Consider the following 135,369-nt stretch of genomic DNA (forward strand, 5'->3'; position numbering starts at 1 on the left):
CTCCCCTTCCCCAATCTCGACATCTTTCCCCTTCTGCAATCTTGCCATTTCTCCCCTTCCCCACTCTCGCCTCTCTCCCCTTCCCCAATCTCGCCATCTCTCCCCTTCCCCAATCTCGCCATCTCTCCCCTTCCCCAATCTCGCCATCCCTCCCCTTCCCCAATTTCACCATCTCGCCCCTTCCCCACTCTCGCCATCTCTCCCCATTCCCAATCTCGCCATCTCTCCCCTTCCCCAATCTCACCATCTCGCCCCTTCCCCACTCTCGCCATTTCTCCCCCTCCCCAATCTCGCCATCGCTCTCCTTCCCCAATCTCGCCATCACTCCCCTTCCCCACTCTCGTCATCTCTCCCCTTCCCCACTCTCGTCATCTCTCCCTTTCCCTAATCTCGTCATCTCTCCCCTTCCCCAATCTCGTCATCTCTCCCCTTCCCCAATCTCGCCATCTCTCCCCATCCCCAATCTCGCTATCTATCCCCTTCCCCAATCTCGCCATCTCTCCCCTTCCCCACTCTCACCATCTCTCCCCTTCCCCAATCTCGCTATCTATCCCCTTCCCCAATCTCACCATCTCTCCCCTTCCCCAATCTCGCTATTCCTCCCCTTCCCCAATCTCGCCATCTCTCCCCTTCCCCACTCTCGTCATGTCTCCCCTTCTGCAATCTCGCCATCTCTCCCTTTTCCCAATCTCGCTATCTCTCCCATTCACCAATCTCGCCATCTCTCTCCTTCCCCAATCTCGCTATCTCTCCCCTTCCCCAACCTCGCCATCTCTCCCCTTCCCCACTCTCGTCATCTCTCCCCGTCTGCACTCTCGCCATCTCTCCCCTTCCCCAATTTCGCTATCTCTCCCATTCCCCAATCTCGCCATCTCTTCCCTTCCCCAATCTCGCCATCTCTCCACTTCCCCAATCTCGCCATCTCTCCCCTTCCCCAATCTCGCTATCCCTCCCCTTCACCAATTTCACCATCTCGCCCCTTCCCCACTCTTGCCATCTCTCCCCATTCCCAATCTCGCCGTCTCTCCCCTTCCCCAATCTCGCCATCTCTCCCTTCCCCAATCTCACCATCTCTCCCCTTACCCAATCTCACCATCTCTCCCCTTCCCCAATCTCGCCATCTTTCCCCTTCTGCAATCTCGCCATCTCTCCCCTTCCCCAATCTCGCCATCTCTCCCCTTCCCCACTCTCGTCATCTCACCCCTTTCCCAATCTCGCCATCTCTCCCCTTCCCCAATCTCGCCATCTCTCATCTTCCCCACTCTCGCCATCTCTCCCCTTCCCCAATTTCGACATCTTTCCCCTTCTGCAATCTCGTCACTCTCCCCTTCCCCACTCTCGCCATTTCTCCCCTTCCCCAATCACGCCATCTCTCCCCTTCCCCAATCTCGCAATCTCTCCCCTTCCACAATCTGGCCATTTCTCGCCTTCCCCATTTTCGTCATCTCTCCCCTTCCCCACTCTCGTCATCTCTCCCCTTCCCCAATCTCGCTATCTCTCCCCTTCCCCAATCTGGCCATCTCTCCCCTTCCCACTCTCGTCATCTCTCCCCTTCCCCACTCTCGTCATCTCTCCCCTTCCCCAATCTCGCCATCTCTCCCCTTCCCCAATCTCACCATCTTTCCCCTTCCCCAATCTCACCATCTCTCCCCTTCTCCAATCTCACCATCTCTCCCCTTCCCCAATCTCGCCATCTTTCCCCTTCTGCAATCTCGCCATCTCTCCCCTTCCCCACTCTCGCCATCTCTCCCCTTCCCCAGTCTCGCCATCTCTCCCCTTCCCCAGTCTCGCCATCTTGCCCCTTTCTCAATCTCGCCATCTCTCCCCTTCCCCAATCTCGCCATCTCTCCACTTTCCCACTCTCGCCATCTCTCCCCTTCCCCAATCTCGACATCTTTCCCCTTTTGCAATCTCGCCATCTCTCCCCTTCCCCACTCTCGCCATCTCTCCCGTTCCCCATTCTCGCCATCGCTCTCCTTCCCCAATCTCGCCATTACTCCCCTTCCCCAATCTCGCCATCTCTCCCCTTCCCCAATCTCGCCATCTCTCCCCTTCCCCAATCTCGACATCTTTCCCCTTCTGCAATCTCGCCATCTCTCCCCTTCCCGACTCTCGCCATCTCTCCCCTTCCCCAATCTCGCCATCGCTCTCCTTCCCCAATCTCGCCATCTCTCCCCTTCCCCAATCTCGCCATCTCTCCCCTTCCCCAATCTCGCCATCTCTCCCCTTCCCCACTCTCATCATCTCTCCCTTTCCCTAATCTCGTCATCTCTCCCCTTCCCCAATCTCGTCATCACTCCCCTTCCCCAATCTCGCCATCTCTCCCCTTCCCCAATCTCGCTATCTATCCCCTTCCCCAATCTCGCCATCTCTCCCCTTCCCCACTCTCACCATCTCTCCCCTTCCCCAATCTCGCAATCTATCCCCTTCCCCAATCTCACCATCTCTCCCCTTCCCCAATCTCGCTATCTCTCCCCTTCCCGAATCTCGCCATCTCACCCCTTCCCCACTCTCGTCATCTCTCCCCTTCCCCAATCTCGCCATCTCTCCCCTTCCCCAATCTCACCATCTTTCCCCTTCCCCAATCTCACTATTTCTCCCCTTCCCCAATCTCGCCATCTCTCCCCTTCCCCAATATCGCCATCTCTCCCCTTCCCCAATCTCACCATCTTTCCCCTTCTACAATCTCTCCATCTCTCCCCTTCCCCAATCTCACCATCTCTCCCCTTCCCCAATCTCGCCATCTTTCCCCTTCTACAATCTCGCCATCTCTCCCCTTCCCCACTCTCGCCATCTCTCCCCTTCCCCAGTCTCGCCATCTCTCCCCTTCCCCAGTCTCGCCATCTCTCCCCTTTCCCAATCTCGCCATCTCTCCCCTTCCCCAATCTTGCCATCTTTCCCCTTCCCCAATCTCGCTATCTCTCCCCTTCCCCAATCTCGCCATCTCTCCCCTTCTGCAATCTCGCCATCTCTCCCCTTTCCCACTCTCGCCATCTCTCCCCTTCCCCAATCTCGACATCTTTCCCCTTCTGCAATCTCGCCATCTCTCCCCTTCCCCACTCTCGTCATCTCTCCCCTTCCCCAATCTCGCCATCTCTCCCCTTCCCCAATCTCACCATCTTTCCCCTTCCCCAATCTCACCATCTCTCCCCTTCCCCAATCTCGCCATCTTTCCCCTTCTGCAATCGCGCCATCTCTCCCCTTCCCCACTCTCGCCATCTCTCCCCTTCCCCACTCTCGCCATCTCTCCCCTTCCCCACTCTTGCCATCTCTCCCCTTTCCCGATCTCGCCATCTCTCCCCTTCCCAGTCTCGCCATCTCTCCCCTTCCCCACTCTCGCCATCTCTCCCCTTTCCCACTCTCGCCATCTCTCCCCTTCCCCACTCTCGCCATCTCTCCCCTTCCGCAGTCTCGCCATCTCTCCCCTTCCCCAGTCTCGCCATCTCTCCCCTTTCCCAATCTCGCCATCTCTCCCCTTCCCCAATCTCGCCATCTCTCCCCTTTCCCACTCTCGCCATCTCTCCCCTTCCCCAATCTCAACATCTTTCCTCTTCTGCAATCTCGCCATCTCTCCCCTTCCCCACTCTCGCCATCTCTCCCCTTCCCCAATCTCGCCATCGCTCCACTTCCCCAATCTCACCATCTTGCCCCTTCCCCACTCTCGCCATCTCTCCCCTTCCCCACTCTCGCCATCTCTCCCCTTCCCCACTCTCGCCATCTCTCCCCTTCCCCAATCTCGACAACTTTCCCCTTCTGCAATCTCGCCATCTCTCCCCTTCCCCACTCTCACCATCTCTCCCCTTCCCCAATCTCGCCCTCTCCCCTTCCCCAATCTCGCCATCTCTCCCCTTCCCCAATCTCGCTATCTCTCCCCTTCCCCAATCTCGCCATCTCTCCCCTTCCCCAATCTCGCCATCTCTCTCCTTCCCCAATCTCGCTCTCTCTCCCCTTCCCCAATCTCGCCATCTCTCCCCTTCCCCACTCTCGTCATCTCTCCCCTTCCCCACTCTCGTCATCTCTCCCCTTCCCCAGTCTCGCCATCTCTCCCCTTCCCCAATCTCACCATCTCTCCCCTTCCCCAATCTCACCATCTTTCCACTTCCCCAATCTCACTATCTCTCCCCTTCCCCAATCTCGCCATCTCTCCCCTTCCCCACTCCCGCCATCTTTCCCCTTCTGCTATCTCGCCATCTCTCACCTTCCCCAATCTCGCCATCTCCCCCCTTCCCCAATCTTGCCATCTCCCCCCTTCCCCAACCTCTCAGTCTCTCCTCTTCCCGAATCTGTTCATCTCTCCTGTTCCCGAATCTCACCATCTGTCCACATCCCCAATCTCACAACTTCCCCCCTTCTCCAGTCTTGCCATCTCTCGACATTTGAGCTCACGTCTTCACTCGCCTTCCCCAATCTCGCCATCTCTCCCTTTCCCCTTTCCTGCCAACTCTCGCCTTGTCCAATATCACCAAATCTCCCTTCCCAAATCTTGCATTGTCCCCCCTTCCCCAATCTTGCAATCACTCTACTTCATCAATCTCACCATCACGCGCCTTCACCAATCTCACCATGTCCCCCCTTGTCCATTCTCACCATCTCTCCCTTTCCCCAATCTTGCCATCTTTCGTCTTGTTGAATCTCGCCATCTCTTGCCTTGTCCAATATCGCCAACTCTGGCCTTCCCCAATCTCGCCATCTCTCCCCTTCCCCAATCTCGACATCTTTCCCCTTCTGCAATCTCGCCATCTCTCCCCTTCCCGACTCTCGCCATCTCTCCCCTTCCCCAATCTCGCCATCGCTCTCCTTCCCCAATCTCGCCATCACTCCCCTTCCCCAATCTCGCCATCTCTCCCCTTCCCCAATCTCGCCATCTCTCCCCTTCCCCACTCTCATCATCTCTCCCCTTCCCACCCTCGTCATCTCTCCCTTTCCCTAATCTCGTCATCTCTCCCCTTCCCCAATCTCGTCATCACTCCCCTTCCCCAATCTCGCCATCTCTCCCCTTCCCCAATCTCGCTATCTAGTCCCCTTCCCCAATCTCGCCATCTCTCCCCTTCCCCACTCTCACCATCTCTCCCCTTCCCCAATCTCGCAATCTATCCCCTTCCCCAATCTCACCATCTCTCCCCTTCCCCAATCTCGCTATCTCTCCCCTTCCCGAATCTCGCCATTTCACCCCTTCCCCACTCTCGTCATCTCTCCCCTTCCCCAATCTCGCCATCTCTCCCCTTCCCCAATCTCACCATCTTTCCCCTTCCCCAATCTCACTATTTCTCCCCTTCCCCAATCTCGCCATCTCTCCCCTTCCCCAATATCGCCATCTCTCCCCTTCCCCAATCTCACCATCTTTCCCCTTCTACAATCTCGCCATCTCTCCCCTTCCCCAATCTCACCATCTCTCCCCTTCCCCAATCTCGCCATCTTTCCCCTTCTACAATCTCGCCATCTCTCCCCTTCCCCACTCTCGCCATCTCTCCCCTTCCCCAGTCTCGCCATCTCTCCCCTTCCCCAGTCTCGCCATCTCTCCCCTTTCCCAATCTTGCCATCTCTCCCCTTCCCCAATTTTGCCATCTTTCCCCTTCCCCAATCTCGCTATCTCTCCCCTTCCCCAATCTCGCCATCTCTCCCCTTCTGCAATCTCGCCATCTCTCCCCTTTCCCACTCTCGCCATCTCTCCCCTTCCCCAATCTCGACATCTTTCACCTTCTGCAATCTCGCCATCTCTCCCCTTCCCCACTCTCGTCATCTCTCCCCTTCCCCAATCTCGCCATCTCTCCCCTTCCCCAATCTCACCATCTTTCCCCTTCCCCAATCTCACCATCTCTCCCCTTCCCCAATCTCGCCATCTTTCCCCTTCTGCAATCTCGCCATCTCTCCCCTTCCCCACTCTCGCCATCTCTCCCCTTCCCCACTCTCGCCATCTCTCCCCTTCCCCACTCTTGCCATCTCTCCCCTTTCCCGATCTCACCATCTCTCCCCTTCCCCAGTCTCGCCATCTCTCCCCTTCCCCACTCTCGCCATCTCTCCCCTTTCCCACTCTCGCCATCTCTCCCCTTCCCCACTCTCGCCATCTCTCCCCTTCCCCAGTCTCGCCATCTCTCCCCTTCCCCAGTCTCGCCATCTCTCCCCTTTCCCAATCTCGCCATCTCTCCCCTTCCCCAATCTCGCCATCTCTCCCCTTTCCCACTCTCGCCATCTCTCCCCTTCCCCAATCTCAACATCTTTCCTCTTCTGCAATCTCGCCATCTCTCCCCTTCCCCACTCTCGCCATCTCTCCCCTTCCCCAATCTCGCCATCGCTCCCCTTCCCCAATCTCACCATCTTGCCCCTTCCCCACTCTCGCCATCTCTCCCCTTCCCCACTCTCGCCATCTCTCCCCTTCCCCACTCTCGCCATCTCTCCCCTTCCCCAATCTCGACAACTTTCCCCTTCTGCAATCTCAGCCATCTCTCCCCTTCCCCACTCTCGCCATCTCTCCCCTTCCCCAATCTCGCCCTCTCCCCTTCCCCAATCTCGCCATCTCTCCCCTTCCCCAATCTCGCTATCTCTCCCCTTCCCCAATCTCGCCATCTCTCCCCTTCCCCAATCTCGCCATCTCTCTCCTTCCCCAATCTCGCTCTCTCTCCCCTTCCCCAATCTCGCCATCTCTCCCCTTCCCCACTCTCGTCATCTCTCCCCTTCCCCACTCTCGTCATCTCTCCCCTTCCCCAGTCTCGCCATCTCTCCCCTTCCCCAATCTCACCATCTCTCCCCTTCCCCAATCTCACCAACTTTCCACTTCCCCAATCTCACTATCTCTCCCCTTCCCCAATCTCGCCATCTCTCCCCTTCCCCACTCCCGCCATCTTTCCCCTTCTGCTATCTCGCCATCTCTCACCTTCCCCAATCTCGCCATCTCCCCCCTTCCCCAATCTTGCCATCTCCCCCCTTCCCCAACCTCTCAGTCTCTCCTCTTCCCGAATCTGTTCATCTCTCCTGTTCCCGAATCTCACCATCTGTCCACATCCCCAATCTCACAACTTCCCCCCTTCTCCAGTCTTGCCATCTCTCGACATTTGAGCTCACGTCTTCACTCGCCTTCCCCAATCTCGCCATCTCTCCCTTTCCCCTTTCCTGCCAACTCTCGCCTTGTCCAATATCACCAAATCTCCCTTCCCAAATCTTGCATTGTCCCCCCTTCCCCAATCTTGCAATCACTCTACTTCATCAATCTCACCATCACGCGCCTTCACCAATCTCACCATGTCCCCCCTTGTCCATTCTCACCATCTCTCCCTTTCCCCAATCTTGCCATCTTTCGTCTTGTTGAATCTCGCCATCTCTTGCCTTGTCCAATATCGCCAACTCTGGCCTTGTCCAATATTGCCATCTCTTACCTTGTCCAATATCGCCATCTCTGGCCTTGTCCAATATTGCCATCTCTTACCTTGTCCAATATCGCCATCTCTTGCCTTGTCCAATATTGCCATCTCTATCCTTGTCCAATATTACCAACAGTTCCTTTCCCCATCTCACCATCTCTCCCCTTCCCTAATCTTGTCACCTCTCCGCTTCCATCTCGGCGCCACTCCCCTTCACCAATCCCGCCATCTCTCCCCTTCACCAATTTCGTCATCTCTCACCTTCCCCAATCTCACCATCATCCCCTTTCCCTATTCTCACCACCTCTCACCTTCTCCAATCTCTCCATCTCTCCCTTTGTCCAATCTCACCGCCACTCCCCTTCGCCAATCTCACCAACTCTCTCGTTCCCCAAACTCGCTGTACCTCCTATTCCCCAATCTTGCAATATATCCCATTCTCCAACCACACACACAAACAAAGATACACACACAGACCCACAAACACAGAGTCACATATACAGACACACTTTGAAGCAGACAGACACTCACAAACACACAGACAGACACGCACCGACATCGAAACAGTTATGCACACACACTCACACACACCGACTCACACAGACACACAGATACACACCGACACACGCAGACACACACGGATTGGCACACACACACTGGCTCAGACAGACACATACACAAACTCACATGCACACACACAGACATACACGCACATACATACCTGCACCAACTCACCCGCACACAGTCTCAGATACTCACGCACACAGACTGACATACACAAATAGACACATATGCTCACACACATTAACACACACGCACTGACACAATCACACTGACTCACACAGACGCACATACATACATACATACATACACAGACACTCACAGACACATAGACATACACCCTGTGAAAATGAAGGTTTCTGGCTAATATTACGAATGCATGATGGGATGCTTGGCCATAATTAATTTTTTTGAAAATATTTTATTGAGGCATTTATACTGACAGCTTAATTCTTCTTGAAGAAGTCGACGAATGGCTGCCACCTCCAAACAAACCCCTCAAGGTGAATTTAATTTTCTTGAGTCTGAGAAACGCCGCCATGTTGCTAATGCCCACCCCTGACTTCGGGGGCTTAGAGTCGCTCCACCCTAGGAAGATCCGTCTCCGGGCCACCAGGGAGGCAAAGGCCAGGACGTCGGGCTCTCTCACCCCCTGGGCTCCCGGGTTTTCTGACACACCGAAGATCACCACCTTACACCCGGCGCCACTCTCATTTGTAAGACCTCTGACATGATGTCAGCAAATCCCTGCCAGAAACCCTTCAGCCTCGGACACGCCCAAAACATATGGACATGGTTAGCAAGACCCCACGCACAGCGCCCACACCTATCCTCCACCCCCTCAAAGAACGTATTCATCTGGGCCACAGTGAATGTATGCCCTGTGGACCACCTTAAACTGTATCAGGCTGAGCCTGGCGCACAGCGAGGATGCATTAACTCTCCTCAGGGCCTCCTCCCATAACCCAGCCTCCAACTCCACATGGCGAGCGAGACCCTGTGTTCCACCACCCCCCTCACACGACCCCCTGCCGACCCTCAACGCCCTCAATGCCAATGCCAACGGCTCTATAGCCAAGGCAAACAACAGTGGGGAAAGTGGGCATACCTGCCTCGTCCCCTGGTGCAACCTGAAGTAGTCCGATCTCACATGATGCGTCCGCACACTCGCCACCGGTGCCTGGTATAGCAACCGAACCCAATCCATATCCTGCCCAAACCCAAATCGCCCCAGAACCTCCCATAAATGTTCCCACTCCATCTGATCAAAGGCTTTCTCTCGGTCCAAGGACACCACCACCACAACCTTGCACCCCTCTGGAGGCATCATAATAACATCCTAATATTGGTCGCCAAGTGCCACCCCTTAACAAAACCCGCCTGGTCCTCCCCTATTACCCCTGGAACCTTGTGGCCAGGACCTTCGCCAAAATTTGGCATCCACATTTAACAGGGAGCTCGGCCTATAGGACGCACAATTTTCCGGATCCTTATCCCATTTTAAGATGAGGGAGATTGATGCCTATGGCAATGTCGGGAGGAGCACTCCCAACTCATTTGCTTCATTGAAGGCCCTTATCAGCAGCGATCCCAGAACCCCCGAGAACTTCTTATACAATTCCACTGTCTGGTCCTGGGGCCTTACCCGATTGCATTGCCTCCACCCTTTGGGAACTCCAGCCCTCCTAGAAACCTTCTCATCCCTGGCTGGGGGTTCCGACTTATATAATTTGTTATAAAACTCCCTAAGCACCCCATTCACCCCCGCCTGTATCCTTCACTTTTCCAATGTCTCTCACCGCCTCCTGCTTCCTCAACTGGTACGCTAACATCCTCCTCGCTTTCTCTCCATACTCGTATACCACCCCTCTCACCCTTCGCAACTGTGCAACCGCCTTAGCCGTGGTGAAGAGACCAAACTCCATTTACAGCCTCTGGCGTTCCTTTAACAGCCCTTCCTCCGGGGCCTCTGCATATCTCCTGTCCACCTGCAGAATTTCCTCCACTAGCCTTTCAATCTCCAACTGCTCCGCCTTCTCCCTGTGCACCCGAATCGAAGTAACCTCCCCGCTCACCACTGCTTTCAGTGCCTCCCAAACCGGACCTGTCGAAACCTCCCCGTGTAATTAATCTCAACATACCCCAGGATGGCCTTCCTCACCCGCTCACACACCTCTTCCTCCGCTAACAGTCTCACATCCAACCTCCATTGTGGGCACTGTCCGCCACACTCCGTTGCTCACTCCACCCAGTGCGGGGTATGGTCCGACACCACTGTTGCCAAATATTCAATATCCACCACCCCTGCCAACAATGTCTTATCCACCATTAAAAAATCTATTCAGGAGCACACCTTGTGCACATGGGAATAAAATGAAAATTCTTTCTTCCTCGGCCTCTCAAATTTCCGTGGATCCACACACACACACACACACCCCTCCCCCGCCACACCCCCCAGCACCCCCCACTCCGCCATGTGCTCCATGTACCCCCGAAGTTCCTTAGCTGTATTCGACACCCTCCCCGACCTCAAACTCGACTGGTCCGGTCTCGGATCAGGGACCGTATTAAAGTCCCCCCCCCCCCCATAATTAGCCAATGAGAGTCCAGATCCGGAATCTGACCCAGCACCCGCCTCATAAATTCCACATCATCCCAAATCAGGGCATAAATGTTGACCAACACCACCGGCATCCCCTCCAATTTCCTGCTTACCATAACGTACCTCACCCCAGAGTCAGCCACTATATTTCCCACTTCGAGCACCACCCGTTTATTGACCAAAATCGGCACCCCCTTCATTTTAAACTCCACTCTCATCCCTTCCTCAGCCCAATCTGGTCCCTCACATTCAGGTGCGTCTCTTGTAGCATGGCCACATCCACCTTCAGTCACTTCAAGTATGCAACACACGGGTCCTTTTGACTGGCCTTTTTAATCTTCTCACGTTTCACATGACCAGCCAAGTCGGGGGGCAGCCTGCAGCCCCCCGCACCTCCCCCCACCCCTGTGATCAACCATAGTGCCTCTTGGACCAGCCTCCAGCCCATGTCCCCCATCTCCCCAGGCCCACCCTTGGGCGCCCACTGTCATCGATCTCCTTCCCCTTACACTTTAAGTATACTTCCCCCGTCAGCAGTACTTCCCCTTCTCCCCCCCCCCCCGCAGATCCCCCAGCAACAGCCCCTGCCCCCATCCACCCCACTGACATTCCCCTCACACCCATTGCTCTTCCGTGAACTAGCCCGCCCAGCTTGCCTGGCGGCCCCTGCCTATGGTGCCTAGCATCCTACCCTCCGCTGATTCTCCTCCCGCTCAAACATTAGTGCAAACAAACCAAAAACAACTCTCCCCAAACCCAAACAAAGAGATTAAACCCCCATCTCTTAACAAAGGACACACAAAAAAAACCTGAAGCCGAAAAAGAAAGAAATGGCCCCAAACAGAAGTTAACCTTAACATCATCACACCATCTCCACCAAAGTTCAAAGTCCACATTCTCCTGCCAGTCCATTGTCTCTGACAAATTCTACCGCCTCCTCCTCCGATCCAAAGTACAATTCCCGGCCTTCGTAGATCACACACAGACGTGCCGGGTACAGGAGACAAACTTCACCCCTTTCTTGTAGAGGGCAGCCTTGACCTTGTTAAAGCTCGCTCTCACCTTGGCCAACTCTGCATCCAGTTCCTGGTACACTTGGATTTCACTGCCCTCCCAGGTACAGCACCTCGTCTGCCTGACCCATCTCATAATTTGTTCCTTGTCTGGGAACCTGTGCAGCCGCACCACCATCGCCCTCGGCAGCTTGTTCCCCTGGGGCTTCCTCGTTAGCGCCCTGTGCGCTCGATCCACCTCCAAAGGCCGTGCAAATTCACCATCTCCAAGCAGCTTCTCCAGCATCCTCCCCACATACGCGCCAGCATCAGCTCCTTCACTCCCCTCCGGCAGGCCCACAATCCTTATATTCTGCCTGGTTCTCTAGGTCCTCGACCTGATCACGCATCAGCCCCCTCTCCGCTGCCATCGAGGCAAATTGCTCCTCGTATTCACCTGCCACCTCCTCCATCTTCTGAATCGCCTGACTCTGGGCCACCGCCCTGATCGAATGCACCACCCAGGCCAAGTCCTCCAGACTCTCTTTCCATTGTTGGGTTTAAAAAGCTCACCAGTTGGTCCATCGAATATTGACCATTGACCAGGGCCGCTTCCTGCCCCTCCGCCATCTCCATATGCGTCGCAGGTGCCGCACCAGCTGCAACCAACTGATTCCTTCTTTTTTGGCCAGTTCTGGCCCTCAGCGTCATACACCAGAGAGTCAATCTCTTCCCCTCACTCTCCTGAGGCTTTATTCCACCTCATGCCCAAAAAAAGGACCGAAAAAAATGCCACGAGCTGGAGCCACCAAATGTGCGACCACTCACTCCATGGTGGCCATAATTATAATTGTGGTGAATCATAATAGCATAATTCACACTGTTATCACACATGTTGTACCATGCCTCTGTAAGCTCGGCACACGAGCTGTTGCGCGGCTCTGCCCCTAGGGGGAGGTGTATTGGGAATGTACGGAAGTTTGTACTGGGCTCCACCCTTGGCTCTGCCCATGACTCCTCCCCCCCCCCCCCCCCCCTCTGGTTGTATAAAGCTTGGCAGTCGGAGCCTGCTTGCCAGTTCATCTAAAGTTCATCTCGTCATCTGTTGTAAGATGATTAAAACCACTGTTCACTTCTAACCACGTGTCGCGTGACTTGATGGTCTCATCAATAATGTCCCCACAAAACTACTGACAGGGCAAGAATAAGAAACAACCTATTTGAAAAACATAAAAACATATTTGCATTATCAGTTAAACATAAATTGACATTTGACACCACAGACCTTGTACAAAGCGCTTTGACCTCATTAAAGTGAGTATGCAGCCAGAAATGAAGCAGACCCCTTAACCGTGTTAACCCCAGAAAAGATGCGATTGGGAGGATGCAGTCGGGGAAGGTGGCAGGGCCAGTTGGGTTTCCAGTGGAATATTATAAAAAATTCAAGGATAAGCTGTGATGCACGATCAATTGTACAAAGACTAAGGTTGGATACAACTGTGGCTTTATTGCAGTAAGATGTGTGGCCTCCCACAGCAGCTGGCGAAATGGCTGCTGAATAGAGGACGCACTCCTCCTACTGGGCAGAGCCAGCAGGCAGGGGCTATCGGCGAACCTGTAGTACAGGTCCTACCTTACATCACCTAATACAGGTGTAACTAACAGTGGTTTACCACAGGCTGGCACCCCTAATGGTGGGGATGTTTGAGGAGGCTATAGGAAAGGGGGTGTTACTACACATTTTGGAGCAGGCATCAATTTCTTTGTTGCTTAAAAAAGACTAGAATCCAACGGAGTGTGGGTCGTATAGGCCTATATCACTTTTAAACATGGACGCAAAAGTATTGTCGAAGGTACTGGCGGGTAGGCTGGAGGAGTGCCTCCCGAAGGTGATAGGTGAAGATCAAACAGGGTTCGTGAGAGGGAGGCAGCTCTTTTGAACCATTAGAAGGGTATTGAACGTGGTTATGGCACCAGCAGAGGGGAAGGAAATAGAGGTGGTTATGGCATTGGACGCTGAGAAGGCGTTTGAACGGGTAGAATGGGGGTACTTGATGGCAGTTCTGGAGCGGTTTGGGATTGGACCAAGATTTGTGGACAGGGTAAAGCTACTATATAAGGAGCCGAGGGCGAGTGTCCGCACAAATAACATCAGCTCGAGATACTTTTCTCTCCACCGTGGGACGAGGCAGGGATGTCCTATGTCCCTCCTGCTGTTTGCACTCGTGATTGAGCCGTTGGCCATCGCATTAAGAAGTTCGGGGGTATGGAAAGTAATAGTGCGGGGTGGGGGGGGGGGGGGGGGTGGGCGGGGAGGATAGAGCATAGGGTGTCCTTGTATGCCGATGACTTGTTGTTATACGTGTCAGAACCGAGTGTGTCGATAAGGGGGATATTGGAGCTGCTTCGGGTGTTTGGGTCTTTCTCGGGGTACAAATTAAATCTAGACAAGAGTGAGTATTTTGTGGTGTCTCAGCCAGGGGTGGGGGCAGAGATGGGCCGGCTGCCATTCCGTAAGGCAGGGACTCACATTAGATACCCGAGGGTGCAGGTTGCTTGGTTTTGGGGGGGGCTCCGTAGGTACAACATTTCTAGTTTAGGTGGGGAGAGTGAAAGCTGCTCTGGCAAGGTGGGATGGTCTCCCTCTGTCACTGGCGGGTCGGGTACAGGAGGTTAAAATGAATGTGTTGCCGCGATTTCTGTTTATTTTCCAATGCCTGCCAATTTTCCTGCCAAAGGCAATTTTCAGAAAGATTGAAGGAATGATTAGCTCATTCATATGGGGAGGGAAGGTGGACAGAGTTAGAAAGGTGCTGCTACAGAGGGGAAGGCAGGCAGGGGGTTTGGGTCTTCCGATCCTGATGTATTATTACTGGGCGGCGAATGGGGAGAATGTGTGGAGCTGGGTCAGAGAGGTTGATTCCCAGTGGGTCAGAATGGAGGAGAGTTTGCTTTGGGGATCGGGATTGAGGGCACTAGCAACAGCGCCGCTCCCGATAGCCCCGGGGAACTACTCAGGGAATAATAGCTTCATTGAGAATTTGGAGGCAGTTTTACCAACACTTCGGGTTGGGGGCAGGGTCACGGGAAATGCCGATTCGGGGGAACCACAGAATTGGGCCAGGGATGTGGGATGAAAATTTTCAGAAATGGGAGGGGATTAAGACACTAAAAGATTTGTTTCTTGGGGGTCGGTTTGCAGGATTGAAGGAGCTGGAAGCGAAGTATGGGCTGGAGCAGGGAGAAATGTTTAGATACATACAGGTTCGAGATTTTGCCAGGAAGGAGATACAGAGCTTCCCGGTGGAGCCGGCCTCCACATTGCTGGAGGAGGTGCTGACGACAGGGGGACTGGAGAAGGGGGTAGTGTCGGCGGTTTACGGGACTATTTTGGAAGAGGAGAAGGCACCACTGGGAGGGATCAAGCAAAGTGGGAGGAAGATTTGGGAGAGCATATGGAGGAGGGGATGTGGTGCGAGGTGCTCTGGAGAGTGAACGCCTCCACCTCGTGTGCGAGGTTGGGGCTGATACAGCACAAGGTGGTATATAGAGCGCACCTCACAAGGGCGAGGATGAGCCGGCTCTTTGAGGGGGTAGAAGATGTGTGTGAACATTACTGGAAGGAGGTTTTTCAGGTAATCTCTAAAGTGGTGCACGTGAAACTAAGCCCGGGTCCTCGGGAGGACCTTTTTGTTATTTGTTTATGTTAACATGCGGGTAGTTATTTGGGGGTTGGTGGGGGGATGGGATTGTTGTTGTTGACATGGGGATTGACATTATATTCGTTACTGCTTATTGTTTATTGTTGGTGGGTGCAAATTTGGGAGAAAATGTGAAAAAGAAGGAGAATAAAGATATTTTTTAAAAACTGTGTTAACCCCGTCTTTAATCATATCAACGAGACAAAAAAGACAGACATCTGCTGATCACAACCTGTCACATACGGATAGAAAACCTGTTGTGCTCCTTACAATGTAGTTTCACTTCTTAAATCAATGTTTCTGTACGTAATTACACACATAAGCTAATTAACTCAGAGCCACGAGTTACCTGCTTCCTCCAGTGTATAAATATAGGAGGATAACCATTGTACTGTGGAGCCTCATCCTAACCATTGATTAGGTGCAGTCTCACTTTGTGCAAGTAAAAATAACACTAACTGTGGGTGTTAAACTTCTATTTTATTGTCGGAGTCTCAATCGGAGTCGGGTTTTGGACAGTTTCTTGAGGTCCCACTGAGATCGCTTATCCCGAGCCCAGTGAGAGCAGACGAGAGAAAGTGCTTAACAAAAGGCTGAGGGGAAAAACCTAAGTGGCCCCAGGTGTAAGTTTATACTTTTGGTATTTTCCCTGGCGGCTGAATAAGTTCAAGTATATTCCGTTCCAGCTGGGTCGGATATTGCGATCTGTAAGATTCCACTTCAGGACGTGACTATCGTTTGCTAAACATTTTCTCTTTCAGATACTGAAGAAGAGAACAGGATTTTGAAAACACAGGTCCTGAACCTGACACCCACAGTTACATCACAGTTAAAAGGTAAAAGATTGTCAGGGACGTTGTAAAGGAAAAGGCTGTCAGGGACGCCTTCGAAAGACATGGAAGTTATAAAGGAAAAGGCTGTCTGGAAGGCCTTCGGACTGCCAATTGTGTTCGCAACACAGTTAATGGATCGGCAGTAGATGTGTTGGGGGCTGTCAGGGATGCCTCAAGAATTGATTGTATCTTTAGTTAAAGCATAAGTGTTTGTGAGTTGTGTTTAAATAAAATGTGTATGTCATAACCTCTTGTAAACCATTGCCATAAAACAACCTGGACTGAGGGGTAGTCAGAGAAATATCTGGTTGACTGACTTGCCATAGGTCCGTGCCTCAACAATATCTCACAGAGGACTTCAGGTGACGATGATGTGCTGAGCAGTCGCACGTCAGGTGGCTCTCCTTCCGTGGACCCGAAGAGCAGCCACTTCTCAACATCATTCGCCAAAAGACACACCAATCCATTCCCCAACTTTAATAGGACAGAGGAAGGAGGAAAGTGAGGTATTATAAACAAAAATGCCCGGAGGAAGCCAAATTAGAGGCCGAACAGACACCAGGAGTAGAAGGGACCGGGGATGACCACACTCAGATGAGCCAACCGGCGCACAAGGCGGCAGAGCGCAAGTTTCGCCAAAACTAAAAGAATAGGATGTGGTGATTGTATATCTGTGTAGATGCAATACAACTGAGCAAGCACGGGAGGGAGCACGGGAGGGATATAAATACACATGAACAGGAAGTCAGGACACACTTCACAGGAACAGGAGCTGGTAGCAAGACAGACTAGCAGCACAGATGTAACATTAAGTTAAGCACTGAAGAGAGAACGAACTCACAATAAAGCATCTACTTCAACTTTAAGACTACGAGCTTTATTAAGACACAAGGAACAACACATGGTACCAAGAATGGCTTCAGAATGCTTACTATAAGATTACACAAGCTGCAGACACAGAAAGACCAAAATGGCAAGAAAGACGTTGGAAGACTTCACTGATTTGCTGCAATTTGGGACCTTCACCGCAGCTGGAAACAACCGATAATTTAAGTAAAAACTGGAAAAGCTTTAAACAAATGTTCGAGATATGTATCGTAGCAAATGATATGAAAGCAGTCTCTGACGCAACAAAAATAGTGCTGCTACTCGCAACAGTGGGACAGAAAGCTAGAAAAATCTATAATTGCTTTAAATACTTGAAAGGTGAAGATAGCACCAAATTAGAAGTAATACTGAAAAATTTGAAGATTACTGTAACATCAGTAACAATGCTGCTTTAAAACATTCAATGCCCAGAGACCAAATTGCACAGGGAATGAGTGATGGAAAACTCAAACAATCAAAACCAGAACAGAAAGGGTTAGCTCTGAATATCAAGATTGAAAAGTCCAGATCGAAAGAAATAAGTAACCTTAATGTCTTGCAAAGCAAAAATGCTGAAAAACATTGTAAAATGGTGTCAGAGCACATTTCACAGTCTCCGTGGAACAAAAGACGAAAGTCTGCGCATGCGCAGGAAACCGAAGCCGCACGTGCGCAGTGTACAAAAAAACAGAGTAAAGAAGATCGATTTGCGCATGCGCAATCGATTCCTAACGCATGGCGTCACGAGCGGCATGACATCAGAGGGCACGGACCACGCCCACTTAAAAGGGAAATGCCCGAAAATTGAAAACAAGAAACTTAAAGCTCGAAAACCCAATTTTCTGATCTCAAAAGACAGAACAATGCCTGAACTTATACCAGCAGTGGAAGATAACTTTCACAACACCCTGGAACAAGGTGTCTGCACCCCTCAAAGTGAAGAGAACAAAAACAAATCAGAAACAAAAAAAAAAGATTTGTTTTTCGAACAATACTACTCAAACATGGCTGAGTTGGCTGAGTTATTCGGATATGCTGATCACAGCATCAGCAACACGGTTGCAAAGCTCAACACGATTCTACTCATGGTAGATGAATCCAATACCATGATGCCATGGCAGATCGTCGAGACATTGGATGACAGCAATACCCAAGAAGACAACGCCACACAAAGAGCACAGAACGACTCCATTGAGAGAGCACAGATTGACTGCACAGAGAGAACACTGCACGACTCCACAGAGAGAGTGATGAAAGACTCCACAGAGGGAGCGACACAAGCCTCCACGGACAGCTCGTTGACAGACTCCAAAATGGAAGCAAACAAACACTCCATTGCGAACGCCATGCATGAGCAAGACCATGAAGGTCAACCCACCGTATCTGAGCAACCACAAGCAGACTATGAAAGTCTACCAAGCTCACATAATCAAGAAGAAGACAATGTAAGTCTACCCACTGCATGCAAAAACAGTGACAATGTGATCACACTCGACATACAGAAGGTGCAGGATCACAGCGAGACTGACAGATCTTAGCTCGTCTGTACAGAAGCATAGAGTAGGGCTACTCATGAGTCCAGAGAGACCACGTCAGTTGGAATCTTGAAAATTTTGACTCCAGAAGAAGAGCACCAAGTGTCCAGAGAGACCACGTCAATTGAAATCGTGAGGATTTTGACTCCAGAAGAGAAGCACCACGACCCACAACAAAATGAAACCGTGAAGATTTTGATTTCAGAAGAGGAGCACCAAGACTCTCAAGTGAATGAAATCTTGAAGATTTTGACTCCAGAAGAGGAGCACCAAGACCAACAGAAAATGAAATCGTGAAGATTTTGTCTCCAGAAGAGGAACACCGAGAAAGCAGAGAAGAGGAATCAAATCTACCACAAATGAATGATGTCACCAACATCAATGCAACATCAGACCATTCACTAGATGAAACGCTCAATGTAACAGATACCACAGAGGACACTCACACCAATAACTGTGACAATTACGCAAATAATCCACACGGAACACTCATTGAGCGCAAGAAGAAAAACAAAAACAACAAGAAGCACAGCAGAAACAAGAACAACACCAGCAAGAACAAAAACTACAAGAACAACAACAAAAACAAGAAGCATAACAAAGACAACAACAAGCAGGACAAGAACAACGAGGAAAACAACAAAAACAGAAACAACAAGCACAACAAGAAAAATTACAAGAACAACGCCGAAAACAACAAAAACAGAAACAACAAGCACAACAAAAACAACAACAAGAATTGATAATGAAAACAACAAAGACAGAAACAACAGAAACAACAACAATGAAACAATGACCTGTACAAAATGGAACAACTCTGCACATGAAGGACAATGCCACAGCACACAGCAAAACAATCACATGCCATGGCATGACAACGAATCTCACAAATTCACATCTGCTCCAGAACAAGCAAGCACACCAGCTTTCAAGGCAGATGACACGCTAAATCAATACCACAAGCACAGAAAAAAGTCCATGTCAGTCAACATCAGTGGTTCGACCATTCAAACACCTTGGGATGACTCGTTGGTTACTTAAAAACAAGAACACCGACAACATTCACAATGGAGTTGCAATATCAATATCACCATGTCAACAACGAAAAAGAAAAAACTCAACAAACAAATTCATCAAGTTTGGACTCATAAATGTTTTTATTAAGATTGGACTCAAAAATATTAATTGGCTTTGTAAAATATCCAATATCATCATCACTTGTACAGATACACATATCATAAGTAATCTAACTGTTTTGTACAATTTTCTTCAACAATGTACACAAAATATGTAAAGAAAAATGGGGGGATGTGGTGATTGTATATCTGTGTAGATGCAATACAACTGAGCAAGGACTAGAGGGAGAACGGGAGAGATATAAATACACACAAACAGGAAGTCAGGACACACGTCACAGGAATGGGAGCTGGTAGCAAGACAGACTAGCAGCACAGATGTAACATTAAGTTAAGCACTAAAGAGAGAACAAACTCACAATAAAGCATCTACTTCAACTTTAAGACTACGAGCTTTATTAAGACACAAGGAACAACACACAGGACAGACAGGAACAAGACCCTCCTGCATCAGGAAGGATCTGGAAGGCATCCTTCACCGAGGGGCTGAGGGAGCATGAACGGGAGATAAAAGCGGAGGTAAAAGCAGACCGTGAGGCCGCGAAAGACAGCGATGGCCAAGACCGTGGCTCAGATAAAACTCGCCCTGAGCAGAGCAGAGATGAGACTGGAAGTCCAAGAGGCGACCATCAAAGAGTTGGAAAAAGCTGCAACTGACCAGAGCAATCGGATTGTGGCGCTAGAGAAAGAGGTGGCGCAGTTGGTCACAATGCAGGGTAGTCTGAAGAGCAAAGTAGAGGATCAGGAGAACCCCTCACCCCCTCCCTCCCCCAGCCCTCCCACTCAACACCTCCCTCCGCCCAACCCTCCCACTCACCACCTCGCTCCCCCAACCCTCCCACTGGCCATCTCCCTCCCCCCAACCCTCCCACTCACCACCTCGCTCCCCCAACCCTCCCACTGGCCATCTCCCTCCCCCAACCCTCCAACTCACCACCTCGCTCCCCCAATCTTCACACTCGCCACCTCCCTCCCCCAAACATCCCACTGTCCACCTCCCACCCCCAACCCTCCCACTATCCACCTCCCTCCCCCCAACCCTCCCACTCACCAACTTGCTCCCCCAATCTTCACACTCGCCAACTCCCTCCCCCAAACATCCCACTGTCCACCTCCCTCCCCCAACCCTCCCACTATCCACCTCCCTCCCCCAACACTCCCACTGGCCACCTCCCTCCCCCAACCCTCCCACTGGCCACCTCCCTCCCCCAACCCTCCCACTCACCACCTCGCTCCCCCAATCTTCACACTCGCCACCTCCCTCCCCCAAACATCCCACTGGCCACCTCCCTCCCCCAACCCACCCACTGGCCACATCCCTCCTCCAACCCTCCCACTGGCAACCTCCCTCCCACAGTCTTCCCATTTCCCACCTCCATCCCCCAACCCTCCCACTGGCCACCTCCTTCCCCAACCCTTCCACTCACCACCTCCCGCCCCAATCTTCCCACTCATCACCTCACACCCCCATCCCTCCGACTCACCACCTCCCTCCTCAAACCTCCCACTCAGCACCTCCCTCCCCCAACCCTCACACTCGTCACCTCACTCCCCCATCCCACCCACTCAGCACCTCCCTCCCCCAACCCTCCCACTGGCCACGTCCCTCCCCATCCCTCCCACTCACCACCTCCTTCCCCAACCCTCCCACTCACCACCTCCCTCCCCCAACCATCCCACTGGCCACGTCCCTCCCCATCCCTCCCACTCACCACCTCCTTCCACAACCCTCCCACTCACCACCTCCTTCCCCCAACCCTCCCACTCGCCACCTCCCTCCCCCATCCCTCCCACTCACCATCTCCTTCCCCAACCCTTCCACTCACCACCTCCCTCCCCCAACCCTCCCACTGGCCACGTCCCTCCCACTCACCACCTCCTTCCCCAACCCTCCCACTCACCACCTCCCTCCCCCAACCCTCCAGCACACCACCTCCTTCCCCACAACATCCCACACGACACCTCCCTCCCCCAAACCTCCCACTCACCACCTCCATCCCCAAGCCCTCCCACTCACCAACTCCGTCCCCCATGCTTCCCACTTACCACCTCCCTCTTCAACCCTCCCACTCACCACCTCCCTCCCCATCCCTCCCACTCACCACCTCCCTCCCGCAACCCTCCCACTGGCCACCTCCCTCCCGCAACCCTCCCACTGACCACCTCCCTCCCCCAACCCTCCCCACCCGACAACTCCCTCCCCCACACCACCCACTGGCCACCTCCCTCCCCAAATCTCCAACTCACCATATCCCTCCACCAACCATCCCACTCACCACCTCCGTCCCCATGCCTCCCACTCACCACCTCCCTCCCACAACCCTCCCACTGGCCACCTCCCTCCCCCAACCATCCCACTGTCCACCTCCCTCCCCCAACCCTCCCACTAGCCACCTCCCTCCCCCAACCCTCCCACTGGCCACCTCCCTCCCCCAACACTCCCACTCGCCACCTCCCTCCCCAGTCTTCCCATTTCCCACCTCCATCCCCCAACCCTCCCACTGGCCACCTCCTTCCCCAACCCTCCCACTCACCACCTCCCTCCTCAACCCTCCCACTCACCACCTCCCTCCCCCAACCCTCCCACTGGCCACGTCCCTCCCCATCCCTCCCACTCACCACCTCCTTCCCCAACCCTCCCACTCACCACCTCCCTCCCCCAACCCTCCAGCACACCACCTCCTTCCCCACAACATCCCACATGACACCTCCCTCCCCCAAACCTCCACTCACCACCTCCATCCCCAAGCCCTCCCACTCACCACCTCCGTCCCCATGCCTCCCACTCACCACCTCCCTCCCCAACCCTCCCACTCACCACCTCCCTCCCCATCCCTCCCACTCACCACCTCCCTTCCCCAACCCTCCAACACACCACCTCCCTCCCCCCAACCCATCCACCCAACACCTCCCTCCCCCACACCACCCACTGGCCACCACCCTCCCCAAAATCTCCCACTCACCATCTCCCTCCACCAACCCTCCCACTTGCGAACTCCCTCCCCAAACGTTCCACTCACCACCTCCCTCCCCAACCCTCCCACTCACCACCTCCCTCCCGCAACCCTCCACTCACCACCTCCCTCCCGCAACCCTCCCACTGGCCACCTCCCTCCCCCAACCCTCCCACCCGACAACTCCCTCCCCCACATCACCCACTGGCCACCTCCCTCCCCAAATCTCCAACTCACCATATCCCTCCACCAACCATCCCACTCACCACCTCCGTCCCCATGCCTCCCACTCACCACCTCCCTCCCACAACCCTCCCACTGGCCACCTCCCTCCCCCAAACATCCCACTGTCCACCTCCCTCCCCCAACCCTCCCACTAGCCACCTCCCTCCCCCAACCCTCCCACTGGCCACCTCCCCCCCCCCAACCCTCCACTCACCACCTCCCTCCCCCAACCATCCCACTGGCCACGTCCCTCCCCATCCCTCCCACTCACCACCCTCCTTCCCCAACCCTCCCACTCACCACCTCCTTCCCCCAACCCTCCCACTGGCCACGTCCCTCCCCCATCCCTCCCACTCACCATCTCCTTCCCCAACCCTTCCACTCACCACCTCCCTCCCCAAACCCTCCCACTGGCCACGTCCCTCCCCATCCCTCCCACTCACCACCTCCTTCCCCAACCCTCCCACTCACCACCTCCCTCCCCCAACCCTCCAACACACCACCTCCTTCCCCACAACCTCCCACATGACACCTCCCTCCCCCAAACCTCCCACTCACCACCTCCATCCCCAAGCCCTCCCACTCACCAACTCCGTCCCCCATGCTTCCCACTTACCACCTCCCTCCTCAACCCTCCCACTCACCACCTCCCTCCCCATCCCTCCCACTCACCACCTCCCTCCCGCAACCCTCCCACTGGCCACCTCCCTCCCGCAACCCTCCCACTGGCCACCTCCCTCCCCCAACCCTCCCACCCGACAACTCCCTCCCCCACACCACCCACTGGCCACCTCCCTCCCCAAATCTCCAACTCACCATATCCCTCCACCAACCATCCCACTCACCACCTCCGTCCCCATGCCTCTCACTCACCACCTCCCTCCCACAACCCTCCCACTGGCCACCTCCCTCCCCCAACCATCCCACTGTCCACCTCCCTCCCCCAACCCTCCCACTAGCCACCTCCCTCCCCCAACCCTCCCACTGGCCACCTCCCCCCCCCCCCCCCATCCCTCCCACTCGCCACCTCCCTCCCCCAGTCTTCCCATTTCCCACCTGCATCCCCCAACCCTACCACTGGCCACCTCCTTCCCCAACCCTTCCACTCACCACCTCCCCTCCCCAATCTTCCCACTCATCACCTCACTCCCCCATCCCTCCCACTCACCACCTCCCTCCTCAACCCTCCCACTCACCACCTCCCTCCTCAACCCTCCCACTCACCACCTCCCTCCCCCAACCCTCCCACTGGCCACGTCCCTCCCCATCCCTCCCACTCACCACCTCCTTCCCAACCCTCCCACTCACCACCTCCCTCCCCCCAACCCTCCAGCACACCCCCTCCTTCCCCACAACATCCCACACAACACCTCCCTCCCCCAAACCTCCCACTCACCACCTCCATCCCCAAGCCCTCCCACTCACCAACTCCGTCCCCCATGCCTCCCACTCACCACCTCCCTCCTCAACCCTCCCACTCACCACCTCCCTCCCCATCCCTCCCACTCACCACCTCCCTCCCGCAACCCTCCCACTGGCCACCTCCCTCCCCCAACCCTCCCACCCGACAACTCCCTCCCCCACACCACCCACTGGCCACCTCCCTCCCCAAATCTCCAACTCACCATATCCCTCCCCCTACCCTCCCAATCACCCCAACCCTCCCACTCACCACCTCCCTTCTCAACCCTCCCACTCACCCGTCCCTCCTCAACACTCCCACTCACCACCTCCCTCACTAACCTTCCCACTGGCCACCTCCCTCACCCAACCCTCCCACTGGCCACCTCCCTCCCCCAACCCTCCCACTGGCCACCTCCCTCTCCAATCTACCCACTCACCACCTCCCTCCCCCAACCCTCCCACTGGTCATCTCACTCGCCCATCCCTCCCCCTCACCACCTCCTCCTCAACCCTCACCACTCACCACCCTCCCTCCTCAACCCCTCCCACTCACCCCTACTCCCCCAAACCCTCCCACTCACCACCTACCCTCCTCAACCCCTCCCACTCACCACCTCCCTCCCCCAACTCACCACCATCCCCTCCCAACCCTCCCCATCTGGCCACCTCCCTCCACCAACCCTCCCACTCAACACCTGCCTCCCCAACCCTCCAACTCACCACATCCCTTCCCAACCTTCCAACTCACCACCTCCCTCCCCCAACCTTCCAAAACACCACCTCCCTCCCCCAACCCTCCCACTTGACACCTCCCTCCCCCAACCCTCCCACTGGCCACCTCTCTCCCCAAACCTCCTACTCACCAACACCACCCCCATCCCTCCCACTCACCACCTCCCTCCTCAAACCTCCCACTCACCACCTCGCTCCCTCAACTCACCACCTCCCTCCCCAATCGTCCCACTGGCCACCTCCCTCACCAACCCTCCCACTCAACAACTTCCTCCCCTAAACCCTCCCACTCACCACCTCTGTCCCCCATGCCTCCCACTCACCACCTCCCTCCCCAACCCTCCTACTCACCACCTCTCTCCCCATCCCTCCCACTCACCACCTCCCTCCCCCAACCAACCCACTGGCCACCTCCCTCCCCCAACCCTCCCACTCGACACATCCCTCCCACAACCCTCCAACTCACCACATCCCTTCCCCAGCCCTCTAACACACCACCTCCCTCCCCCCAACCCTCCCACCCGACACCTCCCTCCCCCACACCAACCACTGGCTACCTCCCTCCCCAAATCTCCAACTCACCATCTCCCTCCACCAACCCTCCCACTTGCGACCTCCCTCCCCAACCGTCCCACTCACCACCTTCCTTCCCCAACCCTCCCACTCACCACATCCGTCCCCATGCCTCCCACTCACCACCTCCCTCCCCCATCCCACCCACTCACCACCTCCCTCCCCAACCGTCCCAATCACCCCATCCCTCCCACTCACCCCCTCCCTCCCCCAACCCTCCCACTGGCCACCTCCCTCCCCCATCCATCCCACTGTCCACCTCCCTCCCCCCAACCCTCCCACTGGCCACCTCCCTCCTCAACCCTCCCACTCACCACCTCCCTCCTCAACCCTCCCACTGGCCACCTCCCTCCCCCAACCCTCCCACTGGCCACCTCCCTCCCCCAACCCTCCCACTGGCCACCTCCCTCCCCCAGTCTTCCCATTTCCCACCTCCATCCCCCAACCGTCCCACTGGCCACCTCCTTCCCCAACACTTCCACTCACCACCTCCCTCCCAATCTTCCCACTCGTCACCTCACTCCCCCATCCCTCCCACTCACCATCTCCCTCCTCAACCCTCTCATTCACCACCTCCCTCCTCAACCCTCCCACTCACCACGTCACTCCCCAACCCTCCCACTCACCACCTCCCTCCCCCAACCCTCCCACTTGCCACGTCCCTCCCCCATCCTTCCCACTCACCACCTCAGATTTTGAGGGAATATTGCCGATTTATGGGGTAAAAGGTGAACATGGGAAAAGTGTGAGGTTGTGGTAAACACCACTGGTGATATATTGCATGTATTAGGGCATGGCCCGTGTATTCCAGGTACTACAGTAAATCCCTGCCTGCTGGCTCCTCCCAGCAGGCGGTGTATAAAAGTGTGTGCTCCCTACGCTGCTCCCATTCTGGTTCCAGCTGCAGGAGGCACAACACCTTGTGCAATAAAGCCTCGATTGTTTCACCATTCTCGTCTCGTGGTAATTGAAGGTTTCTAGAGTGCCGGAGAGGAGGTTAGGGGAGTTGCTGTTTGGGTGGTGGGGGCGGGTTTTTGCTATCTATGAATCCAGGTGGCACAGAGCTGGGCCCAGCTACACAAATTGAACTTGGCACGATTGGTAGCGGGAATGAAGGTGGATTTTAAGAGGTGGGATGGGTTGTTGACATTTGCAGACATTTGTTCGCGTTGCAGGACCTCCCAAGTCCTTTTTCTGGAAGGTAAACAGGATAATGTCAGGGTTTATGTAGGGTGCAAAGACACCGCAGGTGAGGTTGGTGTTTCTGGAGAGGGAGCGAGGGGGGATGTGCTAGAGTTGCCCAATCTGATGAATTGTTATTGGGTGGTGAACATTGCAATGTTGAGAAAAAGGGTGGTGGACGAGATATCGGCTTGGGGGCGGATGGAGGGGGCGTCATGTAGGGGGACGAGTTTTAGGGCACTGTTATTGGCACCTTGTCTGCTCTCGCCGGTCAGGTATTCCCTCGCCTAGCGGTGCTTTTGGCGTTAGGGGTGTGGAGCCAGTGCAGGCAGCATTTTGGGCTGGAGTGCATGGCGTTGTGGGTGCCGATATGTGACAACTAGAGGTTTGTGCCAGCGGGGCTGGATGCAAGGTTTCGGGGTGTGGTGGCAGGTGGGGATAAAGTACTTTAGGGACTTATTTATAGGGGGACATTTCACGGGGCTAGAGGAGTTGGAGGAATTGTTTGAGTTACCAAAGGAAATGGCTTTAGGTATCTGCAGGTGATGGTTTTTCTGAGGCGAGAAGTGCCACCCTTTCCGGGGTTGCCGACTCCGATGTTGCAGGACAAGGTGTTGTCGAGGGACAATATAGGTGAGGGAAGGGTGTCGGAATTGATGGATAGGGAGGAGATTAAGCGCCAGCGGGAGGAGGAGCTGGGAGGGGAGGTGTGGGCCGGGACATAGGTAGAAGCTTTGCGAGGTTAAGCCTCATCCAGTTTTAAGTGGTGCATCGGACCCACATGCGATGGCGAGGATGGGAGTGTCCCGGGGGGACGGGGGCTGGTGGCAGCGAATCAAGTCCACATGCTTTGGGCGTGTCCAAAACTGAGGGGGTTCTGGCAGGGATTCTCACATATTATGTCCGAGGTCCTGTGTGTGGGGGTGGCGCCGAGCCCGGAGGTCAGGATATTTGGTGTGTTGGAAGACCCCGGAGTCCAGGTGGGGAAAGAGGCCGCTCTGTTGGCCTTTACCTCCCTCAAAACCTGGAGACGGATTTTGTTGCGTTGGCAGGATTCGGAGCCGCAAAAGGCCGGGGTATGGGTGAGTGACCTGGCAGAATTCCTGCGGTTGGAGACAGTCAAATTTGATTTAGAACATACAGTGCAGAAGGAGGCCATTTGGCCCATAGAATCTGCACCGACCCACTTAAGCCCTCACTACCACCCTATCCCCGTAACCCCAACAACCCCATCTAACCCTTTTGGACACTAAAGGCAATTTAGCATGGCCAATCCACCTAACCTGCACATCTTTGGACTGTAGGAGGAAACCGGAGCACCCGGAGGAAACCCACGCAGACACGGGGAGAACGTGTAGACTCCGCACAGACAGAGACCCAGCAGGGAATTGAACCTGGGACTCTGGCACTGTGAAGCAACAGTGCTAACCACTTGTGCGACCGTGCCGCCCTTGATTTGCGGGGATCGGAGGAAGGGTTCACACTGAGGTGAAAACCGTTCATTGATTTCTTCAAGGAGGATTGAGGAGTCAGCGGGGGGCAGGGGGAGATAAGGGGGTAAAGATTGGGTAGGCGGAACATGGTGGGGTGTTGGTATCGGGTGGGGTTGGGAATTTGTGACTGTTCAGCTGGATGTTTTGGTCTTCTGATATTTCTGTGTATGTCTGTAAAGAGCCTTGAATAAAAATATATTTTAAAACCTCCATCTGCCACATTTTGGCCCACTCTCCTAACCTATCTATCCATTTGATAGGTTCTTATTTCCTCCTTGCAACTTACTATTTTTGTGTTGTCTGCAAATTTAGCTACAGAAAGTTATTGTGTCCATTCAGCACCTTTCACGCTATCAGAATATCCCAAAGCAATTCACAACTAATGATGTGTTGTGGATGGAAGAATTAGGATCACAACCACTTGAAAGACGTTTCCTCAAAGTGGTACATGAGTAGGAATTTATGCATTCGTATGTAGCCCCCCTTTTAACTTGCGAGTGGTTCAACTTTTAAAAAAAGAATCAAAGTTTTAGAATCAAACAAGATAAAGGTCAGTTTATTACAGAACACTGTTGGCAGTAATTAAGTAAAATTAATTACTTAAATAAAAGTAATGAAGTTGCTCGCTAAATTCAAAGGTTAAATTGATAATAATCTTTATTATTGTCACAAGTAGGCTTACTGCAATCAAGTTACTGTGAAAATCCCCTAGTCTCCACATTCCTGCGCCTGTTCTGGTACGCAGAGGGAGAATTCAGAATGTCCAATTCACCTAACAAAAATGAGGATAAAAGATATTTTTGAAGATGAAACTCAGCTGTCTTTTCAGATATTGCTGCAATTCAAATGTTGCTTGTGTGGTACGTAGGGCTGAAGTTGAAGAGCTGTGTTCAGCAGCTGCAATGGCTGGTAGTTGAATAGTCAGAGATTATCTTTGCCGGTAGACTTGGCAGGATTTTGTGAGATAGAGGTGGTTTCTTGTTCCTCACCAGTTCTACGATCACGGCGCTTGTAGATTGCTTGAACCCCTTTCAGCAGAACAGCAGTTATTTTCTGAACATTTTCTTCTTTTCCCTTCTTTCACCAATAACCCTCTTAGATGATCCAAGGTCTTTCTGGGATTCACTGCACAAAATGGCTGTTCTCAGCCAGGCTTTGTGCGGTTCAAAATTCAAAATGGCTGCTATCCTAAACTGTCGAAGCATGTTTCCATTCTTAGATGCTGAGTGAGGCCAGGCCATGGTAATTGATGCACTATCAATTACGACAAGACGTGAGTAGAGAGTAATCGAGGCTTTATTACGCAGAGATGTGGAGCCTCCCGCAGCTGCTGCCGAAATGGCTGCAGCTCGGAGAGCCCACACATTTATACTCTGCCTATTGGGTGGAGCCAGCAGGCAGGGATCTACCCCCGTACCTGTAGTACAGGGGCCTTACCGTAATACCCTCGTATGCAGTATATAATACAACAGTGGTGACTACCACATTCACCCCCTGTTAAAAAAGAGTCCAGCGGGGGTGGTGGAAACTATTTACATACAGGTTGTTAAAAAATCTTAGAAAGAGTCTACAAATTTAGACGGTCGGGCGCCTTGATCCGTCGTTGTGAGCGCCGCAGGTGTGGTGTTCATTCAGGCGTCGTTTCGGTCGACGGTGATTCCGGGAGCGTGTCGGCCTCATCTTCATCCACGGGTGGGACCAAGGGGAGGGTGGATTGTCCTGGAGTTGGGGCTGTGGTGGGATGCGTCGGGTGGAGGGAGGGTGGTGCCGGGACAGAAGGAGGGATGTGCGGGGAACCCAGCTGGTGCCACGTCCCAGAGGGAGACTGTTTCTTGGCGGCCATTGGGGTATGCTACGTAGGCGTACTGCGGGTTCGCGTGGAGTAGCTGTACCCTCTCAACCAACGCATGTGTAGCCGCACGTACGTATGGAGGAGAACGTGTCCTGGAGCTGCCAGCCATGTTGGGAGCGAAACCCCGGAGGTGGACTACCTAGGGAAGGCAAAGAGACGTTCATGGGGAGTTTCGTTAGTCACAATACACAGGAGCGACTGAATGGAGTGAAGGGCGTCGGGGAGGACATCCTGCCAGCGGGAGGCCGGGAGATTTCTGGACCGTTGGGCCAGCTGGACGGCCCTCCAGACCGTCCCATTTTCCCGCTCCACCTGCCCGTTTCCCCGGGGGTTGTAGCTGGTCATCCTGCTCGAGGCAATGCCACTGTTGAGCATTTACTGGCGCAGCTCATCGCTCATAAATGAGGATCCCCGGTCACTGTGGACGTAGGTGGGGAAACCAAACAGAGCGAAGATGGTGTTAAGGGCTTTGATGACGGTGGTAGACGTCATGTTGGGGCATGGGTGGCGAAGGGGAATCTCGAGTATTCTTCGACCACATTGAGAAAGTACGTGTTCCGGTCGGTGGAGGGGAGGGGCCCTTTGAAGTCCAACCTGAGGTGTTCAAAGGGGCGGGATACCTTCACCAGGTGTGCACGGTCTGGCCGGTAGAAGTGCGGTTCACACTCCACGCAGACCTGGCAGTCTCTGGTGATAGCCCTGACTTCCTCGATGGAGTAGGGCAAATTGCGGGCCTTTATGAAGTGATAAAAGCAGGTGAGCCCTGGGTGACAGAGATCGTCGTGCAGGGTGCGGAGTCGGTCCACTTGTGCGCTGGCACATGTGCCTCACGATAGGGCATCGGGGGCTCGTTGAGCTTACCGGGGCAATACAAAATCTCGTAATTGTAGGTGGAGAGCTTGATCCTCCACCTCAAGATTTTATCATTTTTTATCTTGCCCCGCTGTTTTGTTATGCTCTTGACGTAGCATAAGCTGCTTCCTTGATGTGCACTCTGACAAGGGAAGGTTCAGACTTGGAGATAGCTTCAACACGTTTATTAAACTATTAACAATTCTCCTACTTGGATTCAACTCTACTGTTAATCCTTCTACAGCTACTCAGACTGACGAACCAGTCTGCTACAATGCACGTGGTGGGTGTGATGTTCAATCAACCCTGTGTCTGTACTCACTGAGTGTCTCCACTGGAAAGAGGAAGATCGTGTGTGTTGGGTCCTTTTTGTATGGGTTGGTGTAATGCCCCCCTGTGGTAGTGTCACCTCTGTGTGTATTGTGAATGCCCATTGGTTGTGTCCTATCTTACTGACCTCTTGGTTAAATGTCTGTGTGTCATGTCTATGCTGCTCCCTCTAGTGTCTATCTAGTCTACGTGTATTTACATTAACCCCTTGTGAATTTACAGTGATGCATATTACCACATCCCCCTTTTTTCATGTTACAGATTTTCTGTACAGTGTTAAAGAAAATTGAACAAACCAGGTAGATAAGCGATGATATGTACAAATCACGATCGCAGTGATCATTAAACAATAAGTCCAAATCATATGTATGAGTCCAAAATTCATTAATTATCATGGTCAAGTGTCTTTCTTGTTGGGTTGGTGAGTTGGTGATGTTGATGGTGGCATGTCCTTGTGAACGCCATCAGTGTCCCTGTGCATAAGGAACCAAAAAGTGGTCAAATCACTTCATTGTCTGATCTGGAGTCTTTTTTCCTTCCGATGCTTGTGATAGCGATGTTGGATGGTATCTGTCCTGAAAGCCAGGTTGCCTGTTGGTAGTGCAGCACACGTGAAGTGGGAAGAGGCATCGTCCTGCCATGGTATGTCATTGTACTGAGCTGAGCAGTAACAGTGTCCCTCATGGGCAAAGTTGTACCATGTCGTACCAGTCATAGTTCCATTGGTGTAGCCTTTGTCGTGCTTGCTGTCAATGTTGTTGCCTTTGGTATACGTCATGTCGTTGTCTTTGATATGGTTTTCATGTGGCTTGGAGTGTGGTCTGTGTCACCTGAGTCAGTTTTGGCTTGTCTCTGCTCCCCGTCTGGAGTCATTGCAGGTTCACTGGAGTCAGCTGAGATTTCTTGATGCTCCCCGTCCGGAGTCATTTCAGGTTCACTGGAGTCAGCTGAGGTTTCTTGATGCTCCACGTCTGGAGTCAAAACATTCAGGAATGCATTTGTTTGTGGAGAGGCTCGAGCGAATGAGGTTTGAATTAACGTGGTGTCACTGGAGTCACCAGTAGTCTCACTGTGATTGTCGAGTGCCTCTGTACATTCTAGCTGAGGTCTGTCACATTGCACACCTTGTATGGGAAGTGGGATGCCGTCGTCACTTGTCTCACATACAGTGGATAGAGCCTCAGTAGCTACTTGTTGTTCACTTGAGCTGGGTAGACTGTCAGAGTCGTCTTCTTGTGGCTCAAACAATCTGGGTGGACTGTCATAGTCGCTTTGTTGTTCACCGGAGCGTGGTAGACTGTCATAGTCTTCTTGCTGTGCACTTGAATATGGCAGACTGTCATAGTCGCTTTGTTGTTCACTGGAGCGTGGTAGACTGTCATAGGCTTCTTGCTGTGCACTTGAATATGGCAGACTGTCATAGTCACTTTGTTGTTCACTGGAGCGTGGTAGACTGTCATAGTCTTTCTGTTGTTCACTTGAGCGTGGCAGACTTGCATCATCTGCTGCTGGTTGCTCAGAGGAGGTTGCTACACCCTCATGGTCTTGTTCATGCAACGACTGCACTTTGGAGTCTTACGTTGCTTCTATCATGGAGTCTGTCCACGAGCTTGCTGTGGAGGTTTGCGTCACTGGAGTCACTTCTTGTGTGGAGACGTGTAGTTGTCTCGCTGTAGAGTCTTTCATCGTTTCTGTGTGGAGGCTGGGACCCTTTCTGGTGCGGGGACCACTCTCTGTGTGGAGTCGGGAATCCTTTGCGGTGCATGGACCACTCTCTGTGTGGTAGCAGGCTGCTCTCTGTGGGCTTGTACTGCTCCCTGTCTCTTGGTGTCAGGCCGCAGTATAATCCTGCAATCACGAGTCGGGATGTCATATATGCTGGGCTGAAGATCCTCAAATCCAAAGAACACATCCGTGTCTGTGTCGGATTCTTCACTGTAGAACACATCTCATTGCGGTTCAGAATTGGCACTGGGGTCGCCATCTCCAATGATGAAACCTTCGTCTGAGTCGTAGTCTTCTAGGACCATATCATCACTTTTTGTGTCGGAGCTGGCATTGGGCCCGTCATGTCCAAAGAAGATATCAAGGTCGGAGTCGTAGTCTTCAAGGACTGTATCATCCCTTTGGCGGTGATAACTGCTTGTTGCAGGGTTCTGCGGAGGTTACTTTCAATTACTGGTTGAATTTCAGGCGTTGTGCTGTCGTTACAGGTGAAAGAATCTTGTTTTGAGGCTTTAAAAAATTGTTTTCTTGTTTTGGTACATTTCCCCTTTAAGTGGGCGTCACGAAGCGTGTGACATAGTGCATAGGAAGTGATTGCGCATGCGCAGATGGCTGCTCCTTTACTTTTCACATTTCTCTCAACTGCACATGTGCGGTACCTTTTTCAAGATGGCCGCCGTTCAAAATTGTCGTTCTCTGCTCCGGGATATCGGCCTCGTGGTGAGTACTGGCGCCTCTCTTACCATTTTCTGTTGGTTTGTTTGCGTTTCCCTCGCAGTATTGTTCGAATTTGTCCAGGACTGCCTGGAAGTCACTCCTGTTTTGCCATTTGGAGAACTTGAATGTTTTGAAGATTTCTTCTGCTCTGACGCCGGCGATGGTGAGCAGGAGCTCTGTCTTTTCAGCATCGGCCACATCTTGTAGGTCGGCTGCTACCAGGAAGATCTCAAACCTTAGCCAGAATGCCCGCCAGTTAGCACTGAGATTGCCGTGGCACCTGAGCTGCTGTGGAACCGGAATCTTGAACATCATCTTGGCTGGCTGCTGCTGGTTGTCACTGTTTGCTGAGTTGTAACTATATGGATTTAACAGTCACTCAACTGGTACCATGTTTTGTTATGCTCTTGATGTGGCATTAGCTGCTTCCTTGATTTGCACTCTGACAAAGGAAGGTTCAGACGTGGAGATAGCTTCAACATGTTTATTAAACTATTAACAATTCTCCTACTTGGATTTGACTGTACTGTTAATCCTTCTATAGCTACTCAAACTGACGACCCAGTCTGCTACAATCCACGTGGTGGGTGTGATGTTCAATCAACCCTGTGTCTGTACTCACTGAGTGTCTCCACTGGAAAGAGGAAGATCATGTGTGCTGTGTCCTACGGTAGGGAAATAGGCCGGCAGCAGCAGCAACCCGGCGGGGGGGGGGGATTGGGTTTGGTGGGGGGGGATTGGGTTTGGGGGGGGAGGGAGAAGTGTGTACCTGGGTTTGGGCTCCCAGAACACGACACAAAGAGAAAGGGATAAAAGGACAGACTGAGTCCGATAACACTGACTGAGGCGCTTCACTTGACAACCAGTCATCCTCTAAATCTGAGGAATCGTGCCCTGCTGATGACGCTGAATGCTTTTGTGAGAGCTGTGGTAATCACCACTGTTGTACATATTAGAATATGTATGGTAAGACCCTGTACTACAGGTACGGCGGTAGCCCCTGCCGGCTGGCTCTGCCCAGTAGGCGGAGTACAAATATGTGTGTCCTCCGCACAGCATCCATTTCGCCAGCTGCTGTGGGAGGCTACACATCTTAGAGTAATAAAGCCTCAGTTGTATTCAACTCTTGTCTCGGTGCAATTGATCGTGCATCAATTTATTACTCTAAGATTTTCAGAAGATGGACCTCCGCATCAAGCCGGATCGCCTGCAGCTGGATCCGCAATCACGCGACGCCAAATGGACTTTCAACACTGGCCAGCTTGTTTCGAGGCTTACATCAGGTCTGCACCAGACCCAATTCCGGAGGCTCAGAAGATCCAGATACTGTACTCGCACCTGAGTTCCAATGTCTTTCCTCTGATCCAGGACGCACCGAACTACGACAAAGCCATGGCGCTACTAAAAGAGAATTACGCCCCAGTGGACGAACATGCTCTTTGCCAGACATGTACTCTCAAATCGCTGCCAGCTCCCTGGTGAGTCTGGAGAAGATTTCTGGCGCGCTTAGTCAGAGACTGTGACTGTCAGGCCATCACGGCCACGAGACATTCGAACCACCTAATGTGGGATGCTTTTGTTATGGGGATAGGGTCAGACCTCATACGGCAGCGACTTTTGGAGGGGGCCACAATCGACCTCGCAGAAACAAATAAACTAGCGCTATCGATGACGGTTGCCTCGCACAATATTCAGGCCTACACCCCCAGCCGTGCGGCCCACCCCTCCTACGCATCATGGACCCCACAGACGGCCGCCCCACCGGGGGCCTTACCCAGCCAACCCCGAGGACCCGATGTTACTTCTGTGGGCAACAGAAACACCCTCGCCAACGCTGCCCGGCCCGCGCCGCCCTTTGTAAGGCTTGCGGCAAGAAGGGGCACTTCGCTACAGTGTGCCAGGCCCACTCAGTCACCGATATTTCCCCGACCCCCCTCGCTTACGGACAATGGGCGCCGCCATCTTCACCTCCCCGGACCACGCACGCCCAGTGGGCGCCACCATCTTCTCCCCCTCAGACCATGCACGGCCAGTGGGTGCCGCCATCTTTCCCCCTCAGACCACGCGCGGCCAGTGGGTGCCGCCATCTTCCCCTCCACGGAACACGTGCGGCCCATGGGCACCGCCATCTTTTTCAACCCCCGCCACATGCGGCCCGTGGGCACCGTCATCTTGTCTTTCCCACGGCACATGGGCACCACCATCGTTCCAGGACCCGTGCCCCCTGGGCACCCCATCGTGCGACACCAGCGACGACCAGCCACGACTTGCGTCGGTCATGATCAGTCTCGCCTGCACAATCTAGCCACCGCCTTGACCAGCATGAAGATCGATGGGCACGTGACCCTTTGCCTGCTGGACTACGGGAGCACCGAAAGCTTCATCCACCCAGATACGGTAAGGCACTGCTCCCTCGCGGTACAACCTGCCAATCAAAGAATTTCCCTGGCCTCCGGATCCCACTCTGTGGCGATCCGGGGGTTCTGCATGGTCACTCTCACGGTTCAGTGCGTAGAATTCAGCGGCTTCCGCCTCTACATCCTCCCCAATCTCTGTGCAGCATTACTACTCGGCCTGGACTTCCAGTGTAACTTCCAGAGCCTAACCTTGAAATTTGGCGGGCCCCTGCCACCCCTTACTGTGTGCGGCCTCGCGACACTAAAGGTTGACCTAATACGGCAGCGACTTTTGGAGGGGGCCACGCTCGACCTCGCAGAAACAAATAAACAGACACAGAGAGAGCAGGAGAGAATGTATTGGAGAGAATCTTGGAGAGAACGCAAATGAGATTGTTGGGTTTATTGAAAAGAAGAATGTAAAATATAAGCTTCAGTTAATATCATTCTTTGCTCTTGTGTACACAGTGAAATTCTCACCCTAAAATTCATACAAATCTCAGTATCAACACTCAGAAATGGTTTCAATTGACTTTTATTTGCTTAATCTTTCAGATGAGTCCAGTTATCTCCAAGGCAACATTCTTTTACCTGAGATTACCTCCCTCCATTTTAATTAAAAAATAGATAATACATTATTATTGAATCTACAATGACCTGAGGTTCAGTCTTTAAATAATGAAGATTTACGGATTAACTACATTCAGCCTGGACTGCGAGCAAAGCCCGACAGACCCCCCACCCCCACATGCCCTGCTGAAGAGATAATCTGGCAAAACATTTAAACCACTTACATCTGTCCCAATCTTTAATGTGCTTCATGTGAAAAAAATGTAAGTGATTTTATTTCACTCAAACGTAAGAGATAGGAGTAGGAGGCCATTCTTCCCCTTGAGCCTGTTCCTGATGGTCAATAGATTCATGGCTGGTTTGACGTAACCGTAACTCCATGTATTGTGTGACACGTGGACGAAGGCGCCTTCTTAATAAGCACCTTAGTGGACCATTGCGAATGAGCCCCAGGTTACCTCCCACTGTGTTAGTGAGTGATGAGTGTTAGGGAGTGGAGAGGGGCAGTGGAGGTGATGTTCCTGTCTAGCCTCCTCACTATATAACTCCTGGTCAACACTGCGAAAGCTGGGCAGCACGGTGGCACAGTGGTTAGCATTGCTGCCTACGGCGCTGAGGACCCAGGTTCGAATCCCGGCCCTGGGTCACTGTCCGTGTGGAGTTTGCACATTCTCCCCGTGTCTGCGTGGGTTTCACCCCCACAACCCAAAAGATGTGCAGGATAGGTAGATTGGCCATGCTAAATTGCCCCTTAATTGGAAAAAATAATTGGGTACTCTAAATTTATTTTAAAAAAACACTGCCAAAGCTCAAGCGTAAGATGTAAAAATCACTCATAAGAATTTGGTCCACAGATGTTTGACTAATTTGACACTGACCGGGATGAGTTTGTACTGAGGAGGAAGCATCAGAGTGGCCATATCAAGAATTCTGTCCAGATATGCCGGGGATTCCGTCTCTTTCTGCTGCTTCTTCAGGGAGTCTATCTGTTTCTCCATTGCCTTCACACGGGTCTGGAATCCTTCGCGTTGCAGCTTCTCCTGTTCCTCGAGTCTTTGTTTCAGGACCTTGTCGTGTTCCTGATGCAATTTGATCTGGTCCTGCTTCAGCTTCTCTCGCAGTTGGGCCATGTTCTCCTCCATCGCCCGCCTCTGGTCCTCCAGCAGCTGCTGGGCAGCTCGTTGCTCCTCTTCCCTCCCTTTCCTCTCTTGCTCTGCCACTTCCGCCTTTTCCCGTTCAGCTGGTCAAAAAGAACGAGAGGAAATACAGCGGATTTAACAGCACAGCAAGAGCCTGTTCAACCCAACCCATCTGCGCTGGAGTTTAAGCTCCCCAGCAGCCTCGGCCTCAGCTCACCAGATCAGCATCTCATTCTGTTCCATTCTCACTCGTACAAAGGAACAGCAGGGTCGAGGGAGCGAGATGGCCAGTGGAACTGTCGAGGGAAGGAGGCGGCCAGTGGGAGGGTCGGGGGAGAGAGGTGGCGGGTTGGAGGGTCAGAGGAGGCAGTTGGCAAGGGGGAGGGAAGTCACGAGTGGGAAGGTCAAGGGAGGGAGCTAACAAGTGGGAAGGCTGAGTGAGGGAGACCATGAGTGGCTGGGTTGAGGGAGGTAGGGAGGTGAATGGGAGAATCAGGGAGGTCAGTGACGCAATTGGAGGGAAGTGGCAAGTGGGAGGGTCAAAGAAGGAAGATGGCGAATCAGAGGGTCGAGGAAGGGAGGTGACCAGTGGGAGGATTGAGGGAGAGACGTGACGGGTGGGAGGGGCGAGGAAAGAAAGTGGCGAGTGGGGGGTCGAGCGAGGGAGGTGTTGAGTGGGAGGGTCGATAGAGAGAGCTGGAGAGTTGAGGATTAAGGGAGGGACGTGAAGATTTGGAGGGTCGGATGGTGGTGGTGGTGAGTCAGAGGGTCAATGGAGGGAGGTGGTTAGTGACAGAGCAGAGATGAGTGACAAGGAGGAAGTGAGTAGAAGGTGCAATTTGTAATAGTAGTAAAGCAAATGAGGATCGTCGGGTGAGTTAGTTCAAGGCAACTGATAGGTTTTCCATGGAGGAATTCCAGGAATATAACCCAAAATAGTTCAAAGATATGCTGGTTAGATAGATTGGCTATTCTAAATTGCCCCTTAGGGTGGGTTTGCAGGAATAAGGTGGGGATTGGGCCGTGGTATAATGTTTTTTTCGAAGGGTCGGTGCAACTCGATGGGCTGTATGGCCTCATTCTGTACTATAGAGATTCTATGATTCTGTGATAATAAGATATAATTGAGTCCTGCAGAAAAGAGTGACATGTTGCACTCATTCTGAATGCCAAATATCAAACTACCACAACAATTCATATTACAGGAGGGAAGAATGCTGCTTGATTGGCAGTTTCAATCCGATTGGCCAAGGTATTGCCATGGAGAGAGCAGCAGGGAACCTCTGGCTCCCTGAGCTCCTGGGTAATTCAAAAAGAGGTGCAAGACTGAAAAATATTCCTTTTGTTTGTGGAGAATGGGTCCCCGCACTAACCTACACTAGAATACCTACACTAACCACCAATGTAAGATAATCAGTCAAACTCGTAATGTGGCTCATTTATACATGCTCAAAGCGACACACATTCATAAAGAGGGACCCGGGACCCATTCTCTGCAAACAAAAGGAATATGTTCAAGCCCTGTACTTTTTGTGAAATACCTCAGAGCTTGGGGAGACTATAGTCCCCTGATGCCTTCTCCATAGTAACGTCTTGACAAACAATTTCAGCCAATAAAAGTGCTAGTTGGCTGCCATTTTACTTGTATTTTGAAGAACCGTACCTGCAAGCTCCTTCTCCCTGGCCGACATGCTCTCATCAAAAATTCGAAGGTGTTGCGAGAATTGCTGCTTATTTTCCAGAAAGTCTTGAAGGATTTTCTCAGCCTGTGGAGGAAATGAGTTCATTCATTTTGGGAGAAGATCCTTATCCTTCAATCTGTAAAGGTGAAGCAATGAAAATCAGGGACACTGAAGAGGCCAGAATTGGAGAAGCACAGTGATCTCGGATAGTTCTGGGGCTGGGGGAGTTTATAGTGACAGAGATGCTTGTAGGGACTGGAGCAGGTTACAGAGATTAGGAGGGTAGTAGGGACTTGAGAGGATACAGGGGTAGGGAAAGTTGCTGGCAGTTGAGAAGGTTACAGAGATAAGGAGGGTTGTAGGCGCTAGAGGAGATTACAGAGATGGGAAGGATTATAGGGGCTGTAGGAGATTACAGACTTTGGGTTGGTTGTAAGGGCTGGATGAGGCTATAGAGATAGGGAGGATTGTAGGGGCTGGAGATGGTTGGAGAGATAGGGATGGTTAAGATCCATGGACTAGATAAGGTCCTCTAGTATATTGCAATTGATTCTGGGCTGTGACTCAAATCAGTCAGCAATATTCCTGGCATTCTAAACCATACCTGGACTCCCTTCCCTGGTTTGGCTCGGTATCCCTCAACAAGCTCATCCATGTCCTTTACATACACCGCATAGCCTCCCGGCTTTGCATATGATCCATTCTTCGCCTTTTCTTGCATTGCAGCTCCCAGATCCCTCATGATGGCAGTCGAGATGTCCAAGGATTTCTTCATGTTTTTTTCACACATGTCAGCATAAATTTTAGCCACTGAATTCTGTGAGAAACAAGGACACAAAGTGCTAATCACATGCCACAGCATTATTTAATTAAGAAATAAGTATATAGAGTTAAGATTTAGATAGCCCAGGAATGGTGAACAGACAAGAGGGGTTGCGTGGCCTCCTCCTGTTCTTATCTTCCTATGTTTCACCTGTTCAGCAGTCGCAAAGATTAAACAGATAAAACATTCCCAGTTGGTGAATCTTTGTCAGTTATAACAAGAAAGTACTGGAATGAGAAGAAATTCTTCAGTCGTAGGTTCCACAGCACCACATAGTGGCCAGGGTCTATCATTACATTGTGACAGTTGACATAGCAAATCTGACTGGACAATGTTGACATAGGAATTTACAAGAGAAAATGTTGGCTCAAAGGCCTCACCGAAAATTACAACAGAAGGTAAAGCTTGTGGAGAAAGAAGGTTTTCCAATTACTGGATATATTTGACCAAAAACTAATTTTTCTAATTCATCACCACATTTTTGGAAGGATGGCCATGAAGGTGGTAAGGGTGCTTCCTGTTTATTCCCTTATTTCTCCTCTCTTTTATTTCTGTCGTTACATTTTTGATCCACAGGTGATTAATGGAAATATCACATGAAGGCAAGGAGCCTGTACCTTTAATTCAAGCAGGAAGTATCCGGAAGACTGTGCTGGTTTAAACAGAGAGGTTGGTTGGGACTCAGTTTGATTGATAGGCTGGTGGCCAATGAACTGGCCCAAATGGCTGTTCTCTGCCCGGTAACAGCTGGTGATTGGATCCTATTCCACTGGAATGTTTTTCGGAGTCCCGAAATTCCAGTTTAGTTTTAGTTTTGACTCTGGCAGCAAGGTGAGGGGTTCCAGCTAACTTTCTCCACAGAAAGATCCAGCTAATTCTCTCCAGATGTATTCGGCTGACTCTCTCCAGAAAGATCTAACTGTCTGTCTCCAGAAGGCCACTATGAGGCCTGACTCTCTCTCTCTTTCTCTCTCTCTCCAGTAAGCCTGGTTGGTTCTGTTTTCCTGGAGCTACAGAGGCCTGCAGACAAGCACAGTTTGATGAGAAACAAGGTGCCTCTATAGGAAAAGCTGTGAGTAATGCCTTTAAACTACAGTGTTCCTGAATGAATGAATCTACAAACAAGGTCATTACAGGCTGTAAACCAAAGACTTTAATCTGCAGGCTTGCTGTGAAGGAAAGTGTGCTGAAACCATCATCTTGAACAAAGATTCTTTCTTCCATCCACTTATGATTTTTACCCCTTTCCACCCCTCTCTGTTTATCTGTATTGTGTGCTGATGTGAAGTGGGTGTGGAAAGTTAAAGTGGGTATTAGTTATTAGCTCGTCATTAATGTTGCATTTATTGCATATTTCATGATAATTCTTGTTATAAATAAACAGTAGAATCATAGAATCCCTACAGTGCAGAAGATTCAGCTCATCGAATCTGCACCAACCCTTCAAATGAGCACTCTACCCATGCCGACTCCCCCCATCCACCCCACCCTATCCCTGTAACCCCATAACCTAACCTGCACATCCCTGGACACTAAAGGTCAATTTAGCATGGCCAATACACCTAACCCACACATCTTTGGACTGTGGGAGGACTCAGAGAACCCAGAAAAACCTACGCAGGCACAGGGGGAATGTACAAACTCCACACGGACAGTAACCCAAGGCCGGAGTTGAACCTGAGAGGCAGCAATGTTACCACTGTGCCACCATGTTTACATTTACAAACCTGATGACTGTGATTACTGGGCAGCCAAGAGTCAAAAACTTTGGGTATTGCTATAAGAATGATTAGTTAATTCACTTGTGTTATGACTCCAGGGCGCATGGGGCTGGAACTGACCACTGCACTAGCCCAGGGTGTCGTAATAAGGTATTCACAGCAAAGTTATTGGAATGCTTCCTGGCTTGAAGCAGTACAGTTATACAGAGAGCTGGAGCTTCTAAGAATGTTCTTCTTAGAGAAGAGAAGGTTAAACAGAGATTTTGCTGCTGGAGCAAATTTAGGACTGAGTTGAGGAGGAACGCCTTCACCCAAAGGGTTGTGAATCTATGGAATATCCTGCCCAGTGAAGCAGTTGAGGCTACCTCGTTGAAATTTAATGTGGATTTTTGATCAGAAAAGGAATTAAAGGTTACGGAGAGCGGGCGGGTAAGTGGAGCTGAGTCCACAATAAGATCTGCCATGATCTTATTGAATGGCGGAACAGGCTTGAGGGGCCAGGTGGCCTACTCTTGCTCCTACTTCTTATGTTCTTGTGTGTTCAAAATCATGAAGGGCTTTGTCCAAGTAAATAAAGAGAAACTGTTTCCATTGGCAGGACAGCTGATGAGGAGACAGCAAAACGTGGTGGTCTACAACCCACTGCCTGACAGAAGCTTCAACACAAACCAGCAAAAAGAAGTTGGATAAAACTTGGAGGGAAAAAATTAGCAGGACCATGGAGAAAAGAGTAAAGAGGAGCAAGACTCATTGGATATATCTTTCAAAGAGACAGTAAAGGCGCAATGGGACAAATGGCCTCCGTCAGTGCTGCATGTTCTACGAGAGATATCAAGATAAGCAATGCTGGCGCCTGCAACACTGATACAGCTGAACTCACCATAAATTCCTGCTGATATCTCTGCCCTTCATCCTTGAAGCATTGTTTCATGAAGAGCTGAAGGGCCTGGGATTGACACCGATTGTGGATCGTTGATAGTTCCTCCACAGTTTCTGTCGGGAGACTGACCTGTTCCTCCATCCACTCTGAGTAGGCCTTGGATGCCATGGTGACCGCAGCCGTGTTCTCAATCTCCGACAACATGTGGACTGTGCTCTCGAGGCACGGGATCTTCCCGCTGCGGATAGAGTCCACATAGGTGAGGGCCAGGCTGCCCAGCACTGAGGGAGAGAGGCACAGGGTCAGCTCAGCATTGGCATTAAAAATACACATGGAAACTCCGCTGGGAGCACACTGCTGACCATGGCATTTCAACAATGAGAACCAGCAATTCGAGATCGGGCCACCCAGGAAACCGCCAGAGCTCCGAGAATCAGTGGGAATATGTCAGACTCCTAAAGTGTGTCTCCCCCAAACCCTCGGTGACCCTCTCAGCATTCAGCTGGCACACTGCTTGAAGAACACCCTTATGATGGGACAGGTCCTCCTTCATTCCCTCCACCAGTTTTGCCAGATTCAATTTGTGCAGCTGGGCCCAGCTCTGTGCCACAAGTATCCCAAGATAATGAAAGTTCATCCCTACCAATCAAAATGGCAACCTCGCTAACCCCCCCCCCCCCCCCCCCCCCCCCCCACCCACCCGTTCCTGGGCGTTGATCAGGAATACCTCACTTTTCCCCATGTTGAACTTATACCCTGAAAAATGACTGAACTTCCCCAAGATCCCCATAATCCTGTCAAATTTTCAAATGGGTTTGCAATATATAACAAGAGGTCATCAACATATAAAGAGACTCGGTGCTCCAGCAACCAACACCCCCCCCCCCCCCCCCCCCCACCCCCCAAGTCCCGCCACTCCCTCAAAGCCCTAAGTGCATTTGCCAACAGTTCAATCGCTGGGGTAAAGGTGAGAACGGGCACCCCTGCCTCGTCCCCCGGTGCAACCCAAAATACTCCAAATTTTGGTCCACACATTCGGCTTAGAAACCCTATACAAGAATCTCACTCAGTTGAGTATGGTCACTCCACACTGTTAACCGCCTTCTTCGCATCCATAGACGCAACCGCCTCCATCTCCTGGCCCATCAAGGGCACTTTTATCACACTCCCCGCCCCTTCACAAAACCCGCCTGCTCCTTCTCTATCACCCCGGCACACAATTCTTTATTCATACCGCCAGCACCTTCGCCAATACACGTTTAATAACAATATTGGGTGGTATGACCCACATTGCTCTAGGTCAGGGGTGGGCAAACTACGGCCCGCGGGCCGCATGCGGCCCGCCAAAGGTATTTCTGCGGCCCACCAAGTCATTAAAAAAAAAAAAAAAAAAATTTTTCAAAAAATGTTTTTTTTTTTTTTTAAATTTTTTTTTAAGGTTAATGGGGGGGGGGCTGTTGGGTTACTTACTGGTATAGGGTGGATATGTTGACTTGAGTAGGGTGATCATTGCTCGGCACAACGTCGAGGGCCGAAGGGCCTGTTCTGTGCTGTACTGTTCTATGTTCTAAATGAGGCGCCCAGAATCATAACCGGGTGAAGTAATTATTTTACTTAATATACTATGCGGCCCTTTGTGAATTGTGAATTTCTGAATGTGGCCCTTGCACGGAAAAGTTTGCCCACCCCTGCTCTAGGTCTTTGTCTTTCTTTAAAATGAGCGATTTAGATGCCTGACACAGCGTTGGGGAGCAGGGGGGGCGGGGGGGTTCCCACCGACTCATTGTACATTTCCACTAATTGGGATCCCAGCTCCGACACAAACCTGTTGTGAAACTCTACTGGAACCCATCTGGGCCCTGGGTCTTCCCCAACTACATCACCCGGACCGATCGGGATCCTCAGCCCCAATACCCTCGCCACATCCATCCTCGGGAACTCCAGCCCATTCAGGAACCATCTCACGCCCTCATTCCCCCGCCAGGGCCTCTGAATTGGACAATTTCCTATAAAATGCCTCAAACACCCCCTTTACCTCCCCATGCTCTGTTACCACCCTGCACCACCTCCCCCCTTCCCCTTATCTGCCCAATCCCTGCCACCTCCCCTACCTCCTCAGCTCATGCACGAGCACCCTACTCACCTTTTCCCTATACTCGTACACTGCCTCTCCGACCTTGTGCAGCTGTCCCATTGCCTTCCCTGTCGACATTAGCCCAAACTCCAGAGCTTCTGCCTCTCCTTCAGCAGTGCTTCCTCAGGCACCGGAATATCTCCAGTGCACTGCCAAAAGGCCTCCACTAGTCTCAGCCTTTCGGCCTGCTCTGCCCTCACTTTATGCACCTTAATAGAAATAAACTCCCCTCTAACCACTTCCTTCAGTGCCTCCCACACCGTGGTCGCAGAGATCTGCCCGGTCTTATTATGGTCTACATATTCTAGATAGCCACCCCTATCTTCTCACATGATGTGGAGATGCCGGCGTTGGACTGGGGTGAGTAAGAAGTCTTACAACACCAGGTTAAAGTCCAACAGGTTTGTTTCAAATTACTAGCTTTCAGAGCACTGCTCCTTCCTCGGGTGAATGAAGAGGTTTGTTCCAGAAACATACATAGAGACAAAGTCAAAGATGCCAGACAATGCTTCGAATGAGAGCATTTGCAGGTAATTAAGTCTTTACAGATCCAGAGATAGGGGGAACCCCAGGTTAAAGAGGTGTGAATTGTCTCAAGCCAGGACAGTTGGTAGGATTTTGCAAGTCCAGGCCAGATGGTGGGGGAATGAATGTAATGCGACATGAATCCAAGGTCCTGGTTGAGGCTGTACTCATGTGTGTGGAACTTGGCTATTAGTTTCTGCTCGGCGATTTTGCGTTGTCGCGCGTCCTGAAGGCAGCCTTGGAGAACGCTTACCCGGAGATCAGAGGCTGAATGCCCTTGACTGCTGAAGTGTTCCCCGACTGGAAGAGAACATTCCTGCCTGGTGATTGAGGATCCAGCCCCATATTAAAATCTCTTCCAGCAATCCCCCCCCCATGATCAGCCAATGCGTGTGCAGACCTGAGATCTTTGCCAGAACCTGCCTCAAACTCCACAGCGAACTGCACATCATTCCAATTTGGGGCATAAATGTTCACCAGCACTATGGGTTCCAATCTGGCGGCCACCAGGGTCCGCAACTATGCTCCCCACTGCAAAGGGCACCCTCTTATTAACCAACACTGCTGGTTTCCATATCCAGCTCTGAATGAAACACCTGTCCCACCCAAGCCTTCCTCAGCCTCGTCTGATCCACCACCTTCAAATGCTCGCCTTCAAACTCCTCAACTGCATGAATATGCACGACCTCTTAACAAGGCCATTTAATCCCCAATCATTCCATTAAATCGGCCAGGTCAGGGGTTGTCCCTGTCCCCTGCTGCTTCCGGTCAGCCATATCCCCGCTTTAACCAGGGTCTCCCCAAGATATCTGATGCAGTCATCCCTTAAACAACTGCACCACACCAACTCCACCATGTCAGCAACCCATCACTCCCCCCCCCCCCCCCCCACATCCACCACCCCCCGCCATTCCTAACAGGGAAAAAGAGAAAGGAAACCAGCCCCCAACACCCCGCTTCACAATAGATACATCCCCCACCAACTCCTATTAACTAGCCAATCTGCTAGCATGGTGGCCCCCACTCAAGTCAACTGCCTTCCCCCAAACCCCCAATCCCTCGCATCCACTCCTCAACCTTCCCACTTGTACCCACAACCCCAATAACCCACATGAAACAACATTCAACCCAACTGCAAAACACCAACACTCCCCCCCCCGATGGTATCTCCCTAGTCCAAAGTTCTTACAAGACCACAAGGTGAGGATTGAACAAGCAGAGAGAGCATGGGTGGCCACCAGGATGAGTAGAGGTAGGAAGGTGGTACAGGAGTCCCCTTGGCCACCCCCCTTTCGAATAGATTTACTGTTTTGGATACTGTTGGGGGGGGGTGACTGCACAGAGGAGACGTTTGGCAGCCAACTTAATGGCACCATGGGTGGTTCTGCTGCACAAGAGGGGAGGGGGAAGAATGCAGCTCTATAGTGGTCGGGGATTCAATTGTTACTGGAACAGATAGGTCTTACTGTGGCCATCAAAGTAACTCTAGGATGGTGTGTTGCCTCCCTGGTGCCAGGGTCCGGGATGACACTGAACGGCCACAGGGCATCCTGAAGGGGGAGGGTGATAAGGCATAGGTCATGGCACATGTTGGTATCAATGACAGAGGTAGAAAGAGGGATGAGCTCTTGCATCAGAAATTCAGGAAGCTGGGCTGTGGACTAAAAAGCAGGACCTCTCGGGTTGTAATCTCTAAATTATTCCCAGTGCCACGCGCTAGCGAGTATAGAAATAGGAGAATAACACAGATGAATGCGTGGCTTAAGAGTTGGTGCAGAGGAAAGGGTTTTAGATTCCTGGACCATTGGGACCATTTCTGGGAAGGTGGGATCTGTACAAGCGGGACATCTGAACCAGAGGGGGACTAACATCCTTGCTGGTGGGTTTGCTCGTGCTGTTGGAAGGAGTTTAAACTAATTTGGCAGCGGACGGGGACACAGATTGTTAGCAGAATAGAGACACAGTATAACACAGAAAAACAATCAGCTTAGAGGGAGTACAGCGGTAATAAGTTTCAGGCGATTAAGACAAGGCTGAATGGCCTCTACTTTAATGCCTGGAGTATTACAGATAAAATGGATGAGTTAAGGGCGAGGGTTGACATGTGGAACTATGATACAGTAGCCATCACGGAGACGTGGTGGATGGAGGGGCAGGATTGGCAGCTTAACATTCCGGGATACAGAATCTTCAGGAGGGACAGGGGAGGGGGCAAAAGAGGGGGAGGCATTGCAGCATTAGTTAAGGAGTCAATTACTGCAGTAAGGGGAGATGATATCTTTGGGTGGCTTTAAATTAAATAATAAAGGGGCAGCCACATTGCTAGATGTTTATTATAGACCTCCAGATAGTGGGAAATTGAGAAGTAAATATGAGCACAATTTGCAGAAGTCTGTACAAATAATAATAGGGTCATTATAGTGGGTGATTTCAACTTTCCCAACATTAACTGGGGTAGTCATTGTGTTGAGGGCTTAGATGGAGCAGAGTTCATAAAATATATACAAGAGAACTTTTTCGCTCAACATGTGGAAGGTCCAATAAGGGATGGTGCAGTGCTGGACCTAATTCTGGGGAATGAAGCCGGGCAGTTGGGTGATGAAATTGTGGGGGAGCATTTTAGTGATAGCGACCACAACATGGTGCAATTTAAGTTTGTTATGGACAAGGAAATAGACAAATTGCAGAAAAAGGTCTTGGATTGGGGGAGAGCAGACGCTAATAAAATAAGGCAGGGTCTGGCCAAGGTAGATTGAAACAAGTTACAGGTGGGGAGATCTACAGAAGAGCAGTGAGGGGGGCGGGGGGGGGGGGGGGGTGTTCAAAGAGGAAATGGGGAGGGTACAGGTCCAACATGTTCCTGTAATAGGAAGGAGTAACAAGCCCAGAGAAGCATGGATGGCCAGAGATATTCAGGATACAATGTGAAGGGAATTAGAGGCTTTTAATAAGTACAAGGGGAGCAAATCAACAGAGGCATTAGCGGAATACAGAAAGTGCAGGATGGAGCTTAAGAAAGCAATTAGGAGATCAAACAGGGGATGTGAGAAATCTCGAGCTGGTAAAAGTAGGGAAAATCCCAAGATATCCTCTAAGTATATCAATGGGAAGAGGATAACTCGGGGGGAACAAGCAGGGCCCATTAGGGACCCAGGGGGAATCTGGGGTGGAACCAGAGGACATTGGTATAGTGTTAAATGAATATTTCACATCTGCCTTCCCCCAAGAGGATAAGGAGGCAGATATGGAACTCGGGGAGACAGACTCTCAGGTTATTGAGCAAGTTGTCATAAGGAGGAACAATGTATTGGAGGTGTTGGCAGGCTTGATAGTGGAGAAATCTCCAGGTCCGGAAAAACTTTGCCCCAGGTTACTGTGGGAGGTGAGGGAGGAGATTGCAGGGGCCCTGATCCAAATTTATAATTCCTCTCTGGCCATGGGAGAGGTGCCAGAGGACTGGAGAACCACGAATGTGGACCCACTATTTAAGAAAGGCTGTAGGGATAAGCCAGGGAACTAGCGGTCAGTGAGTCTCACATCAGGGAAACTAATGGGGGAAATTCTGAAGGAGAGAATCTATGGACAGCATGATAGCATAGTGGTTAGCACTATGGCTTCACAGTTCCAGGGTCACAGGTTCGATTCCCGTCTTGGGTAACTGTCTGTGTGGAGTCTGCACGTTCTCCCCGTGTCTGCGTTGGTTTCCTCCGGGTGCTCCGGTTTCCTCCCACAAGTCCTGAAAGATGTGCAATAAGTAATTTGGACATTCTGAATTCTCCCTCTGTGTACTCGAACAGGCTCCGGAATGTGGTGATTAGGGGCTTTTCACAGTAACTTCATTGCAGTGTTAATGTCAGCCTACTTGTGACAATATAGGTTATAAAAGAAATAAATATCTCAACTTGGAGAGGCAAGGTTTGATTATGAATAGTCAGCATGGCTTTGTCAGAGGGAGGTCATGTCCAACAAATTTGATTGAATTTTTTGAGCACGTGACTAAGTGCACATGAGGGTAGTGTAGTTGATGTTGTTTACATGGATTTCGGCAAAGCATTTGACAAGGTCCCACATGGGAGACTTGTAAAGAAGGCACATGCACATGGACTACAGGGAAGCTTGATAGGGTGGATTCACAGCTGGCTGAGCTGTAGGAAACTGAGGGTGAAGCAAGTGTCCAGTGGCGTACCACAGGGATCTGTGCCAGGTCCCCTATTATTCGTCATTTATATAAATTATTTGGATAACTATGTGGGGGGTAGGATCAGTAAGTTTGCGGACGACACAAAGATAGGCTGAGTGGTTAACTGTGAAGCTGAGAGTCTGAGGTTACAGGAAGATTTGGACGGGATGGTCAAATGGGCAGAAAAGTGGCAGATGGAATTTAATCTTGAAAAGTGTGAGGTGACTTCCGGTTGCGGCTATGACCAGCTAAGTCGCACGTTTGGCTGCTCCTGCTACAAAGGTGTTTTCGGGCCGATTGGAGGGCCCCAACGGCGCTGTAAGGACAAATCCCGGTGGGGGAAGGCTCCCTGAAGAGAACCAGACCAACTTTATGGTCGGTACCCGGAGTGGGGTGGTAAAGAAAGCAACAGCAGCTCCCAGAAAAAAGCGGGGGAAGAAAACCAAAATGGCGGCCGGTGGCGCACCCGAGGAATGGAGGAAATGGGCGGAGGAGCAGCAGGCCGCTCTCCTGCGCTTCTTTACGGAGCTGAAAATGGAGCTCTTGGAGTCAATGAATGCGACGACCACCAGGCTGATGGGGGCACAGGCGACCCAAGAGGCGTCGATTCGGGAGCTGCAGCAGGAGATGACTGTGAGGGAGGAGGAGGCCACGGTCCTCGTGGGAAAGGTAGAGGTGCACGAGGCACTCCACCTGAAATGGCAGAGCCGTTTTGAGGAGCTGGATACCCGAATGAGGCGGACGAACCTGAGGATCTTGGGCCTGGCAGAAGGCCTGGAGGGGTCAGACCTCCCGGGATACGTAGCAGAAATGCTGAGCTCCCTGATGGGGGCAGGGGCCGTCCCTTCGCCCCTGGAGCTGGAAGAGGCCTACAGGGTCATGGCTAGGAGGCCAAGAGCAAATGAGCCCCCGAGGGCGGTGCTGGTGCGGTTCCAGCGACTCAGCGACCGTGAGAGAGTGCTGGAGTGGGCCAAGAGGGAAAGGAGCAGTAAGTGGGAGAATTCGACGGTGAGGGTCTACCAGGACTGGAATGCGGAGGTGGCTAAGCGGCGGGCCCGGTACAACCGGACGAAGGCGGTGCTACATGCAAAACGGATCAGGTTCGGAATGCTGCAGCCAGCGCGCTTGTGGGTCACCTACAGGAACCAACACCACTATTTTGAGTCCCCGGAGGAGGCGTGGGCCTTTGTACAGGAAGAGAAACTGGACTCGAATTAGACCCAGGGGATACTTGGCGGCCGTAGCCGTTCGGGTACTTTCAGCTGAATTCTTTGTTTGGATTTTGAACTCTTGCTGTGGGTTTTTCTTCTGATGTTTTTTCCCCCCTTTGCCAACTTCCCTTAGTTATTGTTATTGTGGTTATTCATGGTTATTTATGGTTATTTATACTGTTTGGTAGAGGGCGATTGTTAAGTACATTGTTATTTGTTATCTATCTGTTATTTATAATGTTAAGTTGGGGAGGCGGGACGGGGGGGAGAGCAGATCGGGGATATGGGCTCCTAGGGGGGGTTCTTTACAGGCATGGACGGGGACGGGGGTGGAACTGAAGATGGCGGGGTGGGGTGTGGCAGGGCGAAAGCGCGGGCTTTCCTCTGTTTTCCCGCGCGCGGGGCAGAGGAGGGGGGAGGGGAGGAGTGCGGGGCGTGGCTAGCAATGGCGACCTTTCCCGCGCTGGAGCGGGGCCAGGGAGGAGTGGCAAGGGGGGGGAGGCCCCCCCCGAGCCGGGGGGAGTCGGAGTGTGGCAGGAGCAGCCGGGTCAGCGTGAACCAGCTGACTTACGGGAGTACGATGGAGGGTACATCGCGGCTAGGAGGGGTCCTAGCCTGGGGGGGGGGGGGGGGGGGGGGGGGTGAGGGAGGGACACCGGGTTGCTGCTGGAAAGACCAGAAACGGGAAGTGGAGGACTGGAGAGGTGGGGGGAGGGGGGCATCGCCATGGGGAGCGGGTCAGAAGGGGAGGGTCGACCCGGGGCGAGCAGGGAACAGGACATGGCTAATCGGCAGGGGAAGGGGGCGGGTCGTCCCGCAACCCGGCTGATCACTTGGAACGTGAGGGGGCTGAATGGGCCGGTCAAGAGATCAAGGGTATTCTCACACCTGAAGGGACTGAAGGCTGATGTAGCAATGTTACAGGAGACCCATTTGAAGGTAGTGGACCAGGTTCGCCTGAGAAGGGGGTGGGTGGGACAGGTGTTCCACTCTGGATTGGATGCAAAGAACCGGGGGGTGGCGATTCTGGTGGGAAAGAGGGTGTCGTTCGTGGCGGAGGAGGTGGTGGCGGATAAGGAGGGTAGGTATGTGATGGTGAAGGGTAAGCTGCAGGGGGAGAAAGTGGTGATGGTCAACGTATATGCCCCGAACTGGGATGACGCGGGTTTTATGAGGCGCCTATTGGGCCTCATTCCGGGACTGGAGGCAGGGGGCTTGATCATGGGGGGGGACTTTAACACAGTGCTGGACCCTGGGCTAGACAGATCGAGCTCAAGGACCAATAGGAGGCCGGCAGCGGCAGAAGTGCTGAGGGGGTACATGGAGCAGATGGGAGGAGTAGACCCATGGAGGTTTGGTAGGCCGAGGGCGAGGGAGTATTCCTTTTTCTCCCACGTCCATAGAGTGTACTCCAGAATCGATTTCTTCGTGTTGAGCAGGGGGCTGATCCCGAGGGTACGGGAAGCTGAGTACTCGGCCATTGCGATCTCTGATCATGCACCACATTGGGTGGATGTGGAAATGGGGGAGGCGCGGGACCAGCGCCCGCTGTGGCGGCTGGATGTGGGGCTGTTAGCGGACGACGAGGTGTGTAAAAGGGTCCGGAAGAGCATTGAGAGCTATCTGGACTTGAATGACACGGGTGAGGTGCAGGTGGGGATGGTCTGGGAGGCCCTGAAGGCAGTGATCAGGGGAGAGCTGATCTCCATAAGGGCACACAGAGAAAGAAAGGAGAGGCAGGAGAGGGAGAGGCTGGTGGGGGAGCTATTGGAAGTGGATAGGAGATATGCGGAGGCACCAGAGGAGGGGCTGCTGGGAGAACGGCGCAGCCTGCAGGTCAAGTTCGACCTGCTGACCACCAGGAAGGCAGAGACGCAGTGGAGGAGGGCACAGGGCGCAGTCTATGAGTATGGGGAAAAGGCGAGCAGAATGCTGGCACACCAGCTTCGCAAACGAGATGCGGCTAGGGAGATTGGGGGAGTGAAGGAGAGGGGCGGGAAGGTAGTGCAGAAGGGGCAAGAAGTGAATGGGGTCTTCAGGGATTTTTACAAGGAGTTGTATCGGTCTGAGCCGCCGACGAGGAGAGGGGGAATGGAGGACTTCCTAAACAAATTGAGGTTCCCAAGGGTCCAGGAGGGGCTGGTAGAAGGGCTGGGGGCGCCAATAGGGCTAGAGGAGCTAGTCAAGGGAATAGGTCAGATGCAAGCAGGGAAGGCGCCGGGGCCAGATGGGTTCCCGGTGGAATTCTACAAGAAAAATGTGGACTTGGTGGGACCGGTACTGGTACGAGCCTTTAATGAGGCGCGAGAGGGGGGGGTTCTGCCCCCGACAATGTCGCAGGCTCTGATCTCCCTGATATTGAAGCGGGATAAAGACCCCGTGCAGTGCGGGTCCTACAGGCCTATCTCGCTTCTGAACGTGGATGCCAAGTTGCTGGCAAAGATCCTGGCAGCTAGAATAGAGGATTGTGTGCCAGGGGTAATCCATGAGGACCAGACAGGGTTCGTGAAGGGGCGGCAGCTCAACACGAACGTGCGGAGATTGCTGAATGTAATTATGATGCCGGCAGTGGAGGGGGAGGCTGAGATAGTGGTAGCACTGGACGCGGAGAAGGCATTCGATAGGGTGGAGTGGGAGTACCTGTGGGAGACGTTGGAACGGTTTGGGTTTGGGGAAGGGTTTATTAAGTGGGTGAAGTTGCTCTACTCGGCCCCGACGGCGAGTGTAGTGACAAACGGGAGGAGGTCGGAGTATTTCGGGCTCCACCGAGGGACCAGGCAGGGATGTCCCCTATCCCCCCTACTTTTCGCACTGGCGATTGAACCGTTGGCGATGGCACTGAGGGGTTCAGGGGGGTGGAGAGGACTGACTAGGGGAGGGGAGGAACATCGAGTATCGCTGTATGCGGATGATCTACTGCTGTACGTGGCAGACCCAGAAGGGGGAATGCCGGAGATAATGGAACTATTAGCAGAGTTTGGGGACTTTTCGGGGTACAAACTAAATTTGGGCAAAAGCGAGGTTTTTTGTGATACACCCGGGGGATCAGGGAGAGGGTATTGGGAGACTCCCCTTCAAGCGAGCAGGAAAGAGCTTTAGGTACTTAGGGGTGCAGGTGGCAAGGAACTGGGGGACCCTCCACAAGTTGAACTTTTCCAGGCTGGTGGAACCGATGGAGGAGGAATTTAAGAGGTGGGACATGGTACCGTTGTCGCTGGCGGGCAGGGTGCAGTCAATCAAAATGACGGTCCTCCCAAGGTTCTTGTTTTTATTTCAGTGCTTGCCCATCTTCCTCCCTAGGGCCTTCTTCAAAAAGGTGACGAGTAGCATCATGAGCTACGTGTGGGCGCATGGCACCCCAAGGGTGAGGAGGGTCTTTTTGGAGCGGAGTAGGGACAGTGGAGGGCTGGCACTACCCAATCTCTCGGGGTATTACTGGGCGGCAAATGTGTCAATGGTGCGCAAGTGGATGATGGAAGGGGAGGGGGCAGCTTGGAAACGAATGGAGAGGGCGTCCTGTGGCAACACAAGCCTGGGGGCCCTAGTAACGGCACCATGGCCGCTCCCCCCCACGAGGTACACCACGAGCCCGGTGGTGGCGGCCACCCTCAAGATATGGGGGCAGTGGAGGCGACACAGGGGGGAAATGGGAGGTCTGTTGGCGGCGCCAATAAGAGGAAACCATAGATTCATCCCGGGGAACATCGACGGGGGATTTCAGAGCTGGTACAGGGTGGGCATACGGCAGCTGAAGGACCTATTTATAGAGGGGAGGTTTGCGAGCCTGGGAGGGCTGGAGGAGAAGTTTGAGCTCCCCCCGGGAAACATGTTCAGATATTTACAAGTGAAGGCATTTGCTAGGCGGCAGGTGGAGGGGTTCCCCCTGCTCCCCAGTAAGGGGGCGAGTGATAGGGTGCTCTCGGGGGTCTGGGTCGGAGGGGGGAAGATATCAGACATCTACAAGATAATGCAGGAGGCGGAAGAAGCATCAGGGGAGGAGCTGAAAGCCAAGTGGGAAGTGGAGCTGAGAGAGCAGATAGAAGACGGGACGTGGGCAGATGCACTGGAGAAGGTCAATTCTTCCTCCTCGTGTGCGAGGCTGAGCCTCATTCAATTTAAGGTGCTGCATAGAGCTCACATGACGGGGACAAGGATGAGCCGGTTCTTTGGGGGTGAGGATAGGTGTGTCAGATGTCTGGGAGGCCCAGCGAACCATGTGCATATGTTCTGGGCATGTCCGGTGCTGGAAGGGTTCTGGAAGGGGGTGGCAAGGACGGTGTCGAAGGTGGTGGGGTCCAGGGTCAAACCAGGATGGGGGCTTGCGATCTTTGGGGTCGGGGTAGAACCGGGGGTACAGGAGGCTAGGGAGGCCGGAATACTGGCCTTTGCGTCCCTAGTGGCTCGACGAAGGATATTAATTCAATGGAAGGACGCGAGGCCTCCAAGCGTTGAAACTTGGATTAACGATATGGCTAGCTATATTCAGCTAGAAAGGATCAAATTTGCCCTGAGAGGGTCGGTACAGGGATTCTCCAGGCGGTGGCAACCTTTCCTTGACTTTTTAGATCAAAGATAGGCGTACGGGGTCGTGGCAGCAGCAACCCGGGGGGGGGGGGGGGGAGGGGGCGGGAGGGGGGGGGGGGGAGGGGAGGGGAAGGGGGGGCAGCAATGGTCGTGGGGGGACATGCACGACTGTAACGCGGGCAAGTCTGCTCGCTGCTCATGTCTGAAACTGTAGGCTGCCTTGTTTGTTAAGTTGTTGCTTGGGGGGGGGGGGGGGGGGGGAGGGCTGGGGCGCGCGAGGGGGCGGGCGAGGGAGGGATATTTGCCTAGAGGGATTGTGTTGTAAATAATTTAAAAATTAGTAGGGGTAAATGTCTGTATGGAAAAACTCTTTCAATAAAAATTATTTAAAAAAAAAAAGAAAAGTGTGAGGTGTTACATTTTGGAAGGAGCAATTTGACAAGGAAATATTCAATGAATGGCACCACACAGGGGAGTCCTGAGGAACAAAGAGACCTTGGCATATTTGTAAATAGATCTCTGAAGGCAGAAGGGCAGGTTAATAGGGTGATGAAAAGACATATGGTACACTTGCCTTTATCAATCGTGGCACAGATTACCAAAGCAAGGCAGTCATGTTGGAGTTATAAAGAACATCGGTGAGGCCACACAGCTGGAGTACTGTGTGCAGTTCTGGTCGCCACATTATAGGAAGGATGTGTTTGCACTGGAGAGGGTGCAGAGACATTGCACCAGGATGTTGTCTGGGATGGAACATTTTTGTTATGAAGAGAGGCTGGATAGGTTTGGGTTGTTTTCGCTGGAGCAGCGAAGACGGAGGAGCGACCTGATCGAGGTGTACATGATTATGAAGGACATGGACAGGGTGGATAGGGAACAGCTATTCCCCTTAGTTGAAGGGTCGGTTACGATGGGTCACAAGTTCAAGGTGAGGGGCGGGAGGTTCAGGGGTGATTTCAGGAAAAACCTTTTTACCCAGAGGGTGGTGATAGTCTGGAACGCACTGCCTGGGAGGGTGGTAGAAGCAGGTTGCCTCACATCTTTTAAAAAGTACCTGGATAAGCACTCGGCACGTATTATTATTTGAGGCTTTGGGCAAAATGGGATTAGGATTGGCAGATCAGGTGCCTTTCATGCAGACTCAATGGGCTGAACGGCATTTCTGCACTGTATTTTTCTCTGATTCTGTGAAGACTATGGTCTCTACAAACCCGCTCGGCTCCTCCAGCGTGTCCATGTAGAACTCCTGGCCCTGGTACGTGACCACAACCGGGCTGGGTACAGCACCCCTAATTTCACTCCTTCCTTGAACAGGAGTGCTTTGACATTTGAACCCAGCCCAGCACTTCTCGCCCAGATCCTGGTAGATCCAAATCACATTCCCTTCCCAATCTCACTTCCTTGTCTCCTTCACCCACCACAGAATCTTCTCCTTGTATCTATGCAAATATCCAAACATCACCCGCGCTGCTCCCCCACCTTCGGCCTTCTCCTCAGTGACCTGTACACTCAATCCACCTCAGTGGGGTCCCTCTTCCCTACCAGCTTCCCAAGCATGCTAGCTACATACTTTGTGGCCTGCATTCCTCAATGCCTTCGGCAGCCCCACAATTGGGAGATTCGGCCTCTTCGACCAATTCTCCAAATCGTCACTTTCTCCATCAGCTTCTTTTGGCCCAACTCCGCCAGGGTAATCTCTGCCTACAATGATGCCAGTCGTTCCTCATGCTCCGCAGCCGACTCTTCCACTTTTTGGGGTGACTATGTACCTCCAACCTCTGCTCCACTCTATCCAAGGGCTGCCCGAATAGGGTCTGCCATCTCAGCCAGGTCCTCTGATGCTTTGCTGCCGGAAATTGGAAGTCAAAAATTCCATCAACTATACTGTGGACCACTGAGCGGACAATGACACCAGAGGGCTCTCCACCATCTTTCCTTCTGTCGCACTTCGCGAAAGCTCCTGGTCTGACTTACCCCTTTACAGTTGCGTCCCTTGTTTGATCGGGCTAACATATGCCCACCTGAAGGAGAATCCTTAGCTCTATCTGTTCCTGTACTTTTTACCAGAAAACACGCCTGTGAACGGTAACAAGGACCAAACAATTCCGCCCAGAGCAGGAGCCACCGAATGTGCGACCACTCACTCCATGGTCTCCACCGGAAGTCTGGAATTGGATACATGATAACAAAAAGTTTGAAGTGTTGTGGGAAAAGACTCGGTGTCATGGACTTATTAGATAGACCTGTCAAAGGGCCAGTACAGACATTGTGGGTGAATGGCCTCCTCTGTGCTTTGAGATTCTTTGATATTTATGAAGTGTGGACAGTGTCAGTGGTCAATCCGTCCTCATATCATTGAGTGAAACTGACTCTCACCTTCATACAGGGGATCTCTCCCCTCTATCTTTAACGCTCTGTTTCGATCACACTGCCCTGAACGACAAACCCTAGCACTTACTTCTCCCGGTGACTATGTGGCCTCCTTTCAGTCTCTTTATCTGCGCTGTGCTGTAAACATACTTCAGAAAACTATGAGCCTGTTTCACAAAGGCTGGATCCAGGCCGGAATCTGGAATCCGGTCCATATTTTTCATCACCTCTTTATCGGCTGGTCTGTCAAACACGAAACACTTGAGACTGGGGAAATAATTCCTGATGCATTCCCTGGGAAGGTTGTAGTCCTGAATTTTTTTATTGGAGCCTGAAAGGAAAGAATATATGTTTTTTAACAAATCACCTCTTAAGACGTTAAAACCAAATGCACCCTGATTAGGACAGTCAGCAGTGGCTCCATGGGCAGCACTCTCACCCCTGAATCAAGCGGTCATGGGCTTCACAGAATGTCCAGAGATGTGAGCCAATAATCTAGCCTGACACTCCCCATTACCACTCCGAATGGTAGCGCTGCCCTCATGGATGGTCAGTACTGAGGGAGTACCACGCTGTCAGAGGGTCAGTACTGAGGGAGCATCACACTGTACGAGGGTCAGAGGGAGTGCTGTACTGTCAGAGGGTCAGTACTGAGGGAGTGCTGCACTGTCAGAGGGTCGGTACTGAGGGAGTGCTGCACTGTCAGAGGGTCAGTCCTGAGGGAGTGCTGCACTGTCAGAGGGTCAGTACTGAAGGAGCATTGCACTGTCCGAGGGTCAGTACTGAGGGAGCGCCACACTGTCAGAGGGTCAGTACTGAGGGAGCGCTGCACTGTCAGAGGGTCAGTACTGAGGGAGTGCTGCATGGTCAGAGGGTCAGTACTGAGGGAGTGCTGCACTGTCAGAGGGTCAGTACTGAGGGAGTGCTGCACTGTCAAAGGGTCAGTCCTGAGGGAGTGCTGCACTGTCAGAGGGTCAGTACTGAGGGAGTGCTGCATTGTCAGAGGGTCAGTACTGAAGGAGCACTGCACTGTCCGAGGGTCAGTACTAAGTGTGCACCGCACTGCCCGATGGTCAGTTCTGAGGGAGCGACGCACTGTCCGAGGGTCAGGTACATAGATACATAGCAGATAGGAGCAAGAGGAGGCCTTTTGGCCCTTCGAGCATGCTCCGCCATTTATCATGATTATGGCTGATCAGTCTGGTAAACCTTTGCTGCACTCCCTTGAGAGCAAGAACATCCTTCCTCAGAAAAGTAGACCAAAACTACAATATTGTAGGTGTGGCCTCACCAAGTACCTGTATAATTGCAGCAACACATCCCTGCTTCTGTACTCTAAACCTCTCACAATGAAGACCAACGTACCATTCGCCTTCTTTACCGCCTGCTGCACCTGCATGCTTACCTTCAGCAACTGGTGCACAAGGACACCCAGGTCCCGCTGCACACTCCTCTCTCCCAATTTACAACCATTCAGGTAGTAATCTGCATTCCTGTTTTTGCTTCCAAAGTGAATAACCTCACACTTATCCAAATTATACTGTATCTGCCATTGATTTACCCACTCGCCCAACCTGCCCAGATCATGCTGTAGGATCTCTGCATCCTCATCACAATTCATCCGTCCACCCAACTTGGTATCATCTGCAAACTTTGAGCTGTTACATTTTGTTCCCTCATCTAAATCATTAATATATATTGTGAATAGCTGGGGTCCCAGCACCGATCCCTGTGGTACCCCACTAGCTACTGCCTGCCAATTTGAAAAGGATCCATTAATTCCTACTCTTTATTTCCTCTCCGCCAACCAGTTTTCTATTCACCTCAATGCACTTCCCCCAGTCCCATGCAGTTTCATCTTGCACAATAATCTCTTAAGCAGGACTTTGCCAAACGCCTTCTGAAAGTCCAAATATACCACATCAACTGGCTCCCACTTGTCAACTGTACTAGTTACACCTTCAAAGAATTCCAACGGATTAATCAAGCATGATTTCACCTTCATAAATCTATACTTACTCTACTTTCTAAATGTTCCATGACAAAGTCCTTGATAATAGATTCAAGCATTTGCCCCACTACCAATGTTAGGCTTACTGGTCTGTAATTCCCCGTTTTCTCTCTACCTCCATTTTTGAATATCGGAGTGACGTGAGCTACACTCCAATCAGCAGGGACTGTTCCAGAGTCTATAGAATCCCGGAAGATGACCACCAATGCATCCACTATTTCCAGAGCCACTTCTTTAAGCACTTTGGATGCAGATTATCAGGCCCTGGGGATTTATTCACCTTCAATCCCATCAATTTTCCCAGCACTATTTCTCTAACAATATTGATCTCCCTCAGTTCTTCTGCCTCACAAACCCTTTCATTCTCCAACACTTCTGGTATCCAGTGCAAAGTGAGCGCCGCACTATCCGAGGATCAGTACAGAGGGAGTACCGAACTGGCCGAGGGTCAGTTGTGAGGGAGCGCTGCACTGTCCGAGGGTCAGTATTGAGGGAGCATTGCACTGTCAGAGGGTCAATATAGAGGGAGCGCTGCACTATCTGAGGATCAGTACTCAGGGTACGCTGCACTATCCGAGGGTCAGTACTGAGGGAGCGCTGCACTGTCCAAGGGTCAGTAGTGAGGGAGCGCTGCACTATCCGAGGGTCAGTACTGAGGGAGCGCTGCACTGTCCAAGGATCAGTACTGAGAGAGTGCCGCACTGTCAGAGTGTCAGTACTGAGGGAGCGCTCCACTGTCAGAGGGTCAGTACTGAAGGAGCGCCGCACTGTCAGAGTGTCAGTGCTGAGGGAGCGCTGCACTGTCAGAGGGTCAGTACTGAGGGAGCGCCACACTGTCAGAGGGTCAGTACTGAGGGAGTGCTGCACTTTCAGAGGGTCAGTACTGGGGGAGTGCTGCACTGTTGGAGAGTCAGTACTGAGGGAGTGCTGCACTGTCAGAGGGTCAGCACTGAGGGAGTGCTGCACTGTCAGAGGGTCAGTAATGAGGGAGTGCTGCGCTGTCAGAGGGTCAGTACTGCGGGAGTGCTGCACTTTCAGAGGGTCAGTCCTGAGGGACTGCTGCACTGTCAGTTTTTCAGTGTGTCAGTACTGACGAAGTGCTGCACTATCAGAGGGTCAATCACTGTGGGAGTGCTGCACTGTTGGAGCGTCAATCACTGTGGGAGTGCTGCACTGTCGGGGGGTCAGTACGGAGGGAGTGCTGCACTGTCGGGGGGGGTCAGTACGGAGGGAGTGTTACACTCTTGGATGTTCAGGACGAAGGGAGCTCCATACATTCGAACTGTCTGTAGTGAGGGTGCTACCCTGTTGTTGGGTCAGTAGTGAAGCAGCACTACTCTGGTGGTTGTTCAGTACTGGTGGGCAGTGAAAGCTACAGACCCCCACATCCCCCATCGTCCCAAGTCAGAGGAAACATCGTTCCTGCATCCATTGTGTGGTGAAGGCAAAGATAGCCATTGGAAATAGAGGGTCACATAAAGCCAACACTTCAGACCTGCTTAAGGGGCACTGTATTATTGGAGTGTGAAAATTGAGTGAACATTCAACTGTCCACAGGTCAGTATGGAGGGAGTGTTTCATTGTTAGAAGGCTGCTACTGAGGGAATGTCAGACTCACGGTGGTTCAGAACCGAGGGAACACTGTACTTTCAAAGGGTCAGTACTGTGGGAAAGCTACACTGTTTGTGGGACAGTAATGAAGGAGCGCTACACTTTCGGAGGATCAATATTTAGTGAGCATTGCTCTGTCCGAGGGTCAGTTCAGAGGGAACATGTCACTGTCAGAGGGTCAGTACTGAGGTAGCTCTGCACTGTTAGAGGTACAGCACCAAGGGAAACCTGAAAGGTCAGAGCAACAGTTCTGAGGGAGCGCCGCAATGTCAGAGATGCCATAGTTTTGAATGACACATTAAACTGCAGCCTGTCCATAATCTCAAGTGTCTGTAAAATATCCAACAGCCTCTACAGAGAAAAAGAGCAGGGCAGTTCAAAAGTAAAAACAGAAAATGCTGAACCAGCTCAGCCAGTTTGGCAGCATCTGAGGGGAGAGGAACAGAATTGACCTTTTCATCTGTCGGACTCTTCTTTAGAGCTGGACGGTCCTGCCTGGTTTGTACAAACTGTATTTAGAATATAAGGCAGGCACCAATAAATTCAGTGAAGAATCCTGGATAATAAGCGTCCTGACATCACTCGAAAGCAATATGCAAATTAGCAATTAACCAGGCTGTAGCGCAGCATGTGACCAGCAGCTGGTCATGTGTGTCAGAATTGCAGCTGTGCTGTCGCTGTGAGTAAAGGTTGCTGCATCCATAAAGTGGATCCAGAAAGTTTACCAGTCCTGGTGTGAGATTGCCGAGCTTCTGTATAGCGCACACAGAAACGCAACACGGTGGCAGCAATGCGTATTTGAAGATCCTCGGGAGGAGCGAGAGACAAGATATGATGGTGGTGTACACATTGAAACCCTGGAAGGGGAGGGGGGGCAGAGTCACTGAACAGCTGGATAATTGAAGCAACAAGTTGGTTTTGAATCGGGCAGTGAAAGCTACAGGGCCATCGAGATGTCCTTGGCTGCCATTCCTGCGCAGAAGCAAAAAAGCGAGCAAAATGGGGAAGAGAATCTTCACAGCAGCCAACAAGAGAGAAGAGAATAAACAAACATAAGAGCTGAATTGTGATTCTCTCCCCCAGGTGCCAAAGTTATAAATCCCCTACACATCACGAATGTCCATAAAAGACAGGGAGAGTCAGGAAGGGGACCACCAAATTTCTTCACCGGCATGAATTGTCAGGCCACAGATGTCCTCTCCCAATTTAGTCTTTTCAAACAAAGGATGTAGCTATATTTTTTAGATGTATTAATCACGGAACTGGATAAACATAGAATCCCTACAGGGCAGAATGAGGCCATTTGGCCCATCGAGACTGCACCAACCCTCTGAAAGAGCACCTTGCCTGGGCCTGTGTGAAACATAAACACTGACAGGGATCAGTTTGGATAGAATGGGTTTATGACGAGACACAGGGATACTGAACCATTGGAATGGTCTGCAAATTGGGATGACTCTGGTGGATCCCCCACTCTCTCGGTTGCTGCTTGCCCCACACTCGCCCTGTTTCACTCACCGTGCTTCAGTTTGAGAGCATTGTCCAAGTATTCATCCGCCGTCACAATCCTGCTGCCCAACTTCAGATCCAGGGTGAAGTCTCGAACGGACCAGACAAAGGCCGGGAAGAAGCGGGCAAACTGCATGGATTCATCGTCACCACCCGCCGATTTCACCTTGATCAGCTCGGTCAGTTCTGTTATGTAACTGAGCAGCAGCTAAGGAATGGGGTTTACAAAGGGGCGCAAAGTCCAGTAACCATCAAACCAGAGGGTGATGTACCTGTCTGGTCGGAGCTGGAAGAAGAGCTGACTCCTCTCAGATAAACAATAGAACAGAAATATGTTTGCTCCAGGAAAGGGTTACATTATGAATTAGGCTCTTTAGGGAGCTCAGAGCGAGAACAAACAGAGTTGTTATCTCTGGGTTGTTGCCCGTGCCATGTGATAGTGAGACGAGGAATAGGGAGAGAGAGCAATTCAACACGTGGCTACAGGGATGGTGCAGGCGGGAGGGATTCAGATTTCTGGATAACTGGGGCTCTTTCTGGGGAAGGTGGGACCTCTATAGACAGGATGGTCTACATCTGACCCTGAGGGGCACCAATATCCTGGGGGGGAGATTTGTTAGTGCTCTTTGGGGGGGTTTAAACTAATTCAGCAGGGGCATGGGAACCTGGATTGTAGTTTTGGGGTACGGGAGATTGAGAGTATAGAGGTCAGGAGCACAGATTTGACTTGGCAGGAGGGTGCCAGTGTTCAGGTAGGTGGTTTGAAGTGTGTCTACTTCAATGCCAGGAGTATACAAAATAAGGTAGGGGAACTGGCAGCATGGGTTGGTACCTGGGACTTCGATGTTGTGGCCATTTCAGAGACATGGATAGAGCAGGGACAGGAATGGTTGTTGCAGGTTCCGGGGTTTAGGTGTTTTAGTAAGCTCAGAGAAGGGGGCAAAAGAGGGGGAAGTGTGGCGCTGCTAGTCAAGGACAGTATTACGGTGGCGGAAAGGATGCTAGATGAGGACTATCTTCTGAGGTAGTATGGGCTGAGGTTAGAAACAGGAAAGGAGAGGTCACCCTGTTGGGAGTTTTCTATAGGCCACCTAATAGTTCTAGGGATGTAGAGGAAAGGATGACGAAGATGATTCTGGAAAAGAGCGAAAGTAACAGGGTAGTTGTTATGGGAGACTTTAACTTTCCAAATATTGACTGGAAAAGATATAGTTCGAGTACATTAGATGGGTCGTTCTTTGTACAATGTGTGCAGGAGGGTTTCATAGAATTCATAGAATTTACAGGACAGAAGGAGGCCATTTGGCTCATCGAGTCTGCACCGGCTCCTGGAAAGAGCACCCTACCCAAGGTTAATACCTCCACCGTATCCCCATAACCCAGTAACCCCACCCAACACTAAGGGCAATTTTGGACAATAAGGGCAATTTATCATGGCCAATCCACCTAACCTGCACATCTTTGGACTGTGGGAGGAAACCGGAGCACCCGGAGGAAACCCACGCACACACGGGGAGGATGTGCAGACTCCACACAGACAGTGACCCAAGCCGGAATCGAACCTGGGACCCTGGAGATGTGAAGCGATTGTGCTATCCACAATGCTACCGTGCTGCCCGTCTCCTGACACAATATGTTGACAGGCCAACAAGAGGCGAGGCCACATTGGATTTGGTTTTGGGTAATGAACCAGGCCAGGTGTTAGATCTGGAGGTAGGTGAGCACTTTGGAAACAGTGACCACAATTCGGTGACCTTTACGTTAGTGATGGAAAGGGATAAATATACCCCACAGGGCAAGAGTTATAGCTGGGGGAAGGGCAATTATGATGCCATTAGACATGACTTAGGATGTGTAGGTTGGAGAAGTAGGCTGCAAGGGTTGGGCACACTGGATATGTGGAGCTTGTTCAAGGAACAGCTATTGCATGTTCTTGATAAGTACGTACCAGTCAGGCAGGGAGGAAGGGGTAGAGCGAGGGAACCGTGGTTTACCAAAGAAGTGGAATCTCTTGTTCAGAGGAAGAAGGAGGCCTATGTGAAAATGAGGTGTGAAGTTTCAGTTGGGGCGCTTGATAGTTACAAGGAAGCGAGGAAGGATCTAAAGAGAGAGCTAAGACGAGCAAGGAGGGGACATGAAAAGTCTTTGGCAGGTAGGATCAAGGAAAACCCAAAAGCTTTCTATAGGTATGTCAGGAATAAAGAATGACTAGGGTAAGAGTAGGGCCAGTCAAGGACAGTGGTGGGAAGTTGTGTGTGGAGGCTGAGGAGATAAGCGAGATACTAAATGAATACTTTTCGTCAGTATTCACTCAGGAAAAAGATAATGTTGTGGAGGAGAATGCTGAGACCCAGGCTATTAGAATAGATGGCATTGAGGTGCGTAGAGAAGAAGTGTTGGCAATTCTGGACAAGGTGAAAATAGATAAGTCCCCGGGGCCTGATGGGATTTATCCTAGGATTCTCTGGGAAGCCAGGGAAGAGATTGCTGAGCCTTTGGCTTTGATTTTTATGTCATCATTGGCTACAGGAATAGTGCCAGAGGACTGGAGGGTAGCAAATGTGGTCCCTTTGTTCAAGAAGGGGAGTAGAGATAACCCCGGTAACTATAGGCCGGTGAGCCTCACGTCTGTTGTGGGTAAAGTCTTGGAGAGGATTATAAGAGATACGATTTATAATCATCTAGATAGGAATAATATGATTAGGGATAGTCAGCATGGTTTTGTGAAGGGTAGGTCATGCCTCACAAACCTTATCGAGTTCTTTGAGAAGGTGACTGAACAGGTAGACTAGGGTAGAGCAGTTGATGTGGTGTATATGGATTTCAGTAAAGCGTTTGATAAGGTTCCCCACGGTCGGCTATTGCAGAAAATACGGAGGCTGGGGATTGAGGGTGATTTAGAGATGTGGATCAGAAATTGGCTAGTTGAAAGAAGACAGAGGGTGGTGGTTGATGGCAAATGTTCAGAATGGAGTTCAGTTACGTGTGGCGTACCACAAGGATCTGTTCTGGGGCCGTTGCTGTTTGTCATTTTTATAAATGACCTAGAGGAGGGCACAGAAGGTTGGGTGAGTAAATTTGCAGACAACACTAAAGTCGGTGGAGTTGTAGACAGTGTGGAAGGATGTTGCAGGTTACAGAGGGACATAGATAAGCTGCAGAGCTGGGCTGAGAGGTGGCAAATGGAGTTTAATGTAGAGAAGTGTGAGGTGATTCACTTTGGAAAGAATAACAGGAATGCGGAATATTTGGCTAATGGTAAAATTCTTGGCAGTGTGGATGAGCAGAGGGATCTCGGTGTCCATGTACATAGATCCCTGAAAGTTGCCACCCAGGTTGATAGGGTTGTGAAGAAGGCCTATGGTGTGTTGGCCTTTATTGGTAGAGGGATTGAGTTCCGGAGCCATGAGGTCATGTTGCAGCTGTACAAAACTCTGGTACGGCCGCATTTGGAGTATTGCGTACAGTTCTGGTCGCCTCATTATAGGAAGGACGTGAAAGCTTTGGAACGGGTGCAGAGGAGATTTACCAGGATGTTGCCTGGTATGGAGGGAAAATCTTATGAGGAAAGGCTGATGGACTTGAGGTTGTTTTCGTTAGAGAGAAGGTTAAGAGGTGACTTAATAGAGGCATACAAAATGATCAGAGGGATAGATAGGGTGGACAGTGAGAGCCTTCTCCCGCGGATGGAGGTGGCTAGCACGAGGGGACATAGCTTTAAATTGAGGGGTAATAGATATAGGACAGAGGTAGGTTTTTTACACAAAGAGTGGTGAGGCCGTGGAATGCCCTACCTGCAACAGTAGTGAACTCGCCAACATTGAGGGCATTTAAAAGTTTATTGGATAAGCATATGGATGATAATGGCATAGTGTAGGTTAGATGGCCTTTAGTTTTTGACTTCCCATGTCGGTGCAACATCGTGGACCGAAGGCCTGTACTGCGCTGTATCGTTCTATGTTCTATGTTCTATGAATGAGGATCAAACTTTTTTTTCATCAACTAATTGTGAAGATCTAGATTGGCAAATTAAACTTAATGCAGAGAAATGAGAAGTATTGCTTAAGGGGTCATTGTAAGCTATTTTTCTCATGTGGTGTTAAAGATATTTTAATACTGTGTTAGGAATAAAGTGTGTTTCAATATACTATGTCCCTATTTTATGTGAAATCACTCCTGCAGTGAGGAATCCTTTCCTCACAATCTTCCAAAATTAAAATCAAATATTCAGGCTTCAATCCAGTATCTGAGCCACTGTTGGGGTCTGGTCTGGGATAGTAATAGTGAGGTTGATGGGAATCACAGGGAATCACAGACTTAATCAATAGGGGCATAGGGTACACAAGAAATGGAAGTTATGATAAACCTTCAGAAAACACTGGTTTGGCTACAACGTGAATATTGTGTCCAATTCTGGACTCTACTTCAGAAAGATGTGAAGATCAAGAGAGAGCACAGAAAGGATCCTCAAGAATGGTTCCCAGGATACTTCCGGTGGCGACCATGGTGTGAGTGGGCGCATGTTTAGTAGCTCTCGCTTGCAAGCGAGAGCTACTAAACATACGCCCACTCACACCATGGTCGCCACCGGAAGTATCCTGGGAACCATTCTTGAGGATCCTTTCTGTGTTCTCTCTTGATCTTCACATCTTTCTGAAGTAGAGTCCAGAATTGGACACAATATTCACGTTGTAGCCAAACCAGTGTTTTCTGAAGGTTTATCATAACTTCCATTTCTTTTCCCTGGTTAACAGGTGGACTTTTTAAGTGGAAGAAGGTGCAGGAGTGGTTGAGGAAGAGTTTGTTTCACCAGTGGATGGATTCGTGGACCAGAAGTGGTTTTAGGTGAAGGGAGCTGTCGGAGGGAGAAGCTATCTCTGCGACACAGGGGAAGATGGTGGAGGGTAAGGGACCGGCCCCACCATCTCAGTGGTCTATGGAACAGCTGGTGAACCTCTTGAACGGGATGTTCACCCAGCAAAGGAAGGAGTCTCAGGAAGACCTGGCGAGGACGGTTAAGGTGCAGGTCAAGGTGAAGATGAGGTTGGAGTCTCAAAGCCAGGCAGTCCAGAAGGTGGAGGAGAGACGGTGGGGGAGCATGAAGTGCAGCTTACTTCGATGGCAGCCGAGATGGGGGTGATGCATGATATCCAAAACAGTTTCAGGAAAGGTGGAGGATCTGGAGAAACGCGCCCAGAGACAGAACCTGAGGATCGTGGGACTGCCAGAGGGTATTGAGAGAGCGGACACTGGCTCGTATGTAGCCAGGCTGTTTGAGAAGTTGCTGTGAGAGGGGGTCTTCGAACGTCCCCTGAAGATGGACTGGGCGCACAGAGCGCTGATGAGGAAGCCGAAGGGTAACGAGCCACTGAGGGCGATGGTGGTGCATTTGCACCAGTTTCTGGACAAGAAGCGGATCCTGAGATGGGCCAGGCAGATGAAGCGATGTACCTGGGAGGGCAGTGAACTTTGAGTATACCAGGACCTGGGTGTGGACTGGCCAAGAGGAGAGTGGGCTTTAACAAAGTGAAGGCTGCCCTCTTTAAGAAGGGGGTGAAGTTTGGAATACTGCACCTGCTTCGCCTCTAGGTGACCTACAATGGCTGATAATTTTACTTTGGGACGCCGGAGTAAGTGATGGAATTTTTGAGGGACAACGGACTGGCAGGAGAAGGAGGACATTGGACTTTGGAGGAGGTGTTCTTTTTCCTTTGAGGCCATTATCCTTTGTTCTTCTGTGGGGATGGGGGATGTTTCTTTTCTCTTTTGGTCATTGTTGTTTGCACCAGGATAGTGTTTAAGAGGTGGGTGGCGGGGAATCTGCGGGGGGTAGGATGTTAGACACCATGGGCACGGGCTGCCAGGCTAGCTGGGCGGGCTAGTCTATTGAAGTGCAGTGGGGAGTGAGCAGGTGGTTAGAGTGTTGATGGGGGTTGGGATTGTTGTTTTGAGGAAGGGGGGACTGCTGACAGGGGAGGGGCTTTTGAAATATGGTATGAGGAGGATCGATGACGGTGGACATCTGATGGGGTGTGGGACGCCGGTCGTAGGCTGGCCCAGGAGGGGCTGGCTGATTGGCGGGGGAAGGGGGTATCCTGGCCAGGCTGATGGCATGGAGGGTTGAATGGGTCGGTCAAAAGGGCCCATGTGTTCGCGCATCTGAGGAGCTTGAAGGCGGATGTGGTATTCTTACAGGAAACACACCTGAAGATTGGGGATCAATCTAGGCTCAGGAAAGGGTGGGTACGGCCGGTATTTAATTCAGGTTTGAATTTGAAGACGAGGGGGGTAGTGGTCTTGATAAATAAACAGGTAGCTTTTGAAGTGGGGAGCATATTGGCAGACTCCATGGGGAGGTTCATTATGATGAGTGTGAAATTGGAGGGGATGCCGGTAGTGTTGGTGAATGTTTATGCGCCAAACAGGGATGGTGTACGATGTAGAGTTTATGAGGCGGGTGCTGGGGAAGATTCCAGACCTGGACACGCGCCGGTTGATAATGGGGGTGGGGGCAATTTTAACATGGTTCTGGAACCGAAATTGGTTCGTTCGAGCCCGAGGTCTGGGGGCAGGGGGGTTCTGTCGGCAGTGGCGAGGGAACTGAGGGGATTTATGGAACGCATGGGGGGAGCTTCACCCCTGGCGTTTTGGTTGGCCGAGGGCAAAGGAATCTCATTTTTCTCCCATGTGCATGGGGTGTACACCCAGATCGATTATTATGTGTTGGATAGGATGTTGCTGACAGGGGTGGTCGATGCGGAGTATTCGCCAATCGTGTTTTCAGACCATGCGCCGCATTGGGTGGACTTGCAAGTAAATCGGGGGGGGGGGGGGCAGCGCCTGCAGTGGAGGTTGGATGCGGGCTATTGGCAGATGAGGAGGTTTGTGAGCGGGTGAGGGCTGCCATTCGGGGATATGTGAAGCTGAACAACACGGGTGAGGTTTCGGCTGCCACGTTGGGGGAGGCATTGAAGGTAGTAGTAAGGGAGGGAGGTGGAGGCTGGGAAGTGGAAAGAGGCTTTGAGGAGGGTGAACACATCCTCATTGTGCGCTAGGCTTAGCCTTATTCAGTTTAAGGTGGACCACAGGGCACATATAACTGTGGCCAGGATTAGCAGGTATTTTGAAGGGGTGGGAGATAGGTGTGGGCGGTGCACGGGTGAGCCTGCAAATTATGTCCCCATGTTTTGGGCCTGTCCGAAGCTTGGGGGATTCTGGCTGGGGTGAGCCAACCGTTATGTCGGAGGTCTTGAAGGTGACGGTGGTTCCGAGTCCAGAAGTTGGGATCTTTGTGGTGTCAGAAGACCCCGGAGTGCAGGGGGCGAGAGGGGCCGATGTCTTGGCCTTTGCCTCCCTGGTAGCCCGAAGACGGAGGGTGGGGGTCCCCCAAGGGTGGAGTATCAATTACAAGGGGCACAGGTTCAAGGTGAGAGGGGAAAGTTTAAGGGAGATGTGCGGGGTAAGTTTTTCACTCAGTGACTGATGGGTCCCTGGAATGTGCAGCCAGAGGATGTGGTGGCACATTAGCACCATTTAAGAGGCACCTGGATGGGTACATGAATAGGGAAGAAATAGAGGGATACGGACCGAGTAAGGGGTGAAGGTTTCTTTTTAGTTAGGGTACCATAATCGGCACAGGCTTGGAGGGCTGAAGGGCCTGTTCCTGTGCTGTACTTTTCTTTGTTCTTTGATTAGGGGTCTGGACAGAGCAGGTAGTGAGGCACCATTCCCATTGAGGGGAGATTCGAGACCCAGAGGGAACTGGATTTAAACTCTTTTTTTTCTCCCCCCACAGTGAGTGAGTCAGCAGTTGTGGATGCCGTGGAGGCAGATTCAATAGGATACGACAAGCAGAATGGCCTCCTTTGGTGCTGTTTTATCATAACTGAATTTTTTATGCACCCTATGATTCTATCCATCGCCCATTGTGAGACAGATACTACAATTAAAATGGTGGTAATGGGGCAGCACGGTGGCGCAGTGGTAGCACTGCAGACTCACGGCGCCGAGGTCCCAGGTTCAATCCCGGCTCTGGGTCACTGTCCGTGTGGAGTCTGCACATTCTCCCCGTGTTTGCATGGGTTTCGCCCACACAACCCAAAGATGTGCAGGGTAGGTGGATTGAACACGCTAAATTGCCCCTTAATTGGAAAAAATTAATTGGGCACTCTAAATTTATTTTTAAAAATGGTGGTTATGGCCTCAATAACATCTCCGGAGCAAGCTGCGATCCAGCAGTGTCATTCCACGCACTACGATTATCAATGGTTCACATAAAAATACCATGGAACAGACTCGAGGGGCTGAATAGCCTGCTCCTGTGTAAGAGGCTCGAAGGGATGAATGGCCTCCTCCTGTTCCAAATATATCGTTAGCTTAACCGTTCTCATTTTTTCTGACCTGGGACACTATGCCCCGGTCATAATTCTTCATCTCAAATTTCCCAGAGTCAGAATCAAGTGACTATTGGACTGAGGAGGGAATCTCAAAGCTGATGGTGATGAAAGGTGCTATCTCAATGCAGCTTCTCCCTCCTATTAAAAGCAGATATTCACTTACAACTACACATGTAGAAAATAGGAGCAGGAGGCCATTTGGCCCTTCGAGACTGCCCTGCCATTCATTATGATCATGGTTGACCATCCAACTCAAATACTCTAATCCTGCTTCCCCCCCCCTCCCCCCCCCCCCCCCCATTTCCTTTAATCCCCTTCCCTCAAGTGCTATATCTAACAGCTTCTTGAAACCATGCAATGTTTTGGTCTCAACTACTTTCTGTGGTAGTGAATTCCACAGGCTCACCACTCTCTGGGTGAAAATATTTCTCCTCATCTCTGTATAAATAGTCTACCCCGTACCCTCAGATTGTGATACCCCCATCATCAAGAACATGCTTCTTGCATCTACCTTCTCGAGTCCTGTTAGAATTTAATAGGTTTCTAGGAGATCCCTTCATTCTTCTGAACTCCAACAAATCAATCCTAACCGATTCAATCTCTCCTCATATGTCAGACCCACCATCCGTGGAATCAGTCTTGTAAACCTTCTCTGCACTCCCTCTAGAGAAAGAACATCTTTACTCAGACAAGGAGACCAAAACTGCTCACAATATTCCAGGTGTGGCCTCACCAAGGCCCTGTATAATTGCAGCAACACAGCCCTGCTTTTGTACTCAAAACCTCTCGCCATGAAGCCCAACAAACCATTTGCTTTTGTTACCGCCTGCTGCACCTGCATGCTGATCATCAGTGACTGGTGTTCACGGCCACCCCGGTCTCATTACACATTCCGCTCTCCTAATTTATGGCCAGGCAGATAATAGTCTGCCTTCCCGTTTTTGCTACTAGTGCATAACCTAGCATTTATCCAAATTATACTGCATCTGCCAATCATTTGCCCACTCACTCAACTTGTCCAAATTACAACAAGGCATTTCTGCATCCTCATCACAGCTCACCATCCTATAGAACTTTGTGTCAACTTCAAATTTGGAGATCTCACATTTTGTTCCCTCTTCCAAATCATTACTATATATTGTGAGTAGCCGGGGTCCCAGCACAAATCCCTGCAGTACCCCACTGTCATGGGAGTGTCCCTTTAAGAAAGATTTTTGTCTTATGGCTTCAGCGATGTCATTGTGTGGGTGGAGCTGGGCTGTGGCTCTGTGAGCTGTTTTAGTCTCGCTTTCACATTTAACTGTGGTGTACTGAGACAAGAAACAGAAGTGTTTTGGCCTGTCTCTCTCTCTCTATTTTCATTTTAAATATCTGTTCCAGTAAAAAAAAACATTGATTATAGCCTCCTGCTGTTTTGGTAACCTAAAAGATATAGTTTGTTTTCCGGAAGGGTTTAAACCTGCTGGTGAGATGAGGTCAGGATCTCAGGGAAAGTCAGTCTTATTCAAGTGAGAATGCAGAGTGCTGGGCCACACCCTTGAAAAGGGTTTTTTGTTTATGGGATTTTGTTTTTGAATTGGAACAGTTGAAGAAGAATTCATTAAGGGTTATACATAGATTACTGGAGCTGTGTGGTGTCTTTATGTTTGTAATTGATAAAAATTATTGTGTGTTCATATAAATGTTAACTCAGTTCTTAGAATAAAGCATATTTTGATTAAAGTGTCTGGGAAGACTGTTGAATAACACCTGACTGGTAGGCTCTTGCGCTCACCCTAGCCAAATGCAACACAAAAAGTTATATGTCAGGTGAACTCCATAATACACTTTGGAGTTTTTAAACCTTGACCTATAACACCACTAAGTCAGCGATTTGTAAAGGATACTGCAGCTTCGCCACTGCATACTGATCAATGGTGCCCATGCTGTTGTACACCAACATACTGCTCAGCAATACAGCAAGAGCAAAGATCCAAGAATCATTCTTCTCATCACCCTGTATAGAGATGGAAACAATTACATGTAGTGTTTAATTATTTCACACAATTCCCTCTCTTTATTAAACAGACTCAACAATGGGCAACACTTCATCAGAATCCAAAATGTGAAGCACCTCATAATATGGCATCTCCCCCTGCCCCTTTGTGCCAGCTTGAGGGACTGAATGGTCTCCTTCGGTTCCTGTGTAACAGTCCTGAGGGACTGAATGGTCTCCTTCTGTTCCTGTGTAACAGTCTTGAGGGGCTGAGTGGCCTCCTCCTGTTCCTGCGTAACAGGCTTGAGGGACTGAATGGCCTCCTGTTCCTGTGCAACTGGCTCAAGGGGCTGAATGGCCTCCTCCTGTTCCTGTGTAACAGGACTGAGGGACTGAATGGCCTCCTGTTCCTGTGCAACTGGCTTGAAGGACTGAATGGCCTCCTCCTGTTCCAATGCTCTAGTGCAAGACACAGCGAAGCATGTTGACCAATCCCTTCATTCATCTCAAACCATTGACCCTCCCACACAACTGAACTCCCTGTCCTGGATTGAACAGAAGTGTGTCAGTGATCCCAAAAACAGTCATGGATTGAGAGGCAGAATTTACCCACCTTCTCCACATCCCCCAGTCCTTCAGTGTCCAGTAATATGAGGCAGTGGTTGTGATTGAGTGGGTGAGGCACACACATCATCCAGATCCCTTTGGTCTCGGACTGAATGGTGGATCCCAGCGAGAAACCTGGTTCATGTTTGGGAAGAGCACAAGACAGTTACTGATTCACAGAATCACAGCTCGCACACGCTCAGTTTATCATTCCACGCAGTCCCAAAGGTAAAGGCCATCGGGATAGAGAGAGAGAGAAACAGGAGAGAAAGAGAGAGAACAAGAGGGAATGAAGAGAGGGGCATGCGAGAGGAGGAAGAGAGAAAAAGAGTCTGCAGGAATGAGAAAGAGAAGGAAAGAGTGATGGAGAGGACAGAGAGAGAGAGAAGGAATTATAGTGGAGGTGAAAGATAGAAAGTGAGAGAAAGAGAGGCAGAAAGAGACACAGAGAGAGGGAGAGCAGGAGGATGAGAGTGAGTGAGAGGCATAGAGAGAGAGTGAGAGAGAAAGATCAGCCAGAAAACAGATGGAGCCATGGTGGAGGAAACACGATTACAGATGTTGAGATGGAAATCTCTGCAAGGTCGGTCTGTTTATGTGCGAAGATCAAGAGACAATAGCTGGTCACGTATATGTCTCAATTCTCACAGGGGAGTTACTAAGAAATTCGGAGTTTGTACCTCTCAGTTTCCCGGCCAGTTTGTTCATTAGGTAGGATTTGCCGGTCCGGTACAACCCCACTATGGCCACAGCCACCACCGGTTGACTGATCTCCGACAAGATGTTCACAGCCTCTTGGTTGACCCGTAGTTCACCAGACGCGCTGTTCTCAATCAAACACACGGGTTCCTGCATGTCGTACATGACACTGCCTGCACTGGGCTTTGTGAGGGGTACAATCCTTTCCACCTAATGCACAAAGAGAAAATGGCAACACCCTCACTTTCCAGCTGCTAGTGGAAGAGAAGATTAATGGAAAAGACAAGTAGCTGATGGGAGAAGATATTAGGTCAAAATTAGAACGAGACTGGAATTTGACACTGAACACGAGAAATTGCGGTTAAGTCTTGCATTGATAGAGCATTTGCTTGCCCTCAAAATAACCCGACGTGCTGCACAGCCAATGAACTACTTTTGAAGTATTGTCACTGTTGGAATGTAGGGAAGCACAGCCAATTGTGCACAGCAAGCACCCATATAGAGAAATAAGATGAATCATCAGATCATCGCTTTTCGAAGGATGGACATTCTGCTGGTAAAAATGCAGAATTATCATACTTCCAGTCGATATCAATACATTTATCTCTGGCATCCGATCCAATACAATTTGAATGAATCTACTCTGTTGGCCCAGCACAGATTGATACCTTGGTTGTCTTCACTCCCTTTTCTGCAGTTACTTTATCCAGCTCCACAGTTGGCTTCTCACATAGGACGATGTCACGGAGATTCTCCAGAATAATCCTTTGACCCTTGCACATACTGCTCACACAGGTTTCAATCAATCGAGCCAACACTGAAAGAGATGCAAAAGAATGTCACGTGATCTCTCTCTAAGCAACAGTCGAGAAGCTCGACACCGTCCGGGGCAAAGCATCCCGGCTTGCCCATTCGCCACCACCTTTCACTCTCTCCACCACCGATGCACAGTGGCAGCAGTGTGTAGCATTTACAAGACACACTGCAGCAAGTCACCAACATTGGAACTCGGAGCAGAAGTAGGCAATTCAGCCTTTTGCGTCTGCTCCGCCATTTAATCAGATCATGGCTGATCTCTTCCTGGTGTCAAATCCACCTCCCTACCTGTCACCTATATCCCTTTAACTTGCTTTTAATCAGAAAAAATGTATCTCCCTCTTGAAACTATTCAATGATTTGGACTCTACAACACTACAGGGCAGCGAGTTCCACAAATTCACCACGCTCTGTGAGAAGTAGTTCCTCCTCATCTCAGTTTTAAATCTACCGCCTCTCAACCTATATCTGTGACCACCTGTTCTAGATTGTCCCACAAGGTGGAACATTTGGTCTACATTTACATTAACAATCCCTTTTGTTATTTATATACCTCGATCAGATCTCCTCTCATCCTTCTAAACTCCAGCGAGTATAAGCCCAAGCTATTCAATCTCTCCTCATACAGCAACCCCTTCATCCCCGGAGTCAATCTGGTGAACCTCCTCTGAATTGCCTCCAATGCCCCCACATCCTTCCTCAAATAAGGAGACCAAAACTGGAAACAATACTCCAGATGTGGTCTCACACAATTGCAACAATGCTTCTGTAGGTGATTTTCACAGTAACTTCATTGCAGTGTTAATGTAAGCCTACTTGTGACAATAATAAAGATTATTATTATTACTTTTATACTCCAGTCCTTTTGCAATAAATGCTGACATTCCGTTTACCTTTTTAATTACATGCTGAACATTCCGACTTTCAGGGATTCATAAACAAAGACCCCAGATCCCTTTGCCCAGACGCATTTTGAATCTGCTTTCCAATTTGATAATAATTTGACTGACTATTTATTTGGGCCAAAATGGATAACCTCACACTCCTCCACATTAAACTCCATCTGCCAAATCTTGGCCCAATCTCCCAACCTATCTATATCCGTCTGTATAATATGTTTCTCCTCTTCACTGCCTGCTTTCCCACCTATTTTGGTATCATCCAAGGCTCCTTCAATGGCACCTTCCAAACCCGTGACGTCCAAAATCTCGAAGAGCAATGGCAGCCGACGTATGGGAGATCACTGCTTCAAAGATCCCCCCCCCCCATAGTCACTGACGTGAAACTATACAACTCTTTTTCTCATTGTCACTATGAATTCCCTCCCTATCAGCACTATAGATGTACCTACACCACAACAAGAAGGCTGCTCACCACCACCTTCACAAGGGGAAGTTAGAGATGGGCAATAAATACTGGACCAGCCAGCAAGACCCAGAATCTGCGATTGAACTGTGAAAAATTACAGTGCTTAAAACTCTACTGAACATTTTAATGTCTTTCAGGTCTTGTGAATTTTAAATCTCTCCTTTTAGGTTTAATTTGTCAGAAATGGATCAAACCAAGGTAACGAATCTGCTTGTGTCAACATTCCACATTACCCAGGGTTACATTTCATAGAATTGTCACAGCGCAGGAGGCCATTTGGCCCATTGTGTTTGCACCGGCTCTCCAATCGAGCATTGTGACTTTGTGCCATTCGCCTGCCTTTTCCCCCATGCCCCTGAACATTATTGCTATTCAAATAATCATCTAACGTCCTTTGAATACCTGGATTGAGCTATCTCCACACACTTCCTGTCAGTGTGTTCCAGACCCCAACCACTCGCTATGTGTAAAAAGTGTTTCTCACATCACATTTGCTTCTTTTGCAAATCACCGTAAATCTGGGCCCTCTCGTTCTCGATCCTTTTCTGAACGGGAGCAGTTTCTCCTGATCGACTCTGTCCAGCCCCTCATGATATTGAACATCTCTATCGAATCTCCTCTGAGCCTTCCTCTCTCCAAGGAGAACAGTCCCTGCCTCTCCAATCTACCCTCATAAGGGCAGCACGGTAGCATAGTGGTTAGCACTTTGGCTTCACAGCGCCAGGGTCCCAGGTTCAATTCCCCGCTGGGTCATTGTCTGTGCGGAGTCTGCACGTTCTCCCCGTGTCTGTGTGGGTTTTCTCCGGGTGCTCTGGTTTCCTCCCACAGTCCAAAGACATGCAGGTTAGGTGGATTGGTCATGATAAATTGCCCTTGGTGTCCAAAAAGGTTAGATGGGGTTATTGGGTTACGGGGATAGGGTGGAAGTGAGGGCGTAAGTGGGTCAGTACAGACACAATGGGCTGAATGGCCTCCTTCTGCACTGTATGTTCTATGTTCTAAACCTCTTCTACACTCTTTGTAATGTCTTCACATCCTTCCTATAGTGTGGTGCTCTGAATTGTACACAATATTCCAGCTAAGGGAGGTCTAGCTAGTGTCTCGTATAAATTCAGCATTACCTCTTTGCTCTTCTACTCTATGCCCCTGTTAATGATGCTCAGAATACAATCTACTTTATTAACTGATCTCTCCCCCTGTCCAGCCTCCTTCAATGACCTCTACATATAAACACCCAGGTCCCTCTGCTCCTGCACCCTTTAAGAATTTTGCCCCTTATTTTATTTCTGTTTTTTTATGAATTTGATCTTGTAGCCATTGAACAGTCATTGGAAACAATACTTCCTTTAATTTCCCCAGAATTCTTTCCCTCACTTCATACACCAAGAGTTGCACAGCGTATTTATATCACCTGGGACAGGGCGCATCAGGAGCAGCTGTTCCCCTTAGTTGAAGGGTCAGTTACGAGGGGACACAAGTTCAAGGTGAGGGACAGGAGGTTTAGGGGGTATTTGCGGAAACCTTTTTTACCCAGAGGGTGGTGACGATCTGGAACGCGCTGCCTGGGGGAGTAGTAGAGGTGGGTTGCCTCACATCCTTTAAAAATTTCCTGGATGAGTACTTGGCACGTCATAACAATCAAGGCTAAGGGCCAAGTCCTGGCAAATGGGTTTAGGTAGGCAGGTCAGGTGTCTTTCATGTGTCAGTGCAGAATTGATGGGCCGAAAGGCCTCTCCTGCACTGTATTACTCTGTGATTCTGGTGTTTTACAAGTCCATTGCCTGAGAAATATCAACCCTGCCTCAAATAATCTGATAAAGAGGATAGATACCCAACATCTTGCTCAAAGTTCCAGGTTGTAAGGAGCATCCAGAAAGGGAATGAGAGAGCTTCAGAGATTCAGGAGGGAATTCCAGAGCTCAGGGCCCAGGGCAACTGAAGGCACGCCCACCAATGGCAGAGCGACGAAAATCGGTCGATGTACAGGAGGCCAGAACTGGGAGAGTGCCGGGATCTCGGAAAGTCGAAGAGCTGGGTGAAAGTAACAGACACAGGGAGAGGTGAGGAGGCCATGGAAGGAGCCAAACTCAAGGATGGGAATTTTGAAATGGAACTGTTGCCAGACCAGAAGTCATTTTAGGTCAGCGAGCACAGTGGCCGGGGAAGGGGTAAATGGTATTTGGTTCCAGTTAGGAGAAGGAGCAGCAGAATTTTGGAACAGCTGTGTTTGTGAAAGGTGGGAGATTGGCCAGAAGGAATAGACAAGTCTGAGAGGAAACAAGACAACGGAGGCCTGCCCCATGGGTTGAGTAAGGGGAACGTACTCTGCCCATTAACGTTATGGCCTCCCATGATGCTTTCCAGCTCGCTGTTGAGAACATAGTTCCTCAGTCTTTCCGCCTGCATCTGGAATTCTCGGTCCAACTTCCCCTCCAGAACCTCGTCCATTCTCGTTCCGTCAGCCTCTGGGCACGGGTGGGAGAATTCAAAACACTTCTGTCTGTGAAATAGATTCTTGAGGCAGCGACTGACGGAACAGCCATCGGTATCTACAAAACACAAGCAGAGATCTGGTCTGTAATTCAGAGGCCTAATCAAGTTCCGAATAGCCCACTCCTGTTCCCCCCCCCCCCCCCCCCCCCACCAACCCCCCCCCCCCCCCCCCCCCCCCCCCCGGCCCCCCTCTGCTGGGCAGAGGGAACACAGGGAAGTGGCGTGCAGAGGGGGGAGCCGACGGTGCGTTGGCCCCGGGCATCCATTGGATGGGGGCATTCAATCAGAGAAGGAAATAAGATAGTAATTTTAAAATTTCAGCGGTGATAAATCAATTTTTGGAGGCTCACCGCACTGCAGAGGCAGTTGTTAGCCCTTTATTCCTTGAAGATGAACAAGAAGGAGAAAAATTAAAAAAGGAATGTTCAGACTTTGCAAATTATTATGACAATGATGTGGTTGCAATTCAGTTATATGACGAAATTATTGATTTTGTGATTCCTTCGAGCTGGAGGGAATAGAGTTCCCCCTGATCCTAAAGATGCTCTGGAATCTTTACTGCAGTATGGGAGGGATGTCTTTCCGACGCTGTGTGTTTCATACAGATTACTGCTTACAATCGCATTTTCAGTCGCAAGCTGTGAAAGGTCATTTTCAAAACTGAAATTAATAAAAACATATCTGAGGTCTTCTATGTCACAGGAGCGACTGACCAACCTGGCTTTAATAAGCATTGAAAAAGAATTTCTCACAGCTGATGTAAAAAGTGAAGTAGTTCAGGTGTTTTGAGACAGGAGGTATCATTTGGGGAAAATAACTTAATAAATCTGATTGATTTATATTAAAATCGAATAAATTCATGTTTCATCTGTGTTTATATATTCAAAATGTTTTCCTTTCTCATAATATTTCTCAGTATATTAGGCCTTATACTTGAGTCTTTGGGGCATACAATCAAGATTTGCCCCGGGCATCACCAGACCTCTGCACGCCACTGACTCAGGGTCACAGTCTCAGGGTAAGGGTAGCTATTTAGGACAGAGGTGAGGTCACATTTCTGCACTCAGGTGGTGAATCTTCATCATTCTCCAGCCCACAGGGACAGTGCTCAGTCACCGGGTATATTGAATCCAAAGCACGAATGAAAGTGAGGGGGTATGGGGTTAGCACTGGGAGATAAAGTTGAGGTAGCAGAACAGCCATTACTTTAATGAATGATGCACGGTCTATTCCAGCTCCTCTGTAACAGGTTACGATCCCAGACCAGACCCAAACAATGTCTGATGTGACGATTGGAAGATTTTGGAAAATTGGATTATAAATGCAGTGGGCAATTTAAGAGTTCAAAACCTGGGGTTAGTGGAGTTTAACTGGGGAAGTCCCTAAAGAGTGAAGAATTTGTAGCCTGCAGAGATACTGAGCTGAATTCTGTTTCAGTGGCTAAGTGCTATCTGAAACGGAGAATTCGCGGGTGTTTCTAATACCAAAATCGGCGCCGAGCACGCACCAATTCCGGGACCGGTAAGGGGCTAGCAGCGGCGCTGGGTGAAACACCTGGCTCCCTCACAAAGAACGGCCAGAGAATAGCCGGGTCCCTGGCTACGCATGTGCACAGCGACAACCTGTAGCAGTCGCGCCGTAAAACATGGCGGCGGCCATGCGCAGACCTGACCTGCCAAATTCGACCCCACAGGCCACCCCCTGGCCACCCCCACCAGTCCCCCCAGCCCTCGCGGAAGCCCCCCCCCCCCCCCCCCCAGCCAGTGGAACGGATCCCGGCTAAGCGTGGCAATGCTGGACACAGTTGCCAAGCCAGGTTCCCGACCACTCAGGTCACATGTCAACTTTGCGGTTGGGAATCAGCCCATCCAGGTTGGAGCATCGCGGGAGGGCCTTCCGATGGCGTGCCAACGCCGTTTCAACGGCATGCGGTGTGCGACACGATGATGCCATTTCAGAGGGGGCGGAGACTCGAAAACTGGCGTCAAATTGGCGGCACGCCCAATTTGGCCGTCGGAAGGGATTCTCCACTCGATCGCCGATTACAATATCGACGTTGGGCAACGGAGAATCCCGCATGATGAGACCATCAATTCACGCGACACGTGGTTAGAAGCGAACAGTGGTTTTAATCTTCTTACAAGAAAGACACATACCCATTTTGAAAGCATTAGAAGTTTAGTGTTTAGGCAGAAAACTGAAAGGAAGTGAACTCCGACCTGGCAACCCTTGTGTGATCACAAGAGAGGTGATTTTCTTTCCCAGTTAGACAGCTTAAAAAGTGTTAACATTTTAAAAGAGCAGCCTTGTCTGGAGACGAGGAAAAGGCTGAAACAACTGGGTTGCAGCAGCCATTTGAAGACGTTTAGAGTCTGAAGGACATTTAGATGGAGTCCCAAGATCCAGGATCTGTTTTGGAATACATGTATCACTTTAGGCCTTGCTTGTTTAAGCTGGATTGAGAACTGTATGTTTATCTTCTTGTTGGGAAATGGAATAAAAGTGTTAAGCTGTTCATCTCGGGTTTGTGATTCATAATAAAATTTTGTTTTAAAAATATCCAAGTCCTATTTCTTCCTGCAATCATTCCTGGAGCGAATCATTCTTTCTGCACCAATTTGAGATGTCCGTCCCGTATCCTAGCCACTGTTGGGGCTTGGTTGGGGACGGTAATACTAGGCCAATTTGAGGCCCCCAAACAAACAATCCCCGACCTCCCTCCTCTGCCTTAATCCCAAAATGGGAGAATCTCCAGCACCTTGGCAGTGCCAACCTGGAACCCTGGCAGTGTCCATGCAGACTAGCAGTGCCACCTGTGCACCTTGGCAGTGCCAGGCTGGCATCCAAATGGAACGGCCAGGGTGCCAGGCTGGCGCTGCTAGGTACCCAGGTGGCAGCAGCAGTCTCAGGGGACCACCCTGCTCAAAGGGCATGCAGCCGGGGGCCTCCGATCCCCTGGGAGACCCCCACGAGTGTTGTTCCGTCTGGTCCCAGTTTGTAAGCACCAATGTTTTTTTTTTCAAAAAATATGCTTTATTCATAAAATTTGTCATAAACTTTGCAGAACATTTCAAATTGTCTTGACTGTACATTTCCATCTGAGTTACATTCATTTGTCTTTCTTCAATTCAATTGGGATAACGTTACACACGTATCCTACTTTAAGTTACAGTTCCTTCTTAAATATTTACATTGCTTTGTTTCTTTCATACATTGTGGTATTGAAGACCCGGACCGAGGGGTTTTACACTGTTACCAACCCCTCGGTGTACATTTGCTGGTAAGACCTTACACAGTGGTCTTTCCCCATTGCACCTTGGCGGCAGCTGCCCCAAGCTTGAGTGTGTCCCTCAGCACGAAGTCCTGGACCTTGGAATGTGCCAGTCTGCAACACTCGGTCGAGGACAATTCTTTGCACTGGAAGATCAGCAAGTTTCGGGCAGACCAAAGAGCGTCTTTCACCGAGTTGATGACCTTCCAGCAGCAGTTGATATTTGTCTCAGTGTGTGTCCCTGGAAACAGTCCGTAGAGCACAGAGTCCTGTGTTACTGAGCTGCTCGGGATGAACCTTGACAGATACCACTGCATCTTTCTCCAGACCTTCTTTGCAAAGGCACATTCCACAAGGAGGTGTGTGACTGTCTCATCTCCCCCACAGCCACTCCGAGGGCAGCGTGCATTGATGCTGAGCCTTCGGGTGTGCATGAAGGATCTGACAGGGAGGGCCCTTCTCACCACCAGCCAAGCGAGGTCTTGGTGCTTGTTTGAAAGTTCTGGTGATGAGGCGTTCTGCCAGATGACTCTGACAGTCTGCTCAGGGAACCATCCAACGTCCTCCACAGTCTCCTTTTCCCTGAGAGCCTCGAGGACATTATGTGCTGACCACTGCTTCATTGCTTTGTGGTCAAAGGTGTTTTTCTTCAAAAACTTTTCCACGAAGGACAGGTGGTACGGCACGGTCCAACAGCTTGGCGCGTTCCGCGGCAATGAGGCCAGGCCCATCCTTCGTAACACCGGGGACAGGTAGAACCTCAGTATGTAGTGACACTTGGTGTTTGCATACCCGGGGTCTACGCACAGCTTGATGCAGCTGCACACAAAGGTGGCCATCAGGATGAGGGCGACGTTGGGTACATTCCTCCCTCCTTTATCTAGAGGCTTGTACATTATGTCTCTTCGGACCCGGTCCATCTTGGATCTCCAAATGAATTTGAAGATGGCCCGGGTGACTGCTGCGGCGTAGGTCCAAGTGATGGGCCAGACCTGCGCCACGTACAGTAACACCGAGAGTACCTCACACCTGATGACCAGGGTTTTGCCCGCAATGGAGAGGGAGCGTTGCTCCCACCAGCCCAGTTTCTGTTTTACTTTAGCAATGCGCTCCTCCCAGTTTTTGGTGCACGCCCCAGCCGCTCCGAACCATATCCCCAGCACCTTCAGGTAATCTGACCTGACCGTGAAGGGGACAAAGGACCGGTCGGCCCAGTTTCCAAAGAACATGGCCTCGCTCTTGCCGCGGTTTACCTTGGCTCCTGAGGCCAGTTCAAACTGGTCGCAGGTGTCCAAGAGCCTGCGTATAGACGCGGGATCCGAGCAGAAGATGGCGACGTCGTCCATGTACAGGGAGGCTTTGACTTGCACGCCTCCGCTGCCTGGGATCATCACCCCTCTCATACCCGGATCCTTCCTGATGGACTCAGCAAAAGGTTCTATGCAGCATACAAACAGGGCCGAGGAGAGAGGGCAGCCCTGCCTGACTCCAGATTTGATCTGGAACTTTTCTGATTCCCACCCATTGATTGAGACTGCGCTATGGATGTTTGTGTAGAGCAGTTTGATCCAATTGCAAATTCCCTCCCCAAACCCCATTTTGGAGAGCACATCCATCATGTAGGTGTGCGATATTCTGTCAAAGGCCTTCTCCTGGTCAAGGCTGATGAGGCAGGTGTCCACCCTCCTTTCCTGCACGTAGGCGATCGTATCCCTGAGCAGCGCGAGGCTGTCAGAGATCTTCCTGCCGGGTACAGCACAGGTCTGGTCGGGGTGGATCACCGACTCCAGAGCAGACCCGATTGGCGCTGACTTTGGCTAAGATTTTGTAATCCACATTTAACAGTGAAATGGGTCGCCAATTTCGAATTTCTTCCCTTTCCCCCTTCTGCTTGTAGATGAGGGTGATGATGCCTTTCCTCATGGATTCTGACATGCTGCCTTCCAGAAGCATACTCTCGTACGCTTCCAATAGGTCAGGGCCCATCCAGTCCCACAGAGCCAAATACAACTCAGCCGGTAAGCCGTCACTTCCGGGAGTTTTACTCGTCTCAAAGGACTTGACGGCCTTTGTCAGGTCGTCCAGAGTTAATAGTTTGTCCAGGTTTTCCCCCTCATTGTCGTCCAAGACCTCCGTGATAGACGACAGGAAGGTCTGGGTAACAGTACTGTCTGTTGGCTTCAGATCATACAGTCTGGCATAAAAGGATTGGCTGATCCTCAGGATGTCAGGCTGCGATGTCTTTACAGAGCCATCTTCTTCCTTCAGGCTGCTGATCACAGAGGTGTCCCTGTGTACCTTCTGGAAGAAGAAGCGTGAGCACTTTTCATCCTGCTCCACGGAACGGACTCTGGACCGGAAGATAACCTTGGAGGCCTCCGAGGTGTAGAGCGAGGCTTGCTGGCCCTTCACCTCTTGGAGATCCTCCTTGACATCAACCCCCATCGACTGCAGCTGGAGTAAATTTTGCATGCTTTTCTGGAGCCTGGACATGATCCCTCGTCTCTCTCTCACCTTTTGAACGCCTTTGAGGATGAAGAACCTTTTGATGTTCCCCTTGATTGCTTCCCACCAGAGATGTGGAGACTCAAAGAGGGGTTTCACGGTTCTCCAACCTTTGTAATCCCTTTTGAGTTCCTGGAGGTTCTCTGGGGTCAACAGTTTTACATTTAACTTCCATGTCCCCCTGCCCACCCCCTGGTTTTCCTGCAGGTGGCAGTCAGCCAGTAGGAGGCAGTGGTCAGAGAAGAACACCGGCTTGACGTTGGTGGGCCTGACCGTGAAAGCACGGGACACAAAAAAGAAATCTATTCTGGAATGGACGGACCCATCTGGCCGTGACCATGTGTATCTACGCTGCGCTCCGTCTGCAGGGTTGCTGAAGACGTCGAGCAGCTTGGCGTCTTTTACCGTTTTCATCAGGAGTCTGGACGTAGCGTCTAGTTTGCTGTCAGCTCTGCCGGATCGTCCAGCCGCATCGATGATGCAGTTGAAGTCACCGCCCAGGATGACCGGCTTGGAGGTGGCCAACAGCAGTGGTAGTTGCTGAAGGACAGCCATCCGCTCAGTTTTTACGGCCGGGGCATACACGTTAATAAGTCTGATAGGGGTGTTTTTGTATTTGACGTCTGCTACGAGGAGGCGTCCACCCACCACCTCCTTAACGTCAGAGATGGTGAAATTGCCTCCCCGTAGCAGAATACCCAGGCCGGAGGAACGACAGTCATTTCCTCCAGACCAGATGGATGGCCCGTGGGACCACCACCTCGACCATCGCCTGTAGTTGCTGAGGTGTGGAATCCCACACTCCTGCAGGAACAGTAGGTCGGCTCTCACATTTTCTAAGTAGCCGAGTGTGGCTACACACCGCAAAGTGTCTTTAATACTTCGCACGTTAACAGATGCAATTTTAAAACCCATTTTAAAAAGAGTAGATTTACCAGTCTCAGATTCCAGAGTCTATGGCAGTTGGTTTTTCCAGCTGTTCATAGTTTCCCAGCATGCCGGTGGTGTTCTCAAAATGTTTTACAGTTGCAGGGTTAAGGAAGCTGCCATTGTCCTCAGTGTGGCCTTGAGCAGGCTGGTTCCCATTGTCCAGAGGTTGGTGCTCTGGGCGGGTTTTGTTTTCGTTCCTGTCTGTGATCTGGGGGTTCTGTGCATCCCTTTCCACATTGGTGCTTTGCCTCTTTAATTGAGGTCTATTCTTAGATTGCTCGCCTTCATCGCAGGAGTTGTCGGCGCTGTTGAGTTGCCGCTTTTTACCATTCCCCGTCGGGGGTTTCTTTGTTTCATTTTTCAGTTTCCTCTTTCCTTTTTTTGTGCTCGCCATTTCCCAGCGCTCTTCAATCTTTGTTCCATCCTCGGCTGTCGCGTGTTCCTCGCCAGATGGGAGTGGGGTTGTTTTGTCAGGCTGTGCTGGGGCCTCCACATTCTGTTGAGGGCCTTTCTGTAGAATTTCAGCATTCTGTGGTGTGGTGTCTTTGTCGATGGAGGGTGCCTGAACCTCCTCTGTGGTTGCCTTTTTGACTCCACCGCTGATGATTTGCGCATAGGTTGCCCCACGTTTTGGGCAGGCCCTGTAAAGATGGCCGGCCTCCCCACACAGGTTGCAGTACTTGTCTTCCTTACAGTCCTTTGTCATGTGCCCCTCCTGCTTGCAGTTTTTGCAGAAGGTGACGTTGCAGTTGGCGGCCATGTGTCGCGTTTTGCCACAGGTGTGACATACTCGTGGCTGCCCCCCGTAGTAGAGGAAGCCTCGATTTCCTCCAATGGCGAAACTGGAGGGTGGATGCAAGATGGTTCCATTGCCGTCCGTTCTCAGGGTTACCTTGACCTGGTGCTCGCCTGTCCAGATGCCAAAGGTGTCCTTTAGTTTCACGCTGTCACTTTTCAAGTCGACGTACCTGGCGAGGAACGTAAGCACATCAGACACGGGGACGTGGAGGTTGAACATGTGCAGCGTAACAACCCGGTTTCTCTGTGACGGTAGCGTGAACAGAGGCTCCGCAGTCAGGATAGACAGGGGGCTCTGGTTGCCTTTTTCTTTAAACACATCCAAGAACTTGATGCAAGCAACAACATTCCTGAAGGTGGCATCGAAATAACCGTTGTTTGGGGAATTTTGCAAGCAGATGACATCTGTTGCTTGAAACCCGCAGCAGTCGAGCAGTACCCGCTTCACGAAGAAGTTTCGATCCACAGGCGACTTCCCTTCCGACTTCCTCCCTGTGACTCGGACAGTGTTTCGTACTCCCAATGTTCACCCGAGGTCTCTGAAGTGAAGGGGTTAAATTCTAAAGTCTCAGGTACCTTGGGGATCCGCACATTAGAGTGAGACTTACTGTCTCGCTCAAAAAGGCAGGTTTGCTAAAAACTGATCTCACCCATTGTGGGCGGAGTCTCCCGGCATTCAACAGCCATGCAGCGCTGCGGGAAGCTGCTTTTCCAGCGCAACGTGGCCATCGGATCATGCCCTATGACCTCTCAAATTAGAATGCCCCACAAGAGGAAGCATCGCTCCACGTCTACTTTATCCATAGCTTTTATCATCTTACATACCTCAATTTGAACTCCCCTTATTCTTCTAAGGTTGAAAGAGTATCGGCCTAAACTGCTCAATATCTCCACATAAAATAAACCCTCATCTCTGGAAACAATTTGCATTTGGATGGCGGAAAAGCAAAGCCTCTGGGTGACGAGGTAGCGTAAATTTGAATCAGATTTTTTTCATTTACTCGGCCACTGGTGTCGGAAACATTTCAGCCTGATGTCAGTGAAAAGGGTCGCATTTCTGATTTAAAAGCCCCACTCCAGAAACATGAATGTTAATTCCAGGCTGACATAATCTGGGCCAGTATTGAAGGAGCACAGCAAAGTCGCAGGGTCAGTACTGAGGACGAACTGCACTGTCAGAGGGTCAGTACTGAGGGAGTACTGCACTGTCAGAGGGTCAGTACTGAGGGAGTGCTGCACTGTCAGAGGGTCAGTACTGAGGGAGTGCTGCACTGTCAGCAGGTCAGTACTGAGGGAGCGCTGCACTGTCAGAGGGTCAGTACTGAGGGAGTGCTGCACTGTCAGAGGGTCAGTACTGAGGGAGTGCTGCACTGTTAAAGGGTCAGTACTGAGGGAGTACTGCAGTGTCAGAGGGTCAGTACTGAGGGAGTGCTGCACTGTCAGAGGATCAGTACTGAGGGAGTGCTGCATTGTCAGAGGATCAGTACTGAGGGAGCATCACACTGTCCGAGGGTCAGAGGGAGTGCTGTACTGTCAGAGGGTCAGTACTGAGGGAGCGCTGCACTGTCAGAGGGTCAGTACTGAGGGAGTGCTGCACTGTCCGAGGGTCACTACTGAGGGAGTACTGCACTGTCAGAGGGTCAGTACTGAGGGAGTGCTGCACTGTCACGGAGTCAGTACTGATGGAATGCTGCACTGCCAGAGGGTCAGTACTGAGGAGTGCTGCACTGTCAGAGGATCAGTACTGAGGGAGTGCTGAACTATCAGAAGTTAAGTACTGAGGGAGTACTGCACTGTTAAAGGGTCTTTACTGAGGGAGTGCTGCACCGTCAGAGGGTCAATACTGAGACAGTGCTGAACTGTCAGAGGGTCAGTACTGAGGTTGCACCTCCACACTGTCAGAGGGTCAGTACTGAGGGAGTGCTGCACTGTCAGAGGGTCAGTACTGAGGGAGTGCTGCACTGTCAGAGGGTCAGTACTGAGGGAGTGCTGCACTGTCAGAGGATCAGTACTGAGGGAGTGCTGCACTGTCAGAGGATCAGTACTGAGGGAGTGCTGCACTATCAGAAGTTAAGTACTGAGGGAGTACTGCACTGTTAAAGGGTCTTTACTGAGGGAGTGCTGCACTGTCAGAGGGTCAATACTGAGACAGTGCTGAACTGTCAGAGGGTCAGTACTGAGGTCGCACCTCCACACTGTCAGAGGGTCAGTACTGAGGGAGTGCTGCACTGTCAGAGGGTCAGTACTGAGGGAGTGCTGCACTATCAGAGGGTCAGTACTGAGGGAGTGCTGCACTGTCAGAGGGTCAGTACTGAGGGAGTGCTGCACTGTCAGAGGGTCAGTACTGAGGTAGTGCCTCCACCTGTCAGAAGGTCAGTACTGAGGAAGTGCCTCCAGACTATCAGAGGGCCAGTACTGAGGAAGTGCTACACTGTCAGAGGAGCCAACCTTTTGGGTGAGACAATAAAGCTGATGCCCGTTTTCCCTGTCTGATGGACATAATTGATTTACTGGACTCAATCTCCAGGGAGAGCAGGGGGTGTTCACCCTTGATAGATTTTTTTAATTGTTTGCTGTCTTTAAGATATTAACTGAGTATATGGGTAGGGAATAGAATGATTTTTAAAGAAAATACCTAGTCTGTAAAAATATAGGGCGCGATGCTCCGCAAATGCGGAGAGTCGTAAAGGCTGCCGTGAAACTGGCCATGTTTCACGGCAGCCTCCGCGCCCCCTCCCGGAACCCGATTCTCCCCCCCGGTCGGGGCTAGCAGCGCAGCCCCATGAAGAACGGCATCGCAGGCTTAGCGAACGTCGCTAAGCCCAGCCGGCAAGAGTAACGGCGGCTGACGCGCACAATGACGTCAGCCGCGCATGCGCAGATTGGACGTTTCCAACCCGCGCATGCGCGGATGACGTCATTGCGCATATGCGTCAAACCCGTGCATGCGCGGTCCGTCATGCCCCTCAGCCGCCCCGCGGACTGATCCTGCTGGGCGGCGGAGGGACAAAGTGTGCACGGGTATCGGACCCGCTGCCCGCGATCGGTGGGCACCGATTGCGGGCCCATGCCACCCTTGGCACGGCCGTGATGCGGCTGTGCCAATCGGTGCCATGGTTGTTCTGAACGGCACTTTGCGGCCATTTTCACGAACGGTGAGAGCAGGTGTGATTGCGCTCGTGAAAACGGCCGTAAAGGCCTGGGAACTCGGTCCATCGGCCTGGGGAGAATCGCTGTTCGCCTTAAAAAACGGCGAGCAGCAATTCGTGTCGTGGGGCGGCCGTGGGGGGGGGGGGGGGGGGGGGGGGGGGGGGGAGGGGGGGGGAGAATAGCGGGAGGTCGGGAAAAATGTCGGGAAGGCCCTCCCGCTATTCTCCGACCCGTCGTGGGCAGCGGAGAATTGCGCCCATAGTCACTGTTCTTGATAATGAATAAACTGTTGAACTTAAGGTCATGTCTGCAAGATACAGACATTATTTCAATGTTCTATGTAAACGCTACCTAAAGAAACGTAATATGAATAAGCTATTGTATTGAAAAGACATTTAACAGCAAGTGACAAGCAAGTGACGATCGTGAGGTTGATGGCTAGCCATGACACAAAGAATTGTGAGAAAGTGCAAAAGACTCTAGTCTTGTGAGAAAGTGCATGAAGATATTAGATTAAGCCAGGGAAACATAAATTAATCTTGAGTAAATGACCAATTTTTAATTAATTAATAGTCTTTTAAGTAATTGACACTTATTTGAACAAATCAGGAAGCCTCAGCTGAGAATTAGAACTCATGAAAAATAAACAAGGGGCTAAACTATAGATACGGTTTCCCTGAAGAGTAAGACCATAAGATTAATGTTCTGTTCTGAATTCTTGCTTTTTGGAACTCTTTAATCATCTGTAACATTACTTTGTTTTCAAAGTAATTTCTTTATATTTTTCATACGTTTATGCTTTAACACTTTTTCACTATTGTCTGACCAGTTTACGTATTATTTTGATCTAAGGTTTGATTCAGTTCTTATGCAAGTGTACTAAGTGAATTATTAGCAATAAAAGCTGTATTTTGGACACCTCCAATCAACCGGGCTGTCAAAGAGAATGTACAACCCTGCTGAATTAAAATGGATGTTCTGGTCATTTTCGTGTTGTTATTTATGGCAGCTTGCTGTGCATTAATTGACAGTTGCTTTCTCTACATTACCACATTGCCTACACTTTGAAAGTATTCCATTGGCTGTGAGGTGCTTTGGGTGCTCCTAAGGTCTATCAGAGATGTTATATGCATGCGAGTTCTCAATGTTGTTACTCGATGCTTATACCTTGGATTCTCTCTATTGTCACAGTGTTTACCTTGCCCAATGGTCAGAATAGATAGCAGGTAATCGTCTGCAATCAGTCTGAAGCCATCCATCCACAGATTCAACTCAGAGTCGCGAACACACCAGAGAAACTCAGGGCATTTCCTCTCCTCACCGGTATTAGGACGTATCTCAACATAGTTCGAGATCTTGGTGATGAATCTGATGGTCATTAAGGGAAATATACTGTCCACCACTTATTATACCTGGCTAAATGATAACATTCCCCCTCCCCCCCCCCCCCCCAACCTTCAGCGCAGTGCAAGATCAGGACATTATTTTACATTGAATTCACAGCATGTCTATCTGTTTACAACTCAATGTTGTCTACATTTTACATTGACCATCCAAATATTGGGAGGAACAAGGTTGATCATTATTAACCCTGAAAATACACACTGCTTATATTCATCCTGGGCAGTATTTAAGTTAATACTCACACCCCATAAAACAAAATCCTGACCCGTATCCGCACCATGTTTCAAGGGCTTCACAATGGAACCACTTGTAATGAAGTGAAGATTCTTCAGTCAGGATCTGAGGCCCAGAATGCAGAGGGAGGAAGGAAAGCAGAGAGGCAAGGCGAGACAAAGAAGTTTAGAAAGATAAAAGAAGATTTTGGAAGAGATTGTGAGAAAAACAAAGAGATTGAGAGAGACAAATTCAGAGCGAGAGAAAGTCAGGGAGACAGGCAGATAAAGTTGTAACTCAATACAGTTATGGAGAAGGGTAGAGAGATGTCGTTCAGTCAGTGAGAGGGAGGGAAGACTAGGAGAGGAACAAAGAAAGAGCTTAAATTGGGATATACACAAGAGGGTTCAAACTAGTGTGTGGGGGTTGTGGGGGGGGGGGGGGGCGGTTAACCGGGGAAATAGGTCAGAAGGTGAAATAACTGAAGGGGATCCAGAGAATAGGGCCAGTAAGACTCAGAGGAAGCACAGGCAGGGATTGGTTGCAAAACACAGTGGGATTGGTGGTCTGAAGTGCATTTGTTTCAATGTGAGAAGTGTAACAGGTGAGGCAGCTGAATTTAGAGCTTGGATTAGTATTTGGAACTACGATGTTGTTGCCATTACAGAGACTTGGTTAAGGAAGGACAGGATTGGCAGCTTCATGTTCAGGATTTAAATGTTTCAGATGGGATGATGGCAGATGTAAAAGGGGTGGGGAAGTTGCATTACTGGTTAAGGAGAATATCACAGCTGTGCTGAGGGAGGACACCTCAGAGGGCTCATGCTGCGAGGCAATATGGGGAGAACTCAGGAATAGGAAGGGTGCAGTAACAATGTTGGGGGTTTACTACAGGCCTCCCAACAGCCAGTGGGGAACGAGGAGCAGATATGGTGGCAGATTTTGGAAAGGCGTAAAAGCACCAGGGTTGTTGTGGTGGGTCATTTTAACTTCCCCTATATTGACTGGGACTCACTTAGTGCTAGGGGCTTGGATAGGGCAGAGTTTGTAAGGAGCATCCAGGGGTGTGGTGACATCCCTATGGGCTATATCACAGTTGGATGGTGTACGACCTCCAAACAGCAGGTGGCGGTACAGGCACACCATGCGGTCTCCAGACCAAGATCATGTGACCTGGGACCCCGGTATAAAGGGAGACACATCGGGCCATCTTGAGAAGAAGATTGAGAGGGTAATATGACGTACATGTAATTAGTCAGTGCTAGATGTAAGTTCCAGAGGAGTAGCAAGACTCCATGATAACGTGCTCTGTATCAGATTACCATCTTACCACACAAGAAGGAATAATAGGATCCTGGTTTGGACATGTTGAAGAGTTTGGTGAGTTACTTCGTAAAGTACAAGGGACCAAATGCAACAAGGGGGGCTTCTTGAAGTTCAATAGTCGGACTTCCAGTGCGGCTATGCGGAGCTAAGTCACACGTTCAGCAGCTGCCGCTAGCAAATGACTTTTGGGCTCTTTTTAGGGCCCGCAACGGCGCTTGTTCGACTTTTCCCGGTGTGGGAAGGGGACAGCAACATTCTTCTGCTGGTGTATGGATTGGACCAGGAGCTGGGCGATCAAAAAAGCGGCATTGCAGCAAAGAAAGGTACGAGGGAGGAGGACCAAGGTGGCGGCGGGCGGACACCAGGCAGCGTGGATGCAGTGGGCGCAGGAGCAGCAGGAGTTGCTCCAGCGCTGCTTTAAGGAACTAAAAGCAGAGCTGCTGGAGCCAATGAAGGCCTCACTCGATAATCTGCTGGAGACCCAGACAGCCCAAGGGGCAGCGATCCGGGAGGTCCGGCAACAGGTCTCGGAGAACGAGGATGAGATCCTAGGCCTGCCGGTGAAGGTGGAGGCGCACGAGGCGCTCCACAGGAAATGGCAGGTGAGGTTCGAGGAGATGGAGAACCGGTCGAGGTGGAAGAACCTGCTGATCCTGGGCCTCCCGGAGAGGTGGAGGGATCGGACATAGGGGCCTATGTGGTCACCCTGTTGAATTCGTTGATGGGAGCGGGGGCCTTTCAGGGGCCCTTGGAGTTGCAGGGGGCCCACCGAGTGCTGGCGAGGAAGCCCAAGCCCAGCGAGCCGCCGCGGGCGGTGCTGGTGCGGTTCCACCGGTTTGCTGATCGAGAGTGTGTGCTTAGGTGGGCCAAGAAGGAACGGAGCAGCAGGTGGGAGGACGCGGAGGTCCGGATCTACCAGGATTGGAGTGCGGAGGTGGCGAAGAAGAGTGTCGGTTACAATCGTACGAAGGCAGTGCTGCATAGGAGAGGGGTGAAGTTCGGCATGCTACAGCCGGCGTGTCTGTTGGTCACCCACAAGGACCGACATCATTATTTTGAGTCCCCGGAGGAGGCCTGAGCCTTTGTTCAGACCGAAAAACTGGACTCAGACTGAGGGTCGGGGGATGGTTTGGGATTGTTGTGTTGTTTTCCGAGGGGGGGTTCTTTCTTTGTTTTCTGGGGGTTGATAGGGCATTATTTTGATTAGGCCCGCTGGATGGGCTCGTGAGGGTGGGGTAGGCAAACAGCTTCGGGGGTTGATGGCCGGTAGGGGATGATGGGGCTTCACGGGGGGAGGGGGGGCCTGAGATGGGGTTAGTGAGATTGGGCCTGAAAAAGGAGCTGCGGCCAAGTGGAAAGCGCGGGATTTTTCCCGTGCTAAGGGTTGAAGGGGGTGGGGCCGGAGCTGGGAAGTACGGACTTTTTCCCACGCTGGGAGTGGAAGGGGAAGGACGTGAGCCTGCTTGTGGGCAAGGGAGGGGAGGGGGGCTGAAGGCGGTTGTGGCCATGCTTCAGGAGACGCACCTGAGGGTGGCGGATCAGGTAAGGTTGAGAAAGGGGTGGGTGGGGCAGGTGTTCCATTCGGGTTTAGATGCAAAAAACCGGGGGGGGGGGGGTGGCGATTTTGACGGGGAAGAGCGTGTCGTTCGAGGCGTCGAGCATTGTGGCGGACAATGGCAGTAGGTATGTGATGGTAAGTGGCAAGCTCCAGGGCGAGCGGGTGGTGCTGGTCAATGTATACGCCCCGAATTGGGACGATGCGGGCTTCATGCGGCGCATGTTGGGCCGGATTCTGGATCTTGAGACAGGAGGCCTAATAATCGGGGGGGGGGGATATCAACATGGTGCTGGACCCGGCACTTGATCGCTCCAGGTCCAGGACGGGTAGGAGGCCGGCGGCGGCCAAGGTGTTGAGGGGGTTTATGGACCAGATGGGAGGGGTGGACCCCTGGAGATTTATGAGGCCGGGGGTTAGGGAATTTTCATTCTTCTCCCACGTCCACAAGGCCTACTCCCGGATTGACTTTTTTGTTTTGGGCAGGGCGCTGATTCCGAGGGTGGAGGACACGGAATATTCGGCGATAGCCATTTCTGATCACGCTCCGCATTGGGTGGACCTCAAGTTGGGGGAGGAGAGAGACCAATGTCCGCTGTGGCATCTAGAGGTGGGGTTGCTGGCTGACGAGGAGGCGAGCAGGCGGGTCAGGAGGTGTATAGAGAGGTACCTGGAGACTAATGATAATGGGGAGGTGCAAGTTGGGGTGGTCTGGGAGGCGCTGAAGGCGTTGGTCAGAGGAGAGCTAATCTCCATTAGGGCACACAAGGAGAGGGGGGAGAGGAGAGAGAGGGAGAGGTTGGTGGGGGAGATGGTGAGGGTGGACAGGAGGTACGCGGCGGCCCCGGAGGAGGGATTGCTGAGGAAGCGGCGTAGCCTCCAGGCCGAGTTCGATTTATTGACCACCAGGAAGGCGGAGGCGCAGTGGAGGAGGGCGCAGGGGGCGGTATATGAATACGGAGAAAAGGCGAGCCGGATGCTGACGCACCAGCTTCGGAAGCGGAAGGCAGCTAGGGAGATTATGGGAGTTAGGGATGGAAGAGGGAGCACGGTATGAAGTGTGGTGGGTATCAATGGGGTCTTCAGGTGCTTTTACGAGGAACTGTACCGGTCAGAGCCCCCAGTGAAGGAGGGAGGGATGGATCGCTTCCTGGACAAGCTGAGATTTCCGAGAGTGGAGGAGGAGCCGGTGGCGGGGTTGGGGGCGCTGGTTGGACTGGAGGAGCTAGTCAAAGCGATAGGGAACATGCAGACGGGGAAGGCACCGGGGCCAGATGGGTTCCCGGTTGAATTCTACAAGAAGTACCCGGACCTGCTGGACCCGCTGTTGGGAAGGACCTTCAACGAGGCAAGGGAAGGGGGAGCCTCTGCCCCGACGATGTCTAGGTCGCTGATCTCCCTGATCCTGAAGCGGGACAAGGATCCCCTATAGTGTGAGTCATATAAGCCGATCTCACTCTTAAATGTTGATGCAAAGTTGCTGTCAAACATACTGGCCATGAGGATAGAGGACTGTGTGCCACAGGTCATACATGAGGATCAACAGGATTTGTGAAAGGGAGGCAGTTGAATGCGAATGTACGGAGGCTCTTAAATGTTATAATGATGCCGGCAGTGGAAGGGGAGGCGGAGATAGTGGCGGCGATGGAAGCGGAGAAGGCCTTTGATAGGGTGGAATGGGGATACCTGTGGGAGGTGTTGGAAAGGTTCGGGTTTGGGGAGGGGTTCGTCAGGTGGGTGAGGTTGCTATATGAGGCCCCTGGTGGCGAGTCTGGCTACGAGCAGAAGGAGGTCAGAGTATTTCCGATTGCACCGGGGGACAAGGCAGGGGTGTCCCCTGTCCCCCCTGCTCTTTGCGCTGGTGATTGAACCCCTGGCCATGGCGCTGAGGGAGTCGAGGAACTGGAGGGGGATAGTGGGGGGGGGGGGGGGGAGTATCAGCTGTCGCTATATGCGGATGACCTACTGTTGTACGTGGCGGACCTGGTGGGGGGAATGCCAGAGGTGATGGGGATCCTTAGGGAGTTTGGGGATTTCTCTGGGTACAAGCTCAATATGGGGAAGAGCGAGCTGTTCGTAGTGCACCCAGGGGACCAGGAGAGGGGGATTGGGGAGCTCCCGATGAAGAGGGCGGAGAGGAGTTTTAGGTACCTGGGGATACAGGTAGCTAGGAGCTGGGGGGCCTTACACAGGCTTAACTTTAAAAGGCTGGTGGAGCAGATGGAGGAGGAGTTTAAGAAGGGGGAATGTGCTGCCACTCTCCCTGGCGGGCAGGGTGCAGTCAGTCAAAATGACGGTGCTCCCGAGGTTTTTGTTCTTGTTCCAGTGCCTCCCTATCCTGATCCCTAAGGCCTTTTTCAGGCGGGTCAACAGGATTGTTTGGGGTTTGTGTGGGCGCATAAGACCCCGAGAGTGAGAAGGGTGTTCCTGGAGCGGAGCAGGGATAGGAGGGGCTGGCGCTGCCTAACCTCTGTGGGTATCGGTGCCTAACCTCTGTGGGTATTATTGGGCCGTCAACGTGGCGATGATATGCAAGTGGGTAATGAAGGGGGAGGGGGCTGCATGGAAGAGGTTGGAGATGGCGTCTTGTGTGGGGACGAGCCTGGAGGCGCTGGAGACGGCGCCGCTGCCGCTTCCTCCAACGAGGTATACCACGAGCCCCGTGGTGGCAGCTACCCTCAAAATTTGGGGACAATGGAGACGGCACAGGGGGAGGTGGGGGCCTCGGTGTGGTCCCCGATACGGGGGAACTACCGGTTTATCCTGGGGAGAATGGATGGGGGGTTCCTGAGTTGGCACAGGGCAGGCATTAAAAGGATGGGGGATCTGTTTGTGGACGGGAAATTCGCGAGTCTGGGTGAGCTGGAGGGGAAGTTCGGCCTCCAGTCGGGCAACACCTTCAGATATATGCAGGTAAGGGCGTTTGTTAGGCGGCAGGTGGTGGAGTTCCCACTGCTGCCGCCACGAGGGGTCCAGGGCAGGGTGCTTTCGGGGGCATGGGTTGGAGAGGGGAGGATATCGGCAACATATCAGGTGATGCAGGAGGAGGAGGAGGCCTCGGTGGAGGAGCTGAAGGGTAAGTGGGAGGAGGAGTTGGGTGAGGAGATCGACGAGGGCACGTGGGCGGATGCCCTGGGGAGGGTAAATTCCTCCTCTTGCGCGAGGCTCAGTTTAATACAATTCAAGGTGCTGCATAGGGCGCATATGACCAAGGCAAGGTTGAGACGGTTCTTTGGGAGAGAGGACAGATGTGTTAGATGCTCAGGGAGCCCAGCAAACCATACCCACATGTTCTGGGCCTGCCCAGTGCTGGAGGTCTTCTGAGGGGGCATAGCAGAGACAATGTCAAGGGTGGTTGGATCCAGGGTTGAGCCGAGCTGGGGGCTCGCAATATTTGGGGTGGCAGAGGAGCCGGGAGTGCAGGAGGCGAAAGAGGCCGGTATTCTGGCCTTTGCGCCTGGTAGCCCGGCGAAGGATTCTTCTTCAATGGAAAGATGCGAGACCCCCAGGCGTGGAGTCTTGGATTAACGACTTGGCAGAATTTATTAAATTGGAGAGGGTCAAGTTTGCCTTAAGGGGATCGGTACAAGGGTTCTTCAGGCGTGGTGGCAACCGTTCCTAGACTTTCTGGCGGAACGGTAGGCGATGGTCAACAACAGCAGCAACCCGGGGGTGGGCGGGGGGAGGGTTTGTTTGTTTTCCTTGATTGGGTGTGTATATTTGCGTTTATATCGTTTATCTTTGTTGATTTATTCTTTGTGTATATGGGGGGAGGGTTTGTTCTTTTTTTCTTTGTGTTATTTTTATTGTTGACAATTTGTGAAAACTTGAATAAAAAATATTTTTTAAAAAAGAAGTTCAATAGTCCAACTAGGGAAGGGCAGTACTGGATCTTGTATTAGGGAATGCGCCCGGCTAGGTGGTCACCAGTAGGAGATCATTTCGGGAACAGTGACCATAATTCAGTAATTTTTAAGGTACTGTTGGATAAAGATAAGAGTAGTTCTTGGGTGAAGGTGCTAAATCGGGAAAAGCTAATTATAACAATATTTTTCAGGAACAGAATAATCTAGATTGAGGGCATCTGTTTGAGGGTAATCAACATCTGGCATGTGGGAGGCTTTCAAATGTCAGTTGATAGGAATTCAGGACCGGCATGTTCCTGTGAGAAAGAAGGATAAGGATGTCAAGTTTTGTGAACATTGGATAACGAGAGACTGTGGGCGCGATTCTCCCAAAACGGGAGAAATCGTAAAGCTGGCGTAAAACCCGGGCGGGTTTTACGGCAGCGCGCCCCTTCCCGACCGGGAACAGATTCTGGTCCCCGGTCGGGGCTAGCAGCCCGACGCCGTAGGCTCCGGCAAGACGGGCTTAACGAAAATCGTTAAGCCCGCTTGCCGGAGTTAGCGCCGGCTGACGCGTCATATGACGTCAGCCGCGCATGCGCAGTTTGGAAGACTCCAACCCGCGCATGCGCGGGTGACGTCATCACGTTTTTGCGCGAAACCCGCGCATGCGCGGGCCGGGTTGCCCCTCAGCCGCCCCGCGAATGGATACTGCGGGGCGGCGGAAGGACAAGTAGTGCGCGGGCATCGGGCCCGCTGCCCGCGATCGGTGCCCACCAATCGCGGGCCCATGGCACCCTTGGCACGGCCGTGGTACGGCCGTGCCAATCGGTGCCATGGTTATTAATAGCGAGTTAGTCACGCCGTTTTTACGAATGGTAAGACCAGGTGTGTTTGCCGTTCGTAAAAACAGCGTAAAGGGCTGGGACTTCGGCCCATCTAACAGCTGAGAATCGCTGCCGGCCGTAAAAAAACGGCGGCAGCGATTCGGGTCGGGACTTCGGCGGGGGGGGGGGGGGGGGGGGGGGAGAATAGCGGGAGGGCGGCAAAAATGTCGGGAAGGCCCTCCCGCTATTCTCCCACCCGTCGTGGGGGGCGGAGAATTTCGCCCTGTAACTCCTATGGTTCTATGATAATGTGAGCCTAGTCCAAAAGAAAAAGGAAGCATTTGTCAGGGCCTGAAGGCTGGGAACAGACTTATATGTGGAATATAAGGAAAGTAGGAAGGAACTTAAGCAAGGAGTCAGGAGGGCTAAAAGCGGTCACAAAAAGACATTGTCAAACAGGATTAAGCAAAATCCCAAGGCTTTTTACACGTATGTAAAGAGAAAGAGGGTTGCCAGGGAAAAGGTTGGCCCACTCAAGGACAGGGGAGGGTATCTATGCGTGGAACCAGAGGAAACTAATGGAAAACTACTGGAGAAAGTTCTGAAGGAGAGAATCTATCTCCACTTGGAGAGGCAAGGTTTGATCAGGAATAGTCAGCATGGCTTTGTCAGAGAGGTCATGCCTCACAAACTTGATTGAATTTTTTGAGCATGTGACTAAGTGTGTAGATGAGGGTCGTGTAGTTGATGTTGTTTACATGGATTTTAGCAAAGCATTTGACAAGGTCCCACATGGGAGACTTACAAAGAGGACAAATGCTCATGGGATACAGGGGAGCTTGATAGGGTGGATTCACAGCTGGTTGAGCTGTAGGAAACTGAGGGTGATGACAGGCGGCTGCTTTAGTGACTGGAAGCCAATGTCCAGTGGCGGACCACAGGGGTCTGTGCTGGGTCGCTATTATTCGTCATTCATATAAATGATGACTATGTGGGGGGTAGGATCAGTAAGTTTGCGGATGACACAAAGATAGGCTGAGTGGTTAACAGTGAGGCTGAGAGTCTGAGGTTACAGGAAGATATAGACTGGATGGTCCAATGGGCAGATGGAATTTAGTCCTGAAAAGTGTGAGGTGTTACACTTTGGAAGAAGAAATCTGACAAGAAAATATTCAATGAATGGCACCACACAGGGAAGTCCTGAGGAACAAAGAGACCTTGGCATATTTGCAAATAGATCTCTGAAGACGGAAGGGCAAGTTAATAGGGTGGTGAAAAGACATATGGTACACTTGCATTTATCAATCGTGGCACAGATTACCAAAGCAAGGAAGTCATGTTGGAGTTATACAGAACATTGGTGAGGGCACAGCTGGAGTACTGTGTTCAGTTCTGGTCGCCACATTATAGGAAGGGTGTGATTGCACTGGAGCGGGTGCAGAGGCACTTCACCAGGATGTTGCCTGGGATGGAACATTTAAGTTATAAAGAGAGGTTGGATAGGCTTGGGTTGTTTTTGCTGGAGCAGAGAAGACTGAGGGGCGACCTGATTGATGTGTACATGATTATGAGGGGCATGGTCAGGGTGGATAGGGAACAGCTGTTCCCCTCAATTGAAGGGTCGGTTATGAGGGACCAGAAATTCAAGGTGAGAGGTGTGAGGTTCAGGGGGAATTTGAGGAAATACTGTACCGTTTTACCAGAGGGTGGTGACAGTCTGGAACGCACTCCTGGGAGGGTGGTAGAGGTGGGTTGCCTTACATCCTTTAAAAAGTACCTGGATGAGCACAGGGCACGTCTTAACATTCGAAGATATGGGACAGGTGCTGGTAAATGGGATTAGGATTGGCAGATCTTTCAAGCGGCGGTGCAGACTCGATGGGCCAAACGGCCTTTTCTGCACGGTATTTTTCTATGATTCTTTGAAATGGGTGAGGTACTAAATGAGTACCTTGCATCAGTATTTACCAAAGAGAAGGACTTGGTGAATGATGAGTCTGGGGAAGGATGTGTAGATAGTCTGGGTCACATTGAGATCAAAAAGGAGATGTTGGTTGTCTTGAAAAATATTAAGGTAGATAAATCCACAGGGCTTATCCACAGAATACTGAGGGAGGCAAGGAAGGAAATTGCTGGGGCCTTGACAGAAATCTTTGTATCTCCAGAGGATTGGAGAATAGCTAATATTGTTCCTTTCTTTAAGCAGGGTAGCAACGATAATCCAGGTAATTACAGGCTGGTGAGCCTTACATCAGTGGTAGGGAAATTAGTGGAGAGGATTCTTCAAGGCAAGATTTACTCCCATATGGACATATTAACGAGTTGCAACATTGTTTTGTAAAAGGAAGGTTGTGTCTCATTAACTTGATCGAGTTTTTGGAGGAAGTAACAAAATGATGAAGATGATTGATGAAGGAAGGGCAGTGGATGTTGTCTACATGGACTTCAATAAAGCCTTTGACAAGGTTCCTCCAGGCAGACTGGTACAAAAGGTGAAGTCACACAGGCTCAGAGGTGAGCTGGCAAGATGAATAAAGAACTGGCTCGGTCATAGAAGACAGAGAGTAGCAGAGGAAGGATGCATTTCCGAATGGAGAGCTGTGATGAGTAGTATTCAACAGGGTTCCGTGCTGGGTCCTTTGCTATTTTAAAAAATAAATTTCAGTACCCAATTCATTTTTACCAATTGAGGGGCAATTTAGCATGGCCGATCCACCTACCCTGCACATCTTTGGGTTGTGGCGGGATTGAACCTGGGACCTCAGTGCCATGAGGCAGCAGTGCTAACCACTGTGCCGCCGTGCTGTCCGGTGTCCTTTGCTATTTGTAGTATATATAAATGATTTGGGCGAAAATGTAACTGGTCTGATTAGTAAGTTTGCAGACGACACAAAGATTGGTGGATTTGCGGAGAGCGATGAGGACTGTCAGAGGATACAGGAGGTTATAGACCGTTTGGCGACTTGGGCGGAGAGATGGCAGGTGTAGTTTAATCTGGAAAAATGTGAGGTAATGCATTTGGGAAGGTCTTATACAAGTGGGAAATATACAGTAAGTAAGGGTTACGGACCCCGGAGGTTAGAAGGTTTTAGGTTAGATGGGCAGCATGGTCAATGCAGGCTTGGAGAGCCGAAGGGTCTGTCCCTGTACTGTACTTTTCTTTGTTCTTGGTTCTTTGTTCTATGTAGAAAATTGCGGTTGGTGAGTCACTATTGTGACTGAGTCACAATTTCTGCAAAAGATCAACAGCTGTTCCTCTTTGAAGACAATCCCCCCCCCCCCCCCCCCCCCAAACAAACCATTCCTGAAACCGAACCATGCGCAGAGCCAAACTTTCCCAATTCCAAACCAAATTAAACTGGTCCTCAAGAATGCACAAAAAGGATACTGCAGTTTGTCCAGGGCCTCCTCGTTAATCGTGCCTTTGCTGTTATAGATGAAGATGTTGCTGAGAATCAGAGCGAGGGCACTTATCCTGATTTCGGTGGTGTCACCCTCCTGATTGGGAGATGGAAACATTGGGGAAGGTAAGAGATAGAGAAGAACATCAGAACGTTGGAATATAAGCTGGAGCGCAAATAGGTCATTCAGCCCATCAAGCTTGCTCCACGATTCAATTGGATCAAGGCAGATATTCTCCCTCAACACCATTTTTCTGCATTATACCCATGGGCAAGGTAGCACAGTGGTTAGCATAGTTGTTTCACAGCTCCAGGGTCCCAGGCCCCAGGTTCAATTCCCGGCTTGGGTCACTTGTCTGTGTGGAGTTTGCACTTTCTCCCCGTGTGTGCGTTGGTTTCCTCCGGGTGCTCCGGTTTCCTCCCACAGTCCAAAGCCATGCAGGTTAGGTGGATTGGCCATGCTAAATCGCCCTTAGTGTCCAAAAAGATTAGGTGGGGTTACGGGGATAGGGTGAAGGTGTGGGCTTAGGGAGGGTGCTCTTTCCAAGGGCTGGTGCAGAATTTCGATGGGCCGAATGGCCTCCTGCTGCACTGTAAATTCCATGATCTTGATATTTTTAATGTCTAGAAATGTATTCATCTCTGATACTGAACATACCGAGCTTTAATATGCCTCTGGAGTAGACAATCCAAAAGATTCATCACGCTCTGAGTGAAGAAATTCCTCCACATCTCAGTCGTAAAAGGCCTTCCTTTTATTCTACATCTATGTCCCTTGGTTGTAGACCCCTTCGCCCACCAGGGTAAACATCCTTTCTCCATTGTCCCTGTCAAGTCCTGTAAGTATGTGGTAAACATCAATGAGTCACTTGCAGGCCCAAGCTCCTCAATCCCTCCCCATAGGGCAATCCCACCATCATAGTGAACCTCTGCTACATTCCGTCTCTAGGAAATATAACCTCCCTGGGTATGGGGACCAAAACTGTACACAATACTCCAGGTGTAGTCTCACCAAGACTCTGTACAATTTTACCAAAACTTCTTTGCTCCTGTACTCAAATCCTCTTACAGAAAATGGCCAATGTACCATTTGCCTTCCTCACTGACTGTTGTACCTGCGTGCTAGATTTTAGTCATTCATGAACATGGACAACCTTTCTCTTTGGACATCAACATTTACCAATCTCACATAATTTCTGTTATTCCTACCAAAATGGATATTTGGTCCACATCCAAATCATTGATATAGATTGTGAACAACTGGAGTCTAAGCACTGATCCTCGCAGTACCTGAGAATAACCGGTTCATCCCTTTGCTTTTTGTCCATTAACCAATTCTCAATCTATGCCAGCATATTAGCCCCAATTCCATGTGCACTCATTTTATTTACTAACCTCTTATGTGAGACCTCATTGGAAGCCTTCTGAAAATCAAAGTACACCTCATCTGGGGCTTAAATAAAATAAATAACTCCGAGAAAAACTAGAGAACCAAGAGACTGGCGAGAATGAGGAACTGAAAGAAATCAATGTTTATATTCTTTTTTTTTAAAGTAACACATGAGACATTAATTGAACTCAAAGTGGGTAAATATCGTGGACCTATAGTCTATGAGCCAGAATGTTGAATGAGATTTCTACAGAGATCATGGATGGAGTGGTGATCATCTTCCAAAATTCTATAGATTCTGAAATGTTTCCTGAAGATTGGGATGTAGTTAATGTCACCCCAGTGTTTAAGAAAGGAAGGAGAGAGAAAAAAGGGAAAAGGTTGAGGAAGGGGAGATGGAGAGGCTAAGGAAGGAGAGAGATGGAGAGGGTGAGGAAAGGGAGAGATGGTGAGGCTGAGGAAGGGGAGGTGGAGAAGCTGAGGAAGGGGAGAGATGGAGAGGCTGAGGAAGGGGAGGTGGAGAGCCTGAGGAAGGGGAGAGATGGAGAGGCTGAGGAAGGGGAGAGATTGAGAAGCCGAGGAAGGTGAGAGATGGAGAGCGTGAGGAAGGGCAGAGATGGAGAGGCTGAGGAAGGGAGAGATTGAGAAGCCGAGGAAGGTGAGAGATGGAGAACCTGAGGAAGGGGACAGATGGTGAGGCTGAGGAAGGGCAGAGATGGAGAGGCTGAGGAAGGGAGAGATGGAGAGGCTGAGGAAGGGGAGAGATGGAGAGGCTGAGAAAGGGGAGGTGGAGAGCCTGAGGAAGGGGAGAGATGGAGAGGCTGAGGAAGGGGAGAGATGGAAAGGCTGAGGAAGGGGAGAGATGGAGAGCCTGAGGAAGGGGAGGTGGAGAGTCTGAGGAAGGGGAGAGATGGACAGGCTGAGGAAGGGAGAGATGGAGAGGCTGAGGAAGGGGAGGTGGAGAGTCTGAGGAAGGGGAGAGATGGAGAGGCTGAGGAGGGGAAGATTGGAGACGCTGAGGAAGGGGAGGTGGAGAGCCTGAGGAAGGGGAGAGATGGAGAGGCTGAGGAAGGGGAGGTGGAGAGCCTGAGGAAGGGGAGAGATGGAGAGGCTGAGGAAGGGGAGAGATGGAGAGGCTGAGGAAGGGGAGAGATGGAGAGGCTGAGGAAGGGGAGGTGGAGAGGCTGAGGAAGGGGAGAGATGGAGAGGCTGAGGAAGGGGAGAGATGGAGAGGCTGAGGAAGGGGAGAGATGGAGACGCTGAGGAAGGGAGGTGGAGAGGCTGAGGAAGGGGAGAGATGGAGAGGCTGAGGAAGGGGAGGTGGAGAGGCTGAGGAAGGGGAGAGATGGAGAGGCTGAGGAAGGGGAGAGATGGAGAAGCTGAGGAAGGGGAGAGATGGAGAGCCTGAGGAGGGGGAGAGATGGAGAGGCTGAGGAAGGGGAGAGATGGAGAGCCTGAGGAAGGGAGAGATGGAGAGGCTGAGGAAGGGGAGGGATGGTGAGGCTGAGGAAGGGAGAGATGGAGAGATTAGGGAAAGGGAGAGATGGAGAGGCTGAGGAAGGGAGAGATGGAGAGGCTCAGGAAGGGGAGGTGGAGAGGCTGAGGAAGGGGAGAGATGGAGAGGCTGAAGAAGGGGAGAGATGGAGAGGCTGAGGAAGGGGAGGTGGAGAGCCTGAGGAAGGGGAGAAATGGAGAGGCTGTGGAAGGGGAGGTGGAGAGCCTGAGGAAGGGAGGAGATGGTGAGGCTGAGGAAAGTGAGAGATGGAGAGGCTGAGGAAGGGGAGAGATGGAAAGGCTGAGGAAGGGAGAGATGGTGAGGCTGAGGAAGGGGAGAGATGGACAGGCTGAGGAAGGGGAGGTGGAGAGCCTGAGGAAGGGGAGAGATGGAGAGGCTGAGGAAGGGGAGAGATGGAGAGGCTGAGGAAGGGGAGAGATGGAGAGGCTGAGGAAGGGAAGATTGGAGACGCTGAGGAAGGGGAGGTGGAGAGCCTGAGGAAGGGGAGAGATGGAGAGGCTGAGGAAGGGGAGGTGGAGAGCCTGAGGAAGGGGAGAGATGGAGAGGCTGAGGAAGGGGAGAGATGGAGAGGCTGAGGAAGGGGAGAGATGGAGAGGCTGAGGAAGGGGAGGTGGAGAGGCTGAGGAAGGGGAGAGATGGAGAGGCTGAGGAAGGGGAGAGATGGAGAGGCTGAGGAAGGGGAGAGATGGAGACGCTGAGGAAGGGGAGGTGGAGAGGCTGAGGAAGGGGAGAGATGGAGAGGCTGAGGAAGGGGAGGTGGAGAGGCTGAGGAAGGGGAGAGATGGAGAGGCTGAGGAAGGGGAGAGATGGAGAAGCTGAGGAAGGGGAGAGATGGAGAGCCTGAGGAGGGGAGAGATGGAGAGGCTGAGGAAGGGGAGAGATGGAGAGCCTGAGGAAAGGGAGAGATGGAGAGGCTGAGGAAGGGGAGGGATGGTGAGGCTGAGGAAGGGGAGAGATGGAGAGATTTAGGGAAAGGGAGAGATGGAGAGGCTGAGGAAGGGAGAGATGGAGAGGCTCAGGAAGGGGAGGTGGAGAGGCTGAGGAAGGGGAGAGATGGAGAGGCTGAAGAAGGGGAGAGATGGAGAGGCTGAGGAAGGGGAGGTGGAGAGCCTGAGGAAGGGGAGAAATGGAGAGGCTGTGGAAGGGGAGGTGGAGAGGCCTGAGGAAGGGAGGAGATGGGGAGGCTGAGGAAAGTGAGAGATGGAGAGGCTGAGGAAGGGGAGAGATGGAAAGGCTGAGGAAGGGAGAGATGGTGAGGCTGAGGAAGGGGAGAGATGGAAAGGCTGAGGAAGGGAGAGATGGTGAGGCTGAGGAAGGGGAGAGATGGACAGGCTGAGGAAGGGGAGGTGGAGAGCCGAGGAAGGGGATGGAGAGGCTGAGGAAGGGGAGAGATGGAGAGGCTGAGGAAGGGGAGAGATAGAGAGGCTGAGGAAGGGGAGGTGGAGAGCCTGAGGAAGGGGAGAGATGGAGAGGCTGAGGAGGGGAAGAGATGGAGACGCTGAGGAAGGGGAGGTGGAGAGCCTGAAGAAGGGGAAAGATGGAGAGGCTGAGGAAGGGGGGGGGGGGTGGAGAGCCTGAGGAAGGGGAGGTGGAGAGGCTGAGGAAGGGGAGAGATGGAGAGCCTGAGGAAGGGAGAGATGGAGAGGCTGAGGAAGGGCAGAGATGGAGAGACTGAGGAAGGGGAGAGATGGAGGCTGAGGAAGGGAGAGATGGTGAAGCTGAGGAAGGGGAGAGATGGAGAGGCTGAGGAAGGGGAGAGATGGAGGCTGAGGAAGGGAGAGATGGTGAAGCTGAGGAAGGGGAGAGATGGAGAGGCTGAGGAAGGGGAGAGATGGAGAGGCTGAGGAAGGGGAGAGATGGAGAGCCTGAGGAAGGGAGAGATGGAGAGGCTGAGGAAGGGAGAGATGGAGAGATTTGGGAAAGGGAGAGATGGAGAGGCTGAGGAAGGGAGAGATGGAAAGGCTGAGGAAGGGGAGAGATTGAGAAGCCGAGGAAGGTGAGAGATGGAGAGGCTGAGGAAGGGGAGGGATGGTGAGGCTGAGGAAGGGCAGAGATGGAGAGGCTGAGGAAGGGAGAGATGGAGAGGCTGAGAAAGGGGAGGTGGAGAGCCTGAGGAAGGGGAGAGATGGAGAGGCTGAGGAAGGGGAGAGATGGAGAGGCTGAGGAAGGGGAGAGATGGAGAGGCTGAGGAGGGGAAGATTGGAGACGCTGAGGAAGGGGAGGTGGAGAGCCTGAGGAAGGGGAGAGATGGAGAGGCTGAGGAAGGGGAGGTGGAGAGCCTGAGGAAGGGGAGAGATGGAGAGGCTGAGGAAGGGGAGAGATGGAGAGGCTGAGGAAGGGGAGAGATGGAGAGGCTGAGGAAGGGGAGGTGGAGAGGCTGAGGAAGGGCAGAGATGGAGAGGCTGAGGAAGGGCAGAGATGAAGAGGCTGAGGAAGGGGAGAGATGGAGAGGCTGAGGAAGGGGAGGGATGGTGAGGCTGAGGAAGGGCAGAGATGGAGAGGCTGAGGAAGGGAGAGATGGAGAGGCTGAGGAAGGGCAGAGACGGAGAGGCTGAGGAAGGGGAGAGATTAGGGAAAGGGAGAGATGGAGAGGCTGAGGAAGGGAGAGATGGAGAGGCTGAGGAAGAGGAGGGATGGTGAGGCTGAGGAAGGGCAGAGATGAAGAGGCTGAGGAAGGGGAGAGATGGAGAGATTAGGGAAAGGGAGAGATGGAGAGGCTGAGGAAGGGAGAGATGGAGAGGCTGAGGAAGAGGAGGGATGGTGAGGCTGAGGAAGGGCAGAGATGGAGAGGCTGGGGAAGGGGAGAGATGGAGAGATTAGGGAAAGGGAAAGACGGAGAGGCTGAGGAAGGGAGAGATGGAGAGGCTGAGGAAGAGGATGGATGGTGAGGCTGAGGAAGGGCAGAGATGGAGAGGCTGAGGAAAGGGAGAGATGGAGAGGCTGAGGAAGGGCAGAGATGGAGAGGCTGAGGAAGGGAGAGATGGAGAGGCTGAGGAAGGGAGAGATGGAGAGGCTGAGGAAGGGAGAAATGGAGAGTGTGAGCAAGGGGAGTGATGGTGAGGTGGGGGAGGGTAGAGGTAGAGAGATTAGGCAAAGGGAGAGATTGGCAAAGGGGAGAAATGGAGAGACTTGGAGTTGGACTTGAAGTTGGAGACAACGGGGAGCCATTGGATGTGGTATATTTGGATTTCCAGAAAACTTTTGACAAGGTGCCACACAAAAGGTTGCTGCATAAGATAAAGATGCATGGTGTGAAGGATAAAGTCGCAGCATGGATAGAGGATTGGTTAAATAATTGAAAGTAAAGAGTGGGGGTTAATGGGTGTTTCTCTGGTTGGCAATCAGTAGCCCCTCGACAACTGTTAGGTCGTCCTTAACATTAAAGAACTGGGGGCATTGCCCTTTCTGCCAACCATTTGCAAGGTGATGTATGACCCGCTGCAGAACAGGGTCCTTGGCAGTCTCTTCTCGAATGTTGACCACTCTTTCGTCTGAGGCCGGGAGGATGCTGGCACACAGTTGCACCTGTGCCTCAATTTGGCGGGTGAAGTCGACCTGTTCACAGGGCGAGGTGATGGTGCCCGACAGGGCATCCGCAATGATTAGCTCCTTAACCGGTGTGTACCAATTCGAAATCATACCTGCGGAGTCGAAGAAGAATGCGCTGAAGCCTGGGCGTCATGTCATTCAAGTCCTTATGAATGATATCGACTAGGGGTCTGTGGTCAGTCTCTACTGTGAAGGTTGGTAGACCGTAGACGTAGTCATGGAACTTTACAATGCTGGTTAGGAGGCCCAGGCACTCTTTCTCTATCTGAGCATACCTCTGTTCAGTGGGAGTCATGGCCCTTGGCGCATAGGCCACTGGCGCCCAGGACGAGGAGTCATCCTTCTAGAGGAGCACAGCACCAATGCCATCTTGGCTGGCGCCGTGGAGATTTTTGTCTCCCGCTCCGGGTCAAAAAACACTAGTACCGGAACAGTGGTGAGCTTTGCCTTTAACTCGAGCCACTCTGCTTGATGTGTGGGTAGCCACTGGAACGCAGTGGACTTCTTCACCAGGTGCCTGAGAGCTGTGGTATGTGATGTGAGGTTGGGAATGAACTTTCCCGAGAAGTTAACCATACCCAGGAAGCAGAGTACCGCCTTTTTGTCTTCCGGGGTCTTCATGGTGTTGATGGCCTTGACTTTGTCTGAGTCTAGTTGCACACCCTGCTGGGATATTTGATCGCCCAAAAACTTGATGGATGACATGCCAAAGGAGCACTTGGTCTTGTTCAACTTGAGGCCGTTTGCATAGACACGTCGAAAGACTTGTTTGTGACGAGGTATGTGGTCCTCTGGTGTTGTGGACCATATGATTGTGTCATCAGTGTAGACCCGCACACCCTCAATGCCCTCCAGCATCTGTTCCATGATCCTGTGAAAGATTTCAGAGGCTGAAACAATACCGAATGGCATGCGGTTGTAACAGTACCTTCCGAAAGGTGTATTAAATGTGCAGAGCTTCCTGCTGGACTCGTCCAGTTGTATCTGCCAGAAACCATGTGATGCATCTAGCTTTGTGAAGAATTTGGCATGTGCCATCTCACTGGTTAGCTGCTCCCGCTTCGGGATCAGGTAGTGTTCCTGTATTATGTTCCGGTTAAGATCTTTGGGATCTATACATATGCGCAACTCTCCTGAGGGCTTCTTCACACAGACCATTGAGCTGACCCAGTCAGTTGGTTCCGTCACTTTAGAGATTATACCCTAGCCGTGGAGCTCCTGCAGCTGCGCCTTTGAACGTTCCTTCAGAGCAGCCGGCACCCGGCGTGGTGCATGGATCACAGGTGTGGCATCAGGCCTGAGTAAGATTTTGTAACGGTACGGCAGCGTGCCCATCCCACTGAACACATCAGGTATTGTGACAGGATTTTGTCAATGTCAGCCTGAAAATTCACATTAGCAGAGGACATGGCATGGACGCGCTGCACGAGATTGAGTAGCTTGCATGCGTGGGCACCAAGCAGGGATGCCTTATCAGGCTTGACGATTTCGAATCTCAGTGTGGCAGTGATGGCCTTGTTGGAGATATTCAGGTGACAAGACCCTAACGCAGTAATGGCATTGCCATTATAGTCAAGAAGCTGGCAGGCCGGCGGAAGAATTTTTGGTTGCCTTTTGATGCGAGCAAGATCTGCTTGAGATATTGGCTGACGCACCAGTGTCCAGCTTGAAGCGGATGCTGCATTGTTTAACGTGTATGACAGAACGTCATTCGTCCGCAGAATCCACGTTGAGGATAGATAGGCGTGTTGCTGAATTTGAGGAGGCCTTGTCACATGTAGTAATGATGCCCACACGATATGGGGATTCTCGGCAGTTGTCCTCTGGATCCGTGTTGCTACCAGGATCAAAATCCAGCAGCTCTTGCTGCACACTTCGAATACATTTGCGTTGGAACTGAGATCGCTGGCCCACGACCGTTGGTGCAGACCTGCACAAGGCTGCGTAATGTCCAGGCTTCCTACAATTTAAACATCGCCTGCCTCTTGCAGGGCATTGCCGCTTTAAGTGGGCGGTGCCGCAGTTCGGGCACGTCATGACGTTGACGTTGTACCGCTCCGTGCGTCGTCGCACATGCGCAGTGCGGTCAGCCGCCGTTCGCACCTGCGCTGTGTGGTCTTCGGCCACTTCGTTCTCCCGTCCGTGGTGCGCATGCGTGGAACCCCGGGAAAAGCGGGTGAAATGTTCGCCTTCATTGATGCTAAGGCGCCGCATTCGGGCGATGGCCTGTACACTCTCTGCCTTATGGGAGGCAAGTTGGTCCTGTTCTGCCGATTTAAGACGGGAGTTGCGACTTTCCATCTGTTCATGCGCTTTACACGTCTCGATGGCGACTGGCAGGGTCATGTTTTTTTATTTTTAGTAGCTGCTCCCGCAGGGCGTCAGAGTGCACCCCAAACACGATCTGATGAGGGAATCAGCGGTGTCACCATAGTTGCAGGACTGCGCTAATATATGGAGATGAGTTAGAAAGGATTGGAAAGGCTCATCCTTACCCTGAAGGCGTTGCTGGAAGACATAGCGCTCAAAGCTCTCGTTCGTCTCGACTTTGCAGTGACTGTCGAATTTGTCTTCAACATGGTCTTGTCCTCGCCGTCGGCAAAAGTGAGTGAGTTGAAGATTTGGATGGCTTGTTCCCCCGCAGTCGAGAGGAGCAGCGCAATTTTTCTGGCATCGGACGCATCCTCGAGTCCCGAGACCTCAATGTATAGACTGAACTTCTGCTTGAAGACCCACCAGTTGGCGCCGAGATTGCCGGAGATCCGGAGCTGTGGTGGGGCCTGGATCTTCTCCATGCCACTGGAAGGCACTTGCTGGTCATCACTGAATTATTCAAGGTAAATTACTCAGATAAAGTAGACTACTGGTATCATGTTGTGTTATTCACACTGGGGTAACACGGACTGCAACTAGATGCAGTTGAACTGTTAAGCAGACACCAAACTTAGACGTTGGTTCAATACTATTTATTGAACTTCTGTAACAATGCACACAGCTGGCTTTGGGTTGACACTCTACTACTCTAAGTGCACTAACTCTAACTAACTAGACCAGACTAGCTCTGATCCACGTGTAGAAGGTGCTAACTGATATATACACCCGCACTGTCACTACAGTTGTCACCAGTGGAAAGAGGCGGAGTCCTGATGCCTCGTGTGTTTTATAGTAGGAAGCCCCCCCTCTAGTGTTCTGTCTGGTGATTGGTTGTGTTCTGTCCTGTGTGTTGATTGGCTCACCTGGGTGTCTGTCACTGCCTGTCTTTACCTTATGATGTGCATTGGTGCATATTATGACACTCCTGCTCCAAGTTCGCAGTTCTTATGTTCTCATGCTATGGTGAGCGGGAAACTGGTGGTATTGGTGAATATCTATGCCCTGAACTGGGACTATGTGGAGTTCATGAGGGGGGTGTTGGGGAAGATCCCGGACCTGGACTCGCACCTGTTGATAATGGGGGGGAACTTTAATACAGTTCTGGATCCAAGGTTGGATCAGTCGTGTCTGAGGTCAGGGAGAGTATCTCGGTAGTGAAGGAGCTGAGAGGGTTTATGGAGCATGTGGGGGCGGGGGGGGGGGGGGGGGGGGGGGGGGGGGGGCGGGGGGGGGGGGGGGCTGATCAGTGGAGCTTTGATAGGCCAAGGTCAATAGAATTTTAGTTTTTCTCCCATGTGTGCAGGGTGTACTCGCGAGTTGGCTTTTTCACGATGGATAGGACGTTGTTGGCGGGATGGTCGGTTTGGAGTACTCGGCAATTGTTGTGTCGTACCATGCTACGTGCTGGGTGGACTTGTGGGTAAACCGGGGTGGGGGTCAGCACCCGCAGTGCAGGCTGGATGTGGGGCTATTGGCGGATGAGGAGGTCTGTGAGCAGGTAAGGGCTGCCATTCGAGAATATGTAGAGCTGAAATGCATGGGGGAGGTCCAGCGGCAACGTTGAGGGAGGCATTGAAGGTGGTAGTGAGGGGGAGTTTAGTTTGATATGGGCATACAGAGATAGGACGGAGCGAGCTGAGATGGAGAGGCTCGTGGAGGAGATCTTGCAGGAAGTATTCGGAGGCCCCGGAGGCGGGGCTGTTGAGGGCAGGGCCGGCTTAAGGTACCGGCAACTCGGGCAGTCGCCCGGGGCGCCATGTGCTCGGGGGCGCCAATCCCATCACGAGACAAAATCCCATCACGAGACAAAAAAAAAACTAACTTGTTTGAAGGAGAGAAAAGGAACCAGACGAAGGAATGAGAGAGAGAGAGAGTCAGAGAGAGAGAGACTAAACAAACTGTGAGTTAAACCCTCACAATCTTAGTTTGGGCTACAATAAGCTGAACAGCCACAAGTGGGCTGAAAGCAAACTTTAGGAGAATAATGCCTCAGACTCTGAGACTGGCTCGGAATTTTTCCTCCTCGGAGCGCTGCAGTTTCTGAGCTGCTATGCCTATTTAGCCCCCTTGGTGGAAATTGGAATGCGCACCTTAGGTCAGCGAGAGTCAGGTATTGTAGATTAACTGGGTCTAATTAGCTTCCCGAAATTTCATTATACTTCTGGTGCTCTCTCGAAGTGTTGTTTAAAAAAACACACACACAAGGCAGATTTTGCCGCCGTAAATAGCATTTGGAGGGAGTTTCTTGTTTCTGGGTACTCCTTGCCGAGTTAACCTTATCTGTTAAGGTTATTTGCAAGGCTGAATTTTGAAACCTAAGCGTCGTGCTTATTGCGTGATTCAGAGTTCGCCCAGACACACTAGGTTTTCAAAATTCATCAGTTACAATACACTTAAGCAACTGACTGTAGTGTATTGTAACTGATGAATTTTGAAAACCTAGTGTGTCTGGGCGAACTCTGAATCACGCAATAAGCATCGACGCTTAGGTTTCAAAATTCAGCCTTGCAAATAAACTTAACAGATAAGGTTAACTTGGCAAAGAGTACCCAGAAACTCCCTCCAAATGCTATTTACGGCGGCAAAATCTGCCTCGTGTGTGTGTTTTTTTAAACAACACTTCGAGAGAGAACCAGAAGTATAGTGAAATTTCGGGAAGCTAATTAGACCCAGTTAGTTAATCTACAATACCTGACTCTATTATAAAATATAGAGTTTTATAACTCTTATAATAGAGTCAGGTATTGTAGATTAACTAACTGGGTCTAATTAGCTTCCCGAAATTTCATTATACTTCTGGTGCTCTCTCGAAGTGTTGTTTAAAAAAACACACACACGAGGCAGACTTTGCCGCCGTAAATAGCATTTGGAGGGAGTTTCTGGGTACTCCTTGCCGAGTTAACCTTATCTGTTAAGTTTATTTGCAAGGCTGAATTTTGAAACCTAAGCGTCGATGCTTATTGCGTGATTCAGAGATCGCCCAGACACACTAGGTTTTCAAAATTCATCAGTTACAATACATTTAAGCAACTGACTGACCCTGACTATATTTTATATTATCTGAATCTGATTTACATAGACTTACATCGAATTTACAGTGCAGAAGGAGGCCATTCGGCCCATCGAGTCTGCACCGGCTCTTGGAAAGAGCACCCTACCCCCTATCCAAGTTCAACACCTCCACCCTATCCCCATTACCCAGTAACCCCACCCAACACTAAGGGCAATTTTGGATACTAAGGGCAATTTATCATGGCCAATCCACCTAACCCGCACATCTTTGGACTGTGGGAGGAAACCGGAGCACCCGGAGGAAACCCACGCACACACGGGGAGGATGTGCAGACTCCGCACAGACAGTGACCCAAGCCGGAATCGAACCTGGGACCCTGGAGCTATGAAGCGATTGTGCTATCCACAAGGCTACCGTGCTGCCCCTGATGTTGACGCAATGACATTGACACACGGACAAATCACAATAACGTGAAGAGCATTATATGAAGAAAACCCACACTGGTGGTAAACAGATTTATTCTGAACAGTTCCTCATCAGACTGGAACAAAAAGACCAGTATCTTACACTCACCAACAATATATATATATATATATATATATGTATATACTATACATATATATTATATTCCGTTTTAGATTTGTTTTATTATTTTCCTAGATAGCAAATGTCTCCAAAAAAGTTATCCGGCTATGAAAACAGAAAAAGACGTCTTCAACAAGAAAGGAAACACCCAAAGCTATCAAGTTTTTCAGTCCTAAGTCTAACAGTGGGGACAATGCAGGCTCAACTTCTTCAGCTACATCTATCTCTCCAGATTTGTCATCTAATGATTGTGAAGTCAAACCAACTGAAGATACTGTACTTTCTGAAGGAAAGAACAATTGCATGCATGAATTAAAACATCAAGATCACAATTGTAATGCTGTTGACGACTTAGGCAATAATGTCACAGCAGGTAATACTGAGAATGTTGAAAGTAAATTTGAAAACTCCCCCAAAAGAAATATCAACTACAATGATCCAGCACACTGGCCAGATGAATTATCAATGGCTGAAAGTGATCACATCATTATGAATGGGCCGCATCCTATTAATAAACAGTACAATTTTCCAAAAGATGCAAATAAACGTAGTTTCTCTGTGACAATGATGTATAGGAAAATAAACAACGGTGAGAATTTTCTTAGAAGGTGGCTTATTTATTCAGAGAGCACCAATAAAATTTATTGCTTTTGTTGCAAAATTTTTGGCTTCTCAAATAAGTCATTGTTAGGAAAATCTGGAATTAATGACTGGAAGCATGCTCATGAATATTTGCAGTCACATGAAAATGTAGTACATCATCTGGAATGTCTTAAGAAGTGGTTTGAAACATCACTACGATTGCAGACTAATAAATCTATTGATAAGGGGATGCAGTCACGAGTGGGAAAAGAACGAGAGCATTGGTGTAAAGTTTTGGAACGTTTAATGAGTATCACTCTGTATTTAGCTGAACATAATTTGGCTTTCAGAGGAACTTCAGACACATTATTTACACCGCACAATGGGAATTTTTTAGGTCTTGACGAGCTACTTGGAAAATATGATCTGACAATGAGTGAACATTTACGTCGGGTTGTGTCTAAAGAAACTCACATTCACTATTGCGGAAAAAATGTTCAGAATGAAATAATCAATTTGTTGGGAAATGCTGTTCAGGAAAATATATTAAACCGAGCTAAAGAAGCCAAATATTTTAGTCTTATCTTAGACTGTACGCCAGATATAAGTCATGTGGAGCAGCTTTCATTTACAATACAATTTTTAGATGTAGAAGACATTTCAATAAAGGAACATTTTGTTAACTATAAACCAGTTATAGATACTACAGGCAAAGGATTATATGAAAGTATACTTGATTTTCTGAGAGCGAGCGAGCTAGACTTACATAACTGCAGAGGTCAGGGCTATGATAATGGTTCAAATATGAAAGGAAAGAATAAAGGGGTTCAGGCACGGATCATGAAAGAAAATCCACAGGCGTTTTATATGCCATGTGGATGTCATAGCCTAAACTTAGTGGTTAGTGACAGGGCAACAAGTTGCCGGGAATCCACTTCATTTTTTGGTACTGTCCACCGCATATATATTTTGTTTTCTGCCTCTCCTTGCCGATGGCATGCACTGAAAAAACATGTTAAATGCCTCACTGCAAAACCTTTATGCGAGACTAGATGGGAGTGCAGATTAGAATGTGTCAAAGCCATTAAATATGAAATTATAGGAATCCGAGAAGCTCTTTATGAACTTTCAGAAATGCCTGCTTCTGATCCTGCAATGCGACATGAAGCAGAGACTCTTGTAACACAAATAGAAGATTACAGTTTTCTAGTGATGCTGAATGTCTGGTATGATGTCTTAGGCAGAGCAAATGTTGTCAGTAAAACTATGCAGAACACCTCTGTGGAAATGTCTACCGCAGTTTCATTAATGAATAATGTCACTGATTACTTAATTGATTATCGTGCAAATGGATATGAAAAAGCACTAGAGTCAGCAAAAGAATTAGCTACAGAATTAGATGTAGAGCCCATTTTCAGAAGTAAAAGAATAAGCAGAAAAAGGAAGCTGTTTGAATATGAGTGCATTGACGAGGTTCCAAATGCAGATGACCCAGAAAAAAGATTTCATAATCATGTGTTCAATGTAATACTCGACAGAGCTATTAATTCTTTATCAGAGAGATTTGAACAGTTACAAAGTTTCAATAACACATGGGGATTTTTAAATAACCTAAAAGATCTGCCAGATAAAAGTAAACTCAAAGTAGCATGTCAAGGTTTGGAGGATAAGTTAAAGTACCAAGAAAATAGTGATATTAATGGATGTGATCTCTTGACTGAACTGGATATTGCAAAAGAATTATTTCCTGAAGATGTAAAGCTTCCAATAGAAGCCGTTAGGTTCATAAACATTAATAAGTTACAGGCTGTCATGCCAAATCTGTGGGTTGCATTAAGAACAATACCTATTACTGTGGCCACCGGAGAGAGAAGCTTTAGTAAACTGAAGCTTACAAAGACATACTTACGGTCGTCCATGACTCAAGACAGATTAAATTCTTTGGCAATTTTGTCAATAGAAAATGATCTTGTAAAGAAGATAGATATAGAAAGTGCCATGAAAAGATTTGCAGATCTAAAGGCTAGAAAAAAAATGTTTTAGGTAGGATAATAAATGTTTTCCAGCGTCACTGTCTGTGCGGAGTCTGCACGTCCTTCCCGTGTGTGCGTGGGTTTCCTCCCGGTTCTCCGGTTTCCTCCCACAGTACAAAGATGTGCGGGTTAGGTGGATTGGCCATGCTAAATTGCCCGTAGTGTCCTACAAAGTAAGGTTGGGGGGGGGGGGGGGGGGTTGTTGGGTTACGGGTATGGGGTGGATGCGTGGGTTTGAGTGTGGTGATCATTGCTCGGCACAACATCGAGGGCCGAAGGGCCTGTTCTGTGCTGTACTGTTCTATGTTCTATGTTCCTATGTTCTATCTGTTCATTTGTTCATACTTTTTATTAGGAGCAAATTCGTTACAGCTACAGTTTTTATCATCGTGAACTTACGGAATATAGTATGCTTCTCAGTTTGTTCAGATTCTGTGCAGATTTGAATGCCTCGATTTTGTAATATTGTAATAAACTCTTTATTCTACATTTTCAGTTTTTCTCCTTGTGAAAATTTAAAAAAATTATACTTGTAAGGGCGCCGAAGTTCAGCTTGCCCGGGGCGCCAGCAACCCTAGGGCCGGCACTGGTTGAGGGAGCAGCAGAAACTGCAGATGGAGCTTGGGCTTTTCTCCACGAGGAAGGAGGAAGGGCAGTCGAGGAGAGTGAGGGGAGTGGTTTACGAATATGGAGAGAAGGCGAGCAGAATGTTAGCACATCGAGTGAGGAAACTGGAGGCAGCGAGGGAGATGGGAAAAGTGAAGGATAGGGCGGGAGGCACATGGGGCGGGGGGGTGTTTGGGGAATTTTACAGTCGGAGCCTCCTACCGGGTGAAGGGGATGAGGCGATTTTTGGAGGGGTTGGAGTTCCCAAGGGTGGAGGAGGAGCTGGTGGAGGGGCTGGGGGCCCCCATTGGGCTGGTCGAGGTGGTGGTGGGGCTTGGGCACTGATCAGTTTGGGCACTGATTTGTGGCAATCACCGGTTTGCCCTGGGGAGGCAGGATGGGGAGTTTCGGGGGTGGTTACGGGCAGGGATTGAGCGGCTTAGGGATTTGCTCATCGACGGCGGCTATCCGTGATTGGAAAAGCCAGAGGAGGAATTTGAGCTGCCTGTTGGGCCAGGTAAGGGACTTTGTTCGGAGGTAGCTGCCTGTTGGAGTAGGTAAGGGACTTCGTTCGGAGGTAGATGATGTCCTTTCCTCACCTGCCACCCAGGGGCTGCAGGATAAGGTGGTGTCAGAAATGGGGGTAGGGCAAGGGAAGGTGTCGGAAGTTTATAAGGAATTGATGGACTGGGAGGGAGCCCAGATAGGGGTAGTGAAGCTTAAGTGGGAGGGAGCTGGGTAGGGAGTTGGAGGCTGCGCTGTGGGAGGATGACCTGAGGAGGGTGAATGCATCCTTGTCGTGCGCTAGGCATAGCCTTATTCAGTTTAAGGCAGTCCACTGGGCACATATGACTGTGGGCCGGATGAGCAGGTATTTTGACGGGGTGGAGGGTAGGTGTGGGCATTGCGCGGGTGGGCCCACGAATCATGTCCATATGTTTTGGGCCTTTCCGGAACTTGGGGGATTCTGGCAAGGCTTTGCCCACGTTATGTTGGAGGTCTTAAAGGTAAAGGTGGTCCCGAGTCCAGAGGTGGCAGTTTTTGGTGTGTCTGAAGACCCGGGAGTTCAGAGGACGAGAGAGGTCGTTGTCTTGGCCTTTGCCTCCTTGGTAGCCCGGAGACGGATCTTGTTAGAATGGAGGGATTTGGCCCCCGAAACCAGGGGTGTGGGTGAGTGACCTGGCAGGGTTTCTCAGGCTTGAGAAAATAAAGTTTGCCTTGAGGGGCTCAGTGAAGGGGTTTGCTCACAGGTGGCAGCCGTTTATCGACTTCTTCGAGAAAAGTTATGATGTCAGCAGTGGGGGGGGGGGGGTTTAAAAGGGGGAGATGGGAAAGGTGGGGGCAAGTCGTTGGGGTCTTTTTGTTGAGCTGGTTATGTGCAGCCATATTGGCTGGATTGGGATTGTGTTTCTGTCCATTTTGTTCATATATATATTTTTTTATAAATTTAGAATATCCAATTAATTTTTCCAATTAAGGGGCAATTTAGTGTGGCCAATCCACCTACTCTGCACATTTTTTGGGTTGTGGGGGCGAAACCCACGCAAACACGGGGAGAATGTGCAAACTCCACACGGACAGTGACCCAGGGCCGGGATTGAACCCGGGTCCTCGGCGCCGTGAGGCAGCAGTGCTAACCACTGCGCCACCATGCTGCCCTCATTGTGTTCATATATAAATGCCTCAATAAAATATATATATTTTTGAAAGTCCCAACTTCAAATCCGAGCTTCAACACTCTGCTTCCTCCTTCTGACTGAGAGCCAGGTGAATTGTGTCTTCACCTGCAAACACATGTGTCAGTCAGCCCAGTGAGTTGGGCTATGAGGGGCATCATCTAGGCCCAAACCCAACCCTTGCCCCACAGATGCTTCCTGTCTTGCACAGAAGTAGGCCATTCAGCCCATCGTGTTTCTGATAGCTTTCTAAAGGAGGTATCCAATGAGTTCTACCCCCCCACCCCAACTCCAAAACCCTGCAAAGTTTAATTGCCGCAAATATTTATCCAATTCCCGTCTTCCAGATCACAACTGGCAGCATGAAAAGCAAATGTGTCTCATCTCCCCCTCCTCTGGTTCCTTTACTGATCCTCTTAAATTGGTAATGGACCTTCCTGCCAGTGGAAATACTCTCCTTGTTGACTCTATCAAAAGCCCTCTTGATTTTGAATGTGTTGATTAAATCTCCGATTCTGAACTTCCTCTGCTCCAAGGAGAACAATCCCAGTTTCTCCCAGTCTCTGTCAACTCTGGGAACTCTGTGGGAAATCTCCTCTTGTTCTCCCTTCCAGAGGCTTTCACTTCCTTCCTAGGCCTCGACTTCCTTCCTAGGCCTCGACTTCCTTCCAGAGGCCTCATCCTCCTTCCTAAAGTACAGGGCCCAGCATTGGACACAATCCTCCAGCTGAGACTGAACCAATGTTATGTAAAAGCTTAGTATCACGGCCTTGATTTTTGTAATCGCCACCTCGATTAATAAAGCCTCTGTGCCTTTTTAACTTCTTTTCCATCTGGCTTTGTATGGGTTGTGATAGACTGCACCTCCTCCTCAGTTATTCAAAAAACATTTTGTTGCACTGATCGAAGGGCACCCAGTGCGGAGAGGGGCGGGGAAGGAGGAAGACCTTCTCGTGAGCCTGCTCATGGGCCTGGTCAAACTTTCCATCAACAGGTCCAGGCAGCGGGCGATCGAGACTGTCTGCCTCTCTCCTGTCTGCCTCTCTACTGTGGCTACATTTGCGCCTGGATGGTCCTGGAGAGAGAGCGTACGGTGTCCACTGGCACCATCGAGACCTTCCATGCCCGTTGGGCACCGCAGGTGCTTTTGTGACCCCCCCCTTAATCACGTTTTGTTTTGACGTTTTAAGCCTCATTTGTGAATCACTTTTTGTTTCAGGCAGTTTCCCTTTAAGGGACTGTCCCTTTAATTTGTCTCTCAGTTCATTTGACTTAGTTTTGGTTATTTATGTTAGTCAATGCTTTGTGTACGCATACTCCGAAGTCTTTCAGCCCTGCATCCTCTTAAAGTGTGCACCAATTTGTTCTTATTGCTTTCCCCACTCTCCTTCCCAAAGTGTCTCACGTCACAATTCTTGTTCACTGATAATGAATGGCTGGCCCATTTCATTCTCAAATTCACCCCATTCCTCCCTCTCTGCCCCCGCACACCTCACCATCACCTGTTCCTTTGTTTCAAATCCATCAACATCCAGAATAATTAGACACTGATCATCTCGCTGAGGGTGAGGGAGACACCACATCCACATTCTGCAGCCGGGCGGCTTATTCCCAGGTCCCAGCAGGAATCCTGTGTGTACAAAAAAAAACAAACATGCATCGATGGGGCGGAATGATGAGGGTGGGTTGCATAGACTAGGCTTGTGGGAGATTCTGGAGTGGAGAGATTAATGTTTAATTTAACGAAGGTGATAAGACAATTAAAGGAGTTGATAGTTAAAACAGAGGGGAAATAATCTCTCTGAGGGGCGAGGTGGGTCCAGAACAAGTAGGCATAACTTTATGATTAAAGCCCAGCCATTTCGGAATGATGCTAATCATAGTCTCTACCAGTAATATTACTTTCTCTCTACCCCAGGCTAGTGTTACCATTGTTAGGAAAATAAAGTTAGTTTTAAGGGATTTATATTTACAATGATAAACATGAGAAATAAGGTGTAGTTTTAAGTGGGTTCATTTAATGGATGTAGCTGCTAAAAGAGTTTATAGATAGGGAGGGCTGTAGGGACTGGGGAGGTTACAGAGATAGGGAGGATTGTAGGGGCTGGAGGAGATTACAGAGATAGGGAGGGTTGTAGGGGCTGGAGGAGGTTACAGAGATCGGGAGGGTTGTAGGGGCTGGAGGAGGTTACAGAGATCGGGAGGGTTGTAGGGGATGGAGGAGGTTACAGAGATAGGGAGGGTTGTAGGGCCTGGAGGAGGTTACAGAAATAGGGAGGATTGTAGGGGCTGGAGGAGATTACAGAGATAGGGAGGGTTGTAGGGGCTGGAGGAGGTTACAGAGATCGGGAGGGTTGTAGGGGCTGGAGGAGGTTACAGAGATCGGGAGGGTTGTAGGGGATGGAGGAGGTTACAGAGATAGGGAGGGTTGTAGGGCCTGGAGGAGGTTACAGAAATAGGGAGGATTGTAGGGGCTGGAGGAGGTTACAGAGATAGGGAGGGTTGTAGGGGCTGGAGGAGGTTACAGAAATAGGGAGGATTGTAGGGGCTGGAGGAGGTTACAGAGATAGGGAGGGTTGTAGGGGCTGGAGGAGGTTACAGAGATAGGGAGGGTAGTAGGGGCTGGAGGAGGTTACAGAAATAGGGAGGATTGTAGGTGCTGAGGGACTTTATAGATAGGGAGAGTTGTAGCGACTGGGTAGGTTACAGAAATAGGGAGGATTGTCGGTGTTGGAGAAGGTCACAGAGATTGGGAGGTGTAATGACTTAGGCCAGGTCTTTGAGAGTGGCCAATTAGGGACTTCCGGTTGCGGCTATGACCAGCTAAGTCGCACGTTTGGCTGCTCCTGCGAGGAAGGTGTTTTCGGGCCGATTGGAGGGCCCCTAACGGCGCTGGAACGTCGATTCCCGGTGGGGGAAGGTCCCCAGAGGAGAACCCTGCGAAATTTATGGTCATCACCCGAAGTGGGGCAGGAAAAAAAGCGGCAGCAGCGCCCCGAAAAAAGCGGGGGAAGAAATCCAAAATGGCGGCCGGCGGCGCACCCGAGGACTGGAGGAAATGGGCGGAGGAGCAGCAGGCCGCTCTCCTGCGCTTCTTCACGGAGCTGAAAGTGGAGCTGCTGGAGTCGATGAATGCGACGACCACCAGGCTGATGGGAGCCCAGGCGACCCAAGAGGCGTCAATTCGGGAGCTGCAGCAGGAGATGGCTGTGAGGGAGGAGGAGGCCACGGTCCTCGTGGGAAAGGTGGAGGTGCACGAGGCACTCCACCTGAAATGGCAAAACCAACTGGAGGAGATGGATACCCGCATGAGGCGGAAAAACCTGAGGATCCTGGGCCTGGCAGAAGGGCTGGAGGGGTCGGACCTCCCGAGGTATGTGGCAGAAATGCTGGGCTCACTGATGGGGGCAGGGGCCGTCCCTTTGCCCCTGGAACTGGAGGAGGCCTACAGAGTAATGGCCAGGAAGCCAAGAGCAAACGAACCCCCGAGGGCGGTGCTGGTTCGGTTCCAGCGATTCAGTGACCGAGAGAGGGTGCTGAGGTGGGCCAAGAGAGAGAGGAGCAGCAAATGGGAGAACTCGACGGTGAGGATCTACCAGGACTGGAGTGCGGAGGTGGCAAAGCGGCGGGCCCGGTTCAACCGGACGAAGGCGGTGCTGCATGCCAAGAGAATTAGATTCGGGATGCTGCAGCCAGCGCGCTTGTGGGTGACCTATAAGGACCAGCACCACTATTTCGAGTCCCCGGAGGAGGCGTGGGCCTTTGTCCAGGAAGAAAAGCTGGACTCGAACTAGAACCAGGGGATACTTGGCGGTCGTTGCCGCTCTGGTACTTTAAGCTGGACACGTGGCTTTCTTTTGGTTGGATTTTCACTTGGCTGTATTTTTGGACCCTTTTTTTCTCTCTACCAGTTTTTTTTTCTTTTTTCTGTTATTTATAATGTTATGTTGGGGGGGCGGGGTGGGGGGGGAGTGCCGGGGGTATGTGTTTCTTGTGGGGTTTTTCTTTGTATCGGGGTGGGATCGGGGACGGGGGTGGAACTGAAGATGGAGGGGTGGGGAGTGGCAGGGCGAAAGCGCGGGCTTTCCTCTGGTTTCCCGCGCGCGGGGCAGAGGAGGGAGGAGGGTGGGAGGAAGGGGCGGGGTCAGCAATGGCTCCCTTTCCCGCGCTGGAGCGGGGTCGAGGAGGGGTGGTAAGGGGGGGGATGTCCCCCATGCCGGGAGGAGTCGGATTGTGGCAGGGGCAGCCGAGTCAGCGTAAACCAGCTGACTTACGGAAGTACTATGGAGGGTGCATCGCGGCTAGGAAGGGTCCTAGCCTGGGGGGGGAGGGGGGTGGGGGGGGGGGGGGGGGGGGGGGGGGGGGGGGGGGGGGGGGGGGAAGGGGAGGGGGGAAGGGGGGGGCTACCGGGTTGCTGCTGAAAAGGCCAGGGAGGAGAAGTTGAGGACCGGAGGGGTGGGGGGAGGGCGCCATCGCCATGGGGAGCGGGTCAGAAGGGGAGGGCTGACTCGGGGCGAGCAGGTGACAGGATATGGCTAGTCGGCAGGGGAGAGGGGCGGGCTGCCCTTCGACCCGGCTGATCACTTGGAATGTGAGGGGGCTGAATGGGCCGGTCAAGAGAACGAGAGTAATCTCGCATTTGAAGGGACTGAAGGCGGATGTAGCAATGCTACAAGAGACCCATTTGAAGGTGGCGGACCAGGTCCGCCTGAGGAGGGGGTGGGTGGGACAGGTGTTCCACTCAGGACTGGACGCAAAGAACCGGGGGGTGGCGATCCTGGTAGGGAAGAGGGTGTCGTTCGTGGCGGCGGAGGTGGTGGCGGATAAAGAGGGTAGATATGTCATGGTGAAGGGTAGGCTACAGGGGGAGAAAGTGGTGATGGTTAATGTGTATGCCCCGAATTGGGACGACGCTGGCTTCATGAGGCGCCTACTGGGCCTCATTCCGGACCTGGAGGCAGGGGGCCTGATCATGGGGGGGGACTTCAACACAGTGCTGGACCCCGTGCTGGACAGATCGAGTTCAAGGACGAGTAGGAGGCCGGCAGCGGCAGAAGTGTTAAAGGGGTTTATGGAGCAGATGGGAGGGGTAGATCCCTGGAGGTTTGGGAGGCCGAGGGCGAGGGAGTATTCCTTTTTCTCCCATGTCCACAGAGTCTATTCTAGAATTGACTTTTTTGTATTGAGCAGGGGACTGATCCCGAGAGTACGGGAAGTGGAGTACTCGGCCATAGCGGTCTCAGACCATGCGCCACACTGGGTAGATTTGGAAATGGGGGAGGCGCGAGACCAGCGTCCGCTGTGGCGCCTGGATGTGGGGTTGCTGGCGGATGAGGAGGTGTGTAAGAGGGTCCGGAAGAGCATTGAAAGATATCTGGCCACTAATGACACGGGGGAGGTGCAGGTGGGGATGGTCTGGGAGGCCCTGAAGGCGGTGATCCGGGGGGAGCTGATCTCCATACGGGCACATAGGGAAAGGAGGGAGAGACAGGAGAGGGAGAGGCTGGTGGGGGAGCTTTTGGACGTGGATAGGAGATATGCGGAGGCACCAGAGGAGGGGCTGTTGGGGGAACGGCGCAGTTTGCAGGCTAAGTTCGACCTGTTGACCACCAGAAAGGCAGAGACACAGTGGAGAAGGGCGCAGGGCGCGATTTATGAGTATGGGGAGAAGGTGAGTAGGATGTTGGCGCATCAGCTCCGCAAGCGGGATGCGGCTAGGGAAATTGGGGGAGTGAGGGAGAGGGGTGGGAACGTAGTGCAGAAGGGGCCAGAAGTAAATGGGGTCTTCAGAGACTTCTACAAGGAGCTGTATCGGTCAGAGCCGCCGACGAGGGGAGGGGGGATGGAGGGCTTCTTGAACAAATTGAGGTTCCCCAAGGTCCAAGAGGAGCTGGTAGAGGGGCTGGGGGCGCCGATAGGGTTAGAGGAGCTAGTCAAGGGGATTGGGCATATGCAGACGGGGAAGGCGCCGGGGCCAGACGGGTTCCCGGTGGAATTTTACAAAAAATATGCGGATTTGGTGGGCCCTGTGCTGGTACGAGCCTTCAACGAGGCATGGGAGGGGGGGGCTCTGCCCCCGACAATGTCGCAGGCACTGATCTCTCTGATCTTGAAGCGGGACAAGGACCCCGTGCAGTGTGGGTCATATAGGCCTATCTCGCTCCTGAATGTGGACGCCAAGTTGCTGGCAAAGATCCTGGTTACCAGGATAGAGGATTGTGTGCCAGGGGTGATACACGAGGACCAGACGGGTTTTGTGAAAGGGCGGCAGCTTAATACGAACGTGCGGAGACTGCTAAACGTCATCATGATGCCGGCAGTGGAGGGTGAGGCGGAGATAGTGGTGGCATTGGACGCGGAGAAAGCATTTGATAGGGTGGAGTGGAAGTACCTGTGGGAGACGCTGGAACCGTTTGGATTTGGGGAGGGATTTATTAAATGGGTGAAGCTGCTCTATTCGGCCCCGATGGCAAGTGTAGTGACAAATGGTAGGAGGTCGGAATATTTTGGGCTCCACCGGGGGACCAGACAGGGGTGCCCCTTGTCCCCCCTGCTCTTCGCACTGGCAATTGAACCGTTGGCGATGGCACTGAGGTGCTCAGGGGGGTGGAGAGGGCTGACAAGGGGCGGGGAGGAGCACCGGGTATCGTTATACGCGGACGACCTGCTGCTATACGTGGCAGACCCAGAAGGGGGAATGCCGGAGGTGATGGAACTGCTAGCAGAATTTGGGGACTTTTCGGGGTACAAGCTAAACTTGGGCAAGAGTGAGGTATTTGTGATACACCCAGGGGACCAGGAAGAGGGAATCGGGAGACTCCCGTTTAAGAGAGCAGGAAAGAGTTTTAGATATTTAGGGGTGCAGGTGGCAAGGAACTGGGGGACTCTCCACAAGCTGAACTTCTCCAGGCTGGTGGAACAGATGGAGGAGGAATTCAAAAGGTGGGACATGGTGCCGCTGTCGCTGGCGGGCAGAGTGCAGTCCGTTAAAATGACGGTCCTCCCGAGGTTTTTGTTTTTATTTCAGTGCTTGCCCATCTTCCTCCCTAGGGCCTTCTTCAAAAAGGTGACGAGTAGCATCATGAGCTACGTGTGGACGCACGGCACCCCAAGGGTGAGGAGGGTCTTCTTGGAGCGGAGTAGGGATAGTGGAGGGCTGGCATTACCCAATCTTTCGGGGTATTACTGGGCGGCAAATGTATCGATGGTGCGCAAGTGGATGATGGAAGGGGAGGGGGCAGCTTGGAAACGAATGGAGAGGGCGTCCTGTGGCAACATAAGCCTGGGGGCCTTAGTAACGGCGCCATGGCCGCTCCCTCCCACGAGGTACACCACGAGCCCGGTGGTGGCGGCCACCCTCAAGATCTGGGGGCAGTGGAGGCGACACAGGGGGGAAGTGGGAGGTCTGATGGAGGCACCGTTAAGAGGGAACCATAGATTCATCCCGGGGAACATGGACGGGGGATTTCAGAGCTGGCACAGGGTGGGCATCAGGCAGCTGAAGGATCTGTTTGTAGATGGGAGGTTTGCGAGCCTGAGAGAGCTGGAGGAGAAATTCGGGCTCCCCCCGGGAAACATGTTTAGACATTTGCAGGTGAAGACATTTGCTAGACGCCAGGTGGAAGGGTTTCCCTTGCTCCCCAGTAGGGGGGCGAGTGATAGGGTGCTCTCGGGGGTCTGGGTCGGAGGGGGGAGGATATCGGACATCTACAAAGTAATGCAGGAGGCGGAGGAGGCATCAGTAGGGGAGCTGAAAGCCAAGTGGGAGGGGGAGCTGGGAGAACAGATAGAGGATGGGACATGGGCTGATGCCCTGGAGAGGGTTAATTCTTCCTCCTCGTGTGCGAGGCTTAGCCTCATTCAATTTAAGGTGCTACGTAGAGCCCATATGACGGGGACAAGGATGAGTCGGTTCTTTGGGGGTGAGGACAGATGTGTCAGGTGTTCGGGAAGTCCAGCGAACCATGTCCATATGTTTTGGGCATGTCCGGCACTGGAGGAGTTCTGGAAGGGGGTGGCAAGGACGGTGTCGAGGGTGGTGGGATCCAGGGTCAAACCAGGATGGGGGCTTGCGATCTTTGGGGTTGGGGTGGAGCCGGGGGTACAGGAGGCGAGAGAGGCCGGAGTACTGGCCTTTGCGTCCCTAGTTGCTCGAAGAAGGATACTAATACAGTGGAAGGACGCGAGACCTCCAAGCGTGGAAACTTGGATTAATGACATGGCAAGCTTTATTCAGTTGGAAAGGGTCAAATTCGCCCTGAGAGGGTCGGTACAAGGGTTCTTCAGGCGGTGGCAGCCGTTCCTCGACTTTTTGGCTCAGAGATAGGGTACAGAGGTCGTAGCAGCAGCAACCCGGGGGGGGGGGGGGGGGGGGGGGGGGGGGGGTGGCAACAACGGTTGTGGTGGGTTATTTACGGTTGAAACGCGGGCAAAATTGCTCGCAGTTCATGTCTGATGTTGATTGTTGCTTTGTTTGTTTTTGGGGGAGGGGGGAGGGGGGGAGGGACAACGTGCGCGAGTTCGGGCGGGGGGGGGATATTTGTTAAGAGGGAATATTTTGTAATATTTTATAGTTAGTTGGGGTAAATATCTTCATGTAAAAAATTCTTTCAATAAAAATTATTTTAAAAAAAAGAGAGTGGCCAATTAGAATACGAGTTTCCTGATTAGTGGCCCAATCAGGGAACCCCTTTCTCTTTATATAAGTTATATATATATATATATATATATACACTCTGTATATAACAGGGAGGGTCAGATCCTCTGCACTCCCAGTGTAGAGTGAGCTGAATGCATCTGGTTGTTCAGCTGTTGGTTTTGTAAATAAAAGGAAGTCTGGTGAAGGGACTTCTGCCTCTGTGAACTTATTACAGTGGCGACGAGGAAAACGGAACGACCCAAAGGAACCTGCTCATTAGCAGCTGCCACATATTGAAGGTCAGCCACTGACAGGCAAAATGCCATTTTTGGGAAGTTGGATTCTTTTGACCCTGCAGAGGAAAACTGGGCCCAATATGTAGAGCGGATGAAGTATTTTTTTTGAGCAAACGATATAATTCCAGATGAAAAGCAACGGGTCATTTGGCTGACCGCGTGTGGGCCACCAGCTTTTGCCATTATGTGCAGTCCCACTTTTCCGGAGGCACTGGACATGAAATCTTTCCAGAAATTGACGGACTTAGTAAAAGAGTACTATGACGCTAAACCACCTCTGATCCTGCGAAGGTTCCGGTTTTACTCAGCATTCTGAGACACGGGGGAGTCAGTCACTAACTTTTTAACAAGATTAAGGCGATTATCAGAGGCTTGCGAATTTGGCCTGACGCTAAATGAGATGCTCCGAGACTGGTTGATGTGCGGAATAAATAATTTAGCAATACAGAAATGTCTGTTAGCAGAGGCTGAGCTGGATTACAAAGAGCATTTCAGCTGGCTTTGTTCTACGAAAAAGTGGCAAGCAGAGCACATGAGTTACAGGGTACTCCGATGGAGGTCGATGCCCACACCAGTGAAACTACTGCTGGGGGATGGGCAACTGCATAGCCACCCTCAGGAACGACTCGGATACTAAGTTACCCAGGCCCACTCGCAGAACCGCTCCCAAGCATGGGAAAATTAGGTCCAGACAGACGGCCGCCCCTGCAGCCTTTCGCCAAGCAAAATATTGTAATTGTTGCCAGAGTTCGAAGCCAGAGAGGTGAAATAGAAGCCCAAAACCAATATCTTGGAGAAGGACACGTAAGGAGAATGCACACCTTAGAAGCCCCACCTACCTCCAACAAGGAACAACAAAATTGTGTAACGATGGTTAAATCAAAACCCATTTAATTAACCATAAGGGTGAATGGACGTCCCAACTGATGGAAGTCGACATGGGAGCAGCTGTGTCAATGATAGGGGAAACAGTATTTAATAAAATTCGCAATAGACTCCAGCCCTTATCCCTAACCAGGACCTCGGCAAAACTGAGGATATACACAGGGGAATGACTGAGACTGTTGGGCACAACACATGTACCCGTAGCTTATGGAGATCAACTGGTTCGGCTGCCTTTAATGGCAGTGAAAGGTGTGGAGCCAAGCTTATTGGGATGAAACTGGCTAAAAGAGATCCAGCTGGATTGGGTAAACATTTTCCAGCTGGAAAATGGCCGCCTGAGCGAACCCCTGTGCAAATACCCAGAGGTTTTCCGAGACGGGCTCAGAACAATAAAGGGAGCAAAGGCAGCATTACATGTAGATCCAGAGGCAGTCCCAAAATACTACAAGGCCCGACCGGTACCCTTTGCGTTAACACAGAAAGTCCATACGGAAATCAAAAGATTAGAGTGTGAGGAAATAATAAAACCGGTCCAGTTTGCATAGTGGGCGGCACCCGTGGTGCCTATCTTTAAGCCGGACGGCTCGGTCCGACTTTGTGGAGATTTCAAACAAACGATTAATCGCTACTCACAACTGGACAAATACCCAATTCCCCGGATTGAGGATTTGTCTGCAAAGCTGGCTGGAGGACTCCTATTCTCAAAGCTGGATATGAGCCACGCATATCTACCGCTGAAGCTGGATGAAGAGCCCCAAAAATTCTCAACAATAAACACCCTGAAGGGCCTTTTTCAGTATGCAAGATTACCCTCCAGGGTATCGTCAGCCTGTGTGATATTCCAGAGAACTATGGAGAATATATTACAAGGGCTACCACAGGTCGCCATTTACCTGGACAACGTCCTCATTACGGGGAAAACAAAGGCAGAACACCTGCAAAACCTGGAGGAAGTTCTGAGGAGGTTGTCAGCAGCAGGTACGCACTTCAAGAGGGAGAAATGTGTTTTCCCAGCACCTCAAGTAACTTATCTGGGGTACAATGTTGACAAGTCAAAGCTACACCCTTTGGAGGATCAGATGAGGGTGATTAAAGATGCCCTGACCCCCACCACAATCCAGGAGTTAAGATCTTTTTTAGGGCTGGTGACATACTATGGAAAGTTCATACAGAACAGAGCTTCCATCCTGGACCCCCTACACCAATTACTAAAGGGGCAAGCCTGGGAGTGGTCCACCTGCCAAGACAGGGCTTTCAAGAAGAAAACAACAGCTCTCCTCAGAAAACGTCTTGGCACGCTATCACCCCAGGAAAGAGTTGGTGCTCACTTGCGACGCGTCTCCATGTGGCATTGGTGCAGCACTGGCAAACAGAGGGCAAAACGGACAGGAACAGCTTATGGCGTTTGCTTCCAGAACATTAGCAGCAGCTGAGTGAAAGTATACCTAACAAGGACTGGCTGTGATCTTTGCGGTGAAGACATTTCACCAGTACTTGTATGTGCGGAAATTCACAATCCCAAGCCACTGCTGGGTTTGGTGCCACCAATAGCTTCGGCCTGGATCCAAGGCTGGGCCCTACTACTGGCGGCGTACCAGTATCAATTAGAGCATCAGCCAGGAACCCAGGTGGCAAATACTGATGCACTAAGCAGGCTGCCAATACCGGACACCCCACCATTGGTACCCAGAATAGAAGAAGCGATGATGACACTGCATTTCCTGGACACCCTTCCAGTGGCCGCACAAAACTTTTGTTTGTGGATACAAAGGGACCCGGTTTTAGCAAAAATAAAATACATTGTGCGAACGGGGGAGATGGAAAGACCAGTCCAGGTGGAATTACTGGATCAGAAGAGAGTCGATTACTGTGGAAGACGGGATACTGCTATGGGGAGCTAGAGTAATAGTTCCAAGTCAAGGCCATCGAACCATACTGGCTGAACTACTACATCATGGGCACCCTGGTATCTCAAAAATGAAGATGCTGGCTGGAGCTATGTCTGTGGCCGGTCCTGAACACAGACATAGTGGCATTGGTAGGTCGGTGCCAACAAGGGCAGAAGGTGCCACCGGCAGCCTCGCAGCACCCATGGGAATGGCCAGGTAGACCATGGTCGCGACTTCATGTTGATTTTTGCAGGCCCGTTAATGGGTTCGATGTTTTTTTTTGTGATGGTAGACGCCCATTCTAAATGGCTGGCTGTCCGCAAAATGAACTCGGCAAATATAACGGCAACCATGGAAAAACTTTGCACCTCGTTTGCAACACATGGTATCCCGGAGGTGTTAGTTTCAGATAATGAATCGGTTTTCACCAGCCGGGACTTCACAAAATTCATGAAGTCAAATGGAATTTGGCAGATAAGGACGGCCCCATACAACCCGGCATCGAATGGGTTGGCAGAGAGAGCCATCCAGACCCTAAAAGCCGGGTTGAAAAAAACAGTCAGCAGCATCAGTGGACACTAGACTGTCCGCTGACTATACAATTACAGGACAACACCACATGACACAATGGGTATAGCACCGATGGAGCTGCTCACGGGCAGGCGACTCCAAACAAGGCTGAGTCTACTATTCCCAAATTTATGCGGAAGAGTAGAATGACACCAAGAGGCCCAATGCAGGGGCCATGACAACACTCGCCGAGAAAGGCAGTTCAACGTAGGTCAGAAATGATGCCAATGGCCCCACATGGGTAGCAGGAACAGTCAAGGCCAGGGCAGGACCTGTGTCATATGAGATACGTGTGGGAAAACTGTAATAAAGCACCTGGATCAGGTGCGGGCCTCGTTTTGTTTCGTTTCCTCCGGAGCTGACTCAGACCAGTGTACCAAGGACCGTGGAGAGTCCTCCCCGACAAACTATTCACGCCCCTTCAGCACCACTAGTGAGGACATCGGACCCGGACATGGACACAATAGATGATGCCACAGCTGTCCCCCTGCCACCGGAGGAAAGGGGTGAACCACCCCTCAGGCGCATTCATTGGTAAAGACGTGTGCCTAGCCGTTATACATCCCCCCCCCCCCCCCAAGTCGGAGGCCGAAGTGGAGGATCCGGACCTGGTGCAGAGCGAAGCAGGAGATCCGTGAGTCACGAGGACCATGGGGGCTCCTTGGACTTTGTGGGGGGAGGGGTGTAATGACTCAGGCCACACCTTTGAGATTGGCCAATTAGAATATGAGTTCCCTGATTAGTGGCCCAATCAGGGCACCCCTTTATCTGTACATAACGGAGTGTCAGATCCTCGGCACTCCCAGTGTAGATAGTGAGCCGAATGCACCTGGTTGCTCGACTGTTGGTTTTGTAAACATAATTAATTCTGATGAAGGGACTTCTGCCTCTGTGAACTTATTACAGGAGGGTTGGAGGGGCTGGAGTAGGTTACACAGGTAGGGAGGGTTGTAGGGGCTGGAGCAGGTTACAGAGACAGGGAGGGTTATAAGGGCTGGAGGAAGTTAGAGATAGGGATGTGTTTAGGGGTTGGAGGAGATTTCAGAGGTAGGGAGGGTTGTAGGGGCTGGAGCAGGTTACACAGGTAGGGAGGGTTGTAGGGGCTGGAGCAGGTTACACAGGTAGGGAGGGTTGTAGGGGCTGGAGCAGGTTACACAGGTAGGGAGGTTTGTAGGGGCTGGAGCAGGTTACACAGGTAGGGAGGGTTGTAGGGGCTGGAGTAGGTTACAGAGACAGGGAGGGTTATAAGGGCTGGAGGAAGTTAGAGATAGGGATGTGTTTAGGGGTTCGAGGAGATTACAGTGGTAGGGAGGGGTGTAGGGGCTGGATCAGGTTGCACAGGTAGGGAAGGTTGAAGGGGCTGGAGGAAGTTAGAGATAGGGATGCGTGAAGGGGTTGGAGATTACAGAGGTAGGGAGGGTTGTAGGGGCTGGAGCAGGTTACACAAGTAGGGAGGGTTGTAGGGGCTGGAGCAGGTTACACAGGTAGGGAGGGTTGTAGGGGCTGGAGCAGGTTACACAGGTAGGGAGGGTTGTAGGGGCTGGAGCAGGTTACACAGGTAGGGAGGGTTGTAGGGGCTGGAGGAGGTTGCACAGGTAGGGAGAGTTGTAGGGGCTGGAGCATGTTACACAGGTAGGGAGGGTTGTTGGGGTTGGAGGAGATTACAGAGGTAGGGAGTGTTGTAGGGGCTGGAGCAGGTTACACAGGTAGGGAAGGTTGTAGGGGCTGGAGGAAGTTAGAGATAGGGATGTGTGAAGGGGTTGGAGGAGATTACACAGGTAGGGAGGGTTGTAGGGGCTGGAGCAGGTTACACAGATAGGGAGGATTGTAGGGGCAGGAGCAGGTTACACAGGTAGGGAGGGTTGTAGGGGCTGGAGCAGGTTACACAGGTGGGGAGGGTTGTAGAGGCTGGAGCAGGTTACACAGGTGGGGGGGTTGTAGGGGCTGGAGCAGGTTACACAGGTAGGGAGGGTTGTAGGGGCTAAAGCAGGTTATACAGGTAGGGAGGGTTGTAGGGGCTGGGGCAGGTTACACAGGTCGTGAGGGTTGTAGGGGCTGGAGCAGGTTATACAGGTAGGGAGGGTTGTAGGGGCTGGAGCAGGTTACACAGGTCGGGAGGGTTGTAGGGGCTGGAGCAGGTTACACAGGTAGGGAGGGTTGTAGGGGCTGGAGCAGGTTACACAGGTAGGGAGGGTTGTTGGGCTGGAGCAGGTTATACAGGTAGGGAGGGTTGTAGGGGCTGGAGCAGGTTACACAGGTAGGGAGGGTTGTAGGGGCTGGAGCAGGTTACACAGGTAGGGAGGGTTGTAGGGGCTGGAGCAGGTTACACAGGTAGGGAGGGTTGTAGGGGCTGGAGCAGGTTACACAGGTAGGGAAGGTTGTAGAGGCTGGAGCATGTTACACAGGTAGGGAGGGTTGTAGGGGCTGGAGCAGGTTACACAGGTAGGGAGGGTTGTGGGGCTGGAGCAGGTTACACAGGTAGGGAGGGTTGTAGGGGCTGGAGCAGGTTATACAGGTAGGGAGGGTTGTAGGGGCTGGGGCAGGTTACACAGGTCGTGAGGGTTGTAGGGGCTGGAGCAGGTTATACAGGTAGGGAGGGTTGTAGGGGCTGGAGCAGGTTACACAGGTCGGGAGGGTTGTAGGGGCTGGAGCAGGTTACACAGGTCGGGAGGGTTGTAGGGGCTGGAGCAGGTTACACAGGTAGGGAGGGTTGTTGGGGCTGGAGCAGGTTATACAGGTAGGGAGGGTTGTAGGGGCTGGAGCAGGTTACACAGGTAGGGAGGGTTGTAGGGGCTGGAGCAGGTTACACAGGTAGGGAGGGTTGTAGGGGCTGGAGCAGGTTACACAGGTAGGGAGGGTTGTAGGGGCTGGAGCAGGTTACACAGGTAGGGAAGGTTGTAGAGGCTGGAGCATGTTACACAGGTAGGGAGGGTTGTAGGGGCTGGAGCAGGTTACACAGGTAGGGAGGGTTGTGGGGCTGGAGCAGGTTACACAGGTAGGGAGGGTTGTAGGGGCTGGAGCAGGTTACACAGGTAGGGGGGTTGTAGGGGCTGGAGCAGGTTACACAGGTAGGGAGGGTTGTAGGGGCTGGAGCATGTTACACAGGTAGGGAGGGTTGTTGGGGTTGGAGGAGATTACAGAGGTAGGGAGGGTTGTAGGGGCTGGAGCAGGTTACACAGGTAGGGAAGGTTGTAGAGGCTGGAGCATGTTACACAGGTAGGGAGGGTTGTAGGGGCTGGAGCAGGTTACACAGGTAGGGAGGGTTGTAGGGGCTGGAGCATGT

At 51.2% G+C, this 135,369-nt stretch overlaps 1 protein-coding gene across 1 annotated transcript; it reads right to left on the minus strand.

Moving 5' to 3' along the window:
• Positions 1–37,420: 37,420 nt before the first annotated feature.
• On the minus strand, positions 37,421–121,424 carry LOC119974282 (guanylate-binding protein 1-like). Its single transcript, XM_038813054.1, has 14 exons — positions 121,311–121,424; positions 102,473–102,582; positions 91,113–91,282; positions 79,092–79,316; positions 75,252–75,400; positions 74,565–74,793; positions 73,892–74,019; positions 73,190–73,299; positions 62,917–63,104; positions 57,865–58,107; positions 42,833–43,113; positions 40,013–40,225; positions 39,390–39,492; positions 37,421–37,827 (listed from the first exon to the last, which is right to left on the minus strand). The coding sequence occupies exons 1-14, from the start codon at positions 121,395–121,397 to the stop codon at positions 37,421–37,423; spliced, it is 2,643 nt and encodes an 880-aa protein (XP_038668982.1). The 5' UTR covers positions 121,398–121,424.
• Positions 121,425–135,369: the final 13,945 nt, after the last annotated feature.

Source organism: Scyliorhinus canicula, chromosome 12, assembly GCF_902713615.1.
Source record: "Scyliorhinus canicula chromosome 12, sScyCan1.1, whole genome shotgun sequence".
In the NCBI taxonomy this organism is placed as follows: Eukaryota; Metazoa; Chordata; class Chondrichthyes; order Carcharhiniformes; family Scyliorhinidae; genus Scyliorhinus; species Scyliorhinus canicula.

Excerpts from the sequence above, each read along its gene's own strand:
- LOC119974282 (XM_038813054.1), bottom strand. The coding sequence starts at position 121,397 with ATGTGGATGTGGTGTCTCCCTCACCCTCAGCGAGATGATCAGTGTCTA. Across the intron at positions 73,300-73,891 it reads GACTGGGGGATGTGGAGAAG|GGTGATGAGAAGAATGATTC; the intron begins GTGGGTAAATTC and ends ATCTCTATACAG. Across the intron at positions 37,828-39,389 it reads CAGGGAGAAGGAGCTTGCAG|CTGAACGGGAAAAGGCGGAA; the intron begins GTACGGTTCTTC and ends CTTTTTGACCAG.